General features: G+C 44.1%; 2 protein-coding genes across 2 annotated transcripts; both read left to right on the top strand.

Moving 5' to 3' along the window:
- Positions 1–5,716: 5,716 nt before the first annotated feature.
- On the top strand, positions 5,717–36,921 carry KCNK16 (potassium two pore domain channel subfamily K member 16). Its single transcript, XM_060245022.1, has 5 exons — positions 5,717–6,110; positions 18,131–18,245; positions 19,389–19,555; positions 32,969–33,134; positions 36,482–36,921. Exons 1-5 carry the CDS (start codon positions 5,898–5,900, stop codon positions 36,703–36,705), a joined length of 885 nt encoding a protein of 294 aa, XP_060101005.1. The 5' UTR covers positions 5,717–5,897; the 3' UTR covers positions 36,706–36,921.
- Positions 36,922–48,664: 11,743 nt separating this feature from the next.
- Positions 48,665–93,668, top strand: KCNK17 (potassium two pore domain channel subfamily K member 17). The gene is made up of 5 exons (XM_060245009.1): positions 48,665–49,160; positions 77,894–78,005; positions 88,275–88,441; positions 91,178–91,346; positions 92,888–93,668. Exons 1-5 carry the CDS (start codon positions 48,900–48,902, stop codon positions 93,148–93,150), a joined length of 972 nt encoding a protein of 323 aa, XP_060100992.1. The 5' UTR covers positions 48,665–48,899; the 3' UTR covers positions 93,151–93,668.
- Positions 93,669–121,896: the final 28,228 nt, after the last annotated feature.

Here is a 121,896-nt window from a genome sequence, read left to right as displayed (position 1 = left end):
TATAGGCCTTATAGGCCGAAGAACGCCAACGCCCCAACCTCTGAATGGAGGTGGAAGGAAGCCCCATAGCAGCCACTGTCGAGGCTGCCCCGATCCTAAAGGAGTGGGTCCCAAACCGCACCCCAGATAACCCTAATTCATCCAAAGCCCTGGACGTGACAGCCCAAAACTGGTGTTTTGTCAATGGCTTACCGTCCAGGTGTATAAACAAAAATCCATCCTTGGGCCCGCGCACTGCCAAGTAAGTAGTCAATGCGTTAACTGGACACAGCTCAAGCTCTGAACAACTACCAAGCTCGAGCACAGTACCCCGCTGCAACTGATCCGTCTTCGAGCGATGGACAGTAACGACTGCCTTACCCCCAAACAGCCTCAAATCCCTCATCTGCAAAGCTCTTCCAGAAACATCGTTTCTAGACTGAGCCACCAGCTCACTCACTCTAAGGGCCCCCAAAAAGGCTAGCAAGGACGCAGCGTGAAATAAACACGCCTCAAAAGACGAGGCACACACTACGCCCCACACCCTCTTCAAACCCCGCAGAATCGACGGAGACACCGGATTCCGCGTATCAACCGTGGGCCCAGCCTCTCTAGACCACCCCTCCAGCATCTTTCGAAGACGAAAATCTGCTGTATCCTCCCTATAACCCAGCGCCTTACTTGCAAAAGCCAATGCAGACAGGCGCCCCCTAATCGATTGCACGGCCAACCCCTTACCTCGTAGCGAAACACAGTAATGGAGCAATTCCTCCACCGGGAGGGGCCAAACCCTGCGATACCCTACCTCAGCCCAAAAGTCTTCAAACTGCCGCACAGCCCGTTCGTAGGACTTCCGAGTACTAGGCGAAATGGCTAGACCTATCGCTCTGCAGGCTTCGGCTCTCCAATCCGCCATAACTCCTGGGGCATTGGCACCGGCTCTTCGTCTGTCTCTGGGGCCAGCTGACAAAACCTCTCCATCTGTTTACGAGATAGAGCGTCAGCCACCCCGTTACTCATCCCAGGAACATGCCTGGCTAAAAACAAAATATTAAGCCGCAAACAGTGCAGAGTGAAGGCCCTCACCAGTCTCATAACCCGTCCCGATTTGGATGAAAGGGAATTAATGACATGGACCACTGCCATATTATCACACCAAAAATGCACAGTGTGATTGGCCATATCCTTCCCCCACAGCCAAACCGCGACTAAAATGGGAAAGAACTCGAGAAACGTAAGATCTCGGTTCACACCTACCTGTATCCAAGAATCAGGCCAAACATCCGCGCACCAATGTCCGTGAAAGTAGACTCCAAAGCCTAAAGATCCTGCAGCATCAGACATGACTTGGAGCTCGGCCTCGAGCCTCAAGTCTTCCCTCCAAAAGGAGACTCCATTAAAAGACTCCAAAAATTCCTGCCAAACCCTCAGATCATCTCTCATGCTGCAGGTAACCCTAGTCCTATGCTGAGGCAAGCATAACCCTGCCATAGCATCACACAGCCTCCTAAGAAAAGCCCTTCCCGGCGCAACCACTTTGCAAGCAAAGTTGAGGTGCCCCACTAACTGCTGCAACTCCAGTAAAGTGACCTTCTTTTTAAGGAGAAAGGCATCAATCCTAGCCCTCAGCTCCACTACTTTCTGAAAAGGCACCCTAGAAAACTGATCAATCGTGTTAATCTCAATCCCCAGAAAAGTCAACCTCTGGGTTGGACCTTCTGTTTTTTCTGGCACTAAGGGGACTCCAAGTTCAGCAGCCAGCTCAGTAAAACCTGCCAACAGCCGCCCACAACGTCCTGTCCCTTCAGGCCTCACAAACAGGTGGTCATCCAAATAATGAATGACATCCTGCAAACCCACTTTCTCCCGCACAGCCCATTCTAAAAACGTGCTGAAACGCTCAAAAGCAGAACATGACACAGAGCAGCCCATTGGCAATGCTCTATCCATGTAAAATTGGCCCTCAAAAGAAAACCCCAATAGGTCAAAATCATCAGGGTGGACGGGCAAAAGGCGAAATGCAGACTTGATATCGCATTTTGCCAATTCTGCCCCCACCCCGCAACGCCTCACCACGGCGATAGCCTGGTCGAAGCTGGTGTATCTAACAGAGCACAAATGCTCCGGAATCCCATCATTCACTGACTGACCCTTAGGAAAAGACAAATGGTGAATCAAACGAAATTCACCAGGCGTCTTTTTAGGCACCACACCTAACGGCGAGACTCTCAAAGTAGCCACTGGAGGCTGCACAAAAGGACCCAAAATCCTTCCCTCAGCCAACTCCTTGGCAATCTTGTCCCTAACAACCTGCTCCAAACCCTGAACAGACTTAAGGTTTCCAGACCTGAACGAAACTCGAGGCCCCTGAAAAGGGATCCTAAACCCAAACTTGAAACCTTCTAACAAATACGAACTGTCAACCCTCCGAGGATACCTAGCCAGCCACCGTTCAAGCGGTCCCACCCTTATCGGGCTGGGCCCCTTTCTTGGCTGGAAAAGCTCCTTCGCCCCCCCCCCGGGCCTCTTAGAATTCTTCCGCCCCCGGGTTTTTGGGCAGCTGTCAAATGCATGGGATCCACCACACATGGGGCACTCGTGCTTAAACTGGCACGCCTTTCTGTTACACACTCCAAGGGATCCAAAATCCCAGCAGAGCAAGCGGAGTTGAACCGCCTGCCCCGCTGTACCGCGGGGAGAGCTTAACGAAGCAGATGCGGGCGACCTGCTCACTAAATGACCGCTATCTGATCGGTCACCCAGGTTTGGCCTAGCCGGGGACATAACCTGCAGCCAAAGCTGCTGATGAATCCGATCCCACTGGAGGGACGGATATAGGGCAGCCCTCATTCTAAATTCCTGGTCGTACTGTAACCAGGCCGGTCCACTAAAGGTCGTATAGCCCTTATAGATTATGTCCAAGTATTGAAACAAGGACGCTGCCCGCCATGGCTGCGCCCTAGCAATCACCCCGGTGTAAATACAGAACCCTGGCAGCCAATTCGCCCATGTTCTGTCAACCTTTCGTTTCCTTAACTTCTCCTTCTCCTTCTCATCTAATTCCTCTTTGTCTTTTTTCTCTACCTCCCGATAAAGGAGAGAAAATAAGTCCACATATTCTCCCTTTAAAATTTTTTCCTTTGTGGCAGGAAGCAAATGGTCCCCAAGTGGCAGAGCAACCTCCCCAAAAGGCAAGGCTGTAAAAGGCACCATCCCGTACTGAGATGGTGCTCCCACAATGGGACCTGACAACTTCATTTGCCCTGCACCTGGATGCACACAAGGTATGCCCAGCCCTCCTGGCCATGCCCAATTTTGCACCAGCCCTGCCCCAGAAGGAGTAGGCACACCTAAGCTTATCCCTGAAGCACCCTGCCCAGCTGCCGAAGCAGGTCCCCATGTTCCCCATGGCCAAACCTGCCCGGACCCAACTTGCAAACCATCACCAAACCTACCTCCAAGTCCAGCAGGCGTCACCGGCAAACCGATGCCCGACGTCCCCGCCGCCTCCACCGCACCTGCATCAGGGCCAAAGGAACTGGCATCCATGCCAGGCACGACTCCACCAGACCTGCCCTCAAGAATGGACAACCTGGTGAGAATATTAGCCTGCCTCGCCTTTTTGGATTGCCTCACATCTCCACCCCCACTCAAGGAAGGGACACCCGACGCCTGCTCTAAGGCCTGCAGCCTGCTCAGAATATTATAATTCACAGCCACTTCATCTTCATCATCCAAAGAGGATGACGGGGGTGGTGGCCTCCTAGCAGGCGCTTTAGATGGTCTGGGTGCAGGCTTCTTACCTTTTGACTTGCCTGAACCTTTACCCCCAGCCATTTTTACCGCTGTTGCTGGGCCCTTCTCCTAATGCTCCCTTGTTCCTTGTGTGTGAACTTTGAAGCTGGGTGATTTTCAGGGTTACAAGGGCTGTGCAGAGAGAAGGAAAGTGCTGAAAGAAACTTTGGTCATTTTCGCACTTACCTTATTCCGGAGCGACGTCCCTCTTCAACGCGCAGCGTCTGCGCGGATTTCGCACTACTTGTTCCACAGAACCCGGAAGTCCCGCGGCTTTTGCGTCACAAATGTAAACTGGTTTTTGGCGGTTTACATTTGCAACGCAAAAGCCACGGGACTTCCGGGTTCTGCGGAGCAAGTAGTGCGAAATCCACGCAGACACTGCACGGTGAAGAGGGACGTCGCTCCGGAATAAGGTAAGTGCGAAAACGACCTTTGCCTTCTCTCCCCTGAGTTTCATAAAACAATCTGATGCTCAAGGTTCCAAGCAGTATTATTCTAGTTACAAAACAGCAAAGCCTGAAGAAAGCAAAAGTGCAGGGGTATGTTGAGAATCTTTAAGGCCAAACTAAAAAAGAGAGCGCTTCAATGCAGAAGTAGTTTAAAAACAGTATTTCAGATAATCAAAGGCAGACTTCTAGATATTCAGTCTCAGTGCCTGACTGAGGCAGCTAGGAAAACCTGCTCTCCAATTCACCTAGGATTATCTCTGATACCTGGCCAGTTAGCCACCTACATCTGCTCTTTAACTGATCCCCATCAAAGAAGGGCAATTACGTTGGCCAGATTCAATGTGTTACCATCAGTCATCTTTTCTGGAAGATGTCAAAAAAAAAAAAAACTTTATGAATTTAGATGATGCCCATGTAGTCTGGGCACAACTGAAACCATTTCTCTTTTTTTATTTTTATTAAACTGCCATTTTTACATTAAGACCTGAGAAAAATTCTTGAACTTTTCTTTGTACTTGGTGTGGTTTCCCAATAGTATTAAGATCCAGCAGTTACTTTCTGGTCATAACTTTTTCATAACCTTTAATGTTGCCTGTTTTCTTCAGTCTGTTATCTGTATTATGGAAACCATTAACTGATTAATCTCGCTTTGACTGACTTTACGATTGTTTTGATTGCTATCTTAAAAAAAAAATTACATTAATGTATTTTTATCTTTGCTATGCCAATAAAGGTCAGTCTATCTGCTATCTAGTTAAAAACAGTAGATCAGATACTTTACACCTTAGGTCATGATTGTGGCTCTTTGGCAGGATGTAGGGCCATTCCTGTCGTCCATGTAAGAGGTTCTCTATCCCTTTTTATCCAGGGAAATCATTGCTTCCCTTAAGGCAACTCTGGTACTAGCTGAGCTAACCATTAACCTTTAGCCTGCTTCCTACACAAACCTCCACTTGGATGGAAAGGACAACCTAGAGACACGAAGCTGCAATTAGAGGCTCCTACCAAATAGGTACAGACTTTACAATTTAAGAAACAAGATGGCAGAATGGGTCAGCAGTTGCTAAAAAGAAGTAGTCAGTTTTGCATACAGAATTCTTGTGAGTAGCTTGCGAGGCCACATCTACTGGGTGGGGTGGGGTGGGGTGTATTTCACACTCTTTTACTTTTGGGAAATCTTTGATAACTGCAGTAGTTGGTAGGGTATTCTGGTGCTATTTTCTAGCAGCCACAGCCAACTTTTAAGCAGCATGGCTTCTGCCATTTGTCAGTGCCTCTGCCACCAACTCATGGTGTGACTTCAGTAAGTATCCTAATAGCCAGAAAATGGAACAGATCAGAAGTACTTAAAAAGTGAGTGAGTCACTCACCTACACCAAAATATCTTTAATATATCTTTGGATGAAGAACTGCTCTATCAGGTGTCCCAATACTTCTTTAACAGTATGTATTTTGCTCCCAGATGAAGATAAATGTGAGTGGATGAGATATGTTTGCATTAGCTTCATGTTGTCCAGACCTGATGCTCATAAAACTATTTAAACAGAATCTTAGCAGCATCTGCTGAAAATACAGCAGTATGGTTCTTCTGTGTCTCTTGGAACAGGAACATTAACCCAGTGACTGTTTGCGCAGATCATCTCGGTCAGCTGTGTCTTTCCAGAAGCAGTCATGCCCCACCTCATGATGTGCAAGCGACCGCTCAGCTGGACTTTGACTCTGGTGCTGGGGTATCTCTTTTATCTCCTCCTGGGGGCCTTGGTGTTTCAGCTGCTGGAAAAACAGGCAGAAGCCAAGTCTCGGGACCAGTTCCAACTGGAGAAACTCAAATTCTTGCAAAACTACACCTGCTTGGATCAACAAGCCCTGGAGCAGTTTGTGCAGGTAAGCAGAGCAATCTGTATGGGGGCTCGTAAGGACTCAGTGCTTTGGTCCATCTGTACTATGAGAATCTGTGGGATGATGCGTGGAGAATTATGGCTTTGGGACAGAGGGTTGGACTTGCCCTTCTCTCATTCCATCCCACAAATCTGGGAACTAATGAGGTTTTTTAAAAAAAATAAAAAACAAGAGAGAATGCCCAGGAAGTTTTTAAAAAATGAAACATGCAAATGACAAATCAGTGCTTTGTACACACTGGCCACTATGATTCATTGTTGTTGACAGACATTAACTCCTGGTTTGATTTGGTTATCTCTCAAGACTCAAATCTACTCCAGTTCAATAACTGCTGGTGCACCCAACATCTTTCTTATAAGTGCCAACCCCACTGCTCTAATTCCATATAATTCTATTAAAATGTACCTGGCTCAAAACAACAATTAAAAGAACCATGGTCACTTCTCTCTTTATTTCTGCCACAGCTGTACCTTCAATATTTTGAATGCTAATCTTTCAGCAGCTCTTTGAAGAGGGCTCATAGGAAGAAGACATGGCCAGCTGTGGTGAATGACTGCCTGGTTTTTTTTAAAAAACCTGAGGTTTGTCGGAGCAAAGCAGACCTTTAGAAGCCCAGTTTCATGTGTCACCTTAGGCAACATCTGAGCCCATGTTGTTGCTATGAATGGCACACCTTGCAGTACACACAATAACATTTAAATATTTATTTCTCATTTAGTATAATCAACACCATATATGCTTGCCTTTGCTACAATAAGAACCCCATGGTGCAGAGTGTTAAAGCTGCAGGATTGCAGTCCTCCTAAGCTCTGCTCACGACCTGAGTTCGATCCCCGGCAGATGCTGGGTTTTCAGGTAGCTGGCTTGAGGTTGACTCAGCCTTCCATCCTTCTGAGGTCGGTAAAATGAGTACTCAGCTTGCTGGGGGTGGGGAGTGTAGATGACTGGGGAAGGCAATGGCAAACCACCCCGTAAAAAGTTTGCCATGAAAACGTTGTGAAAGCATCACCTCAGAGTCGGAAACGACTGGTGCTTGCACAGGGGACCTTTTCTTTCCTTGCTACAATAGTAAGGTAAATGGAAGGGGGGATAACAGAATATGGTCAGTTTATTATGGTAACAGCCTAATGCATGATGGCCTCTCTGAACAACCTGCTTTATTGAGTAGTAAAAGCACAAATGACTTTTCATATTTTGTGTATCTTTCCTCTGGGCTACAACTCCTGCTGGATTAATGATTTGTACTAGCGTCACCACTAGTAGTGCTTTTGTTGCTACTGTGTGGGCAGAAGCTGATTGTTTCATTTAAAAGCATATACCTCACCCCTTTACCCACTAAATTCATTAGATGTGTCATCATATCAAGCATTAATGTTTTAAGTGCTTAAACATTATAATAAGATTGATGAAGACATTTTGATGCAATAGTAATTAAGGCAGATTATATTTTATTTGATCTTGTTGTGGCATAACTAAAAACAAGCACTGGACATTTTCCCCTCCACAACTCATGTCTGCATCATGTGCAGTGCAATCCTAAAAAGATTTATATTCTTCTAAATCCATTTACTTCTATGACTTCAGAAGGGTGTAGCCATGTTTAGGACTGCACTAATGGAAAACATTTGAATATTATATTATTATTTCCTTGGGGTCTGCATGTTTCTCCACATTACAGCAGCATCCACAGACCAATTGAAAGGCAATTTCTGCCCTCTTTGCAAAACTTTGCTGCTTTGTGAATTATTCATTTTGTGCTTTGCAGTCAGGGCACTCTCCCAATCCTGCACTGGAATGCACAACTAGCCATTGTCCATTTGTTTGCTTGTTTGTTTGTTAAAAGGGGGGATGGTAAAAGCAATATAGCTGTCTCTTTTGCAGCAAGGAGATTCCTTACATCATTTATGAATAGCCAATTATCATTCAAAGGGGTTTGTGAGAATGACATGCAACAGTTAAGGTATGTTCGGAGCACAAATGTGTGTGCCTGTAAGTCAAAATCCTCAGTGCCTGAGACTGTGTCTCACACTATAAGTAAAATCAGCATCAAAGCACCATTCCATTGTAAGAGTTTTAATGACTGCTTGCAATTTTTTCTAACATTACTGGTAGCACTGTTTATAAACTAATGATATGGGGATGCCACAGCCTAAGAAATCATGCCTTTTAGTTTATATTCACAGATGCTACAGGGCTTGATGCTTTTCTTTCCTTCTCTGAAAGTTGTTTTAGAGCTCAATTAATACAATTTCCCTTGTGATGGGGAATTGTATTATTGTTAGTATTAGATCCTTATTATTGGACTTTAAGCTGAACAGCTTAAAGCAGTTTCTGAGAAGCTCAATGACTTTTTTTTTACTTCTTGTCCACTGTGGAAGGCTTGTGGCCTTCCATGTGGCCTTGTGGCCTACACATGCCACAGTCCCTATTATCAGGAAGAACTGAGCCAAACTGAGGAGACCAACGTTCTAGACCTACAGGGGAAATCTCAAATGGATACAGAAGATGCTGTAAGGTCAAAGACCCTTACAGCATCAAGGAAGAAGATGCTGTAAGGTTGCCTCCATGCTTGAGAGGTTACAGATGGAGCATAATGGCAAGGTCTTAGTTCATTACTTTCAGCATTCCACAATTAAGGATACATCTGCCCATCAATCTCTAACTTTGACATATTTATTTCCTTCACTGTGTTTTCCTCAGCCTTTGAATCTGTTATACATCTTCATTATGCTGTATACTAATTTGCTGCTCACTCTCTACCTATATTATGGACTGGTAAATTCTATTTCATTGTATCTGAATTTTGAATTTTAAAAGTTTTTATTGGTTTCAAAGAATTAGGAATAGGGGATAAGAAGGGATAAGAAATAAAGATTACAAATCAGTCTTAATCTGCATAGAGAATACTTTCAAAAAATACAAGTCTGCATCTGCTATACTTTCTTAAAATACATATTGCCACATATTATCTCTTAACTTTGCATTGTCAACATTTTGATATTTTGCATTACAAATCTTTTTTGTTAAAATATCTATTGAATTTGATATTTCCAGCAAAAGCAATCTTGCAATACAGAATACAGGAAAAAGGAGATATAAGTTCACACCAGAGAATCTTGAGTATCTAGCCAGGCATAGAATTTCAACCAATATTTTCTTGCTTCTTCCTTAGATTTCCCAGCCAACAGCTGGGATAAAAAGTCCAGCTCTGCTGTTTCCAGAATTTTTCCCACCAAGTCCATTCTCATGGGAATTTCCTGAAATTTCCAACTCTGTGCCAAAAAAATCCTGGCTGCTGTATTGAAATGCGCCAAAAAATGTCTCATCTTTTTGGAATAGTCCTCAGGAAATATGTTCAATAAAAATAGTTCTGGTTTGAATTGAATCTGTGTCTTCATAATCTTCTCTAGTAATTCATGAACCATTTTCCAATAGTCCTTCACCACCTCACATGACCACCACATATGATAAAAAGAACCCACCTGTTTAGCACTTTCCCAACATTTGTTAGACATATTAGTATACATCTTACACAACTTCTGTGGAGTCATGTACTATCTGTAAAACATCTTATACAAGTTTTCTTTAAAAGTTACTGACCTGGTTAATTTAATATTGAATTTCCACAATCTCTCCCATTCTTCTAATGTAATATTATGACCCTAATTTTTTGCCCATTGGACCATACAATCTTTTACAACTTCATCTTGCATCTTCATCTGTAGTAGGTATGCATATAGTTTAGAGATTAGCTTTTCTTGAGGACCTAGAAAAATTTTATCAAATGGGTATTGTTCTGTGTTAAAGTTTATTGTCTTGTCTTTGGCGTACCTAGATTCGACTTGCATTCTCAACCACCAATTCATTTTAATGTCCATGCTTTCCAACTTTTCTCTGGTTTTCAGTTGATTGTCTTTTCCCAACAGGTCTATAACTCTGGTTAGGTTTTAAAAGATTTGGATGAGTAAACACTTCCACTGGAGATACCCATCTTGGAATTTTTTTATAAATTCTCGTTTTTAACCATGACCATGTGTGATACAAAGATTTCCAAAACCAATGGTTCTTAAAATAGGAATGTCCTTCAAGTCTTTGATACCATAGATATGCATGCCAGCCCAGATTGAGATCATGTCCCTCTAACAGAAATTGCCTCTTATCATTCAATAGTATCCAGTCTCTTACCCACAAGAGCACAGCAGCTTTGTAATGCAATTGCCAATCTGGAAGGCCCATACCTGCTCTCAATTTAGAATCTTGCAGTATCTTTAGTTTGATTCTTGGTTTTTTGCCTTGCCAAATATATTTAGAAACCATCTTATTCAATTCTTGAAAAAAAACACTATTTAAAAATACTGGGATAGTTTGAAATAAAAATAATAACCTTGGGAGGATATTCATCTTTATTGAGGCTATTCTTCCCATTAAAGATAATGCCATTTTCCCAGGTCATTTTTAATTTCTTTAAGTAGTTTATCATAGTTGTTCATTTTTAAACTGCTGCACTTATTTGAAATAAGTACACCTAAATATTTGATTATTTTCTCATACAAAACCCCTGATTTTTATTGAAAAGATTGAATTTGTGCCATCGCCATATTCTTTATCAAAAATTTTGTTTTGTGGTAGTTGATCTTCAGTCCTGCCCAGTAACCAAATTGAGTGATCTTGTTTATAAGATAGTCTATTGAGTCTATTGGTTGCTCTAATATAAAAACTAGGTCATCTGTGAAAGCTCTCAATTTGTATTGTTCACCTTTTACCACCGCTCCCTTGATACTTTTATCTTCTCTTATCTGGTTATTCAATATCTCTAAACATAAAATAAAAAGGAGTGGTGACAGTGGGCAGCCTTGTCTTGTACCCTTTTGAATAGTCATTGCTCCTGTTAGTTCACCATTCACCATCACCCTTGCTCTTTGGAAAGAGTATATTGTTTCTACTGCTCTCAAGAAATTTTCACCACATTCCATACCTTTCAATTGTTGTAACATAAATTACCAACGAACATTATCAAAGGCCTTCTCAGCATCCAAACAAATTAGTGCCAGTTGTTTTTCTGGATGAGTCTCATAATATTCCAATATATTACAAACTGTTCAAACATTATCTTTCAAGTATCTTCTAGGAAGGAATCCAGACTGGTCTTGATGTATTGTAGACTGTAGAATTTTCTTCAAACATTGTGCCAATATTGCAGCAAAGATTTTATAATCCACATTTAAAAGAGATTGGATGATAGTTTTTTATATCTTTCAAATCCGCACCTTCTTTTGGGCTTAAGGATATTGTAGCTTCTTGCTATGAAGCTGATATTTGGCCTTCATCTTGAATCTTTTCAAGGAGACGTTTAAATGGTAACAGTAAGGACTCCTCATAAGCTTTGTAGAATTCCGCAGGCAGTCCATCTGGACCCGGGGTTTTACCATTCTTTTGAGATGTCATTACATCGCCAAGTTTCCTTATTGTTATTGGTTCATTTAAAATTTTTGGTTCTTCTTCTGTAAATTTGTTAAGATTATTTTGGTTAATATAATCTTCTAAATCTGTCTTGTGAACTTGTTTATCTTTATATAACTTTTTATAGAATTGTTTCACGATTTTACATATTTCCTGTTTTTGAGCTTTCTCTTTATTATTCTCATCTTCCAAGACTGATAGTATTCTTTTGGCGTTCTCTTTTCTCATTCTATAGGCCAACCACCTTCCAGGCTTATTAGCATGCTCAAAAAAGTTTTGTCTGGCATATCTCAATTTTATCTCCATCTCCTCTGTGAGTAACAAGTTCAATTGATGTTGTGTTTCTTTAACCTTATTTTGGAACTCCCGTCTTGTCCATTGCATTTTAAAGTTCTTTTCAGCTTCTCCAGCTTGCAACATTAGTTTTTGAAAAATTTCAGTTCTTTCTTTCTTTTTCTTGGCACTATATCTAATTGCGAGGCCCCTGAAATATGCTTTAGCAGTATCCCAAACTACTTGCATCTTTACATCTTGTGTTATGTTCTGTTTGAAAAAGGATTCCATTTCAACCTTAGATTCTTTAAGAAAATCTTTATCTTTCAGAATTGAGGTATTTAACCTCCATGATCTTCTCATTCATGTGCCTTTGAACTTTACCATTACAGGACTATGGTCTGATATGACTCTTGTTTGAATTTCTGTCTCAACTAAATCTTTAACCAAATTTGTAGAGAGCCAACACATATCAATTCTTGACGACGTTTGATGACTAGGAGAATAATAGGTAAAGTCTTTAGAATTTGGGTATCTTGTTCTCCATGCATCAACCAGATCCAATTCTTCTGCTAGCTTCCAAAAGCTTATTGGCAATTGAAGACTTTTACTATTAGTCTGTTTATGTGTTTTTTTATCCAGTTGTCTGTCAGAAACTGCATTAAAATCTCCTATTATACAATATTCCACATACTCCAAATTTGATAATTTAAAATGTAAATCTTGGAAAAAAATTCTCTTGATGATCATTTGGGGCATAAATATTTGCCAGTAGATTTTTTTATTGTCCACAGTAATTTCCACCAATAGGGTTCTTCCATCTTCAGAGGCATACTGTAATTGTGGGTTGAATTTATCCTTAATATATATTGCCACTCCCCTTTTCTTTTTATTCATGTCTGTTGCTGTAAATAAATTGCCAAGTTTCTTATTTTTCAAAAGGTGTTGATCTTTAGTTAAAATATGGGTTTCTTGTAAACAAATTGTATCATTAAAGCTTGGTATTCTCTCCTGTTTTGTCTCACTGGCCATGGTACCTCTCTCAAAATTTTCACCATATTTCCAGCTATCATCATTGGTTTGTCTCTTGCTTGCTTCAAAATATCATCTCTGGTCCTCTTTATTATAAGTTTCAAGTGAACTTCACTGGGCAATTTATTCTTTCTCATAAAGCTTGATGGCACTCGTCTGACTTGATCAAACTCTTCTTCCATCCTTTGAGGAGTCACCTGTAAAATTTCAGCCAAGGCTTCACTTAATATTTTCTGTAAAACTTCAGTTTTATTTTCTGGTAAGTTTTGAAACCTCAGCATATAGGCAGCTCTGTCTATTTCCAGTTGCAAGAGTCTGGAATCACGTATGTTCTGTTCTTTTCCCAATTGTTCCACCTTTTGTGTATTATCTGTCACCTGGGCATCTAATGCCTTTAAGGTTTTATTGGTCTCTGCTGTCTGTTTGCTGTTCTCCAGAAGCTCTTGTTTGATCTCTGCCATCTGCTCTCCTATATTATCTGCTTTACTAGTCAGCTGTGCTATGGCAGTTAGTAGAGTATTTTGCATCTCTTTCATATCTCCCTGCATGGTCGTAAATTTCCCTGGCCCAGATGAGGAATTGGGTGAAGATATTGGTGGTTTACCTTCTTGATTAACTTTTTTATTATTGTTGTTTCTTTAAAGCCAATCGCAGCTTTATTTTCCATCCTTATTAAAATAATTGCACTCACAGCCACAAGATCCGTATGCTCCCTCTTAGTTGTTTGTTTTGGAACTCAATATTCCTGTTTATATAAACTAATCTCTGCCAGACAGTGCTAGTATTATAGAATGATTAAAAAAAAACCAGCCTTTTAGCTTCTGTCAACAATTTGCCAGACCCAAAACAATGATGACTAGTAGTAAACAAAATCTTTTTAGTACAACATCCTTAGTACCATTTAGTCAAAACAGTTCAACTCACTAAAACAGAAACAATTCACTATAACAGGTCTTCTACCAATGATAGTTCAATTAAAATCCAAGTCATGACAGGATCATCCGACTGCTTCAAGGTGTAAATTTGTAATCCAGGGCTGAATGCCCTATTTATAATTCATAAGTAAGATCAAAAATTAAACAAACAACCCAAGAGAAAAAGAAAAACACAAATTGAACCAGACACTCCCAAAAAGATAATAACAAAAATAAGAAAGACTCCAAATATGGTATATAAAAAAGAGGAAAAATGGAAAAATGAATCAAAAACCAAAAATATTCAAACCATATGAAAATAAAAACAAAATTAAAGGGTTATATCCATAACATCCACCATCAGAGAATTATAATTCACTTTGAGAATTTGCACAGGCATTCTTCCTTCAACCAACAATCAGGTTATGTTTTATAATCCAGTATACAAGGCCCACCAGGATTTAAGTGTCTAGTTGGAGCTCACATAAATTTGTTCAGACCACTTCAACATAAGCTTCAAATTACTTCTTAAACCACCTGTCCTTCTCATCCATATATGCTTGCAAACAACTTTCCCAAAGTCAAATCTTTTTCCAGAAAGAAGTTTAAAACAGATCAGTTAAATTCAGCCATCAAGTCTCTTCTATGTTTAGAAATTAGTGTGATTCATATTTCTCATGCAGGGATTTTAAGCATCACTGGGTTAAGCAGAAACTTTTAGAAGCCTCGAAAGAGAAAGAGAGAGAGTTTCCCCCTTCTCTGCCTTTGCCTCTGTCTGAATTCTGCTTCAGCCTCAATTCTCCGCTTTTCCTGCTTGTCAAAAACAATGCCTCAGGATTCAGTAGTAAAAAGAAAGAAAACTTACAGTCTTTATAGGAGTGATGCAGCTTGTCCCACTGATGCAGAGTCGCTTAATTCAAAAGAAGAAAATAAAAAGTCCGGCAGTCAACCATTGAGCCATTTAAAAATGGTGATCAAGACAGCGAGGCTTGGAGCGAACTGGGATCGGGGGGGGGGGGGAGCCGCTGCCGCTGTCGCAGAGTCGAGTCTCCCCTTGGGGGGGACCCCTCCACTGTCGGATTTAGAAGCGGCTCTGGACGCACCGGTCCGAGCCGCTCCTAACAGCGCATCGCCGAAACCGGAAATCCCATTTCATTGTATCTGAAGACGTGTGCATGCACACAAAAGCTTATACCTTGGGGAAAAAACTTCATTGTCTTAAAGGTGCCACTAGACTCAAACCTTATTCTGCTGCTTCAGACTAACACAGCTACCCACCTGAATCTATCTTAAAACATAAAAATTGTTAGGCACATACAGGGACAAAGACTGCTGAGGGAAAAACAGCATAGTTTCTGCAAAGGGAAGTCCAACCTCACCAATCTTTTGGAATTCTCTGAGAAAGTGAAGAATTATGCAGACAGTGGTGACCCAGTAGACATTATATACTTGGACTTTCAAAAGTCTTTTGAAAAGGTACCTCACAAAAGACTCCTGAGTAAATTTAGGATTCCTGGAATAAGAGGACAATTTCTCTTATGTATTAAAATCTGGTTAAATGGCGGAAGCAAAAAGTAGGAATCAATGGACAGTTCTCACAATGAAGCAAAGCAAGCAGTGGGATCCCACAAGGATTGGTATTGGGGCTGGTACTTTTCAATTTATTCATCAATGATTTAGAACTGGGAGTGAGTAGTGTAGTGGCCATGTTTGCAGATGACACCAAATTATTCAGGATAGCAAAAACCAAGGCTGACTGTGAAGAGCTCCAAGAGGACCTCCACAAACTGGGTGAGTGGGTGACAATGTGGCAAATGAAATTCAGGTTCGCAAGTATAAAGTGATGCATACTGTGCGAAAAAAACCCCAACTTCAAGTATAGGCTAATAAGGTCTGAACTTACTGAGACAGAGAGGGGGAAATATCTTGGGATCATAGTGAATACCTGAGTGAAAATGTCAACTCAGTGTGCTGCAGTGGAGAAAAAGGCAAACTCTATGTTTGGGATTATTAGGAAAGGGATGAAAAATAAAATGGCCAATATTATAATGCCCCTGTATAGCTCTATGGTGCGGTCTCATTTAAAGTACTGTGAACAGTTCCATTCACCATATCTCAAAAAGGACACTGCACAGCTGGAAAAAGTACAGAGGAGGGCAAGATGATTAGGGGGTTGGAGCACCTTCCTTATGAAGAAGGCTGAAGACTCTGGGAATTTTCAGTTTGGAAAAGAGATGACTGGGGGGGGGGGGGGAACATGATAAAACTTTATAAAATTATGAATGGGTGGAGAGAGTTGAAAAAGGCTGTGATCAGATGAGCTAATTGATCTCATGTTGTTGCTGTTCCCTTGAGGGTTTAAAACATTCAGACAGCATTGTCTGTATCCCATTCCCCAGTCATCACCCCACCCTGGTCTCACCCCTTTTTTCCCAACAGCAGGGAAAGTCCAGGGTTTAGAGATATAACTGGTTTCACTCCACATTTCTGGATGTCTGATATTTCCATTGCGATCTCAAAACATTTCAAAAGTCTGAACCTACCCTTCCATTTTCACTCCTTTTTAAAAAATCAGTTAGTGTTGTGCGTATCATTGGATCTTCATGGCAGGGTTGTGAATTACAACTTGCACATTTCAGCATCCATCATACAGAAAAAAGTACAGAAACTTTTATATAAATAGAATCTCATTAAAAGGGAGTTCAATTTTTAGTATAATTATAGTGTGATGTCATCAGATCTCAGAAGCTAAGTAGGGTCAGCCCTGATTAATACTTCTATAGGAGACCACCAAGGAAATATAAGATTGCTGCCAAAAGGCAGGCAATGGAAAACAAGCTCTGAAAGTGGCTGCCATAAATGAACTGACTTGATGGCAAAAAGAAAAGCCACACACAACTACTTTCCTCTAATCCAGCTATACTGGGAAATGGCCACTAGAGGGCACAAACATTTCTTCTATAATATAATAATCCCATTGACCAGCAGAAACAATCCACAACTATAATACAAACTCTATTCTGTCACTTGATTCAGCAAAGTCTGGAGCCTTCCTCTGATTTAAGAAGCTCTCCTGGAAGGTTCCATGGTTCAAGAGGTACAGTATTTGCGTACAGAAGGTTCTGAGGTCAATCTGCAGTGAAAAGGATCAGGTGATCTGAAAGACCCTGTCAGAGTAGAAAGAGCAATAGACACAGCTCTGAAATATAACAGACAATACCCTTACTGGTACATTGATTTTGTTTTGAAAATCTGAATCTATAAACAATGGCATGGTAAGAAGTATGCTTCCAATAATTCAGTTCTCCAAATATCAGAATCTTGGATGAAGTGTAAGCATTCAATATTTATGATTCACAGGAAGCCAGGTCTATTTTTGTGCATGCCCGTCTATCTTGTTTTCTTCAAGATACAATGAAAGCCTCTCTATGTGAGTCCAGGGAAATACACTGAAAGGCATCAAAACCATCAAGGTGCTAAAATGTGTTTATTTGCTTCAAAATTAGTCTCAGTTCTACACCATCCCTACTATTCATCTTTCAGCGATTTCTCATTGTTTTCACATTGTGTTTAGATGTGGGATGCACAGACAACCACAAGGAAGAAGGTGCCATATTTTGAATGCTCAGCAACATTTTACAATGCAATGCATTTTGGAGGTGACCCATGACATAACCTAGAGCAAAGTGCATCACTAGTAAGGAACAGGAGTGCTGCAGAAGGAACCCTGCAATACAAAAATCTCTTGGCTTGTCCTGACCTGGATAGCCCAGACAAGCTCTGATCTCAGAAGCTAATCAGAGTCATCTCCGGCAAGTACTTGGATGAGAGACCACCTTGGAATTCCACAGCCCGGAGGCAGGGACAGGTTTTATTCAGCTTTCTCTCTGAATATCCTCCAAGCCCTCAGTAGGGGTCAGTCACCAGAGGTCATCATGACTTCCAGGTGTGTGTATGTTCATGCACACACAAACACACACACACATATATGTAAAAAGCAAAAATACAAAACAAAATCTCTTGGCTCAAGCCAGAAAGTCTAGTCAAGCAGGCATCTTTCATAAACAGAGGCTCTAAAACTGCACCAGAAAGCTGGTATGTCTGACATTATCTTGACTGACTGGCAGTAGTGTTTTTCAGACTCACAATGCAGAAGGTTTTTTAAAATTAGCAATACTAGAAATCAAACCATATAGCACTGTATCACATTACAACACTATACCAGGGGCTAAACCCCATGGAATGAAAGTCACCCAGTTTCTGATTGACAATACACTTTTTGTCCTTCACCTGTTAACACTGTCTTGACCTGCTCTTTCTTTTCAGGTCATTATGGAAGCATGGGAGAAAGGTGTCCACCCAGAAGGGAATTCAACGAATCCTAGCAACTGGGACTTTAGCAACAGCTTCTTCTTTGCTGGGACTGTTGTCACCACCATAGGTAAGGTAACCTCAGTGTGTGTGTACATGGAAGTCTTTTCTATTTGGGCTTCCACAAAATATCTGTCAGAAGGTACCGTACTTAGTCATTGCAACGTATGTTTAAAAGGCCATGGTTTCAACCAACACCCATATTCCAACATATACATTTCTTGTGACTAATTATTTGGCTCTAAAGAATGGAACAGATGATAATTTTGCTTGTGTAAAGTTGGCTTCTGCATATTTACAGAAGTTGGATGGTTCTTGCTATATAAACCTACAGCTTAATAAACTGGCCAAAATTAGGCATTTCTATGCTCCTTGATTTAAATGGAAAAATTACAAATGCACTTCAAATCAATGGGAATATAAAGCACTAAAGTTTGGCTAGAGTATAACTTTCATAAATACTACACACAAAAAGAAAGGTGTTGGGGTTACTTACAGCAGGGGTTGGGGACCGGTTGGGGACCGGTACCGGACCATAGCCTGTTTCCAAAGGGCCACGCAGTCTCACTGCTCCCCCCCAGTGCCTCCTCCACCCTCCATTCTCACCATTTTAAAGCCAGGGAAGAGGCCATGAAGCACCTTCCATGCTGACCCCACCCCACCAATCAGGTGATCGAAGGGGAAAACACAGCAGCAGTGGCAAAAGAGCAGTGCTGAGAGTGCCACTTTTTCAGTGGGTTGCTTGCCACTGCTGCTGTGTTTTCCCCTCCAATCACCTGATCGGCCATGGGGTGGGAGTTGACCTGTGAGGTGCTTCACAGCCCCTTCCCTGGGCTTAAATTATTATTTTTTATTATTATTCATATTCCGCCCATTCTCCTGTAGGGGCTCAGAGTGGATTACAACATAAATAATAAAATCACAATAAAATCACAACAACATAATAATAAAAACCCAATTACAATATTCAGTGAAAAGGGGGGTTGCGAGGCTGCACGGGAAGAGAGAGGAGGAAACAGGGGGGAGGAAAACGGGAAGGAGGAGGAGGCACCATGGGGGGAGGCTGAATTGGGTGCCCTCCACCCTACCAGCCCTGGGGACAAGATGGTTGGGGGCCACTGACTTAGAGGAGTGAAGCAGATTCTGAGCCCCATCTGTGGGTGGGGTGGGTGTAAATTAGTGTGACTATCTATCTTGTTTTCCTTTTTTGCAGGTTACGGGAACTTGGCCCCCAGCACCGTGCCTGGCCAGGTGTTTTGCATATTCTATGCCTTATTTGGGGTACCCCTTAACCTGGCATTTCTCAATCAGCTGGGGAAAGGACTTAGTGCTCACCTGATCAACCTGGAGGGATGGGTCCACAAGCCAGGCAGAGCCGGGGTACAGTGTCTCATTTGTCACATTTTCATTGCTTTTTCAAATGTGATTTTTCAAAAACAATCTCAGAGCAGGCAGGTGTTTCTTGGACTGACTGATCATGTAGTTGTTGCATTCTTTCTTGAGGTCAAGAGTATTGGGAGCATTGATTATTTGGGGGAAGGAGAGGGACATCCTATGTAGAGCTGAACTTAAGAGCTCTGGTGTGGGAAAGAAACACTAGGAAACAAGCTGCACTGGTTGTAACATGGAGAAATTACGGTATGGCTTCATGGAGGAAGCAAAGCCATCTTAGAAACAGAGAACCCCTTTAGAAGGCCTAGAACAGGGGTGGGGAACCTTTTTTCTGCCAAGGGCCATATGGATATTTATAACATCATTCACAGGCCATAAAAAATTATCAACTTAAAAAACAGTGCTCCACCAAGGGAGAATGATTCAGGCCAGCAAAATTAATGCAAATGATTGTTTTTTCTATTTGAAGTCACGTGGGGAGAGCCTAAGCTGGCACACACACACACACACACGGCCCGCCATCCTATGCAAATGCATAGGTCCAGGGCTTTTTTGTAAAAAAAGCCCAGCAAGAACTGAGTAGCATATTAGACCACATCCCCTAATATTAGCATATTAGGCCACACCATCTGGGATAATCAAGTGTAAACTGAACTGTGACAGTAACTTTTTCAGGCCCTGCAACAATTCTGGCTGGCCAGCCAGGCCCCGGGGAGACTGCCGCACAGTAAATCTGTGACTCGTGATCCCTGCCTAGCCCTGGGGAGGCTGGTGCACAGCATAGCTGGGCTCCACGATCCTCGCTGGCCAGGCAGGTCCCAGGGAGGCTGCCACATGGCTCGGTTCAGTCCAGCAATCCCCGAGGGCCACACAGCCCAACACTATTTCTCAAAGCATTCTTTTTTCCCCCTTCCCTATCCTATCTTGTTTATTTTTGCACTACCATTACTCCAAAAAGCACACATGTTTCCCCCTCCCTCATTTTATTCTCATAACACCCTTGTGAGGTAGGTTAGGTTGAATCATAGTGATTGACACAAAGTCATCCAGTGAGTCTTATGGCACTGTGGAAATTTGAACCTGAGTTTCCTGTGTCCTGTTCAACCATTGCACCACACTGGGTGTCCACTGGCTTTGCTCTGGGTTGGTGGAAAATTCCTTGCTCTCAATACATGACAGGCACTCACATAAACTCAACACAGTATTTCTCAGTTTTTACCCCCAAAAGTAACATTACATTGTCACTCTGAGGCAAACACTCCTATATTATTTATTTCTTTGAATTTAAAATGTTTCTAGCCTGCCTTTCAGCCAAAGCAAGGCAGGGTTGGGTGGGAAAGCCAATGGGGAGAAATGCAGTCTGGGCTCCTGAGAAGGCCATTTAAGTTTGGTGGGCAGAGCAGCATGAAGACTGGCTGCCTCAGTTCTGCCTGCCCAGCTTTCCCTGATTGGCCATCTGGGAGAGGGATGTGAAAGGGGACCAGGCATGCCATGTGGGCTCCATGCATGCCAGACAAGATGGCACCCAGCCTGGCAAGCCACCCTTCCCACCCCTATGGAATGTAAAGGGGTTCCCTGGTGAGCTGGGGACCTGTTCCTCCTCACATTGTACAAAGAAATGTCTTGCTGCTTCCCAAATGCTTGGGAGGGCAGGAACAAGCAGTGAACTTACAACTCAGCCAAAAGGTGGGGACTTGTCCTTATTTTGTATAGATTCCAGAAATGCTCAGAAGTAGCAAGGCTACTTGGTTTCTAGTATTTCAGAATTTCAGTGTGATATCATGGACAGAACCTAGCCCATGCTTGAGACAAAAGAGGGGCGCAAAGTGTGGCTGCTAAGACAAGTTTTTAAAAGTCAGCTAGCTACACAAATCAATGTTAAAGCAGATCAACCTAAAACCAAAATTAAACAGGGTCAGCATAAAATCAGGACAAAATAAGATCAATATAGAAAACCAGAACAAGGTACAGGGTCAAAAGCAAAAAAAGCTTTAAAAACATTTCTGCTCCCCACCCTCCGGACACACATTACAAACTCACAGAATGCTTAATGGGGAGAGGAAAATTGGAGAAAGAAAGCAGGAGAGCCAAGTCTCTAAATAGTGTTGTCTTCTGACACTTGAACTAACTTTAGAAAGCAATTCTAGTCCCCAGATGCTGTAACTGTCGCAAAACAGTGTACAAATATATTTAGTGCAAACTGAATTGAACAAAAAGAACAGAACACTGAGTATACAGTATAAATAATGTCCCCACAAAATCTTTCCACAGCCTGAAAGTCAGCTTCTGATAGACACATGGGTGGGCAAAATCCTTTGAACTCAGTGTTCAACTCCAATTGGCATGGAGAAAGTAAGGAGGAACTGCTTATATCAACAGAATATACTTCATCACCCTCCTTCTCTCGACGTTATACGGAGCCTTAACTAAATGTCCTTTACACATGGATTATCGCATGCTTTTCTCCTCCGCACAAGTTAATAATTCTGTAGCATACTCAAAGATGCAAAGGAAACAGTGAGATCACTGAATAATATTCTTAAAACACTCCTAAAATGAAGATAGAATAACTACTTGCTCTATACCTCTCATAAGAATAGAATAAGAGGCTTGTTGGATCACACCAGAGGTTTTTCTAGTCCAGGGGTGGCCAAACTGTGGCTCGGAAGCCACATGCAGCTCATTCACACAGACTGCGTGGCTCCTAGAGGTTGTGAAGGAAATTAATGTACACTTACTCTCAGTCAGCCTCTGAGCATTGACCCTTAGGTAGATAACTATTTCTGCCATGTGTGAAGCAGGGAAGGAGGGGGAAATTAAAGAAATTAAAGAAAGTGGTGCAGGGTTCCCCCTCAGTTTCATACCTTGTGTAGTAGCTGTATTTGCTAACCTTGGTGTAAAGGCAAAGAGATGCATAATGATGCAAACAATGGCCAATTGTTTATATGGTTCATGTGTGTTTCCTTCTCCCACTGGTACCAAAAATAATTCCCTAACCTTTCCCTATGCTAGTCTTATGGGGACTGTTATCCCCAACTTTTGTTTTTATCCCCAACTTTTTGTTTCTAGCATGGCCATGTTGTAAAAAGTATTAAGAGTTTTAATAAAGACATGCGTGCAATACTTGTTCATGTCTTGCAGTTCTCAAACATCTGACATTTATTATATGTTGCTCTTATGGTAAGCAAGTTTGGCCACCCCTGCTCTAGTCCAAAATCCTATTTCCCATGCTAGCTAGCCAGCTAGATGCTTCTGGGAACCCCATCAGCAGGGCCTAAAGGCAATCACCACCCCAAAGAGTTGCCCCTCAACTCTTGGCCTTTTCCAGTTTTCATGAATCTGTCTAATCTCTTTTTAAAGTCTTCTGAACCAATGGTAGTTTATAGTAGTGTAATCAATGAATTAATTATGTGGCTTGTGATATAAACAAAAACTAAGCATTCACCCAAGGCATCCACAATTCTGCATTTATAACCTCTTCTACAGATTAATACCTATCACAATGCACATTAAATACATGTGTATGGGGAGTCACCCTTTCACTACTTTTGATAGATTATTGGGAAATAGTAATTTAACAGAGAGATTTTCTGTTCTACTGAGTATGTTTTAACTTCCCAGCAGCTAGCCACGGTAGGGATGAGAAGTAGTACAGTTGGAAAGCAGAGATGGGAATAAATATAGAAGAATTAGATGGTGGGAAGATAGAGAAATGAAGGCAAACAGGTCAGTTGAGGGGCTTAACTGTATGATAGTATTGTATGATAGGAAAATGTTTGCTTCATCGTAGTTTAAAAAGTTTGCAACCACTGAGAGCTTTTTAAAAAATCACTTTTAAAAAGAGCAGCAAACAGCACCAAATAGGAAGAGTGTCTGCTCTAGAACAAAGTTGGAGTCCAGTAGCACCTTTAAGACCAACAAAGGTGCCTTGCCTGGACCTCTAGTGGCTGCAGTACAGAACTACACCAGAAGTAAAATAAATGCAGAAATGCATTGGTTGAATGCAGGATGATTCCAGCTTCAGTGGGCCTTCAAGCTGACTTTGCCTCCCAGGAATTTTGTACCCCCAGGTCCTCCCTGATGGTGTCCCTGCTTGTGGCCACTTCAGAAGATGGGGCTCACAGACCAGGGCCTCCAAGGACTATCTCAATTGATATGAAAACCCACAAAGGAACAGAAGGTCCTCAAGAACCGTAGTCCTGAACCCCTTAGGGCTTTAAATGAGAAGGGGACAAGCTAGGGTTGCCAAGTCCAATTCAAGAAATATCGGGGAGCTTTTGGGGTGGAGCCAGAAGACTTTGGGGGGGGGGGAGCCAGGAGCACGGATCTGATAAGTATAACTGAGCTCCAAGGGAGTTCTGGCCATCACATTTAAAGGGACAGAACACCTTTTAAAATGCCTTCCTTCCAAAGGAAATAATGAAGGATGGGGGCACCTTCTTTTGGGGCTCATAGAATTGGACCCCCTGGTCCAATTGTTTTGAAACTGGGAGGGTATTTTGGGGAGAGGCACTAGATGCTATACTGAAAATATGGTGCCTCTACCTCAAACAACAGCCTCCCAGAGCACCCAATACCCGCAGATTAATTTCCCATTATTCCCTATGGGAATCATTCTCCATAGGGAATAATTGCCCAGTAGACATTTCCCTCCCCCCCCCCCCCCCGGCTTTCTGATGACTCTAAAACAGGGGGGGGGGTCTCCAAACCTGGGGACTGGCAACCCTCTCTCTCTCTCACACACACACTTACTGGGTCTGGTTCCTCCACAACGACATCTGAAAAGAACAGGGGCTACGCTACTTTCTCTCTCACATACACACTTAGTTGCTCTAAAACGAAAGCAAAACAAACTGAGGGACTGTGTTGCTGACCCTTCCCATGAAGTACTTCCTGCTCAACTTTAAAGACACACACACACTTTGAAATGGACCTGTTTGCAGGTTTCTAAACCTGCCCAAAATCTAGAGCTGCATGGTGGCTGTGGGGGCGGGGCTTTCCCCGCTGGCCAGCTGGCTGGGGGCAGGAGGAAGCCTGTAAAACTGGGGGATCCCCTGCTGGGACCTGGGGATTGGGAAGCCTAGGACAAGCTGTGGTAGGGGTTGAGCTATATCTCAGTGGTAGACCATCTGCTTGGCATGCAAAAGGTCTCAGGTGAAGAGGATGTTAATGGTGCCAGTCTGAGTAGACAGTATTAACTTTGGTGGATCAATGGTCTGGTTCAGTATAGGACAGCATCATGTGTTCTTACAAGCACTTTAATTAGAATTGTAAAAATATGCCCCTCCAACATTTATTTTTGCTTTTTTATGTAGCTGTGAACACTTTTCATGTTGCCCCCTTTTATTTTAGGGCTTTTAAACACCTTTTATATATTACATCCCTGACCTGGATAGCCCAGGCTAGCCCAATCTCATTGGGTCTCAGTACTAAGCAGGGTTGGCCCAAGTTAGTATTTGTATGAGAAACTACCAAGGAAGGCCAGGGTTGCCACTCAGAGGCAGGCAATGGAAACCACTCCTGAACAGCTCTTGCTTCAAAAACCCGACAGGGTTACCATAAGTCTAGGATTGCCAAGTTTGACTCAGATAACATCTGGGGATTTTGGGGGAGGAGCCAGAAGACTTTCCTTAAAATAAATAAATAAAAACTCAGTAGTGCAGTTCCCCTGAATACAGTCTTCATTTCCTCTCCCAAGGAGCTGCAAATCATCTCTCTCTCCCTCTCTCTCTCTCAAACACAGAAGCAAAAATAAAACAGTTTGCAATCCACACTCGAGTGGTCTCACTGGGGCAATTTACTCATGAGTTGCTAAACTTTCAATAACACAGGGAAACCAAAGGTTCAAGTTTACCCTTTACTTTGCAAACAACCTCTGAAAAGCTTGTACAACCAACAGTGCCGGCCCAAAGGTGCATGGCACCCCAGGCAGTGCTGCAATGCAGTGCCACGCTCTGCTGCACTTCCAGGGTGCCGAGGCACGGCGCCCACTCACTTCCCTTCCTGTCCCTTTGCCTCCCCCCAGGGTGCTGAGGCAAGGCAAGGCGCAGCAAGGCACAGTGTGGTGCCCATCCCCCTCCCCTTCCTTTCCCATCCCCCCACCAGAGAGGCGAGGCGCCCACCCCTCTTCCCTTTCTGTCCCTTCGCCTCCCCCCCCCCCCAGCGCAATCACAACACACCCACCTGGGCCCTTCCGACCCGATGTGGTGTGCATCTTATCTTTAGAAGGACATGCTGGAGGCTTCTCCCCCTTCATTTCCAGAACTGGAAGGGAAGGGGAGCCAAGCCTTCTCCAACACCTCCTTCTAAAGCTAAGATGCACGCCACGTTGGGGCCAGCAGGGTCCTGGCACCGCACACCATGATTGTGTTGGGGGGAGGCGAAGGGAAGGTAAAGGAGGGGCAGGTGGCAGGCAATGCATGGGCAGAGGAGGCAGGCTAACTAGGTGCTTGCCTGGGGCAATGGGGGGGAAGCCCAATTTGGCACCCCCACCCTCCCGGTGCCCTAGGCAGCCACCTAGTTTGCCTAGTGGGTAAGCCGGCTCTGACAACAGAGGGTCTGGGCTGCTTTCACAGCTACTGGGGGCAGCCAAGTTGTTCTGCCTGCTCACCCTGCCCCCATTCAACCTTAGAGACACAGACACATCATCCAAAAAGGAAGCCTTTGCAAGCTTCCTCCTAGCATTCTGAAGGGGAAAGGCACATGGTAGTTGTGGGTCTGGAGCTTCCCCCCGCCGACCAGCTGACAGGGGCCAGAAAGGAGCCTAGGAAAGTGGGAGAACCCCCGCTGGGACCTGAGAACTGGCGAGCCTACATAAGTCGGCCCCATATGATGATACATATGTATCTATATGTTACTTGTCAATATGTCATTCATACATGAGTATACAAAAATAACATTAAGAACTGCATAAATTAAACAGAAATAATCAAGAAATAGAATATGACACTAAACGACTCATACAAGAGAAAAACAAAATCTAAATGGCAATTTTTCAAGTTTAAATGATGGAGCTGTGAAATTTGGTATCATTCATACTTTGAGCTGGATCCATAATTCAATTGGCAGCCAATATAGCTCTCTTAAAATTGGCATAATACATTCCCATATAATGTGTTCCCATCAGCATTTCTGCTTTTATATTTCGTATCAATTGTAACTTCCAAACAGCCTTCAAAGGCAGCTCAGAATTCAGTGCAGTAATTTAACCCAGGCATCTGCCTCCATAGAACATATTTTGGGCTCTTGGGTTCTGGAAGTTAATGTCACAAATGCAACAAAACAAGTTCTGAAATTCTGGAAACAGGAAGCAAGACTGAAACTTCATATGACTTAGTAATAATATGCAGCTGATTCACACTATTTACCTAAATGTGCTTTTTAGGTTTGTTGATGCAACTTAGAGGGAAGGGCAACTTTTGGTATTTTCTAGAAATAAGATTTCCTTCCTCTTTTATTTTGATTTAGTAGAAGGGTGGCCTAGAAAAAAATATACTGTTTTTTTTAATAGATACTTAATGGGATTATATTTACTAGATGATTTATTTTGCTTTAGGAATGCCAGTTCCCAGGTCTGGGTGGGGGTTCCCCTGGTTTTCGGGGCTTCTCCCTGCTGCTGCCTAAAGATCTCTCAACACTGAATGTATCAGTATTCCCATTCACCTCCTTCCTGATTAATCTTTGCACTTTCTAATTCCATAAAACTGTTTCCAAGTCAGACCTGAGCAACATGCCCTGTCCTTAATTACTAGCAGCTGTCTTTATTGGAGGGAGGGTGTTTTCCTTACCTGGTAAATCACTGCCCCTATTTTATCCGGATTTTTGCCTGGGAAAAGCTTAATAGTTTATTACTATGAGTTGCTATAATTCTCATTCTACAGTTTTCAAGTTCTCTTCCATGATCTGTAGAAGATAAATCTCTGAGAGCTCAGTCCTTAACAGAGTTAAACCCTTATAAGTCCACTGATTTCAATGTCCTTAGGAGGGTGCTTAGAAATAGACTGTAAACTGAGAAGCAGATTCATCTTGTCTGTAGTGAACATAAGAGAAGCCATGTTGGATCAGGCCAATGGCCCATCCAGTCCAACACTCTATGTCACACAGTGGCGAAAAATATCTATGCAGTATATCTCTAACGTGGCTAATAGCCACTGATGGACCTCTGCTCTATATTTTTATCCAATCCCCGCTTGAAGCTGGCTATGTACTTCTTTCTCTACTTTCTCTGTCCCATGCATAATCTTGTGAACCTCTATCATGTCACCCCACAGTCGACGTTTCTCCAAGTTAAAGAGCCCCAAGCGTTTTAACCTTTCTTCATAGGGAAAGTGTTCCAAACCTTTAATCATTCTAGTTGCCCTTTTCTGGACTTTTTCCAATGCTATAATATCCTTTTTGAGGTGCAGTGACCAGAATTGTACACAGTATTCCAAATGAGACCGCACCATCGATTTATACAGGGGCATTATGATACTGGCTGATTTGTTTTCAATTCCCTTCCTAATAATTCCCAGCATGGCGTTGGCCTTTTTTATTGCAATCGCACACTGTCTTGACATTTTCAGTGAGTTATTTACAACGACCTCAAGATCTCTCTCTTGGTCAGTCTCTGCCAGTTCACAACCCATCAACTTGTATTTGTAGCTGGGATTCTTGGCCCCAATGTGCATTACTTTGCACTTGGCCACATTGAACCTCATCTGCCATGTTGATGCCCATACACCCAGCCTCAACAGATCCCTTTGCAGTGCCTCACAATCCTCTCCGCTTCTTACTACCCTAAACAATTTAGTGTCATCTGCAAACTTAGCCACTTCACTGCTTACTTTCAACTCCAAATCATTAATGAACAAGTTAAAGAGCATGGGACCCAGTACTGAGCCCTGCGGCACCCCACTGCTTACCGTTCTCCACTGCGAAGACTGCCCATTTATACTCACTCTCTGTTTCCTATAAATTAGCCAGTTTTTGATCCACAAGAGTACTTGTCCTTTTACACTGATTCTCGAGCTTACTAGGGAGCCTTTGATGAGGAACTTTATCAAAAGCTTTCTGGAAGTCAAGGTAAACAACATCTATTGGGTCCTCTTTGTCTACATGTTTGTTCACCCCCTCAAAGAACTGTAACAGGTTAGTAAAACAAGATCTTCCCTTACAGAACCCATGCTGAGTCTTCCTCAATAACTCGTGTTCATCAATGTGCCTACTCATTCTATCCTTGATAATGGTTTCTACCAACTTTCCCGGTATTGAAGTCAGACTGACTGGCCTGTAATTTCTTGGATCTCCTCTGGAACACTTCTTAAAGATGGAGGTGACATTTGCTATCTTCCAGTCCTCAGGAACGGAGGCAGATTTCAATGAAAGATTACATATTTTTGTCAGGAGATCCACAAGTTCACCTTTGAGTTCTTTCAGAACTCTTGGATGTATGCCATTCGAACCTGGTGACTTATTAGTTTTTAATTAATCTATCCATTGTATGACTTCCTCTCTCATCACCTCAGTCTGACTCAGGTCCTTCAACACCCCTTCCAAAATTAGCGGTTTTGGAGTAGGCAAACACTTCTCATCTTCCACAGTGAAGACGGAGACAAAAAAAGCATTCAGCTTCTCAGCCATTTCCCTATCCTCCTTCAGTAATCCTTTTACCCCTTGGTCATCCAAGGGTCCCACTGCCTCCCTGGCTAGTTTCCTGCTTCTACTATATTTGAAGAAATTTTTATTGATGGTCTTTATGTTTTTTGCAATATGCTCCTCATAGACCCTTTTTGCCTGCCTGATCACAGTCTTGCATATGATTTGCTGCAGCCTGTGTTCCCTTTTATTAAGCTCACTTGGACTAGCTTTCCACCACTTAAAGGAGTCCTTCTTACCTTTTACAGCTTCCATAACTTTGTTTGTTAACCATGCAGGCCTTTTCTTATACCTGTTTATGCCTTTCCTAACTTGTGGTATATTTTTATCTGAGCTTCCAGGATTGTAGTTTTAAATAGCCTCCAAATTTCCCCAAGGGTTTTGACAGTATTAACATTTCCTTTCAGTTTCCTCTTCACATGCCTCCTCATCGCAGAGAATTGACCCCTTTTAAAGTTAAACGTGGTTGTGCTGGTCTTTTGGGGCAACTCCCTATTATACAAATGGTGAAATTAATAACGTTATGGTCACTGCTCCCAAGCGGTGCAATCAATTTTACATCTCTCACCAAGTCTTGGGCATTACTTAGGACCAAATCCAGGATTGCCACACCCCTGGTAGTTTCTGTGACCATCTGCTCCATAGCACAGTCATTGAGGGCGTCTAGAAACTCAATCTCTTTCTCTCGACCTGAACACATATTGACCCAATCAATCTGCGGGTAGTTAAAATCATCTATTACGACACAGTTTTTACGTTTAGCCACTATCTTTAATCCTTCCATCATGTTATAATCGTCCTCTATCTTTTGATTTGGTGGGCGATAACCAACTCCCATAGTTAAATTTCCTTTTGGGCCCTCTATTTCGACCCAAAGCATTTCTAGAAGGGAATCGATTTCTCTGACCTCAGTCTTACTAGACTGTATACCCTCTCTGACATACAGAGCCACCCCACCTCCAACCCTTCCCTCCCTATCCTTCCGATATAACTTATATCCAGGAATCACTGTGTCCCGCTGATTCTCCTCATTCCACCAAGTTTCTGAAATTCCCACAATGTCTATGTTTTCCCCCAACACTAAACATTCCAACTCCCCAATTTTACTTTGAACACTCCTAGCATTTGTATACAAACATCTATAATTTCCCAGGCAAGTTAGGCCTGCAACCTTCCTCCTGCTGCCTTGAGACTTTGGCAGACAGTCCATACTGTTTGTCACCATCTCTGTGGACAACTCTGATCCTTTACCCGGTAGAAAAGTAACAGCTAACCCTTCATCTCTTTGATGGTCCTCCTGAACCAGAGACATTTCATCTCCTGTCGGCTTTCCCCCAAGATTTATTTTAAAAACTGCTCTGCCACCTTTTTGATTTTAATTGGCAGCAACCTGGTTCCATCTGGGGACACTTGTCCCTTTTGTACAGCTCCCGCTTGTTCCAGAAAACATCCCAGTGCCTAACAAACTTAAACCCTTCCTCCCTACACCATCGACTCATCTACACATTGAGACTTCTAATTTGTGCCTGTTTCTCCTGCACGTGGAACAGGTAGCACTTCTGAGAAGGCTACCTTGGAGGTCCTGGCCTTAAGTCTCCTGCCTAGCAGCCTAAATTTTTCCTCCAGGACCTCACAACTGCATTTCCCCACATCGTTGGTGCCAACATGCACCACGACCACTGGCTCCTCCCCAGCACTATCAGCCTATCTACAACATGCATAATGTCCGCTACCTTCGCACCAGGCAGGTCAGTACGCGGTCAGTATGAGGTTTTGCCACCCAGCTGTCTACTTGCCTAAGGATCGAATCACCAACTACCAAGACCCCCCCCCCTCTCCCTGCCTAGGAATGGTTCCTTGGCGTGAAAGGATACTCGCTCACCAACTGAAGAAGAGGTCCCTTCTGAGGGTGCATTCCCCTTATCCTCAGCACAGTGCCCTGTTTCCTCTCGACCCTCATGCTCCCTGGCAGCAACGGGGCTGCCATATTCAGAGTGGGGCTCATCTAATACGTCCCTGAGAGTCTTCTCCGATTGCCTAACTGACTGTCTCTGCTTCTCCAGGTCAGTCACCTGGGCCTCAAGGGTACGGACTCGTTCCTTGAGGACCAGGAGCTCCTTGCATTGAGCACTCACCGAAGACTTCTGTCTTGTGGGCAGATAGTCATACATGTGACATTGGAAAGACCCTACGCCTCTGCTGGCATTCTACCTTCATGATAGCTTTTTTAAAATATACAGTTCCCTTTTAAATCCTGTTTGTTTATGTGGTTTTCCTTCTGGAGCATCTACTTACCTTATTTGGAACACAAGGAAAATCGGGATCTGGGTTTCTGGTCGTTACACAGCCCCCAGGCTATGAGCCACAGGCCAAGAGCCTTTTAGCTCTTGCCCTTCAGCTCGCACCTCTGACAAGGTGCAGCTTAATAATGCAAAGAGGGTGGGGTCTCAGTCTGCCCCAGGAACACAGCCACTCCTAATCAATCAGCAACAATCACCTTCAGCCCACTCAAACCAAACAAACAGCAGTTCCCCAGCAACCACAAACTCAGAATTTTCAGCAATCACACAATCACACAAACTCAGAAATTCTCAGCAACTTCCCCAGCTGTTTAGAAAGCCAAACCTCACCCTTATAGCACTTCTTATCTGCTCTCTCTCAGAGCTCTCTGAAATGTCTCAGAGCTCTTTGAAGTGCACAGAGATCTAAACACGCAAGGAGTAAGGCACTGTGTAGTGCACAACCTGACATTTCACAGGTGTTGATAGAGGCCTTTTGAACTACTGAGTTTCTAGATCAATCTTTATGCTAAACTACCACTGCCTTAGCTTTTAAAACAGCAGAGGCAGCCTATGAAACAATTAAGAAATACAGCATAGAGCCTTTGGCAATTTACAATCAGAGGAGCTCAGGCAGTAAGTTCCGCTGAAAATAGGGACACTACAAGCTATTTTCATTGGAAGGTCAGGTGCTCTTATGTGAAACCAATCAACAACTCCGTTGCCAAGATCTAGGGTTGCCAGGTCTCTGTTGAAAAATACCTGGAGAGTTTGGGGGTGGAGCCAGGAGAGGGTGTGGTTTGGTGAGGGGAGGGGCCTCAGCATGGTACAATGCCATAGATCCACCCTTCAAAACAGCCATTTCCTCCAGAGGAACTGATCTCTGCCAGCTGGAGGTCAGTTGTAAAAGCGGGAGATCTCCAGGCCCTACCTGGACACTGGCAACCCTACTAAGATCTTTGTCTAGCTTGCTCCTCAGACCTCTTTGTGATCCCATCATTTTCTTCACCTGCTCTTGGATCTCACTCCCCTCCATACCAGTCCTTAAATAAATCCTCCCTAATTTTTTTACCAGTTTGTTTCCACGCTGGCTTTGAAGCTATTCCTTATTCCTTTTGCAAGATATGCAGGCTGGCTACAACAATGCATCTGGGCTTCCCACCCCAACAAGAAAGCCAAGAATCTATAAAAGGGTGTGTGCCATCATGCAGATCGGATTCACCTATCTTTTATTAAGAAAACCACTTCAAGGAGAATCGCTCCAAGAAGGAGTAAGAGAAGTTCTAAAGCTCAAGACTTTGGTTTACCAGTTTCTAGGTTTAATACATTTTGGTGCTGATGCAGTCTAGATAAAAGTCAAGCAAAACTTGGAAGCTTTTAGCTAATATGGCACTTGCAGTATTCTAAACTCTGCCTACTAGATAAAACCATCTTAAGCAGATGTTCATTATTACTAAACTGATATTTTCCTCCATATGTTTCTTAGGCGGCACAGACTCTAGCAATGGGACTCTTTCTAACAGCTGGGAGTTTGCTTTTTCTTGTTTTCCCACCAATGATCTTTAGTTATGTGGAAGGCTGGAGTTATGGAGAAGGATTCTACTTCACCTTTATCACCCTCAGTACCATTGGATTTGGAGACTATGTAGTAGGTAAAGATAAACACTGGTGTAAAGTATGCTTTTGCTCAAAGCAGACACAGAACAACCAACTTTAGTACAATATGATTGCTGAAGTTAGCTAATAGCATAATAAGTATTGCTGCTAAATACCAGGCAGTACAGAATCAATAAGCACTTTTTCTTCATGGACAAGAGACAGGATGCATCAGATGTACTCCCCCCCCCCCCAAAAAAAGACTGCTGGCCCTTTCTGCTTTTGTGTTTACTACAGCTCTCCCCTCCCACCTCTGTCACTTAAAAAACCTGCTTCCATATTCACTTGCACACTAAACTCACTCTCCCATCAGATTTTTTAATTCCTTCCACATACTTTTCCCAGCATTCTGCTGTCACTCCACTGTATCTCCATAGTTTCCAAGAGTGGTTTTTCAGAAGAATATTTTCCCCTCCTCTTAATTAGTTTTCAAGCTTTTAAAAGCAGAAACATTTCCTCTGACTTTTCCCCTCCCCTCCCCTCCCCTAGCTGGCTAATTGATCTGTTCTTATTGGCCAGTTTCACTCTATGCATGTCTTTTGAAATAGGAGATTAGGAAAGTAATTGGCTTTGTCTAACTCATTTGCAGAGACATTAAGTTGGCTTGGTTGGTTAAGATGCTGAGCTATTGCATGAAAGGTTTTGGAGTTCAATTCCTCTTTCGGGCAATTTTGTATTTGAAAAAAGAGGTTCCCTTTTAAATTGACTCTGACCACAAACATTTCATACATGAGAATAATGCTGCAGAACCTACTTTATGGCAGCAGCAGCCTGTTTGTGTGACATTTCAGTGCAGAGGGGGCACCAGAAGTTAGCCTTGCCTATGGTGCCAGACAGTCTAGGGCTGGCCTTGATTATATCTATAATTGCTCTAAGGATGGGGAAGTGGTATGACAGTATTCTGCACAGCTGGCTCCCAGACATATCAGTAATCTGTATAACAGATTCTGCACAGTGGTTCTATTGCAAAACTCACAAGACTGAACTCCCTGACTGGGCTCAAACTCTGGCCCAGTTTACATGCTCTTCCATGTTTGTTCTTAAGTGTGTCTCTGCAAGTAAACAAAAAGCTAGTACAACAGGAATAAAGGTTCTAGCCTAGCCCACTCCTTTTCATTCTGGTCTTTCAACTGCAATCAAAGTTTTATTTTTAACTTAAAGAAGCATTTTTAAACTGCATTCTACCATCTCTGGAATCTTCCCAACTAATTCCAATTTCATTCTGCTGAATGTGTTGACCAGGCCTCCAGTGAGAGTACTTCCAGCACCTAGTGACTGCTTTTCTCTGGCTATACTACTACAGTATTCTGCCCATCCATTATCTGAAACTGGCAAATAACTGGGTGTTAGAATTGTCCTGTAGGACCACACCACACAGTCCACATAGTCTGTATTCTGTCTCCAACACTGGTCGCACAAATGCCTCTGCAAAGCTTACAAGCTGGGCATGGTGGAGATAAATATATATTTACCCACACTTTAGAAGCATGGGATGGTGGGACAAAACACAGTGCAGAGGAAGAATCACTCTGATGGTCATTTTGGGTGACACAATCCACTTGAGAAAAAGTTTTGCAGAGACCTTCATATGATTTGCACAAACATCCTCCTACCACATCCCCCACTCATACAGTTAGGGTTGCCTGGTCTGTGTTGGAAAATACCTGGATACTTTGGGGGTGGATCCAGGAGAGGATGGGGTTTGAGGAGAGGCCTCAGCATGGTACAATGCCATAGAGTCACCCTATGGCATAGAGAAAATCAGCCATTTTCTCCAGGGGAGCTAGTCTCTGCCAACTGAAGATAAGTAGTAAAAGTGGGAGATCTCCAGGCCCCACCTGAAGGCTGGTGGCAACCCTATTAAATGGCAGTTGCCTGTGATATGAAACTAATCGTGACTAGGGAAGTTGCATGTTCTTCTTGAACAAAGCTTTTTGATATTTACACATTCACAGTTGAAATTTACCCCATTTTAAATCCACTGAATTCGATAGGTTTAGCAGAGTATGACTGTGTTTCAGAGTTCACTTTCAGTTTCCTTAACACATAGCCTGTATTTAGAATATGTTCCCAAGGTATGGTTGGAGGGCACATGAAACAGAAATCCTGCAGAACCTAAGCAGATGTGGGTCAATGCCTAGATATAGGGTTGCCAACCTCCAGGCTCTGGAAATATCCCACTGTTACAGTTGGTCTCCAGATGACAGGTATCAGTATTTCTTGAGAAAATGGCTGCTTTGGAGGGTGGGTTGTATTTATTTATTTATTTTATTACAGTTCTATCCCACCCTCCTCTGAGAGGCTCAGGGCGGCTAACAGCAATTAAAATCACAGAATTAAATCATTACAATAAAATCACAATTACCGTTTTCGCACACAGCTAACCTCGCAGTCACAATCCTGTTCCCTCCACAGCATCCGGTTGGATTTCGCACCATCTGCGCCGGAGTTACAGGAAGTGCTGCGGCTTTGGCGTAGCAAACATAAACCGCTAAAACCCAGTTTATGTTTGCTATGCAGAAGCTGTGACACTTCCTGTAACTTCGGCGCAGATGGTGGGAAATCCAACTGGGCGCTGCGGAGGGAACAGGATTGTGACTGCGAGGTAAGCTGTGTGCGAAAACGGTAAATAATATGTCAATATACCCTGCTAAGGTCCTTCCCCTCCCCCAAATGCTGCTCTCCTCAGGCTTCACCCCCCCCCCGAAAAAAAAAACCCTCCAGATTTTTTCCAGCCCAGAGTTGGCAACCCCTATGATGGGAGAACTCCTAGGACCCCTACATATACTGGAAGAAATGTGTATAAAAGAAAATGATGGAAGGAAGATGAGATATAAATGAAAGAAGAAAGAAATTTCTTCCAGATGTTTACAAGACAAAGCAGTTGGGTTAAAAGCAAATTGAGTATCCTGGAAAATGTCAAACAATATAATATGTAAGCAAATGCACTGGGTTATATAGGTGGAACACTATAGGTAGGATCCCATGGAAAAGACACGTGTGCAAGGGGGAGGTGATTTTTGCAAACTTCCCCTCTGCTGCAGCAGCCCTTCAGCTCCCCTCTCATATTGCTCCTGGGGATGCCCCCAGCCTCTAGTAGCAGCACTTTGAGGGGCATTTCAGACAACATCGTGAATGGAGAAGGAGGAAGCCACGCTTATGTGCATGGACTTTAGATGGGATCTAACACCTAATATTCACTGTACATGTTTTTGTAAATGTATGCATGTGTGATTTCAACTGTGTGTGCGTGCATGTGCACAAATAGTTTCCATTCTGTCGGGATATTATTTCAGATCACAGAGGAATAAGATCTAATGTATGCTGTGCATTTTCTTCCTAGGCACAGATCCCAACAAGCACTACATCACAGTGTATAGAAGCTTGGCAGCAATTTGGATTGTTTTTGGCTTAGTTTGGCTTGCTCTGATCTTTAACCTGAGTGCTGACCTGATGGAGAAATTCCTGCAACTTAATTGGCAAAAGTCTGATCCAGGCACTGAAGAAACCACTGTTGCCAAATCAGAGGAAACCCCTGATCATCCTAGGATACATATACCAAGCTGAGAGTGGCTAATGGACTGGCATCTTTACAAAGAAAAAAGGAAACACTTCCATGCCCCCTTCCTTTATGCCTACAGAGCAACATTTGCTGGTTGGTTTTGTATCAAGTCCATTAGAGAAAGGTGATTTTTCAGTAGAGAAGAAATCCTTGCCATTGCAAAGAGAACAGGCAAATGAAGCCTTCAAAGTGAAATAAGCTGAAAGTTAAATCCTTGCATGTTTTCCACACAGGAAGCCTTTCAGAAAATATTTTCACAGCCTATCTGCAACGTTCAATCATATTATCAGGGATGGTTTAATTCTGCTCTGTAGCTATTCAACACTGGGGGGCTCCAGAAGAAGCAAAACAGCTGTACCATCAACACTGCCACAGACCCTTAATGGGAATTAGTTTTTTCTCCACAGCCGATAAAATGAAAAACAAGGGAAAGTCACTACTGTTGGCTTTCTTCTTTTCATTAGGCAGTTATCTCACTCTCTCATTCAGCTGGTTTGATATTTATATATAATGACTGTATGTCCATAAGGTTACATAGCCAGATTACAAAAATGTTCTTTTAAATGCCAAAAGTCAAGAGTTCAGAGGAACATTTCTGAAATAGGTGGGAAAGCAGTACTTTATGAACATCCTTATATTTGCCTCTGCCTTACATGGATGCAACTCATGAGTGCCTATGGAGGGAAGTAGGGTAAAAATGATTGTACTATGGAAATAAATGCAATAAATATGGTTTGTTTTTTTTTAAAGTAGCCCACCATTAATTCTTTTGTCTAACATTCTTTCTCTACTCCTTCCAGTATGGTTAAAGTGAACTGAGTTGACCCTACAGTACATGGTAGATTGTTCAGGTAGCTTTCCACTCCTCCAGAAATGTTCTAGTATTTATGCTGGTTTGTAATTTGTCAAGAACCTCCCAGTCCTTATTTATTTATTTTACTTTATTTGCATTCCTCCTTAAACACAGCCAATTTCTTCTACATGCTCTTCTGTCATCAAGTATATCCAACATGTTTAACAAAGGAAAAAGAGGTTAGGACTGCAATCCTAGGCATACTTCATGGAAGTTGGTTCCATTGAACTCACTGGAATTGATTTCTGTGAAAACCCTACACGGAAAACCCTTCTGTGCCACCCTACCCATTCAAGGCTGTGAAAATGTACAATGCATTCCCCTGCCACTCAGAAGATGTGGCTGAACCCAATAGGTAAGAGAATTTATTCCGTCTGGACCTTATCAATCGACATTTCTTCAGTTTTGTTAGAATTCATATTCCATATCTGGATTACAAGCAGGGTCAGACTGTTATCAAGGACTGAAACAATGTTACTTGAAACACATGAAATGGAGAGACAGAAAAAAAAAATAGATTTACCAAGGAAGTTTCTTCTGTTTGATGGCAATGAGGTCATCCTGACAACTAAGTATCACCTTTCCTATTATTCCTGGAAGGAAGTTACAATGTCCTCTTCCACTAAGAAATGCTCTCCTCCTTCAGTTCATAGACTTCCAAAACTATCCATCACCTTCTATAACATGTGCCAAATAGTTTTATACCGTTTTCGTGCACAGCTTACCACGTGGTCACGTTCCTGTTCTCTCCGCAGCGTCCGTCGGATTTCCCACTATCTGCACCGAAGTTACAGGAAGTGCTGCGGCTTTTGCATAGCAAACGTAAACTGGTACCATTTTCGCACACAGCTTACCACGCGGTCACGTTTCTGTTCTCTCCGCAGCGTTCATCGGATTTCCCACGTGACCGCATGGTAAGCTGTGTGCGAAAACGGTCTGGGTTTTAGTGGTTTACGTTTGCTACGCAAAAGCCACGGCACTTCCTGTAACTCTGGGGCAGATAGTGGGAAATCTGACGGATGCTGCGGAGAGAACAGGAACGTGACCGCGTGGTAAGCTGTGTGCAAAAACGGTCTTACATGCTAGTGAAACAAACAGCATTCTATGTATACATTTTAGGAAACATAAAAGAAACTACTTAAATAGAGAAAAACATGAAAGGACATTTAGGACCCTATGCTTTCTGGGACTATAAAAAGATGGTATATCAGCGTGACAGTCTCTGTTGTGATGGCACTTGTTCCTATCACTTTAAGACCCAGGAGATTCTTATGGTATTTCTTTTTACTTGTGTACACAAATGTATTTCTTTTTACTTGTGTACACAAATGCAGCATAACCTAGAAACCTGTTGTGTAGAAGACTGTAAGACTCTACAGTATAAGCTTTGGTTATCTTGTCTTTCAGACAGTGGGTGGTTGATAATTTCATCCATAGAAACTGGTGTAGCTGTCCTGTCCTCTTGACAACTCATGGTGTCTGCTGCATTTCTCCCTCTGTTTGCCTCCCTGGGCTGTTCTGGAGAAAACGCCTGTGGTAACAAGCTGAAGATTTGGTCTAAAGTTTGTCTTGGCTGTAGGCCAGGCTGATGTTTTATAGTCAGTGTAGTATCTAGGTAGAACTGAGAGCAAAAGGATTGAAATACAAACTTTAAAAATGTTTTTCTTACATGTTGGTCAAGGAAGGCATAGGCATTTTCTCTAGTCTCAAAAAGAATGCCATTAAGGTGGCCTCCAAATAATAGAGAAGAGGGCAGACTGGATTTGGATGTCACATCTATGAATAAGGTTTTTTTTAAAAAATAAAATCATAGACTGAAGTGGGGCATGTCTGCTGATGCCATTGCTCTAGATGAAAACTTACGGACTGATTCCCTACTAGATTTGTTCTTGCTCTCCCCCCCACCCATGCTTCCCTCTGAATTTGCACAAGCTCCCTATGGCTGTGACTTGGCCTGCTTCTTTCCCACGGTAAGCAGAAACCTGTTTTCAGATTATCTTGCTTGCCACGGGAAAGAGGTGGGCGAAGTCGCAGCTCCGGGGCAGTTGGTGCGAAATTGGATGGAAGCATCAAGCTCCAATGCTGGAACAAGCCTAGTGGGGAATCGGTCATATGGCATATACACTGTCCATATATTCTGCTATTTAGCACTAGATAGTCCATGATGATCTTATTGGCCCACATGAGTTATTCTTGTACAATCAAGGAGGTCACAGCTGAAGCTTTGAACATGGCCTATGGGTTCTGTGTACAGCAAGTTCACCCTTTTGGTCCATGGAGCCTTTCAAAGAGCCTTTTCCATTTTCTCTTTCAAAATGGAGCCCTAACACTGCCGGAGCACCAGCTATGGACTTTGAATCAATCGAGTTGTTCCACTGAGGAAGGAATATATTTTCTTGGCGGGGCCAATAGGGATGGTCACAAACCCCAAATGGCAGTTTGGTTCAGTTCAAGGTTTGGGGCAGTCCGCAAACCAAACCCAAAACTGAACTGACCCAAACAAGCCTGAACTGAACTGGTCTGGCAAGTTCCGTTCCCCCTTTCTCCCGGCAGCAGCTCACCTCCACCAGGACAAAGGGTGTGGGGACTGCCCTGGAAGGCACTTTGCTTTCACTTTTCTCCTAGCCACAGCTCACAGAAGTCAGGAGAAAGGGGGGCACATTGAAGTCTCAATTACTGTTGGGGAATGGAGGCTACAGCTGCTGAAGACACTGCCAGAGCAAGTTGCCCAGTTTTCCAATGTGTTGGCTTTGCTTCAGCAGCAGCTACAACAGGAACCAGCCACCCCTCTGCCTCTTGGTGGGACAATGCTACCTGCACTGGTACCTCTGCCCCAGGAATATGCCCAGTGAGTCTGCCAGAGAAGTTTGGAAGAAATGTGGAGGAGTTCCTGATGTTCCTGGTCCAGTGCCAGCTATACATTGACCTCCAAGCCTGGGATTTTCCAGGTGGAAAGACCAAAGTCGGCTTCATCCTAAGTCTTTTGAAAGGACACACAGTCAAGCGGTTTACTCTGCTGCTGCTCAGTCAGTCCCTACTCCTGAGAGATCTTGCTGGTGTTATAACCCGCATGAAGACTGCCTTTGCCAATCCCCAGAAAGCAGAAAATGCCAACTAGTGAATTCATGACCAGAGAAAGGGCAAGGGTTCTGTGTCTGCCTGTGTCATGGAGTTCCAGCTGCTGGCTCAGGACCTGACTTGGAATGAACTTGCACTCATGGACCAATTTTCAGAAGGGCTAGCAGATGAGATTCTGGATGAACTAGCTCAAGTTGACCACCCCCTATCCTCCAGGCCCTCATAGTATTGTGCCTTTATATTGACAGTCATTTGGAGGCCAGAAGCAACCTGGAGATGAGATGCCCCATCGTGTGAATACCCAGGGTCTTCTGCCAGCCCTACCCAATCATCCTCTGCCAACACCTCTAGCCATGGGTGAGTGTAAGCTGATGTAGCTATGTGCTGCTCACCCTCAGTTGACAGAGAAAGAGAAAAATAGACATTGGGCCCAGAATCTGTGCCTACACTGGTAGTTCAGGGCATTATGCCAGTAATGTCCCTAATGTCTTAAATATTTAAATGGTTTAAATGCTTTAAATGTTTTAAAATTTTAAATGTATTAATTATTTTAACTGATTTATGCTTAAACTGTATTAATTATTTTTAAGAAGAAGAAGATGATATTGGATTTATATCCCGCCCTCCACTCCGAAGAGTCTCAGAGCGGCTCACAATCTCCTTTACCTTCCTCCCCCACAACAGACACCCTGTGAGGTGGGTGGGGCTGAGAGGGCTCTCACAGCAGCTGCCCTTTCAAGGACAACCTCTGCCAGAGCTATGGCTGACCCAAGGCCATGCTAGCAGGTGCAAGTGGAGGAGTGGGGAATCAAACCCGGTTCTCCCAGATAAGAGTCCGCACACTTAACCACTACACCAAACTGGCTCTCCGTTTTATGATTAATGTTTTATATTTATATTTATGTTTTATGATTAAACTGTATTTATGTGGAACTCCGTGCTGTGAGCCGCCCTGAGCCACTTGTTGGGAAGGGCGGGATAGAAATTATAAAAATAAATAAATAAATAAATAAATAAATAAATAAATACCCTGAAAAGAAGAGATCCTGCCCGCAAGCAAAAAACAATCAGCCCCAAATCAGCGTGAGCCATACAACCTGGAGTATGCCACTGGACTTAGTGGTCCCACCAACCCCAGCACTGGACAGTCTGTGGTCCCTGTAAAATTGTCCTTGCTTGGCAGCCATTGGCTGCAAGCAAGCATCATGTCACTTCAGGAGCTTCCTGCTGTTTCATGGACTCCACCTTTGCCTGCCGGCATCAGGTCCCATAGAGCCATGACAACCATGTGCATGCTACTCTCAGCAATTCACACCTGCAGAACAAAATTATACCATTTGGGAGAGGGAGCTGGTGGCTATTAAAGCAGTTTTCAGAGTTTAGAGAAATCACCTGGAAGTGGCTCAGCATCCAGTGCAGGTGCATACGGTTCATCAGAACACCTACAGATGATGTGTTGATTGAACTAGAGACAGATTACAGATTAGGTGATCGTTGTTCTTCTCCCAGTTTACTTTGTACTTCATTGTACACGTGCAGATATCCCTCGTGTCTACTCGGGCATATCCGGATCATGGGCTGGTTTATGTATATGGACCCGATTGTATGCAATGCATGATGGAATATTTATTTACAGACAACCTTTACACAAACATAACAATAGCAGTTGATGGCTCAGTTTAATGAGCATTATTTCCCAGTGAGTCCCTTGTAGTTAGGTGGCGGCCATATACTCCTGGGTCCCTCTGACCACCCACACCTGACAATATGTCGGACTGGAAGGGTTACTGGCATTGTGGGCGGCAACACCCGGTACGGAGGTGGTCTTCTCCGAACCTGCAGGCAAGAGCAGGGGCTCGCCCCTCACTTCTGTCCGTGATGGCCTCGTGCTGGGCTCCATCAGGTTACTGATATAGATTCAGACTCCCCGGTTCGGCCAACACAACTACCTCAAAGCTAGCCTTTTTCAAGGCTAGCACACCTTTCCTTGTAAACAGATAGACTTAAAACATATGCATGCGGCCATACTTGGTTGAAAACACAACTTTAGCTACTTTCTCCCGCCCGGGAGATGGCAACAGTCAACCTGACACGTCACACATTTTGCCAAGTGCTGCCTCCCACTGGTGGATGAAGCAATTTACAATGGGACGGGAGAGGAGATGCACGCCAGGGTTCGAGGAGGAGGGATTATGCAATGTTTCTCTTTACATGTAAACAGGATTTCCAGGCCTTTGTGAGTGTGAATCTTCCCAAGAACATAACATACCTATACTGTTCACATACAATATACAATAATATTATTGTTGAGTTGAAACACATACAGTAGCGCTTGATCACTGTAACAAGTAAGAACCTTCCACGGCCTAGCTTGGCTCGGTGGTGATGGGCTCAGCCATTCTTCCCCCTTAGGGGCTCATGTGCCAGTCAAACTCCTGATGCCCTTGCAGTCTGGCATCTTGAGAGAGTCTGTTCTGGCTCTTGAGACCCTGGAAGGGTGAAACTTTTAGTAGGAGTCCCCGTGCTCCGGAAGGCAAGTGTCATTGCCTGCCCTCTTTTAACCCTCAGGGCTGCTGGTACGGCCCAAACTCTTTTGGTGAAAAACAGATTTGAAGAAAAACTAAAGTTTACTTTAGTGTTAAGTACATTCCCAGAACAAGTGGGCAGGTGCTCTCTCTCTCTCAAGACAGAGTACACCATTCCATCAGAAGAAGAACATCCATTGGCCACCCTCCTCCCACTGGAGACATTTACTGCCATGCCAACCCCAGCCACACTCAGGGAACACATCCAGGAACAGCAAAAACAACTCCAGGTGCTTCATGCAAAAACAGGCACTGGGGGACCCAAATGAGAAGGTAACCACACCTGGTTTTGCAGTACAACATGGACTTCTGACCTGGCTGGGTAGGGTATATATGCCACTAAGACTTCTGCAGAGGGAGGTCTTGCAACTTGCCCATGATGTTTGGTTGGCTGGCCGTTTTGAGTGGTACAAAACCTTTCATTTGTTAACCTGTGAGTTTCATAGCACTGGATCCAAGTGGACATCATTCAGTATGTCAGATCATGCAATGTGTGCAGATGGGCAAAGGATCTTCTGGGAAGACTACCAGCTATTACATCCTTTGCCCACTGCTCTGAAACAGTCTCCATGGATTTTATCACACATCTGCCAGCTCCCAAGATCACACCTGCATCTTGGGTTATAATGGACCTCTTCACCAAGCTGGCCCACTTCATCCCATGCCCTGATTTCCCCTCTGCTTGTGAACACCTCACATCTATCTCCAATACATCATCTGGCTCCATGTACTACCCAAACACCTGATCTCAGACCAAGGAATTCAGTTCACTTCCCACTTCTAGTGTGCCCTGCACTTGCTTCTGAGTACCAATGTTCTCCTGTCTTCAGCTCATGTCCATCAGTGAGATGGCCAGACAGAATGGATAAATGCCATATTAGAACAATATTTATAGTGCTATACCAACTACCTGCAAAATAACTGGGCCACTCTACTGCCTCTAGCAGAATTCACATACAACAGTGCTGTGCACTTGTCCAAATGACAGATGCTGTTCATGGTGAACTACAGTCTCCACCCACATTTCTTCCCTTGGACAACTCCTACCTCATCTGTACCCTCAGCCAACAAGTTCCTACAGGAGCTACAAGCTCTCCATCAGGTCCTCTGGGAACACTTGCAGCAGGTCAAGCAAGCCTGCTGATCAAGGTTGCTGATTAAGGTCACCAGCCTGATTAGGACGTGAAGGTTGGAGATCTGGTATGGTTGTCTATGCAGCACATCTGAAGCCAACGGCTGCTGTAAAACTTAGATACGCAGGTCATTAGACCATACTGGATCACAGAACATCTTAGTTTGGAAACTCAGGCTGCAAGTCAACTTTTCAAGGCTGACTTTCTTGTTAATTCCCCGAGAGGCTCAGAGACTTGTCTTTTCACTCTGGTGCTGTTGGGAAACAAGTCAATAAAAGACTGGTGGCAAATACCATTTTAGGCTGGAGTGAGAATTAGTCTCTCTCTAGTATTTTGCAATTTGTTTTGCTTTGCATACTTAACAAGGGTCTTCCCATTCCATGCTTGGGGTGAGAGGAAACCTTGACACCCCCCCCACAAGAGGTTAAATAACTAGAAATATTGGTTCCCATTTAATTCACTGCAGAAAAGGGAAAACCTTTGGGATGCCTATCATCAGCAGTAGCCAACTGCTCCCCCCGCCTCCTCCAAGGAAAGCTGCTGAGCTGAAGTTATGCTTTGACACCTTAAAAAAAAAAACACCCTGCACATTTAGCACCTTCTAATTCCAATCTGAAAGAATTGTGGTCCCTCCAGCTCCCCTTTGGAGCACTGCCACTTCCAAAATCCTGATAGTGTGGTTTTGCAGGGCAAGAATAATCAATCTTAGTTCCCTTTCTAATGAAGCTGCAGCATCACTTTGCTTGTAGAACTGCATCTTGACATCATCATGGATGAGGTTAGCAATGGGCTGGCACTGTGAAATGTAAAAAGGGTTTTCTTGTTTTTTTAGATTCCAAGAGGACATGAACATGGAAACTAAAAACTAAGGGGGGGGGGGAGTTGAGGGAAGAGCACAAGAATGGTGGCAGGGGGGAATGCAATCAGAGACCTATGTGGAAGAACCTACATGGAGCTTTCTCAATTCTGTGCTCTCACCGAGGAGGCAGGAAAAGTGCTGAAGGAGAAGAGCACTCCCTAGTGATGGGGGTGGAAACTACAGTCTACTTCTTGCCTCCAGGGGTACACATATGGACCACTGGTCCATCAAGGTCAGTATTGTCTATTCAGACTGGCAGCAGCTCTCCAGGGTCTCGCATGGAGGTCTTTTACATCCTTTAGCTGGAGATTTTGGGAGTGGGTCCTTCTGCATGCCAAGAAGCTGCTCCAAGAAGATAGGAAAGAGAGATCCAATTGTCAGGATGCAAAACTGTCTAGTGAGAAATGTATATTATGCACACATAAACTCCTTGGGATCTTGTGAAGAGGCTATATTTATATTCTTCAGGAAGAGACCAAACTAAAACCTCTGAAACCTCACAGAACCTCCTGGTAAGACCACGAGCTACTGCATACTGCTACCTTTTGCAATAATGAATACTACAGGATACAAGGTTTGAGGCAATAAAACGCTGAGCCTTTGAATAACACATTTCTTGTCTTTTGTAGACTGGCAAATGAATTTACTTTTAACTGCAAAACTTTTGAACATGTTGAGAAGTTCTATTTAAATTTTATTTTAGAAATGCAAAAAAATCTATGAATGTATGTGGTTTTGTATTAATTCTTCCATTATATCACTTCCATTTTGATAATGTCATCATGGCTAATTTCTAAGGTGTATGAGGAACATATATCACAACTTTCACATGCATCCTCTAGCTAATCTAATTTTGCATTTTTGAAGGTCATGGTTAAAACCAAGATTCAAGTTGTGCTTTTGACAAGAGGAAGCTAGAAAAAAATGTGGTGTCTGACCATCTCACCTTTTTCTCATAAATGGTATGAGTTATGGAGTTGCTGAAATTTTCTTCACCTGCCATTGAATTGGTGCTAACAAATATCATACTCTCAGCCTAATCTACTTCACAGTCTTGTGGTGAGGATAAAATGGAGGGTGAGAGAACAATGTAAGCCACTTTAAATCCCAACTGGAGAGAAAGTGGGGTATAAATGAAATAAACAAATAAATAATAAAATAAATTATACGCATACATGATAAGTTAGCAACTAGAGTCTATGTTGACCCCTACTTGACTGCCAGTGGGCCCTAGCTGCATGCCATCTATTACCCTCATCCATTTATTCTCTCCTTCATCTGTGCAGTATCTTTGGGGACAGGATGCAAGGGAGGAAGAGCAGTCGGCACACTTCCCAATTCCTTTGGGGCTATTAAAAGGCAATTATGTTGTTGGGGGACAGAGCTGGATAAACCAATCCAATCATATAGATTCTGAGCAAACACAGATGATACCAGAGTCTGATGATATATTTTGAACCACCCAGTCTGGGGAAGAGTTCTGGAGTGTTTGAAAGCTTGCACACTGTTTTGTATCATTTTGGTTGGTTCTAATAAAGGATATGTGAACTGTGATTTGTATTTTAATCTGTAGTTCCTCATGTTGTGCTTTTGACACTATGCATCCCTAAACTGCTGTTCACATTGTCACTTAATTTTGTATTCCTATTCTTGTTGCATTCTTCACAGTATATTTTATATTGTATTTTGGCATTGTGGCTTGTATTGTTCAGTTTTGTACTCCTACTCTTATAGCATTATTCTTTCGGTACCCTATGCTGTATGATTCTCCTCCCCTTTCTTGCCCTTCCACTAACATGACCTCAGTTCCTATTGAGGATGTGGATTTTCACTCAAGCATTACTGTCGTGCGCCCTGTTTGTAAGCCTAGCTGCACTTCCTAGTGCTTCTTCTGTGTCAAGGAACACCTCTCTCTAATTCACACTGATTCACCCACAGTGGAAAGGTCATAACTCCATCTATTACATCTTTACTCCATTCTTCAAAGCAGCCTAGGACTTCATAATCCATTTTATCCTCAATTTAAACCAATCAGGTAGATTTACTTAGTTCATTTATACCCCACCTTTCTCCCCAGTGGAAACCCAAAGTGGCTTCTCATCTCCTCCATGTTATACCCACAACAGCCCTGATGAGAAGCTTAGGCTGAGGGCAGGAGTGGCCAAACTATGGCTCTGAAGCCACATGTGGTTCTTTCACACATATTGTGTGGCTCTCAAAGCCTCCACCAACCTGTCAACCAGCTGGGAGAATGCATTTAAAGTTGCTTTCTTTCCACCTCTCCCTCCCTTCCCCCACCTATTTGCCTTCCTTCCTGATCTCAAACATCTGATGTTCACGTCTTGCGGCTCTTAAAAATCTGACATTTATTATATGTGGCTCTTACATTAAGCAAGGCTGGCCACCCTGGTTGAGGGTATATGACTGGTCCAAGGTCACCGAGCCAGCTTCCATGGTAGAGCAGGGATTTCAGCTTTGGTCTTCCAGATCCTAGTCTGACACTCTAACTACTGCACTGTCCCAAAATCACCCAGCAAATTTCAGAGTCAAGAATGGATCTGAATCCAAGTTTCCACACACATACTACACAAACTAGATACTTTCAATATCTTCCCTCACTTGCACACTCTAGAAACAAGACTCACATCTTCATATACAGAAGAAAACATCCCCCATTTCTCTGGTACAGAACTACCCTGGATAAAAAGGTAAAGGTAGTCCCCTGTGCAAGCACCAGCTGTTTCGACTCCGGGGTGATGTTCACAACGTTTTCACAGCAGACTTTTTACGGGGTGCCATTGCCTTCCCCAGTCATCTACACTTTCCCCCAGCAAGCTGGGTACTCATTTTACCGACCTGGGAAGGCTGAGTCAACCTGGAACCAGCTACCTGAACCAGCTTTCACTGGGATTGAACTCAGGTTGTGAGCAGAGGGCTCTGACTGCAGTACTGCAGCTTTACCACTCTGCACCATGGGGCTCTTACCATGGATAGCCACCATCAAAAACCTGAAGCCATGGTCTAGAAATGCCTTTAGAGTGAGGTTCTCCTTAGTTGCCAACTTCTTGCAACATCCAGGGCCTTCACAGGTTGGGCTGAACCTGGGCAACTGGGTTAAATAGCTGAGGACTGTATCAGTAGGTGGATCATCAGGTTCCATTGCAGGTTAAAGCCATAAATCATTTTTTTTTTAATTTCTACAGAAGTTGCACAATGGAGTCTTTGCTAGAAATAGTGGGTGCTGCCTGAAAACAAACAAACATTTTATATCGACATTATTTTGCACAGTGGATTGGAGCATAGTTGCATTGTTCTTAAGTATTTGTACAAATGAGCTTGCATGTGGAACACAACATGATGAAGTGACAAGTGTAGTAATTAAGGTGATACTGGACTTTAATTTTGCTACCACATTCCTTTGTTATTAATAACTTCCTTCAGACTAAAGCCGTCTCCGTCTGTCTCTTTCACTTGACCTACTCTTGGATCCGTTTACACCCCTGCCCCGCCAGTCCCCTTTGGAAAAGCACAACTGCTCCCAATCAAGGCAGTAACTCGACTTCCCTCAGAAGCAACACCCTCGCGCTCCAGAGGTAAGTCGGTGCCGCCCTCACGGCCCCTTCGCTTTCCCCGCCTTCCTAAGCAGCCCAGCGCCGCCGAAAGTTTGCCCGCCGGCCACAAGAGCTGAGAGATGTGCTGCAGCGGCGGAGAAGAAGACTGTAGCAGCGGGACGCTGCCGGCAGCCGCTTTGCAGGCGAGGCGCCGGGGCATTCCCACCACGCTGCTGCTCCTCTGCGCCTATTTGGTTTACCTGCTGCTGGGCAGCGCCGCGTTCTACGCCATGGAGGGGCCGGTGGAGCGCGACACGGCGCTGAGGTTGCTGCAACAGAAGTGGCAGTTGTTGGAGAACCACACGTGCCTCGACGGGGAAGCCCTCGAGCGCCTCGCCGAGGTACTACACCACACAGGCCAGGGCGAGCCAGCCCAGGGGGAGCAAGCCGCCGGGAAGAATTCCTTGAGGGCGGGGGGCGGCGGCGGCGGCGGCGGCGGCGGCGGCGGCGACTCGGGGGGGGGGGGGGAGTCCCGCGCATGGTGGAGAGAGTTGGTAGGCTAGAGAATCCTGTGGTGCTTGCAGTTCCTCCCTCTCCAATTCCGAGTGGTGTAAATGTCGGTAGAATTGGAGATGGATTTGCGGTTTAACTCCTAAAGAGCCCTTAATTGGGAAGATATATTACCGTGGTGGAGAATTAGTTGGGTTTGAACTTTATTAGGCTGACTGGACTGAGATCTAGAAACCTGAGAGAACATCTTTGGAAGGCAAAGGGACGACTGGTAGGCTATCCCGCCCCCTCCCCCCACCACCACCATTCCTTGGTGAATATTTCAAAGGCTGGAGATAGGGGCACCACAGCCATTTGGAAAGAGTGGATGAGTGCCCTCGCAGTAAGGATTCTACCACTGGGAATCTCCTTTGGATGAACAGGAGACAGCCTTCAAAGAGAAGAAAGTCTCCGGTTGCCGGGTTATTTTGAAGTTTACTAAAGAGCACTGGTAGGGCAGGGTATGCTGGCGAGTTCCTTGGTAGCGCCTGCTAATTGCTTTGATTCTTATTCTAGTCTTTAAAGGGCTACAAGACTTGTCTTTCTTTTTAGACTTTGCTCTGATCCAGCAAGGCATTTATTGTGTTCTAGTGCAAGAATACATAATTGGGGTCACTTAACACAGATCAGTTGAAACAAAAAGGAGTCTTGTGATTCCTTAAAGACTGATTGGAGCATAAGCTGTTTGGAGATTAATAATGTCTGAACTCTAGGGAAATCCTGTATGTGCACTCTTGCCTTGTAAATTTAAACCAGTTGTGGACCACAGGGGTAGTTAAAATGAAAGACCAGGCAGAAAGAGCTGGTAATTGGAGCAATTAGCCAGGAGAGGGTGAAGGATATTCAGAAGGTTTGAACTGGGACTCCAGATAGGTTTAGTTATTTAATGAGTTTCCTATGGATGAATTGCAGCTTTTGTTGCTATGCCTTAAAATGAATTCCAGTTTACAATACTGGATGACTTATCATAAGCAATTTAGGCCTGGTTTACAAATCCTAAAAGGAGGTGGACTCCTTAAGTGACAACTACACTAGGCCAGACTGAAAGTGGGGGCTTCACCTTTTTGAATGCTCTAAATGATAAGTCCTATATATGGAAAGCTAGTAAAGTAAGAAATAGACTGCTGTAGACCCTTTTCCTGCTATGCTGATAATTTTTTTAAAACGTTCAGAGTTTCCTGTATGTATAGGAAAGGAAAGGAAAGGTCCCCTGCGCAAGCATCAGTCGTTTCCGACTCTGGGGTGACTTTGCTTTCACAACGTTTTCATGGCAGACTTTTTACAGGGTGGTTTGCCATTGCCTTCCCCAGTCATCTACACTTTCCCCGCAGCAAGCTGGGTACTCATTTTATTGATATACTTAAACATACAGACACACACTTTTTATACCCAGAGGTAGTCTGGACTATTCTACCACCTCATTCTGTGCGTGATTGTAAGCACCTAATGTCCCACATAAACTCTGCCCTTGTATGTGCAATGCTAGAGGAAAGGAAAGATTCCCTGTGCAAGCACCAGTCATTTCCGACTCTGGGGTGATGTTGCTTTCACAACGTTTTCATGGCAGACTTTTTACGGGGTGGTTTATCATTGCCTTCCCCAGTCTTTTACACTTTCCCCCCAGCAAGCTGGGTACTCATTTTACCGACCTCGGAAGGAAGGAAGGCTGAGTCAACCTTGGTCCAGCTACCTGAATCCAGCTTTTGCCGGAATCGAACTCAGGTCATGAGCAGAGAGTTCATATCACAGTACTGCAGTACTGCTGCTTTACCACTCTGCGCCACGGGGCCGCTTTTGCAAAGCTAGAACACCAGCACAATTTCTAATCCCAGCTACAGGTCTCAGTCATGCTATTGTACTGTATAAACCCATGCACTGTTTATGCTCCTAGCAGCAACATCTTCTTGCTGATCCATCCCTCAGGGAGCTCAGAATATATTTGGGCCATTCACAGGCTTTTTAAACCATTCAGGCCTATAGCCATGGGGGGAGGGGGGGCACTGCCCCCCTGACTTCCAGGCAGGGCCCCCTTACTGGGAGTAAGGCCTGCTGGGATGCAGCCAGTGAAGCGTAATCAGTGGCAGCTGGATCTAGGAGAGCTGCAGTGCTGCTGCAGTGCACTGAGCAGGGCACAGGGCACTGCAGCAGCAAAAGCAGCAGGCAGAGATGAGGGAGATGGAGGAAGCCATGTGGAATGGGCCATGGGGGGACAGATGGAGCTGTTGGTTGCAAAGTGCCAGGGTGGGGGAGAGGGAGGTGGAAGACCCCCCCCCACTTGCACGCAATGGGAAGTCCCTTCTTGACTCCAAATTTTAGGGTTGGCTGCCTTGATTCAGCCACTTTCAGAGCCTCCAGCTTTTCCCCCTACCCCATAAAGCTTCTGAGAAGCAGCAAGCCCTGCAGTGGATGAGTAAGAGCGCCCCCTGACTTTTAAAATCCTGGCTACGGATTTTAAAATCCTGAAACCATTTGCTCAAGTTTGTGGAATGGCTTCCTGTTAGTGATTAGAAGCTAATCCTCATGAACCACATTCAGAAAATCATTCATCATTGTTTGGTTCGGGAGCTACTTGCGCTAAAGATGCTGGCAGTTGGAGTTTGGCAGTGTTTTATCTTATGACAGTGATACATTGTTCTCATTTTTGATTGTTTTCATGAGACACTTTGTGAGCTGCTGTGGCTCCCCTTTTTGCAGGGTAGAAAGACAAAAGATGTAAATATTTTAACTAATATATAAATTCACTACTAATGAACAGTTTAGTCATAAAACTGTGGATAAGTGCTTATGTTGTTTCTTTATGTTGTGTTTGTTTTGTATCTCAGCTGGGTTCAGTGGAGGGAGGCTGGATTAACATTTCCAGTTTTGCTCCATTTCTCCCATTGACAGCCATATTAGGGGACATAACATGGCCCATTAATTTTCAAAGCTGTTGATACAGACAGATGTGCGTACCACACAGTTGTGGACTTGGCAGAAATCAAAAGAAGGAGCAGGGAGATGGAAAAAAAATTCCAGTGAGGCAGACATGCTCATCTGCTGCTGCAAAAGATTCTTGTGGCATAGTGTCGTCATTTTAGCAGCTGCAATGAAGTAAATTCTATTGTGAAAGTGTACATAATTTCTTTTTTTTAAAAAAATCAGTCATGTAGTTGTTATTATGTAGTTGTTATTTCCAAGTTTAGATTTTCCTCATTCTGAGGTATCTATGAGTGCTTGTGGTAGAAAACCTTAGACCAGGGGTAACCAAACTTGCTTAACGTAAGAGCCACATAAAATAAATGTCAGATGTTTGAGAGCCAGAAGCAGGAGTGGAATTCTAGCAGGAGCTCCTTTGCATATTAGGCCACACTCCCTGATGTAGCCAGTCCCTCAAGAGCTTACAAAAAAGAGCCTTGTAACCTCTTGGAGGATTGACTACATCAGGGGTGTGTGGCCTAATATGCAAAGGAGCTCCTGGTAGAATTCCATTCCTGGCCAGAAGACATGAAAGTCAGATGTTTGAGAGGGAGGGAGGGAGGAAGGAAAATAGATGGGGGAAGGAGCAGGGAGGGAGAGGTGGGAAGAAAGCAATTTTGACTTTAAATGCATTCTCCAAACCATCCGACATGCAAGTGGGGGCTTTGAGAGCCACACAATATGTCTAAAAGAGCCACATGTAGCTCTCGAGCCTCAGTTTGGCCATCCCTGCCTTAGACTGTGAGTATAGTGAGTCCTATACTCACTAAACAAGGAGTAAGTAGGAGTTATTTTTGAGAACTTGCCCTTATCTTGTTAAGACTATTTACTGGGAAAGAAGGCCTTCCCTAATTTCTGCCAGCTGTTAATAAATTAAATGAATGTGGACCTTTTTGGATGATCTCTTCAGGTTAAAAGAGGCTTTTGCACTCAGTAGCCAAAGTGAAATGAAACATAAAGGTGTTAAGCCATGTTTTGTATTTCACCTCAGTTCTCCTGAATTGAATGTTTTTCTGTGATTATTGATATGCCACCTAATGTGTTCCAATGGCTTTGCAAAATAAACACAGAGATAGCACTTGCAACGTAAGTGGAGTTATAGATATGATGCTGTACATGACAATAACAAGCACTGGCATAGATCAATGAGGAAGGATAAGGGTTATAGCTAGTGGATCAATGAAACTGAATTGACAATCCTTTTGCTGCTGGTTCATTAGATGATGCTGGATTGGCTCAGCAGTTAGGGTAATCTGGAGCTATATAATATTCAAGTACTTTGTATAATTGTTGGCTTCTGATGTGTTCCTGTGGCATACTGTGGTTTAGCCTTTAGGTGACTCTTGCTCAGTCTTGCTCATGTTTGGCTTGATGGCTTCTTTGATCTCTTTGGTTCTGTTGTTTCTTCCACACTAGACAGCCTCTGAAAACCTGCTATAATAACTGTTCTGATGACTAAAGCAGAGGAAGAAGTTGAGTGGAAATATTCTGCACTTCTTTATTGATTCTGAATAACCTGAACCTGAAAATGAAAATTATTTTATGAGAAAATACTTAAGATTCCAGAAGCGTCCTATGAGTTACTTATCTTCAGGTTGCTTTTTTCAAATGCCCTTCTGTTAGTAGTTTTATAGTTAGTAGTTTTATAGGCAATTGTACATTTCATTCCCACCAACATCCTTTGTAAGATGGCCTTCTGAGTCTTGATTCAAAAATGGCAGCACAATATCCACCATTATTATTTATGGAGAAAGGAAAATGGCCTTGCAGGAAAGTAATATGTGTGCTACTGTTTATCCATTTTTGTAAAAAGGTATGTGTTAACACATATTAGCAAAAGAGCTAGAAAAGTTTTCCCTTTCTATAACACTGAAAAACTCTTCCTTCAAGGGTCTAATGCTATGATAAAAAACAAAAAAGGAAAAAGTTTCTCAAAACGGAAGATACTGCTGTATGTGTGTGTGTGGTGGTGGGGAAACAGCTAGCATTTGTTATTTCTAAAAGACCAGGAGAAGCAGTCCTTCATTAGATTGTCATAGTGGGGAAGAAATCTTGTATAAAGCATTAGATTCCATTACTGATTATCATTCACATCATAACCATTGTTGACGTCCATAGTATGTGCTATTGCATTTTTTATGGGAATATCTCATAGCTGCAGTATTTGGGGGAAGACGCATAGTTTTCCAGGTTCAAAATGTTCCTCTTGTATACTGAAAAAATTAAGTATGTTCATAATAGAGGTGCTGTCTTGAGAGAAAATATTTTTTTATTGCATTAGGAAAAGATTGTGTGGAAAAATTCTTAAGAGATTTTTTGTCCCTGAGCAGTGATTAGCTAGTCAGACCTGTTGTTTGTTACTCTGTGGGGTATGAACGGGCATGTCTAATAGGGTGGATGTATTTATCTGCTAGACAGACATAAATGTACATATGTGGAAATGAAGACAAGTAGAAGTAGGAAGCTGCTGATCATGGATATTTATTTTGAAGAATCAAGATGTCACATGTACAAGTGAAAGTCAGAAAAAAGGAAGAAGCATTATGAGTCAAATCAAAACTACTTAGCCAAATGCATTCAGCTGCTTCCCAGAAACCCCCCTCCCCCGCAGAAGTTCTCCCCATTCTTCCATCTGAGGTCTTTAAGCAGAAATGGTAGAGATGGAGTGTCATAGATTCAGTAGGTATCCATGCATTCCTGTATTGAGCCAGAGGGCTAGACTAAATGACTCCAAGATTCTGTGATTTTTATGTAGAGCTTTTAAATATGCAAAGTATTTGTTCTGCTGCTACATCAGTTCTCTTTGAAAGTGTAAAAATCGTGCATTGCATTAAAGCTTGGGCATCTTGCAGTTCCCTCCTGTATACAATATTAGACCAAAGATCCTTCTACATCAGCAATTTCTAGCCATAACCAGGATGTTTTCCACATGAGGAATGACTGGTTTAGTTTCTGCATTGCCACTGTGGTTGCCAATACAGCAGTAGTGCAATTTCGACTTGGCAAGTTTCCCTGCTCCAGTTCTCCAGTTTAGGCCATGTCCTCCGCCCCACCTGTGCTATCAGGGCTTTTACCTTTTAAAAAATCAGCTTTTGACTCATAATTTTATAACAATCTGTTTAATGTTGCTTGAATCCCAGCTTTCATTTTAAAAAAATAAGTCTGTAGCTCCTTCCATTGTGAAATGTACCTTTCCCATTATATTTCTGCAGCGGAAGCTTGGAATTCAGATAATCTGATAGATTATTACAATGTTATGCTGATATTCAATTGTCAATTTAAAGCAAAAATTAAAAAAAAACAGAAGAAGGGGCAACAATAAGGACAGAAAAAAATGACTGCTGTCTAGGCGGGACTGGGAGAATGTGAATTTTCCCACTCACACAGCAGCCATCCAGGCTTTGCTGCAAAGTTTGCCAACACTTCTCAGCAAAATATTTGGAAAAAGTGGAGAAAATCTATGGAAGCCCTGGGAGATCAGTGAATGTACCACAATGCTGTGGTAAAGAGGGAGGAAACCTGCTTCCCAAATGCATCGAGCTTGGTTTGAATAATCTGTGAGGAATTGGCCTGGTTCTCAGGCAGAGGTCTTCCCAAGTTCTTCTGAGATTTTCCACCTGGTGGCACTTTATGGAATATGGAAGTTTATATATGTAGAACATGGTAGTAAATCTCCAAGAGTTTGGAAACAAGAACATCAGGTAGAAGAATCTCAAACTGATTACTGCTGTAATTTCACAACAGTGCTTATAGGATGTCTACTCTCTGCTGGTTGACCTCTATTATGTACATAAGTTAAAAGCATATGACATCAGTTCATGTTACTGGGGCACCCCCCCCCCCACACACACACACAAAATGATCTCTTGGTTAGCTGTAGCCCTCTGACTCAAGACATATTTTTAATATGTTCCTTGGTATTAGTAGTATGCTAATACTTGCTCTACTGACTTCCTTCCTGATACCATAGCATAAAAACTAGCCTTATTCATCTTCTTTTTGTACCATGTTTCAGTGAGTGCACTCTGTCACTGTGCATAGTGTAAGCCAAAATGCCCTCAAAACGAGGATGGGGAATTGTCAGGTGGGCACCTGGCTTAATAAGGATCTTTTTCCTGTGTATACAGGATTCCACGTCCAGAAATTAATGCTTAAAAATATTAGGGACTCTAATTAAGTAAAACAATTTAAATTTATTCCAGAAAAATATAGGCTTACATACAAGATAAAATATTCATAAAATCATCCATACAGTCCTAAGAAAAATAGAGAGAGAGATAGCGACAACACATGGGTAGACAAACAGGGTGATAATTACTGATCGTAGTCTTCCAGGAAGGCTCTAAAGGCGACGTAAGAGGATGGGGGAAATGAGACCCTCAACTGGCCAAGAATCGGGGATGGATCTAGACAGCGGAGATAGGATACTGCTTGATTCACACATGAGTGGAGCTGGGTCAGAGGTTAAATAGACTACCTTGGACCCTCAGGGGATGGGTGGTACGAGGGAGGAGAAAGAGGAGGCTCTGCAGTGACAATAAGGGCTGGACTTCTGCAGTAGCCAATAGCAAGTTAATTGGTGGCACCTAATTGGGTACCCATGACTGACCAATGAACAAGCTTGGGCCCAGGTTACCTGATTGGCTGTACAGGTAAACATGGGCCAAGGGGGAGGCTCCAAACTGACAGTTGGGGAGAAGAATGGGAGAAATTACTGGTTGGAGAGGTGCTTAAGATTATTAAACTTATCTAAAAAGGTGACAATAGATGGCCAAGTTACTACCTAAGGTAACACCCGGTTTATACAAAGAACTTGGCTCTGGTTGAAGATGGTCTTCCTCTTCTTCAGTGTTCTTCTTGCCACCAGTCTTTGTCCTGCTGGACAAATGCTTTGGTGGTTCGGCAGGGTCCACGCTTGGATAAGCTTGATGGCCCCATGGGCGGGTAACATTTGTTACGTACTTGTGCTTCCCGCTGTGCTGAAATGGAGTCTTTGCACTGCTGGAAGATAGCTGGTATTAGCCTCCCAAAGTGGATTCTATGGTCAAGGTTGAAAACCGCATGGCCTGGATAGCTCCTAACGGCGCACTTTCTTCCGCTCCGAGATAGAGATGGCATTCGCCCGAAGCGACTGGAAACCATCCCATTCTCCTTGCTGGCACTCCTCTAGGACCATGAAGCGTTGCTTTAGCGTTGTGGCTGTTAGTACTCATAAATTCTTTCCATTCTGGTAGACAAACCCAAGTCCTTCTGGCAGATGTGTGAGAGCTCTGTCTCCAGGCACTCCGGCAACCAGACGGATGACTACAGTGTTCTGGAATTTAGGGGCATTTCCTTACAATAGTTTCTAACCTCCAAACATGTTCAGTAGTTGCAACATGATTAGATTTATCCAGAAGAATACAGGCTTCATACTAATGATAGCTCTCCTTTTTTCCACAGCAGCTCTAATAATCTCAACTAACATGTTCAGCTAGAGACACTCAGAGGGTTTTGCATATAATCTCCAACTTCAAGCCAGTCTTAAACCCTCAATCTGCCACGGAAGCTTGCTGGGTGGATTTGGACCAGACACTCTCTCAGCCTAACCTGCCTCACAGGGTTGTTATGAAGATAAAAAGGAAAAGAACAATATAAGCTACTCTGAGTCCCCACTGGAGAGAAAGAAAGGATATATATAGGATAGATTAAAAATAAATAATTTGCTTGTGTGAGTGAGGTTGGCAAGAAAATTACTGTACCACTCTGGCAGAAAATGTACTTTCAATGCATCTTTCTGTCCTCGAATTCTCAAAAATCAGAAGCCACTGCAGCTTGTAAGATAACTTCAGTTCTAATCATATCTACCACAAATCATGTCTGAGGGAGGGGGGATGGAGAATATATGAGAGAACCAAAAAGAATGAAGTCACTCAAAAGGTAAATTGATACATGTAGTTATAAGAACAGGACAGAGAAAGATGATGTCTGTTTTGTTTAAATGATTTCATAATGTTGCTGTCAACATGCTATCACAGGATGGTTTAGAAGAGTTTATCCATAAGGAAGATCCGCACATTTTTTATTTTGAGATAGTTATGTATAGCCAGCCCCACATATTGCATTTTCAGACATTAGTTTATAGGAGACTGATTTAAATCTAATTAATGAGTTTCAGGACTTAGGTAGGTATGGGAACCTTCATCTCCAAGTATGCTGTGAATGTTACCTCTTTTTTTTGTTTGTTTTGCTGGGAGACCAAAGATGCCTTCAGCTTTCTTGGGCAGTATTAATTTCTCTATTATCACTGTAGGAGAGCAGTGTTCCTTCTGTACATAACCTCTGATAAAGAGCAATTATTATTATTATGTTTCACCTATGTACTTGAAATATAGTCTTAAGATTAATATTAGCTTCCATGTTTATTGTTACTTATCTCCATTAATATAGTTAAGAAATATTTCCACCCTAAGAGGGCAAGGTACAACTAACTTCAAAACAGAAATGCAAACACACATGATAATCCAGTCCTCTAGAGTGGCAGACTCTTCTAAAAAGAAACACTGATTTCAGAATTGACTATCAGATTTCAGATTTTTTTGGCCACTGTGTGACACAGTCATCGGATGTAATAAATAAATAAATAGTTGAAGCTGAGCAAAAGCACTCCAAGCCACCATGGCTGCCTGGTTTTCTACGGTGACTTTTTGTCAAGCAGCCTTCACAAGCTGCAAACCTGGCTTTTCAGGGAAAGTATAACCACATCCAAGATGGGGTTTTTCAGCCTTTCTGCTAACTCAGAAGACTTCAGTCTCCTCAGGATTAAATTTTAGCTTGTTCACCCTCATACAGCCCATTACTGACTCCACACACTGGTTCAAGACATCAATAGCTTCCTCAGAATTAGATGGAAAAGGAAGGTAGAGCTGGGCATCATCTGCTTATTGATGCTGCTGCTGCTCATGCCTCCTGATGATCAGTTCCAGTGGCTATTAAATAGCATGGGAGATAAGATGGAATCCTGAAGCACCCCACAAGTCAACAGCTCCTGAGACCACGCTCCAGATAGGACTTGAACTGCCGTAACACAGTGCCCCTTAGTCCCAGTGCTGAAGCAACTCAGTAAGATACTGTGGCTGCTGAGAGATCCAGCAGAGCTGGCAGGGTCACATTCCCCCTGTCTAGTTCTTAATAGAGGTCATCAACCAAGGCAACCAAAGCAGTCTCTGTTGCAAATCATGAAGAAAATCAGTCTCTTCCAAGAACTCCTGGAACTGAAAAGCCGCCACCTGCTCTAGTACCTTGCCCAAGAATGGAAGATAGGAGACTGGCTAGAAGTTCTCGAACACAGTAAGACTCAGGGAGGGTTTTTTCAAAAGGGTTCTAATCACAGCCTCCTTGAGAATGGGTGGTATAATTTCTGCTCTACTCTCCTGTTTAGCCAATCCCCCTCTGGTTGCTTTTATCAGCCAGGAAGGGCGATACAGGTGGCCAGTTTCACCTGTCCAAGGGTCTTGTCCACATCCTTGGACAAGCATGTATTTGGACCATGCATCCATGCCAACCTAAAACCCAGAGCAGATATAGGTAATTTTATCTGCAAAGTAAGTAGCAAATTAATCACAGCAGGCCATTGTGTACTCAAAGTCCAATTAATTGGGCTATGATATAAAGGTCGCCTGAGCCATATGAAACAGCTCAGCTGGACAATTACTTGTAGACACAGCGGTAGTGAAGAAATATTGCCTTTTCACCATCATCACCATCACCACAGACTAGGCTGTAATATGGGCTGTCTGTTGTGCTCAGTTATAGTGTTGCTCTGGGTTTCCCACCAGCTATCGTCCCTCCCATTTCATCACCATCATTTCCCCAGGAAACCAGGGAGATTATTTGCCTCTGTCCAGGGAGGAGAAGGGGTTTAGGGGCAATTGTATCAACAGCCCAAGCCAATTCCCTATTCCAGAAAGTGGTCAGGGCCTCAAAAGAATTATTAGCAGCCAAGGTGGGAAAGCCCCCAAATGCCAAGAGGAACCCATCAAGATCCATCAAGCATCTGGGGCAGACCATATTCATGGGTCTCTCACACCTGTGGATGAAAGAGAAAGCAGTAAGTTTGAACTCTATCAGATGAAAAGAAAAAAGCAGGTCACTGTCAGTGCAATCTGAAGAATGTTTACTCAGAAGTAAATCTGTTAAGTGTAATGGAACTTGAATCCTAAGTGTGTTTGTGATTGTAGTTTGTGCTACCTATAGAGAACTCTATACCAAAAGCATAGAGTTTTAAAGTAAGATACAGGGCTTGGAAAGATGAGCAGGAACAATGGCAAGAATAGACTCTAGACTTAAAAAACAATGTGCCTGAATCTTGTCTCTCTCTCTCTCGGTTTGGCTTCGCGAACGAAGATTTAAGAAGGGTGCAATAGTCCACGTCTGCTGCAGGCTCGCTGGTGGCTGACAAGACCAATGCGGGACAGGCAGGTCCGGCCACAGTGGCTGCAGGGAAAAGTCTGATTTAGGGTTGGTGCTGTAGCAGTGCGATTCTTCCTCAATCTCCTTTTGTCCTCAAGACCAGCTATGCGTGCGTTCTCAAAAGAAGAGACAGCCTGGTGGATGGTGTGCCTCCATGCTTTGCGATCTGAGGCTAGGTCAGACCACTGGTGATGGTTGATGCGACAGGTGCCAAGGGATTTCTTCAAGGAGTCCTTGTACCTCTTCTTTGGTGCCCCTCTATTTCGATGGCCGGTGGAGAGTTCGCCATACAGGGCAATCTTGGGAAGGCGGTGGTTTTCCATCCTAGAAATATGCCCTGCCCAGCGCAGCTGCGTCTTCAACAGCAGTGCTTCGATGCTGGTAACCTCCGCCCGCTTGAGAACTTCAGTGTTGGTCACAAAGTCACTCCAGTGGATGTTGAGGATGGTGCGAAGGCAGCGCTGATGAAAGCGCTCAAGGAGTCGCAGGTGATGACGGTATAAAACCCACGATTCGGAGCCGTAGATGAGGGTTGTCATCACAACCGCTTTGTAAACATTGATCTTTGTGCCTTTTTTCAGATGCTTGTTGCTCCACACTCTTTTGTGCAGTCGGCCAAAGGCACGGTTTGCCTTTGCCAGCCTGTTGTCAATCTCCTTGTCGATCTTAGCATCTGAGGAGATGATGCACCCCAGGTAGCTGAACTGCTGGACTGTCTTCAGAACTGATTCACCCACAGTGATGCAGGGAGGGTGATAATCTTCCTGGGGTGCAGGCTGGTGGAGAACTTCTGTCTTCTTCAGACTAACTTCTAGGCCGAATAGCTTGGCAGCCTCTGCAAAGCAGGACGTCATATGCTGCAGAGCTGATGCCGAGTGGGAGACGAGTGCAGCATCATCAGCAAACAGTAGCTCTCGGATGAGTTTTTCCATTGTCTTGGAGTGGGCCTTTAGTCGCCTCAGGTTGAACAGGCTGCCATCGGTGCGATAGCGGATGTAGACACCATCGTCATCATCTAGATCTACTGTGGCTCTTTGAAGCATCATGCTAAAGAAGATCGTAAAGAGAGTTGGCGCGAGAACGCAGCCTTGCTTTACACCTGTGCCTATTGGGAAGGTCTCCAAGAGGTCGTTGCAGTGTCTGACTTGGCCTCGCTGGTCTTCATGTAGCTGGATGATCATGCTGAGGAACCTTGGGGGACATCCTAAACGTTCCAAGATTTGCCACAGGCCTTTCCTGCTAACGGTATCGAAAGCTTTGGTAAGGTCGACAAAAGTCACATACAGAGCCTTGTTCTGTTCCCTGCATTTCTCTTGGAGCTGCCTGAGAACAAATACCATGTCGGTGGTGCTCCTGTTAGCTCTGAAGCCGCACTGGCTCTCTGGGAGGAGTTCTTCTGCAATGGCGGGCACCAGTCTGTTCAGGAGTATTCTGGCAAGGATTTTGCCTGCGATGGAGAGCAGGGTTATCCCCCGGTAGTTGGAGCAGTCTGACTTTTCCCCCTTGTTCTTGTATAGGGTGATGATGATTGCATCGCGAAAGTCCTGTGGTAATTTGCCTTGTTCCCAGCAGGTGACAAGTACTTTGTGAAGTGAGCTATGTAGTACTGTGCCCCCATGCTTCCAGATCTCTGGTGGAATTCCATCAACTCCTGCTGCCTTGCCACTTTTCAGTTGCTTGATGGCTTTAACAGTCTCTTCTAGAGTGGGGATCTCATCCAACTCTGTTTTCACTGGTTGAAGTGGGGTGAGGTGAATTGCTGAATCTTGAACTACGCGGTTGGCACTGAAGAGAACCTGAAAATACTCCGACCACCGGTTCAATATGGATGCCTTGTCTGTGAGGAGCACTTGGCCGTCTGCACTACGCAAGGGACTCTGAGTCTGATATGATGGACCATATACTGCCTTCAGGGCTTCGTAGAACCCTCTTAAATCACCAGTGTCTGCACACAGCTGGGTTCTCTCAGCAAGCTTGGTCCACCACTCGTTCTGAATGTCTCGAAGCTTGCACTGGAGGTTGCTACATACAGCGCGAAAGGTTGCTTTTTTCCCAGGACAGGAGGGCTGAGCAAGATGTGCTTGGTAGGCAGATCTCTTCTTCGCCAGTAAATCTTGGATCTCTTGATTCTTCTCATCAAACCAGTCCTTGTTCTTCCTTGTGGAGAACCCGAGGACTTCTTCAGAGATCTGCAGGACGGTAGTTTTTAGGTGTTCCCAGAGTGCTTCTGGAGAAGGGTCTGTGGGGCAACTGGGGTCCTCAATTCTTGACTGGAGTTTTGCCTGGAAGGCAGCTTTAACTTCGGCTGACTGGAGACTGCCAACCTGAAACTTCCTCCGAGGGATACCTCCTCTCCTGGGTGTGGGTTTAAAGTGAAGACGGAGATTGCAGCGTACAAGACGATGATCCGTATGACATTCTGCACTGGGCATTACTCGGGTGTGTAAGACATCTCGAAGGTCTCTCTGGCGCACCAGAATGTAGTCGATAAGGTGCCAGTGCTTGGACCGTGGGTGCATCCAGGTTGTCTTCAGACTGTTCTTCTGCTGGAAGATAGTGTTGGTAATGGTGAGCTGGTGCTCCATGCAGAATTCTAGCAGGAGGCGCCCGTTGTCATTGCAGTTGCCAATGCCGTGTTTGCCAAGTACTCCTTTCCAGGCTTCCGAGTCTTTACCTACTCTGGCATTGAAGTCGCCAAGGATGATCACCTTGTCCTCTGTAGGGGTCTTCCGTACGAGGTTGTGTAGATCAGCATAGAACTTGTTCTTTTCTGCAGGATCTGCTTGAAGGGTTGGGGCATACACACTGAAGAGTGTTGCATGCTGCTTGTTTTGAAGTGGGAGGCGCATGGACATGATGCGATCTGAGTGACCAGTTGGCAGGTTTTCGAGTTTGGAAGCAATGGAGTTCCTGACCATGAAGCCAACGCCAGAAAGGCGGCTCTCAGCCTTTGACTTACCTGACCAGTAGAGGGTATAGCCAGCACCGTGTTCTTGAAGACTACCTTCCTCAGGGAAACGGACCTCACTGAGAGCTGCTATGTAGATATTCAACCTGAGAAGTTCGTGGGCAACTAGAGCAGAGCGTCGTTCAGGGCGACCACTGTCTACTGTGTCAAGCATGGTTCTGATGTTCCAACACGCAAGCTTTAGTCTTTGCACACTTTGTGAGGCAGGTGCATGCCTTTTCTTTGTTGTTATTTTTTGACCGCAAGTTAGGATGCCCGTTGACCGCGGCTAGCCAACTGGGGTGGAGGAGACGAGCTTTGTTTAGGCCACCTTTTCTAGGCCCCTCTCCGTGTGGAGCAAGCAGTGCTGTCCCTAGATAAGGCTGCTTGGTCGTTCAGGGTGCTGCCGAAAAATGCTTTCGTCTCCGGGTTAGCATCAGGCGACCAATACCCTGAACCGCCTACATGCAGGATCGGGACTGCAGCTTCCAGTGGCACCTTCCACCTGCCGTTTCGCCCCTTGCCCATCGCTGCAGGACTTGATGCGTTGTGGGTTGTGTATGTGGATATGCCCTTCAGGCCTGTGCAGAGGAATTTTTTAGGTGAAGCCCAGTGTGCGCGGTACTGGCTCCACCCTTTCACCTGGGGGTCATCTGCCATGGCCCAGTAAGCCGGGACGCCGGCAGCGAGTCCTCCAGGTGGTAGGTGTTACATTAACGAGCTCTATCTGCCCGGGTTTGATGTTAGAGTTTTCCTTCTCTTAGGCTGGCAAGGTTGGTGGGCCCAGCCTGCCCATCCGGTTATACCGCCGGACAATTCGGTCGCACCATGACGTAGCAAACTCTGTGAAAAACGGGGGGGACCAGCGAGAAGGTGTTGCTACGGATGCAGTAATGCAGGAGAGGCCATTGCAGTGACCATCTGCCAGGCATAGCCAGACAGTGACCACGCGGCATTCACTACACCGGGAGAGGAGAGGCTATGTATTGCGCATACACTTTCCCTGGGGGGGTAGGGTACCCAGAGGGAGCCCACCCCCCCCCCCCCACCCCTGAATCTTGTAGTGCACTAGGGAAAAACTGAAAGAGAATTTACTAACATTAGTAAATTTACTAAGATTAGTAGAAAAGTAAATTTTGCAGAGGGGTTAAAACTGGAACTAGAAAATGATTTTATGGTAAATGTATAACAAAAATGGTAGTTGAGAGTTTAAACAGGGCAAGCAGAGAAAAAAGGAGAACAATGAAGACATTTGAATTAAAATAGCCCAGTCAGTTTTAGTCAAGTTTTTTATTTTATAGTTTGCTTCCTCTTACTTAAAGGACTTCTAATTTATTAAAGCTGTTTTGTTTTAATAGCCAGCCAGCTGCAAGAGCTTTTATTGTCTGGAAGTTTTTGGGTTGGTTGCTTTAAAAACTCTCTGGTACAGCATTGCTGATAGATCACAGAAAATAAGTAAAATTCCCCCTGGCATTTTATTACTGAGTTTTGTGGAAAAAACGGGGGAGAAAAAACCACACCAGCAAAATTTCCTGTGACAGAAAGACTTGCACCTTAGCTGAGGGTAAACAGTTCTACACACAGTTAAAAGATGCATTCACCACTTCAAACTGCTTAAGAACATAATGTAATGTAATGTAAAATTTTATTTGTATCCCGCCCTCCCCCGCCGAAGCAGGCTCAGGGCGGCTAACAACATTTAAGGTGAACAACACAATAAAACAATAAATTCATATTAAATTCACATTAAAACCAATCAATGATTAAAACATTCCTAGATCTGATACTGGCGGTAAACATTATTAATCTGGCGGTAAATATTAGTCATTGGTGAACGCCTGTTTAAAGAGAACGGTCTTGCAGGCCCTGCGGAACTGGTCTAGGTTCCGCAGGGCCCGCACCTCCTCTGGGAACTGATTCCAGAGTTGTGGGGCCGCAGCGAAAAAGGCCCGAGTGCGGGTGCTTTGAAGTTTGACTTCTTTTGGCCCAGGGATATTCAGTCTGTTTTTTCCCACTGACCTCAGTGCTCTCTGGGGCTCATATGGGGAGAGACGGTCCCTCAGGTAGGTCGGTCCTTGGCCATATAGGGCTTTAAAGGTTATGACCAGCACTTTGTACTGGATCCGGTATACGATCGGCAGCCAGTGCAGTCCGCGCAGCCCTGGCCGTATATGCTCCCATCTTGGGAGACCAAGTAACAGCCTGGCCGCCGCATTCTGCACTAGCTGCAGCTTCCGGGTCTGGTACAGAGGCAGCCCCATGTAGAGAGCGTTACAGTAGTCCAGTCTTGAGGTGACCGTCGCATGGATCAACATTGCTAGGTCCCGACGCTCTAGGAAAGGGGCCAACTGCCTCGCCCGCCTCAGGTGGAAGAATGCTGACTTGGCAGTGGCTGTTATCTGGGCCTCCATTGATAGTGAAGGCTCCAGTAAAACACCCAGGCTCTTTACCCGCTGTGCCGTCTTCAGCGGCGCCCCGTCAAAGGCCGGGAGGGATATTTCCTTCCCCAGAGTGCCACGACCCAAATGGAGAACCTCTGTCTTCGCTGGATTTAACTTCAGCCCACTCAGTCTAAGCCACGTTGCAGCAGCCCGCAAAGCCTGATCCAGGTTCCCCGGGGCGGAGGCAGGCCGGCCGTCCATTAGTAGATAGAGCTGGGTGTCATCTGCATATTGATGGCAACCCAGCCCAAATCTCCGGGCAATCTGGGCGAGGGGGCGTATATAGATGTTAAATAACATCGGGGAGAGAACTGCTCCCTGGGGCACCCCACAATCAAGTGTGCGCCTCTGGGATCGCTCACCCCCAATCGCCACCCTCTGTCCCCGACCCATGAGGAAGGAGGAAAGCCATTGTAAGGCCAGCCCCTCAACCCCTATGTCGGCGAGGCGGTGGATCAGCAACTGATAAGAGCCCTGCTGGATCAGACCAATGGTCCATCTAATCTCAGAGTGGTCAACCAGTTCCTCTGGGGGGGCCAACAACAGAGTATAGAAACTGAGGCCTTCCTCTGAAGTTTCCTGCTTATTCTCCTAGCTTAGTGCCTCTGAATGTGGAGGATCCCCCCAGTCAACATGACTATTAGCCATTGATAGATTTGTCCTCCATGATTCTAATCTAGGCTTCCCAAATCCCCCGCCTTGCCTGGGGACCCCCGATTTGGAGCCTTCTCCCCCCGCTAGCCAAAAATCTGGAAAGCGGGGGGGAATGGCGGCCCTTCCTATCCAGCCCCGATCTCAGCAGCTTCTCCTTGCCCTGCCCTTCCCACCCAGCCCCGATCGCAGCAGCCTTTCTTCAGTTTTCCCAGGCTGCTTCCCGCCCTTACCTAAAATTGCTAAGGAAACCGCCATCATAAACATAAACAGCAAACATAGCATTAGCACTTTACTAATTTTAATTTAATCAACTTTTAATGCTTACACAGAATTTTAATTAAAATGTTTACAATGTTTAAATGTATTTTTATCTATTTCTGTATAACTAAACCTAAATTGTGTTGTTAGCCACCCTGAGCCTGCTCCGGCGGGGAGGGCGGGATACAAATAAAATTTTGTTGTTGTAATCAGCTGGCTGGTGGAGGGGGGGGAGAGGGAGCCCCGCCCGCAAAGGACCATGTGCCTTTGCACCTCCAGAGGCTTGACGTGAAAGGCTTCAATTTAAGATGGTGTGTCTCTGTTTCTGTGAAGAAGCTGGCAGAAAATGGTGAGTAGAGAGGCTGATCTGCTGCTTCAGATTGGCCAGAAAGGGGGAGGGGGGGAGAGGGGGAAACGTCTTCATTATTCCCTATGTGATCAATTCTCATAGGGTATAATGGGGAATTGTTCTGGAGGTTTCGGGGGCTCTGGGGGAGCTGTTTTTTGAGGTAGAGGCACCAAATTTTCAATATAGTATCTAGTGCCTCTCCCCAAAGTACCCCCCAAGTTTCAAAACGATTGGACCAGGGGGTCCAATTCTATGAGCCCCAAAAGAAGGTGCCCCTATCCTTCATTATTTCCTATTGAAGGAAGACATTTAAAAAGGTGTGCTGTCCCTTTAAATGTGATGGCCAGAACTCTCTTGGAGTTCAATTATGCTTGTCACACCCTTGTTCCTGGCTCCGCCCCCAGTGTCTCCTGGCTCCACCCCCAAAGTCTCCTGGCTCCACCCCCAAAGTCCCCAGATACTTCTTGAATTGGACTTGGCAACCTTATTCTAATCCCCATTTAAAGCTGTTTATTCCTGTGGCCATCACTACATTCTCTGGCAGCGAATTCCACATTTTAATCACTCTCTGTGTAAAGTAATATTTCTTTTTGTCTGTCCTGAACCTACTGCCAATCAGTTTCACTGGATGCCCTTGGGAGAGGGAGAAAAAATTATTTTTGTTCATTGCATACATAATTTTATAAATTATCATGTTGCCCCTTAGTTGTCTCTTTTCTCAACTTAAAAGTCCCAGACTCTTTCCTCATAGGAGAGATGTTCTCCTCCGCACTTTTTCTATCTCTGCTGCGTCTTTTTTGATATACCGTGACCAAATCTGTACACGCTATTCCAAATGAGGCTGCACCATGCATCTATACATGGGCATTCCAATATTGTTCATTTTATTCCCAATCCATTTCCTAATAATCCCTAGCATAGAGTGTGCCTTTTTTTCACTTCTGCAGCATACTGCAGCACACTTTCATTGAGGTACTCACTATGACCCCAAGATCTTTTCCCCTCTCAGTCTCAGCAAGTTCAGACCCCACTAGCCTATACTTGAAGTTGGGATTTTGTGTCCCAGTGTGCATCACTTTACACTTACCAACATTGAACTTCATTTGTCACATTGTTGCCGACTCACCCAGTTTGTGGAGGTCCTATTGGAGCTCTTCACAGTCAGCCTTGATTTTCACCTTCCTGAATAATGTTGTGTCATCTGCAAACTTGGCCACTACACTTCTCACCTCTAGTTCCAGATCACTGATGAATAAATTAAATACCAGTCCCAATATTGATACTTATGGGACCCCCATACTTTTCTCCATTGTAAGAACTGTCTATTGATTCCTGCTCTTTGCCATTGATTCCTACTCTTTGCTTCTTGTCATTTAACCAGTTTTCAATCCATAAGAGAAACCATCCTCTTATCCCATGACTGCTAAACTTATGCAGGAGTCTTTGGTGTACCTTGTCAAAAGCCTTTTGAAAGACCCAAGTATGCAATGTCTACTGGGTCACCATTGTCATGTGCTTGTTCACTTTCTCAAAGAACTCCAAAATTATGGTGAGACAGGACTTCCCTTTGCAGAAGCCATGCTGATTTTCCCTCAGCAAGCGTTGTCCCTCTGTATGCCTCTCTTTGATTACAGTTTCTACTGATTTACCAGGAACAGACATTAGGCTGACCGACAAGTAATTTCTTGGTTCCCCTCTGGATCCTTTTTTAAAAATTGGTGTCACATTTGCTACTCTCTAGACTTCTGGTACAGCAGCTGAATTTATGTAGGCCCACTGCACCAAAACCACAATGCAACAAAACCAACATGCAAAATCTGATTGGATTTAAAAGATTCAACATGCCATGTTTCTGTGAGGGTCTCTGTTAAACAAGTAAGCTTTTGTTCAAAAAAGAAAAATAAGAATTGCTGGCTTATGGTAACAGCTGAAATGAGGACTTATTACACTTTGTAATGAAGACTTCCTACTGACTTTCCTGAAATGAATTTTAATTTGGTTTTATATGTTGTGGCAATATTAGGATATTATCTGCTGTGTTTTTCACAGATAACTTAAAAGAGGAGGAAAGATCTGAGGTCAGATCATTCAGAAGAATGGGTGGTGAAACTAGAGTTTCTCTGCATCCTTTATACATGATTTCCTTGAGGTGGTGGCAAAATCAAGCACTTTCATTGGTAGGAACTTTTCTGCATGAACTATTTGCTTGTGAACTGTCACTGTCTCTGGCCTCCCATTGGCTGACTCCCCTGCCCTTGCCTACTGCAGGCCCAGGAATGTTGAACAAACTGCCAAAACAGTTTTACCTCAAAGACAGACACATCGATGCTTCTCTGTGTCTTCTCTGTCAACCAGCCTCAGAAAGGCCTGCCATTCTTCTGCGACCTCTCAAAAGGCATCCTGGCTGCCGCCAGCAACAGACCTCTGCCACCCCATCAATGGCCCACACAGATGGCCTTCTAGCACACGCAGCCTCTGAAAGCTGCCAAAATAGCCAGGGAGCCACTACTGCCACTCTAATGTGACTAGGCAGCAAGATCTGCCACCACCAGGAGCGTTTCCTCGGAGGGTATGGCTGTTCCACCTTGACTGTCTTTCCTGGCTCTTTCCTGTCACTCCCTCTCTGTCTCCTCCCCTCAGTCTTGTTCCAGGATGGTTGGCTGAGAAGGTGATAGGGTTGTTCACTCTAGGTTGGGAAATTCCTGGAGATTTGAGGGGTGGAGCCTGGAGAGGGTGGGACCTCAGGCAGGTACAATACCATAGACTCTAAACTGACAATTTCCTCCTGGGGAACCATTATTCCTAATCTCCATCTGAGGGCTAGAGATCACTCAGAATTACAACTAATTTCCCCTAGAGATCACTTCCCCTGGAGAAAATGGCTGATTTTCAGGGTGGACTCTGCGTCATTATACCCAGCTGAGGTCGCTTCCCTCCTGCTTTGGTCTCCACTGTGAAGAAAGACTGTCCTATTCCTATGTAGAGGCTGCAGGGTGGGGTAGGAGATGGAAAGCTGAAGTCAGATCAGTTCCCCTACAGAAAACAGCCACCTTGAGGCACATACTCTATGGCAGGGTTTCCCAAACTTTTCTTTCCCGTGGCCCGGTTATTTTTACACTTCTCCTTAATGGCCCACTAAAATTTGGGGGTGGAGCCAGGAGACTTTGGGGATGGAGCCGGGAGACAGGAATTATGTCATTTCCTGCAGTGTCAAGGACCAACTGATGTCACTTCCGGGGCACACTGAACCAAAACTCCACCTTTACCTGTGATGTCACTTCCAGGGCACTCCCCCAAACCTGCCTCTTCTTCGGAAGTAAATTCATTTTCAGAAAAATCTCTCTGAAACTCATGCTGAACCAAAATGGGGGTGGAAAGTGGGTGGTCCTCTCTTTCCACCCTACACCTGCATGCACCTATCTGTTTGTGTGTTCTTCTCTAGCTTGCAAGCACTCCTAATGCCCATGTTCAATTGCCTGCACCACCTACACATCCCTTCCTCAACAGCACTGGCCAGTGTATGCAGTTGGGAGTGCTGTTGCCATTGCCATCAGGAATGCCAGCACTGTGTACCACCCACACAGGGCCCTGGCAGCTGCTGTAACTCAAAATATGCTGACACATTTAGTAGGCCCTTCCTTTAGCTGCTACTACTGGAACCCTGCCTCAAGTTACAACCAAGCTTGCTTGGTTTCAAGAAAATCTTTCGACAGCTATTTTTCATACTTTTCTTTAGTTGAAACACGCGAAAATTGCTGGGAAAGGTAGCAGAGAATTGTATTGCAATTAATGAATTAATTTCAAGTTATATGAAGTTCATACAAGCTTTTCTGCAGTTTTCCCAAAAAGGATATTTATGAGGGGCTTGCAGCTTTTTACTGGCTGTGTTTCCCATGCCTTTAAAAGCAACCTGTTGTGCAGATACTTAGCCAGTGAACTGCTTTCATCCTTTTTAATATCTACAGGAGGAGTTTAATTTTGGTGTCAGATAGCTGTTAAAAGCAGGACCAGTAAAATGGTGCCAAGTTCATAGTACCATCTCTTCCAGTGCTGTTGAGATATACCGTAGTAATCTCCAATAATCTCTTTCTGCCCCACACCTCTTACTCTCACTCACTCACACAGAGATCTCATAGAAGGCCACCTGGCTACAACTGGGGTGCCAACTTTTAATTGGCAGAGCTCCTATGTCAGCAACAACAGTATGATGAACAAAAAAGTTTCATCCAGTAAAAATGGAAGGAAAGAAAGAAAGGGAAAGAAAGAAAGGGGAAGAATGAAATGGAAGGAAAGGAAAAGAAAGGCATGGAAAGAAAAACATAAACATAAGAGGAGCCATGTTGGATCAGGCCTGTGGACTATCCAGTTCAAAATTCCCTCATACAATGCCCAAAAAGCGCCAGAATGTCCACCAGTGGGGCCAGGGCACTAGAAGTCCTCCCACTGTTGCTTCCCCCCCCCCTTCCAGCACCAAGAATACAGACAGAGCATCACTTGCAGCGAAAGAAAGAGAGAAAGAAAGAATGAAAGAAAAGGGGGCAAAGGAAAAAAAAGCCTTCCTCACCATCAGATGACCCCAGCCAGCAAAAATTCTGCCCAGGGGTCATTTGGTAAAAATAATAGCTACTGGAATGTCCACTCCCCACCCCTTCCAGCTGAAAAAACACACACACACCCTTCTTTGCTGCCCAGGCCTCCCGGGGAAATCTCACCAAAAGAACATACTGCAAGGCACATGAAAGCTCATACCTTGAAGAACACTTCATGGGTCTAAAGTGCCAGTGGATGCTAGCTTTTCTCTCAAACACTGGGAGCGGGGGAGAAGGAAGGAGAGGCAGCCCAGCTCCTCTCTGCACAACACACAGAGGGGGCAGAGCTAGCTTTGGCTTTTCTTGTGACCCAGTAGTGAGGCTTCCGTGGCCTGGTACCGGGTCACGACCGGTACCAAGCCAGGCAAAACACCCCAGATCATGCCATAAGTTCACACTGATGCTAAACACCACGAGGCTGAATATGACAAGAAAAGGTGGCAAAAATGCACCGCAAACAGACACTGCACTGTTTCAACATCTGTGTGACTGTCGTCACCCCCCCCCTTCCCATAATTATTCTTCCTTATCTCGATTCTGAGCCTTTTTTGGGGCTTTGAGCCACTGCAGACATGGGGACACACACATATGCAGGGGAGGAGTCAGCATCTGTTTTAGCTGTGGGGTTGGTGGAAAAACAGCAAGAGTGGGGAAGTGCGTGAATGGCAACGGTTAGGGGATGGGAAGACAGTAAGGATGCAGGTGACTGAATGTCATGGCTTGGAGGGATAGTGATGTGCCAAGGATGTGGGGGTACTTGAGAGGAAGAGGTGGTTGGGGGAGTATTAGGATGGGGGGTGGGAAGATTCGAAGGATGGGTGGAGTGAATGCCTTGATTTGGGTGGGTGAATGGGAAGACAGCAAGGGGCGGCACTCACCCAGAGCCTCTTTCTAGAGTCCGTTGTATTTTTCTTCACAATGGGCCTTATTCCTAGTTTTATTATAAATGCTCCACAGAGTCCAGAAAGGTAGATTGTGGTAGTTGAGCTGGTTCTAAGAGCCCCACGGCGTAGAGTGGTAACGCTGCAGTACTGCAGTCTGAACTCTCTGCTCACGACCTGACTTCGATCCTGGCAGAAGCTGGTTTCAGGTAGCTGGCTCAGGTTGACTCAGCCTTCCATCCTTCCAAGGTCGGTAAAATGAGTACCCAGCTTGCTGGGGGGGGGCGGGGAATGTAGATGACTGGGGAAGGCAATGGCAAACCACCCCGTAAAAAGTCTGACATGAAAACACTGCGAAAGCAACGTCACCCTAGAGTTGGAAACGACTGGTGCTTGCACAGGGGACTACTTTTTTTTTTTTAACCTGAGTTGGTTCTGCAGAGCAGAAAGACATTCTGCATCTTTGAGCAAGTTAATTTTGTTTATATAAGGGTACATGAAACCTGGCTTAAGGTTTTTTTCTTTGTGCCTCTATTCAGTCTTCAGCCTCTGCACTTTTATGCAGAGATGTAGAGTGGAATTTTTTTTCCAGAGCTTTATTTTCCTATGGAAACATTTCCATGCCTAAATATTCATAAAATTAAAAATAATGAATATTTGCCATTACCACTAGAGTGAATTGTGTGAAATGATTCACCAGTGGAATCCACTAGTAGCTGTGAATCTTTCCCACATCCTTCTCCCAGTAGTCTTTTCTGGCCTGGGAAAGCATATTCCTGGGGTTATGGTACCTGCACAGGCTAATAGTGATTTGGGTTGACAGGTTGTAGCGGAAATGGGAAGGGGTCAAAATTGATCTGTGCAGCTTTGATTTACAGTTTATGGTTTGTTTGTTTTTTTTAAAAAAAGCTCAAATCACTGTTTCTGTTCTTATTGGTTCATGGTACTACTTTTGAGGTATTAAACAGCAGTCTCCCTCTGCCATTATTATACTGAGAGCTATGGGTAACTGGGTGGCATCTTAGGGTTGCCAAGTCCAATTTAAGAAATATCTGGGGACTTTGGGGGTGGAGCCAGGAGCCTTTGGGGGTGGAGTCAGGAGACATTAGGGGTGGAGCCAAGATCAAGGCTGTGACAAGCATAATTGAACTCCAAAGGGAGTTCTGGCCATCACATTTAAAGGGACGGCACACCTTTTCAATGCCTTCTTTCCATAGGAAATAATGAAGGATAGGGGCACCTTCTTTTGGGGCTCATAGAATTGGACCACCTGGTCCAATCTTTTTGAAACTTGGGGGGTATTTGGGGGAGAGGCACTAGATGCTATACGGAAAATTTAGTGCCTCTACCTCAAAAAACAACCCCCACTCATATTAGCCGTAGTAAGAACTGTTGCTGTATAACCCAGCTTTTAATAAGTGAACACTTTTTACTTCTATGGATTAGTTATGGGCCAGTGGTAGAACATCTGCATTATGTGTAAAAGTCCCTAGGTAGCATATGGCAATAAAATGTTTCTCTGCCAAAGAAGCAAGTAATGCATAGGTCAGCCAGCAAAAAGGGTACTGGGCTAGACTCAGCACGAGACACTGTATGTATGTATCATCAATATATCCAATTCTCAGCATGATTCTTACATCCAGAAACTGGAGCCATGAATTGACAAAACAGATCTTTCTACAAACCTGAGAATGGTATGCAGAAAAATCGGAAAGCTAAAGAAAAATACTCTGGGTGGTTTGTGGCCATTGCTAGGCAATCACAACACTATTGCCAGGTAAAGCCTTGGTTTCTCTCAGTAAAAGCACTGGGACAAGGCAGCACTCTTTCCAGGGCTGTTTGGCCTTTGAGAGAGGACTCATCATGGTCAGACCTGTAATAAATCCCTAGTCCAAGGGTGTTTGCTTAATGGGGCTGCAGAACACAAAATTACAAAATCCTGACAATGTGAACCTTCACTCACCAGTCTGGTAAGGTGCCACCAACCCCTTTTACCATCCCAACAGCCAGAAGACAAGAGGCAAACTTCTAACCTTCCTGGAACTAAACAAGAAAGTCAGCCCTGCAAGGTTGGACACTTGCAAAAATGAGTTTCCACAAACAATTAAACTGTAGGCAAGCACTTGGCCTAGGAACTGAAATTAGGATTGAAGCCACTTGAGCACAAAAGTTCACAAATATAATTAAAAATAGATTTATTTAAAGTGTGCAAGAATATTTCAAAAGAGAACAAGCAGCAGGAAATCAGATCAATAAAGTTATTTGTATGAGACTAACTACACAAAAATACAAATTGCAAGATGTTACCATTCCAAAGTTGCTCAGCAAGCAAAGTCTGTCTCCAGAGTTTGCATGGGCAGAGTGTCTGATCCATGTCAAGTAGGTTTCAAAGAATGCATCCAAAATCAAGGAGCAAGAAGCTACTCATGCCTTGCCAGTTGTGAACTGCTAATTGAAAAGGCTAACACTGAAGATGAAAGGATCCAACGTGGTTTGGGTCTGTAAGGAGTGGAAAGTGGTCTAAAGGCCCCACCAGCGTGACTACCGCCAGGCCAGTCAGGGACACTCACAAGCTGCTGCCGCGGGAGATTGCCGCCCGAGTGGAGTGGAGCGGCGCCGAGGAGTGCGCGACGGCGCCAACGTCAGGCCAGCCAGGGACACTCACCTGCTGCTGCCGTGGGAGACTGCCGCCTAGGCTTCCCAACCCTCCCGCCCTGGCGGGGGACCCCAGGTTTTCCAGCCTCTTCCCCCGCTCCCCAAAAAAACGGAAGCGGGGGAAGGGGGAGCTAGCCTGGCGTTGGCGCCGTCGCACCCGCCTCGGTGCCGCTGCACTCTGCTCCACTCCGTTCGGGCGGCGCGGCAGTCTCCCGCGGCAGCAGCAGGTGAGTGTTCCTGGCTGGCCTGGCGTTGGCGCTGTCGCGCCCTCCTCGGTGCCGCTGCACTCCGCTGCACTCCGCTCGGGCGGCGCAGCAGTCTCCCGCAGCAGCAGGTGAGTGTCCCTGGCTGGCCTGGCGTTGGCGCCGTCGTGCCCTCCTCGGTGCCGCTGCACTCCGCTCGGGCGGCGCGGCAGTCTCCCGCAGCAGCAGCAGGTGAGTGTCCCTGGCTGGCCTGGCGTTGGCACCATCACGCCCTCCTCGGTGCCGCTGCACTCCGCTCGGGCGGGGCAGCAGTCTTCCGCAGCAGCAGGTGAGTGTCCCTGGCTGGCCTGGCGTTGGCGCCGTCGCGCCCTCCTCGGTGCCGCTGCACTCCGCTCGGGCGGCGCAGCAGTCTCCCGCAGCAGCAGGTGAGTGTTCCTGGCTGGCCTGGCGTTGGCGCCGTCACACCCTCCTCGGTGCCGCTGCACTCCGCTCGGGCGGCAGTAGGGTTCCCAAGTCCAACCCCCAAAATATCTGGGGACTTTGGGGGTGGAGCCAGGAGACTTTGGGGGTGGAGCCAGGAGACAATGGGGTGGAGCTAGGGGGAGGGGGGAAACGGCGAGCCGTCCCTGCGCAGCTGACGCCTCTTCTCTGCTCGCCGTGGTTGCTCCTCCGAGATGGGCTCAGGCTGAGCCCATCTCGGAGGAGCAGCCACGGCGAGCGGAGAAGAGGCCACCGCGTCGCTGCCACCTCGCCCGCTTCACCTCTGGGGTGGAAGCGGAGGGGTGTGTGGAGGCGGGCCGGGGGCATGGCAAGCCACGAGTCCGGGTCCTAGAAGGGCCCGGATTCGCGGCTCGCCATGCTCCTGGCCTGCCTTGCCCTCCCCTGCGCTGCTGCCACCTCTTGGCTGCTCAGCCTGGGCTCATCTTGGAGGAGCAGCTGCGGTGGGAGGGGAGGGGGCAGCAGCGGCGCAGCACGGCGGCCTCGCCGGCTCCAGGATGCGGTGGCTGGGCATGCTCCCCAGCGCTGTTTCCACCCCCTCCCCCCGCTTCCATTTTTGGGGGGAGCAGGGGAAGAGGGTGGAAATCCTCGGGTCCCCCACCAGGGCGGGAGGGTTGGGAAGCCTACTTGGAGGCCTCACATCCAAATACTAGTCAGGGCTGACTCTGCTTGGCATCTGAGATCTGACAAGATTGGGCTAGCCTGCACTATCCAGGTCAGGGCAGATTCTTGTTTATACAAAGTTTATTTCTGAAATCTAGGCTCAAAGGAATAGATAAAACTTCAGGGTATAGAAGTGGATGACAAGCTGTGGTGTACTTGGGGAGGGATGTTAGCTCAGTGGTAGAGCATCTGCTTAGTAAGCAGAAGGTCCCAGGTTCAATCCCCAGCATCTCCAACTAAAAAGAGCCACTGCCAGTCTGAGTAGACAATACTAACTTTGATGGACCGAGGGTCTGATTCAGTATAAGGCAGCTTCATACGTTCATATACTGTATGTACTTTGTAATGGTCACTTAAAACTGATATGCCTTTGATCTACTGATTTTGGTGTAAAATTGAGGTGAAGAATTGTTCTGAGTTTTAGCTTTTGGTGGTCTTGCTAAAGAGGTTTTCAAGTTTTTAGAATTAAAATTAGATTGTAATGATTAGTGGGTTTTTAAAAAAATATTTGTCCAGAGCAGATTTAGAGCAAGTTCTTTATCTTTTTGCCAGGAATATGGTAGTTGTCTAGATTCAACTAGTTCTCATTAAAGCACTGAAATACATACTAAATTCTAATAGTCAGGTGTGGCCCAATCTGTAGGTAATAAATCCATGGATTAAGGCCACACTGACACAAAACAGATGGTTCTACAGACTTGAGTGACCCTCTCAGGTTTGCAGATTTTTTTTTTTTAAAGTAGGAGGTTACAAACATACCAAAAACAGAGAGAACAGTTGATTGTGCAAGTGCAGAGAACTGTTCTCAGCAGGCAGGCAAATAGGAAGCGACAGGAGAGGAAAACAGATTAGGGGGCATGTAAAAATTAGGAAAACGCAGGCATCTGGGTGAATTGTTGCTGCAGGTCCAAGTTATTTACACTTACAAAGCAGAGAAAGTTCAAGATAAAAGACTCATTGTGCCAACTGGAAAGAAAATGTAGACTAAATCATTGCCCTCTGAGTAGAAAATCTCACCTTCTTCTTTGTCTCTGTTTGCAGCGTGTCATCCAGGCCTACAAGAATGGACTTATCCTTAAAGGAAATGCAAGTCTGGGAAGATGGGACTTCGTTGGCTCCTTCTTCTTCTCTGTTTCTGCGGTAACTACCATTGGTAGGAATTCTTTTGTGTCTCTTCTGAGAAAATTCTATAAAGAAATCCTGAAAGTATAACCTTCTACCTTCTTTCTGGGTCTTCAAGCAGCAATATTAGTGTCATGTCTAGAGAAATATCTGTTTTCCTCCCTCCACTGGTTTGTTTTAAAGACATCAAGCTAATCTGCTTTATAACCAGAGAGTTACATTATCTCTACCCATGTTTGTCAGCAGTGTCATGGTCTACATTAGGAAATTCGAAGATATTCTTATGCCATCCTTTGGGATTATGTGGATTCCATCTATTGGTAGAGAGAGGAGGGAATCAGTATTCTTACACTTGTGCCTCACATACATACTAGGAATAGGTGATCGGATTCCTTCAGGAACCAACACTGTTTGATGTTTAGTTGGCTGGAATAAGGGAATAGGGCGTTTTGAGATAAGGAAAGGGAGTAAGTTTAGGCAATGAATTTGGGGAGATTATAGCTGCCACCATCATTACACCTCTACCATAGCTTGTTGTGTCCTGCCTCAGAGTTGGAGCAGTGAATGCTCCTTTCTTCCCTTACCTATCTTCAAGCACACTGGGGCAAACCAAGCATGTCCCATTGGACTTCCCAAACTCGCAATCCTATAATGCCTCCTGTTGAGATTCTACTGTTTGTAATGCGTGTTATGGTATTCTCTTTCTAGGAAAACTTTACAGAACTTACTCTTTTTAGAACTATTCCATAAATAATATGGTCGCCTGGTACTGGATTGTGGACAGACAGCATGGGCAGAAAGCTGTGTATGTCTCTAGAGAACCTTTGGAGGAAATCTCTAAAAGTAAGAAATAGTGTGAAGGGCCTGTGATAAAGGCTGCTGCCTAATGGCCTGTAAGCTCAAACACCATCCAAAAGGCGCTATAATGCCTGGAGTCAAGGCTGATCACTATAGCTTCATAGCCATTCTGACCCTATGAGAAGAAAAAAAATCCTTGCAGAAAGTGAAAAGCTGTAGATTTTTTTTTAGAACATTTATGTTCCACATCTTTAAAATTCACCCACTATAGGTTTTAGTATTCAGCAATGAGAATACTGCTTTCTCACTGGTGGCATAAGCCACAATTACATTACTAGAGAAAGGATCCAACTATCTTTATTTATAACAAATATTAATCATATTTGGTGTAGTGGTTAAGTGTGCAGACTCTTATCTGGGAGAACCAGGTTTGATTCCCCACTCCTTCACATGCACCTGCTAGAATGACTGTGTGTCAGTCATAACTCGAGAATGACCTTGGGTCAGTCATAGCTCTGTCAGAAGCTGTTCTACTCAACAGAAGTGTCTGTCAGAGCTCTCTCAGCCCCACCTACCTCACAGGGTGTCTGTTGTGAGGAGAGGAAGGGAAAGGAGATTGTGAGTCACTCTGAGACTTCTTTGGGTAGTGAAGGGGGTGGGGTGTAAATTCAATCTCTTCTTCTCTTCTAATAAAGAGATGCAGCTCAGCTATAAATTGTTCCTGTGACAGTCATCCCTTGCTCTTTTTGAACTCTTATGTTAAGAGCCCTAATGTGTTCTGCATACATCTGAGGGTGTGATACATTTCCAGATCTACATCACACAACGCAGTTCTCTTTGATTTGTTCAGTCTCTGGGTGCACCCGCATCCCACACAAACTAGATATTGCTGTTCAGTTTCCTAGCACAAGTGCTCAGTCAGACTATAGAAAGCTTTCTATGGGCTTTAAGAGAAATATCCTCTTGTGGTTATTTTTCAAATGCTGCTGAGTTTCACATTTTGAATATGGGCATTTAGAGCACCAGTGTTTTACCATATCTGGCTCTGCTCTAGTTGCACATAGAGCTGTTGATTGGGAAATCTGGATTGTTTGGGTCTTTTGGAGCAGAAAGGGTTATGCGCAGGTGGGCAGATCTTTTCTATGCACCTTGTCTATGCTTATTTCTTCAGAGCCTCTTTGTCTACTCTTCTAGGTGTTTTCCTTGCAACCAGATCATTACTGAATTGGAGCGCAACTGGGAGAAAAATAGGGATGTTGCCAAAGTTCACTCAACCCACTAGTTCAGTTTGAAAATCTCACTTTCTGACATGGCTGTCCCTATTGAAGAGGAAATTGCAACCATCTCCCCCCCCCCCACACTAGCTTACTAACGAAAATTTGATAGTACTGTTATCTTTAAAGCTGACATCAGTTTTGTGTCCATTTCATATAAATGATATAAGTAAAGCAAACTGAGAATTCATCTTAACAAAGTGGAACAATAGCATGAATAAGAAGACATGCATCAACAATGTACAAAAACAGGCAGAAAGGCACAAGGATCCCTGGAAGAAAGCATTATTCAAAGAAAGTCTGTGAGGAAATAAACTAGCACTCTGGGGAGGAGGCAGTAGCACCCCAGATTCCTTTTGCTCTTATAATTAGAGCCCCGCCCCCACTCAGTCTGACCCTGATTTGCTTCTCTTGTTATATTTTACAGTGTAAAAATAACTCTTATGTGCTCATGTCTGTTGGCCTGCAAACCAATATACACATCTGGAAGTAACTTATACTTCTAGATGCACCCAAGCAGTGCAACAATTCTTACAGTGATATATCCACATACAGATAGATCCAAGTGGGCAGCCATGTCGGTCTGAAGCAATAGAACAAAGCAAGAATCAAGTTTCATCTTTAAGACCAGCAAAGTTTTATTAAGAATGTAAGCTTTTGTGTGTTCTACACACACTTCATCAGACAAGGAATCAGGTACAGTGAGCAGAGCTACATATAGCTGGTAGGCAGACATTCTCACATTTTGACATGTTACTGTTTTATTGGTTTCTCATGCTACCCAGATCAAAGGCTTGCTCAATTTGTTAATTTTGCTATTCTGTCATTGGATTTTAAATTTGTACCATTTTGCATTATAAACCACTGCCTACCAGCTATATGTAGCTCTGCTCACGGTACCTGATTCCTCGTCTGATGAAGTGTGCATAGAGCACACGAAAGCTTACATTCGGAATAAAACTTTGTTGGTCTTAAAGGTGCAACTTGACTCCTACTATGTCCACATACAATTTCATACTTGATGGGTGTAAAAGAACATCCTTTATCTTTTTCTTTTTACAAGGCTCTAGTTGAGCCACAAGATGGCAGTATAACATCATTCTATGCCTGAATTTTCACTGCATTTGTATTACCCATACCAAATTGCGTTAATTTCAAAACCAGCAGGAAAATCCCAAATAAGAATTTGCATGTAGATTAACTTGAACAGACCAGCAGATTTGGAGCACTGATACAATCCAGAATGTAGCATCTTGGATGCCTACATGGAACCATAAAATATCCTTTTTCTTCTTTACATACAACTGCCAACAGTTGTCCCTAACTCAGCCTTCCCAAATTGTGATGTTAATTGCTGCACAGTTGTTGTGCTTCCCGTGAGCAGCTATTCCAACATTTTGCAGTACCCTGCTAAACAGAGTTACAACCTTCTAAGCCCACTGAATCCTGACCTGGATAGCCCAAGCTAGCCTGATCTCAGCAGATCGCAGATGCTAAGAAGGGTTGGTTGGCCTTGACTAGTATTTAGATGAGAGACCTCCATGGAATACCAGAGTCACTATGCAGTGGCAGGAAAGGGCAAACCACCTCTGAACATCTTGCCTTGAAAGCTCTATGGGGTCACCATAAGTCAGCTGTGACTAAAAGTCCATTGAAGTCAGTGGTCCTAGGATGATATAACTGCACTTAGAATTGCATATATAGAATCCTTCTTATACACTCTCCTGTGCTGTGTTTAACAACCAGCACTTTAAAAGCAAGCAGGGATTTTTAAGAGAAATAATTTGGAAAGTGAACACCCTTTTTTTAAAACAGCAGTTTTTAGAAGATGGCATTATGTAGCTGTGGGCCATATGCACAGGGGAAAGGGTATGTTCTCTACCTTCTCCTATTCCACAGCTTCAATCTTGATACAGCTCTGGGCTACCATACTGGGGGCGGAGTGAAGGGCTAAATTGCAGAACTCTAGCTACAAGAAAAAAGAATCATAGAGTTGGAAGGGACCTCTAGGGTCATCTAGTCCAACCCCCTGCACCATGCAGGAAACTCACAAACACCTCCCCCTAAATTCACAGGATCTTCATTGCTGTCAGATGGTCATCTAACCTCTGTTTAAAAACCTCCAAGGAAGGAGAGACCACCGCCTCCCGAGAAATCCTGCTCCACTGAGGAATTGCTCTAACGGTCAGGAAGTTCTTCCTTATGTTGAGCCAGAAACTCTTTTGATTTAATTTCAACCCATTGGTTCTGGTCCTACCTTCCGGGGCCACAGAAAACAATTCCACACCATCCTGTATATGACAGCCCTTCTAGTACTTGAAGATGGTAATCATATCATTTCTCAGCTGCCTCCTCTCCAGGCTAAACATGCCCATCTCCTTCAACCTTTCTTCATAGGACTTGGTCTCCAGACACCTCACCATCTTCGTCGCCTTTCTCTGGACCCGTTCCAGCTTGTCTATATCCTTCTTAAAATGTGGTGCCCAAAACTGAACACAATACTCCAGGTGAGGTCTTACCAGAGCTGCCATGCTCAGATTCACATATTTCCTCACAAGTATGTACCTCCTTCACATATACTGCTACGCCTCCGCCCTTTCTCATTTGCCTGTCTCTTTTAAATAAATTGTACCCCTGAATCCTAATATTCCAGTTGTGAGTGTCATCCCACCATGTTTCAGTAAGGCCTATTATGTCATAGTTTCCTTCCTTTATTAGGACTTTCAGTTCCTCCTGTTTGTTTCCCATACTCTGTGCATTAGCGTAGAGACATCAGTATCCACGTTTTATGCATCCCGAGGATTTGGTTTCCATACATTACCTAGCGTTACCTAACATTACCTAGCGTATGCACCACTCTCTGCAAATCTTTATGCATCCCGAGGATTTGGTTTCCATACATTACCATACATTACCTAACATTACCTAGCGTATGCACCACTCTCTGCAAATCTTTAATGTTCTTATCCCATTTCTAGCATCATACAGGGCTTTGAATTATTGTCTCGCTCCCCCATTCAATTTAGTTTAAAGCCCTCCTTATTAGGTTAGCACGGCTGTTACCAAACACCCTTTTCCCTACTGCCGTAAGGTGCAAACCATCTCCCAATAGAAGACCACCATCTCAAAAGCGTAAGCCATAGTCCAGAAATCCGAATCTTTTCTGAAGACACCATCGACGTAGCCAGTCATTCATTTGAAGTATTCTTCTTTCTCGTCCTAAGCCACAGCCTTCAATAGGAAGCACTGACGAAAATACAACCTGTACGCCCAGCTCCTTCACCTTCTGACCCAGAGCCACATAGTCTTTTCTAATACGTTCAGGGCTATGACGGGCAGTATCATTCGTTCCCACGTGGATCAGCAAGAAAGGATAATAATCTGTGGGCTTGATAAGTCTTCCAATCCTTTCTGTTACATGCTGGATGCATGCTCCCGGCAGACAGCAGACCTCTCGGGATGACAAGTCTGGTCGGCACACTTTGGGCTTCACCCCTCTGAGCAAGGAGTCTCCAATCATCACCACCTTCCTCTTCCTCTATTGGGAAGCAGAAGCTCCAGGCTTCTTATCCACAGGATCCTGAGAAACTTTGTTCAAGCTTCATGGAGGCTGGGGAAGTAGGCCTTGTTCCAATGGTTCAAAAACAGTTACTGTGGGGAGATCCTGGAACCTATTGCTGAGCAGCAGCAACATCTCCTAATTTTCATTCTCCTTCGGTTACATTTTTCCAGGAACCCTCCTCTTGTGTTGGGTTCTCTTCTAATTGCTGAGATACCAGTTCCTCTCCCTCCTCTTGTCCTTTCAAGAGCACCTCATGCGTTTTGTCAAGAAAATCCTCACCTTCCTTTATACACTGCAGTGTGGACAATCGTGCCTCCAGTCCTTGTATCTTCTCCTCCAGCAGGGCCACTAACTTACACTCGCTGCAAGTGTAATTCGTGCTATTCTCAGGTAGAAATACAAACATTCCAGTCTTTACATGTCACTGCCTCTGCTCCCTCACCAGCCATACTGCTGCAATCCATTTCAAAATTTTCTTTAACTTCACTTCTCTTTAAATCCCACTACCAACTGCCACTTGAAACTACTTGTGGGTAACTACTCACCTATCTACAGAACCCCCAAGCTAGACCCCTAGGCTAAGAGCCACAGGCCAAGGGCCCTTCGGCTCGTGCCAAAGGCTCGCGCCTCTGGCAACGATGAGCCTTCCAAATTAAAGGCTCAAGCCCCCACCTACCTCTGACTCAACAGCCAGAGCAACAGCAGAGGCTGGGGCCAGCAATTACCCCCAGGCAAACAAGCTCTCCTCACTCAGCAACAGCTACACAAAAGATACACAAAAGCAAATGGTTAAATGAAGCCCCTTCCTGGGTGATCCCTGTCCCCCTTTCTCCTGGTAAAAAAATTTGCCAGACTGATTTGGTTTAGGTGGGGCTCGTTTGGTTTCATTTAGGGGTTCAGTTCAGGGTAGACCCTGAACCAAACCACCTTTTTTTAAAGGTTTGTGCCCATCCCTATTGGCTAGTGCTCCAACTCAACTTTTTCATAATCACTTTCATAATCACTATCAATCTATCAATCTACAATCACTATCAATCTACTTTCCAATGCACTTGGCAAATGGATTTTACTTTGAAATGACAAAATTCACTTGCAAATGATTGCTAAAGTGGATTGAAAGTATTTTGCATGCGGGTCTGCATGAGACATTCAGCTTGTTACCACTTCCACTTATATATGCAGTCCAGTCTCCTGTCCATGATGAAGAGGCATAACATCTAAAATATATAAAACAAGAAAAATGGCATAGAACAGTATGAAACAGTTTACTTTTTTTGTATAATAAATTAAAAAGCCAACATGATAATTTAATTCCATAAATTTTATTATTACTGTTTTGTCAGAGTGTTGATTTTTGCATCACTATTGCTTTTTAAAGTTCTGCTGCTTTTGAGTGTTTTGTGTGATTTCTTTTACTGGACAGCCAATTGCTTTTTCATTTTTATTGTTTTTATTTATTGAGAGCCAGTCACAGTTCTCTCAGCCCCATCTACCTCATAGAGGGTGTTGTTGGAGGGGGGAAAAAGGAAGGCGATTGACTAGTGAAAAGTGAGGTACAAAAACACTCCCTACATCTCTTTGTTCTTGCAGCTGCCATGTCAAAACACTGTTTTATCCTTGAAAATTGAGATAATTGAAAACAATCTGGCATGTTTGCCGCTAGAACTGCCAAGCTGTGTTTGAAGAGGTAGTTGAAAATGTCATCAGGATAAACTGATCTGTGCTGTGGGGTTGTGTGGGTATCTCCTATATACCATTTTTGTGCTCACTGGTATTTTTTAAAATGTTTTTATTTTTTATTTTTTAATGGTCAGTGTGTGTTTCCATGTAACCCCTTTTTTAGAACAACTTCTATTTGAGGAGTTGGATTTGATGTCCAAATCTATGTTTTTAGTACATGGCTTGCCACCTTCTCCCCGTGTGCTAACAAATGTACAGGCCAATATAAATGAAATTGGATCAAAGCAAACCATACTTGTGGTATAGTAGTGCAGGCCTTCAAGGGTTTTTAACTTCCCCCTGCAACTACGAAACTCCACAGCATCACATTCTTCCAGGGTAAATGTAATTGGAGCCAATCTGCATGTTCAGAAAACACTAATTTTACAGTCCCTAGGAGAGTGCTACCATTTCAGAATGAGGGAGGCCTTGCATATTTGCTCTGTTACACTTTTAAAAACCCTCCTCACATATAAAAATACAGCATTTGGGAAGCAGAGCCAACCCATGGGGCAATGTGCTAGCATTCACAGACTGTTAGGGACAAACCAGACGTGATGTGGGACATCTGAGACTGGATTTCCTGATATTTTCCTTTATTTGAAAAGAGTTAAGTTGCTTTTTGCTGCGTTATTATTGTTATGGTTCTTGATTGCCATGGACAGATTTCCTTTATATTCTTTTTAATTGGAAGGGACTACGGCTTTAAAGCAGGGGTCACCAGGCCATGGACCAGTACTGGTCTGTGGCCTGTTACTAACCAGACCGTGCAGCCTTGCTGCCCCACCCCCACGGCCCAGCACAGCCCACCTCCTGCCGCACCTCCCCCCTTCTGTTTTCAGCTGATTGGCGGGGAAAACCACAGCAGCAGCTGTGAGCAACCCACTGAAAAAGCTGTGTTGCCCTTGCCTCCTCCCCACTTCTTTCCTGGGCATGGAAAGGAAGTAGGGAGGAGGCAAGGGCAGTGCCACTTTTTCAGCAGGTCGCTCGTCACTGCTGCTGCGGTTTTCCCCATCGATCAGCTGATCAGTGGGGGGAGGTGCTTCATTGCCCCTTCCCTGGCCTTCAAATTGTAAAAACGGAGCAGGGAGGCGCCATGGGGGGGAAAGACCAAATATGGTGCCCCCATCCTGTCAGCCCTGGGGCCGTGGTGGGTGGGCCGGCCCTGGGGCCAGTCCCTAGTGCCAAAAAAGTTGGGGGCACTGTCCATGGAAGCTCAGTGAGTCAACAGCAAGAATTTCCATGAGGAAATGCAAATGGTATACTGACATCTGCCATGAATTTTTAACTTTCTGATAGTTCATAGCCAATTTCATGTTGAATTAAGTGAAACTGAGTTGCCTGCACGAAATGCAATGCACATTTAAAATACAGCATAGGGAAGAAGCAAATGTGAATTTATCCTAAGTAAAAGATTCTCCCGTGATTTGGAGTGTTGTTGGCATCTGTATATCAGATCCATGAAGTGATGCTGTTGATAATGTTTGTTTGCTTCTTGAACAAGCAAGTGTTTAGCTGGGGAGGTGAGTATTTGAAACAGGAAAAGTAGAAGAAGAGTCAAAATGGCTGGGAAACCAGTTTTGTTTTCCATATTTCAAAAAGGTATTGCTAACAGAAGAGTGAAGAAAAGTATAAGAACTACTCTGTTACCTTCAGCAAATGTCACTAAGTCGTGCATTTGTAAGGGTTTAGCTTGGTTGGAAATGTGACTGAAAGGAGGTAGGATGGATGGTTAGTGCTAAGCACCTAGCACTTGGGAGATCTACAGGGATCATAACATATTTTATGCTTCAACATGAATATTCAGAAGTAAGCCCTAATTTACTGAAACTTCACTTCCAAGTATATATGAATTGCAGCTAGGGTTGCCAGGTTCAGTCTCTTCTCTGGTGGAGGGATTGCGGGGGCATTCCTGGAGGGGGAATGGCCACCCTGATGTGATGACATCTCACTGAGTGATGACATCATGACCCCTACACAGCTCATGCTCACTCCCACTTTTTTCCAACTATTTAAAGGAACCATCCTTTAAAAGGTTGGGGGGAAGGCAGGGGCCATCAGTTCCTGCCTTGCAAGAGACAAAATCACCTCTTGCAAGGTGGGAGAAGGTGGCCCTTGCTTGGAAAGAGTGAATGCTGCAGGCTCCTGCCCTGTAAGAGGTGAAAACCGCCTCTTGCAAGACAAAAGCCAACAGCCCCCACTTGGAAAAAGCAGGTGCTTCATGTTCCTTCCTTGCAAGAGGCAAAAATCACATCTTGCAGGGGGGTTTCTTGCAAGGAGGGAGCTGGTGGCCTGCACTTGGTGCTGTATGCTCCTGCCCTGCAAGGTGAAAATTGCCTCTTACAAGGTGGGAGCTGGTGGCACCTTCTCTTTTCAAGTAGAGCCCCAAACAACTATTGGGGGAGGGGTTTCCAGCTGGCTGGGATTGGGGGAGAGCTTTAAAAATAGGAAGACCCCCCACTGCCACCTGGGGACTGGCATCCCTTGCAACCTTAGATACCAGTTAGGAATTTTCTTTGCCTGATCTTATCATGGTTGGTGCCAATCCCATATCTAGCAACTATGGTATGCGCACTCTGAAATACAAAATCCTCCATCCTAAATTAAAACAAAAAGTTTTTTTCCTTCCGCCTTTCTTTAATCCTACAATCTGAGAACTGAGTATCAAAGAGGAAATGGTTTCTCAAATTTTAAAACTAATCCTCTGGTAGCTACTTTTATTATATGTTGGTTTCACTTTTTCTAGTATATATCTGACAGTATGGAGTAGGTTCTTAATTCAGTTGATTGTAGATAAAATGCTCTTATCAGGAGGTCAGAGGTTACGAAGAAGTGGCTGAGCCTTGTTGTATACCTTTAACCTCTGACTTTTATTTGTTAGAAACTCTGCCTGCTGCAGTAAAACAAGATTATTACTGCATCTACCTAACTGTTGTCTCCCTTCCAGGCTATGGAAACTTGAGTCCTAGCACAGTGGTTGCACAAGTTTTCTGCATCTTCTTTGCCCTCTTTGGGATCCCCTTAAACCTTGTGCTCCTGAACAGAATAGGACAGCTGATGCTTTCAGGTGTTCAGCAATGTGCCTGCCACCTGGGTGAGAAGTTTCATTGGCAAGTAAGTGGTGCAGGTTCTGTATGGATTACTTTGGCCAGTATAATTAGTTAACATTAAGTGGATAAGAGCAGAAGCATTTTTTTTTTCTGCTTTGGCTTAATTATGCTGCAGACAATTCACCTGGCCTTTATGTTTTAACTGGAGGCCACATTTGAGGCTGTTAATGTTCTAAAAATCACTAAGGAACACAGGTCCATAGTCAGAAGTTTTATGCTGAGGTGATATGAATGGGGGTGGGGTATAATTCCCAGCCCCCCTAAAACCCTGACATTCATTGGGTAGGGCCTGGAGCTATCACTTTGGCTAGTTACATTAGAACTTCCCAAACCACTATGTATCACATTATATCATTGTGTAGTGAACGTCATGTGGTTTTGAAGAAAGAGGCTATTTACCAGACTGAAAATTAAAATAGAGAATTAGTTATGTGTTGAGTGCAAAATGTAGCTGAGCTACGTCTCCAATTTACATGTGCAATAGTTTTCAGAAGCAGGCATAGAAGAAACTGTAAGTATGCAATAAGATACACCATTGGCTTTCCACTGAATAGTTATTTGCTTATGATCATACTGTGGGTGCTTTCACATGGCAACTGTTTGCAAGTGGATTTTGCCATTCTTACACAGTAAAAATCCAGTTGCTTGACAGGGCAGGCTTCCCCTCTCTCCCTCCCTTTCAGCTCATAAGCAAATATTTTGTGTGCATCCCATGAGTCTATTGTAGATTTGATCAGTCAGCATTATTTTCTCAAAGGATGCTGCAGGGTGTAAGTAGGGTTGCCAAGTCCAATTCAAGAAATATCTGGGGACTTTGGGGGTGGAGCCAGGAGACATTAGGGGTGGAGCCAAGATCAAGGCTGTGACAAGCAGAATTGAATTCCAAAGGGAGTTCTGGCCATCACATTTAAAGTGACAGCACACCTTTTCAATTCCTTCCTTCCATAGGAAATAATGAAGGATAGGGGCACCTTCTTTTGGGGCTCATAGAATTGGACCCCCTGGTCCAACCTGCTGTTTTTATACCTTACTTCACATTCAAAATGGCAAAAATAGCTATTAAAATAGTTTCTAGCAATCTTGTGACACTCTATAAAGGAAAAGCTCCTCTACTGTGAATGTGAAACAAGAACTCTGAGGGCACAAAATAGGGCACAGACTATTTTCATATAACTCTTCATTTACATATATGTCAAGCTAAAGTTGCTTATTGCCTATTCTAATGTTAACCCCCCCCCCGCCCAAATATTAACCAGCAGCTGGCAGAAAACAAACAGCCCTAATCATGCCAGAAAGAAAACATGTTTCCAAATCTAAAACTTAAAATAGCCCTTGGCCTACTATATACAGAAGGAAATATAAGAAGAGAGGCATAGTTAAATTTTAAAAGGCATTGTAGCTTCCAAACAGATCACTATCGTGTAGCACACAGAAAAAACCATAAGAGCTCTGTGTGTGTGTGTGTGTGTGTGCTTGCTCTCTTCACATACCCCCATCTAATTTCATCAAGAGACAGGCATCTGTGTTCATGGCTGACAGTCACAGATCCCAGGGACGACTGATTCCACGCTGAGGTGCCGTGGCGAGGGCGACGACTGCGCCGAGGAAGGCGCGGGGAGCCCGGTGGAGGCGAGGAGGGGAAACTTAGGGAGCGGAGGGCGGCGCAGGGAGAGCCACCGCTGAGGAAGCCAGGGAGGCAGGTCATAGCCCCGGGGACTCTGGAACGTCCTGCGGGCGCCGGAGCCGCCACAGACCGAGGCCAGGCAGCCGCGAGCTGCCCGACCCGCCTTCCCTCAGCCTGCTCCTCAACGGCATGGCGCGCTCTCTCGAACAGAGCCTCAGCCACTGCGCATGCCACAGAAACCTGCGCGTGCCGCTTCACACACGCACGCACACCTCTTCCTCAGAACTTCCTTCTGCAGAGTCAGATTCGTTTCTGAATCTGCAGAAGGCGCCGTTTCCCTCCCCTCCCCCCGCTGCTGTTTTTGGGGGGAGCGGGGGAAGAGACTGGAAAACCTGGCGTCTCCCGCCAGAGCGGGAGGATTGGGACCCCTAGGTGTAAGACTATGGGATAAGAGGTGGTGGGGCTTAAAACTGCCTGGATATGATCCTACTCTGTCCTTTGGTCTTCTGTACTAAAGTGCTTTTTCTGTTATGAAAGGCTCTGGAATTTAAATCTGTCTGAACATTGCACTTCCTTGGTCCAGATGTTCTGAGGAGGGAAGGTGAGGCCAGGAGATTCATAGTTTGGCTATGCATTGATGAATAAAAGCTATTTTGCACATACTTAGAGATGTGCATACCTTTAAACAAGCTAGTTACAGCAACTTGTCCCAGGTAGCAGGAGCTGGAAGGGAGGGAGAGAGAGGAAGCCTGCCCTGTCAAGCAGCTGTTTGGGGGAATATATGCTCTTTAAATTTTAAAGGGCCATAATGAGAACTGCTCTCCATACTTGGGAGGCTAGATCCTATAAAAACAATGCTTCCAGGAAAAAAGTGATAATAGTGGTTTCAAAGAACCAGAAGTGGTTTCAGGATAAAAGTGGTTTCAAAGAACCAGAAAACCCCTGGAGAATAACTGAAAAAAATCTGAAGTGAAAACTGAAGAAAAAAGAATGCGTGTGGAAATCTGGAAATAAACTGAAGCAGTATAGGACTAGAACTGATAGCGGAAACTGTGCAAAAAAGCCCTAGCTGGCTGTTGCATGTTTTCTGATGAGTTTGTTTCTTTGTCTTCCTAGAAAGGGGCTGCTGTGTTGACACGGACTTGTGCACTGGTTGCTGGGCTGTTACTGTTCCTTCTGCTGCCTCCTCTGTTATTCACTGCCATAGAAGGCTGGACCTATGAAGAAGGATTCTACTATTCCTTTATTACTCTTACCACAATAGGCTTTGGAGATTATGTAATTGGTAAGTCATTTTACTGCCCTATGCACTGCAATTTTTTCTCATGAGATAATCCTATTAGTTAATCATTTGGTCAAGGGTTTTTTTCCCCTCTCATTTTAATTACATCTCCCCCTTGTATATATATTTTTTATTGTGGACAAAAAAAAAAGAACCTCTTCAAAATGTGTCCAAACGGAGCTTTTTTTCTTGTAGCATGAATTCTTTTGCAAAATTAGGCCACACACCCTGATATAGCCAATCCCCCAAGAGCTTACAGTAGGTCCTGCAAGAAGAGCCCTGTAAACTCTTGGAGGATTGGCTACATCAGGGGGGTATAGCCTAATATGCAAAGGAGTTCCTGCTGCAAAAAAGCCTTGTGTTCAACTATAAGAAGAAGAAGATGAAGAAGATATTGGATTTATATCCCGCCCTCCACTCCGAAGAGTCTCAGAGCGGCTCACAATCTCCTTTACCTTCCTCCCCCACAACAGACACCCTGTGAGGTGGGTGGGGCGGAGAGGGCTCTCACAGCAGCTGCCCTTTCAAGGACAACCTCTGCCAGAGCTATGGCTGACCCAAGGCCATGCCAGCAGGTGCAAGTGGAGGAGTGGGGAATCAAACCTGGTTCTCCCAGATAAGAGTCTGCACACTTAACCACTACACCAAACTGGCTCTATAACAATAATTGCTCTTTTTCTTCAGGTTATAAAGTGTCATTTGCTGCTTCTGCAGCATTTCCCCTGAAATGGCTGCTGTGTTTGAGTGTGAAGGGCCTTTGCATCTGAGAACTTACGCACTTGTTGAGGAAGAACAACCTCATTGCACCTAGCTCTGGTGCCCTTCAGTTCACAGAGGGAAGCATTTAACTCTTAGGCTAAATTTCTGAATTTTTCTCATATTAAAAATGAATTTCTCTCATATTAAAAAAAACAAAAACCAGGAGCAGGCCTGATTATCGGACTATTCAAGGCACCAAGGGCATGAACGAGGAGTATCCTTCCATAAGAGCCTGAGTGGGTTGTCTTCCAAATTTATGAGTGGCTGGGGTTTTCCAATAAGGGCTGTTGTGTTGAAGGGAAAACCTCTCTGCCACCCCTCTCAGTGGTCTCATATCTGCTTACAGGGATGTTGTTGGAGGTGCAATGTGTCTTTCTGCTAAGCACACAGATACACATAGAAGTTCTTGCTCAGAAGTTCTTGCAATATCCAAACTGTCTCTCCACACATACCCTGCATATCATTTTTTTAAAAAAGCTTCTGTGCTACTGAATCAATGGAGCAATCTCTTTTGGTTGCAGATGCTTTCATAGTTTGTTTATGCTATGCATTTGCAGCCAATAAAATAACAGTTCTGTATGACCTCTCTGTTGCTTATGCCTTGACTGGTACCTCATCCACTCTTGGGTGGTCCAGGCTTTCTGGGCTTTAAGTTTTACTTTTTTCAATCTTCAAAACATTTTAGGGCATGCCTTAGTATCAGATTGGTACCTAAAAAATTCTCATTGTAAAAGGCACTCCCTGTACACCTATGAATAGCTTGTATTTTCTTCTTTCCCCTTTAGGCATGAACCCTGATCGCACTTACCCTGCCTGGTACAAGAATGTAGTATCTCTCTGGATTCTGTTTGGGATGGCCTGGCTAGCCCTGATCATCAATCTTTGCATTAGCTTACTAGAAAGCTCCAGTGATCTCTGCCAGTGCTGCAAGAGGAAGAACAGAGATGTGGAACAGGAGCTAATAGATGGCAACCAAAATGTCAGTTTGGGACCTGAGGATGAGCAGAGCTGTAGTGTGAAGGCCACCAAGCCAGTGGGGCCAGATTGAATAGCATATACTGTTTGTTGTTTATTTTTTTCTAATGAAGGGCTTTTATTATCTTGCTAACCTTAATAGGGCATTTTGTTTTGTCACTAGCAGAAGTGCAGCGATCTGAGAGAATCCCAGCAGAGGTAACTGGACACTGAGGCCAAGGTGGAAATCAAATTGTGTTGCTTTATATGTGAGATTCTCCTCCAGACATGAAAATGAATTGCTGTGGAAGAGGAGCAAGTAAATGCCATCTGATGGGAATCCACTTAAAGGTTTATTTGCTGCAAGTTCACAAATTGAGAAATCTCAACCCACCCCCTCTCAGTGTATAGAACTTTCTCCTAAGTGTGGTGGGTTACCTCTGTGCAAGGGAAGTATGAGGGGCAAAAGAGTACTCACATAAATGAGTGACTAAAATGTCCAATTATACTGTAATTTATCAACTTTGTAAGAATATTTGACTAACACAAGGCTCTGCAGATTCTCTAAAGAATATTCATCTTAATACAGAAGACTTTAATCTTGCAAATCAAGTTGGGGAGTCAGTGTGTAAATACCAGGAAAAATACCTTTTTTTTTTAAAACCACCTGATTATGTGTTACATTTTAAGAAAACACACAAGTTGACTGCAATAAGATGTACCTGTTGTATGAAAAACACACACAGACCAGCTCCAAGGACAGGTAAAGCAGACTGGTTTATTTCGGCGCTGATTCACTCAGCCAAGTCTAGCGACCCAAAGTAGCCAAGCCCCATTATAAGGGTTACACAGACTTTTATACCTTCAAATGTCAGCGTAGGAAGGTTAAAATAGCTTTTCATCTCACTTTCTAACATCTACAATTTCCAGCACGGGCGGCCAGCATTTGCCACGCCCTGCTACATAACACCTTTTTGCGCTCAAGCATAGCATATCTTGCATATTTCCTGCTTTCTAACTCCTTGCGGTTTGGCTTTTATTTCCTGTTTTATCTGAAGCGTAGCCTCTATTGTGTCATGGTGGTTCTGTTGTCTTCTGTCCACCAGCTGTCTTTTCGCATGGGTGCAATTCTAATACCATTTGACATTTTAAAAATATATTTTCCCTTCCATTCCTGCCTCATCCCCCTTCCAGAGTTCTCTCTGGAATTCCAGAGTTTTTCTCTGGATCTAAAGAGAGGAGTCTCGTCTCCCTTCTTTATGGGCTCAATGATTTCCATTACTTGGTTTGTCATCCTCAAGGGGCATCAGATATTCAGCATCTAATGTATTTACATATATACTTTCCCTTTCGCTTTTCTACTGCAATGACTACTAATATAGTAAACAGTATTGACTGGTTCTAATTCATCTTCGCCTGCGCGTAGACCTGTTAGTTTCTGGAGTAACAGGAGCAGAGGACTGTAGTCAGGATCGCAGCTGTTGTCCATGATCCTCAGCTGCTTCTGGTGGGTTGGGGACCAGGGGTCGCATGCTGTACGTGACCTCCAGGCAACTCTGATGGGCTGGGGCCAGGGGTTGTTCTCTGGAACCACAGATGTTCCCCAGGGACTCAGCAGCTGGTTTTAGGTGAGACCAGTGGATCCTTGCGGCAATTTCAGAAACCTTAATAGCTGTGGGGGAACTTAACAACACCATGTAAGGGCCCTTTCATTTAGACTGCCAGTCTTTGATCCAAACAAAATCTCCTGTTCTCCAGTCTTTGATCCAAACAAAATCTCCTGGTCAATAAGAATGCATAGGTATGGGAGGTTCTCTCGCACATAGTTTGAGATCTTTTTTATAGCCCTACCCAATGCTTATAATTCTGGCTGTGTGATTAAACTGCCCAACTGTATTAGTTCCCCCCGCCCCCGGTTTAATAATCAGGGGTAAGACCTAACATTGCTTTGAAGGGGGAGATCTTTGACCTTCTATTTGGCAGGCAAATGTCACATTTGGACTGACATAAGTATCCTCAACTTGACTGCGGGCGTACACCGGGTGGCAAGAGGTGTGTGGATTGGCATTGATGAACTGATTGCTTCCACTGTTCCCAGCTGTCTCAGGGATATCTATAGGAAGCAGCAACTGTTGAGACTGTTGCTGTTCTGCTCTGGCTTGAATGCTGTCCACCTGGTGGATGTGACCATCCCCTACACTCTCCGGGTTAAAAACGATTATCTCAGAGTTCTTTCCCAATTTAGAAGGTTCGACCAGAGTTTCCTCATGGCTAGGAATGGTTGGCCACACAATGGGTTTAATCTTGCTCTTCCAAAATATTAGGGTCAAAGAAATTAAAATAAGCAGTATAAGGAAGGCCACAGAGGATATTACCATTCAGACTAATTTATTATCTATTTCCTTTGGCATTCCCTGTGCAGTCTGGATGTGGGCAGGAGAGCTCCATTTGCCTTTGAAAAAGTGGTCATTGGGCTTGGACCGAACTTTTAATTCATACATTATGCTCGGCTGCAGTTCCCATTTCAGAAGGGTTAATGGAACATGTTGAAATACCTTGGTTCTGCAACTTGTGATCCAGTTGGCATTTTATTATTTATTATTTTCAAGCCAGTAGGCTATCTCGTATATTAAAGAATTCTTTAAATAGCCTTGTGATGATTGAGGAGTGGAGAACTGAACCAGATAAGCATCTTCCTTTTCGTGGTGTGTGATTTTTAAGTCAAACACCACATCAGGCTTAATGATGTCAGTGATTTGCAGTTCCTGGCAGTGTCTACATTGTTGTTCTGTTTGTATTGTCAGGCAGGCTCTGACAGAATGATAGATGAGATCACCTCTAAGAGAATATTTGCATTCCGGGTGGCTTTCCATTGAGCACACATGCTCATTGCCATCAGAACGTAAAGTGAAATAGATGGGGGTTATATTTAAATATTCCTCCATTCCTGAAAAGTGGCAAATTAGGGCAATATCTCCATCTAGCTGGTCTGCAAATCGACTGAAGCATTCAAAGGTGAGGTGCAGTTCTCCATCCGCACCAATTTCCCAACCAAGCAATGTTCCAGCACCACTTTCTGCAGCAATAGCAGGGAGGAGAATTAGGAAAGAAACTTGACACAGCCATCCTGAGCGCCTATTCCATCCCATCCTGGTAAGTATGCCTGTAAGTTAGACAATTGTGATGGGGCTCAATGAGTAAAGCTACACATGGCTGATGGACAATGATTAAACATACAAAATGGTACCAAGTCTGCATACATAATGCTCGAAACTGGGTTACAGCTTAGCAGTTTACTATCACACCATCCTCTGAAAAGTTCATTTTATCATATTTCCATGGGTAACCTTACTACGTGGATCAGACCACTACAATGCAGATATGTTATATGTATACACTTCGCAGGTTGAAATATGCTACATGCCAGAAATACGGTTGAACAAATTTCCTCATGCAAGAAAATCTGTTCAGTGCAAGTTAATTAAGTGAAACATCTAGATACAATTTAATTTATACTAACTGATAAATTTAAAATGGAACATTCTCAGAAACACACGGAAAATTAGTTTTTCTGGGCTAGAGGGGATATCATGTTTCCTAAAGAGTGACTCCCCCCCTTTGCTCACCTGGGTGTCATAAAAATAAAAACTAGCTGAGTTACTGACAAATGGTTCACAAACTGGAGCACATTTTTCACTGTTTTTTTTTTGTTCCCAGTTGTGGCACTTCAGGCTTTTAAAGGTATTCTTAAAATGTAGGCACACTCAGTGGGTTAAGATTTAAACCTTTCATCTCTTACCCGGCTGGAGAAGTTCCTTCCTCCATTTGGAGTTTACAGGCTATTCCGGGACACCTAAGTACATTACAAAAAGTCTCTTTTCTATTTACAATCTCTCATTACTTACTTTGTTTGGCCCCTGACTCTCATTTACTAGATTCCTCATATGACAGAGTATCATATGTTGTGTTCCCTGATCCTAACAATCTCAGCAAAACTTCAGCAAAATATATGTTTAGCCAAACTGCCTCAGCAACCCCAACAAGAAAGCAAACTTATTTTCCCTGTTCTCAATTATAAGCACTTCATATGGCTTTTTACCTCTAGTCATGTTCCTATAAATGTGTACCAACCATTTAATAAGTGATTCACTTTGTTTAGGTGTAGACTTTTGTTTAAATGCCAGAATGGAAGGTATGGCCAATTGGTTGCACAGATTCCAGGCCAATTGGACAGAAGAGTATACTCCAACAATTTCCTCCACAGCATCACCACAGGTCAGCCCAAGGGTCTCCCATCTGGGAGCAAATACTCTCCTCTGCTCTCACCTCTGTGCTTCCAAGGATCCCTATGCACGTTCCCAGAGTGCCCACAACTTTGATGTATTAATTCCTTGCCTTTTCAGGCAAACAGAGAGATTACCGCAGGCCTCCAAGAATGCAGGGGGTACTCCAGGTTCCTGTCCTTAAGAGATGGAAGAGAGCAATGAGGGAGAGATCTACACCATTTGTTGCTCCAGGCTGTCTTTGGCTGATGTGAAGGTAAGATCATGCTGTGCTGTGGTCTTCCAAATTCGTGTGCGGAAGCGGAGTTGGGTTTTATATTCTACCTTACCCCAGCCTCCTGCTCTCCCTTCGTCATAATGCCAAATTCTATATTTAAACCAAGGACAGAGATATCCTGATTCAGTAATTATTGGACCATACGGATGTTGGAGGGGGTCTTCAAATTGACAACCAAACATGGTCCAATGCCAAATCGGGGACCACCCCAGATCATCTTCCTGTTCAAAGTCTCGGGGGCTAAAGGCAAACATATGGCTCAATATTCTGCTTCTATTTCCCCATTTTCGTTACCCCGAAACCTCTCCAATTACTACCAGTTCTTCCTCTATAAACAAAGATGCCTCCTGCACTGCCTCTATGTCTTCTGGTTCCCAAGGATGTAGCCCCTGGTTTAAGGTCTCTTCCCACCAATACTCCTCAAACTCTGTTGACCGTTCCGAGCTTGACGTGTCTGATTCAATTGAACTTCCTGTATGTAATTCCACCTCTCCACACCGGAAGCAGTTATTTGAATGGAAATTGTCTAGATATGGAATATTATATATAATCTGATTTTCCCACCCTTCTGTATAATTGGTGGTCTCTCTAGCCCTTGTGTTAGTTATTTCCCACACCCGAATGTGGTCATTACCGATTTGCCTAAGAAACTACCAATTATTCCACCAGGCCCTCCAATCCTCATTCCGTGTCTTCCCTTGTTTTCTAATCACCCAAGCTGTTGTATCTTGATTGGTTCCTTTCCAGAGTTGGAACCTATATTTAGGACACAAGTCCCCCTCCCAGCAAAGAGATAGCTTTCCTTCTGTTGCTACCCTAGGGTGGACAAATGCCTCGAATCTCTCCTTCTGTGTCCAAAACCCCAATCATGTTTACAGAAGTCATCCATGAGTCATTCCCAGCCAATCTAAAAACTGACAACTATTACACTCGGTTGGATGTCAGCGACTGGCCCAGTAGTTTGAGAAAACAAAGGTTAAATGGGGACAAAAGGAAGTGACACACTTGGGTTGTCAGCTTCAGGAGTCTCAGGGATTTGGAGAATACGTGGCGTCTCTTTCTTCTTTCGCTTACTAGTTTTCCTAATCTTTTCCCGAAGCAACACATAAGGGCCTAAGTGTTACCAAATACTAAAAATTGTTCTGGGAACACGGTGCTCTTAATTTCTTTAGGGGTTGACCTCAAAAACCCCAACTTCTTTTTAAAATTTCCTTAAAATAAGCAATCATTTACTCCAACAGAGTTATGAGTACTGACTGACTCCCTCCCATGGTACCAGACAGACAAGACAACTGAACACAAGGGGTAAAGGGTGGTTGGACACCAGTAAGGGATCTGGTGCCCCAAAACACAAAGAGGGTACTCTTCTCCAACCACTTTCTCTCTTCCATGACCCAATGCGGTCGGCCAATTGGGAAATGCACGTAAAACATCTCACAGAGGTCTGAGAGGAGCAGAACAGAGCAGAGCAGCTCTCATAGCTGAGACAGCCAGAGAAGTTGCTGAGAATTTGAGTTTTGAAAGACTTCATTCTGAGGTTTATGGGGCCACCTTAAATTCTGAAAGGAAAGGTAAATACGGTCAAAACCCTTGGGGAAGCTTGGAGGCTATTTAAAATTATAATCCTAGAAGCTCAGATAAAATACATACCACAAGTCAGGAAAGGCACAAACAAGCATAAGAAAAGGCCTGCATGGTTAACAAACAAAGTAATGGAAGCTGTAAAAGGTAAGAAGGACTCCTTTAAGCGGTGGAAAACCAGTCCAAGTGAGATTAGTAAAAGGGAACACAGGCTGTGGCAAATCAAATGCAAGACTGTGATCAGGCAGGCAAAAAGGGACTATGAGGAGCATATTGCAAAAAAACATAAAGACCAACAATAAAAATGTCTTCAAATATATTAGAGGTAGGAAACCAGCCGGGGAGGCAGTGGGGCCCTTGGATGACCATGGGGTAAAAGGATTACTGAAGGAGAATAGGGAAATGGCTAAGAAGCTGAGTGCATTTTTTGCCTTCGTCTTCACTGTGGAAGATGAGAACTTTTTGCCCGCCCCAGAACCACTAATTTTGGAAGGGGTGTTGAAAGACCTGAGTCAGATTGAGGTGACAAAAGAGGAGGTCCTACAACTAATAGACAAATTAAAAACTAATAAGTCACCAGGTCCGGATGGCATACATCCGAGAGTTCTGAAAGAACTCAAAGTTGAACTTGTGGATCTTCTGACAAAAATCTGTAATCTTTCATTGAAATCTGCCTCCGCTCCTGAGGACTGGAAGATAGCAAATGTCACCCCCATCTTTAAAAAGGGTTCCAGAGGAGATCCAGGAAATTACAGGCCAGTCAGTCTGACTTCAATACCGGGAAAGTTGGTAGAAAGCATTATCAAGGACAGAATGAGTAGGCACATTGATGAACACGGGTTATTGAGGAAGACTCAGCATGGGTTCTGTAAGGAAAGATCTTACCTCACTAACCTGTTACATTTCTTTGAGGGGGTGAACAAACTTGTGGACAAAGGAGACCCGATAGATGTTGTTTACCTTGACTTCCAGAAAGCTTTTGATAAAGTTCCTCATCAAAGGCTCCTTAGAAAGCTTGAGTCATGGAGTAAAAGGACAGGTCCTCTTGTGGATCAAAAACTGGCTGAGTAATAGGAAGCAGAGAGTGAGTATAAATGGGCAGTCTTCACAGTGGAGGACAGTAAGCAGTGGGGTGCCGCAGGGCTCGGTACTGGGTCCCATGCTCTTTAACTTGTTCATAAATGATTTAGAGTTGGGAGTGAGCAGTGAAGTGGCCAAGTTTGTGGATGACACTAAATTGTTCAGGGTAGTGTGAACCAGAGAGGATTGTGAGGAACTCCAAAGGGACCTGTTGAGGCTGGGTGAGTGGGTGTCAACGTGGCAGATGCAGTTCAGTGTGGCCAAGTGCAAAGTAATGCACATTGGGGCCAAGAATCCCAGCTACAAATACAAGTTGATGAGGTGTGAACTGGCAGAGACTGACCAAGAGAAAGATCTTGAGGTTGTGGTAGATAACTCACTGAAAATGTCAAGACAGTGTGCGTTTGCAATAAAAAAGGCCAATGCCATGCTGGGAATTATTAGGAAGGGAATTGAAAACAAATCAGCCAGTATCATAATGCCCCTGTATAAATCGATGGTGCGGTCTCATTTGGAGTACTGTGTGCAGTTCTGGTCGCCGCACCTCAAAAAGGATATTATAGTATTGGAGAAAGTCCAGAAAAGGGCAACTAGAATGATTAAAGGGCTGGAACACTTTTCCTTTGAAGAAAGGTTGAAACGCTTGGAGAAACATCGACTGCGGGGTGACATGATAGAGGTTTACAAGATAATGCATGGGATGGAGAAAGTAGAGAAAGAGGTACTTTTCTCCCTTTCTCACAATACAAGAACTCGTGGGCATTCGATGAAATTGCTGAGCAGAAAGGTTAAAACAGATAAAAGGAAGTACTTCTTCACCCAAAGGGTGATTAACATGTGGAATTCACTGCCACAGGAGGTGGCGGCGGCCACAAACATGGCCACCTTCAAGAGGGGTTTAGATAAAAATATGGAGCAGAGGTCCATCAGTGGCTATTAGCCACAGTGTGTGTGTGTGTGTGTATATATATATATATATATATATATATATATATATATATATATATATATATATATATATATATATATAAAAATAAATAAAATTTTTGGCCACTGTGTGACACAGAGTGTTGGACTGGATGGGCCATTGGCCTGATCCAACATGGCTTCTCTTATGTTCTTTGGAGTCCACTCTCGCTTGGCAATCAGATTGCCTCTCATTCACACACACACAAGCCACCAATTCCAAACCCAAAACCTTATCACCGCCGGTCGAACAAGATCCCTCTGATCCATTCTCAAGGTCGGAATATAGGGAGTGATCAAGCCCCTCTTCACTCCAGTGGCCAGAAATCCAGTTACATATACTCACGCTCTGGAGGGTTTTCCCAGAGGTCTGGTTCAGCCTCCTGCCAGGGTCGTTGGACGATTGGGGCGGTGGTGTCAGACCATCAGAATTCAGGGAGCCAGGCTCGGTCAAAAGGTCTGTGGCACCTAGTCAAAGTCCAGGAGTTCTGCAGTATGAGGCCGGCGGACCTGAGGGCCAAGGGGGTCTAACGGACCCGCCTGCCTGTGGCGGTTTCCAGCCCCCTTTCCTGGCCACTGCACCAGAAAATGTTGCAGGAAAAACACACAAAGACCAGCTCCAATAACAGGTGAAGCAGACTGGTTTATTTTGGGGCCGATTATTCAGCCGGGTCTAGTGACCCAAAGAAGCCAAGCCCCGTTATAAGGGTTACACAGACTTTTATACCTTCAAATGTCAGCGTAGGCAGGTTAAAATAGCTTTTCATCTCACTTTCTAACATCTACAATTTCCAGGCACGGGCGACCAGCATTTGCCACTCCCTGCTACATAACACCTTTTTGCGTTCAAGCATAGCATATCTTGCATATTTCCTGTTTTCTAACTCCTTGTGGTTCAGCTCTTATTTCCTGTTTTAACTGAAGTGTAGCCTCTATCGCGTCATGGCAGTTCTGATGTCTTCTATCCACCACCTGTCTTTTCACATGGGTGCAATTCTAATACCATTTGACATTTTAAAAATATATTTTCCTCTCCATTCCTGCCTCATACCTTGTATTATAACATCCCATAAATAAAGCTTTGGATCCACAAAACTCTGTGATGAGTCTCTATTCAGAGATAACATGGACTCTGACCCTATGCAGTACAGCTATAGCAATAAGCAGTCATTGCATACACAAGAGTATTAGGTATTGTTTCTCATGAATGAATTCCCATACAGAACCTGTGTGGACAGATTGCTCAGCTCATGCAAAAGTGCTTAGCTGAGGGGTGCTCACGTGAAGATTGTTCAGTTGCCATGATGGCCATGATGCTGAGGCATCAATTGCCAGGAAAGTGGTTTGTCTCCAGTGTCTGCTATGGAACTTCTGAACAAGTAAGTCCTGTATCACAACATTTTTGAGAGATAAATTTGTTCTATTTATGTGTTTCTTATTTCATTTATATCCCACCTTTCTCCCTAGCAGGGACCCAAATGCTTTACATTATTCTCATAACAACACTGTGAGGTATATTAGATTCCCAGACCCAAGGTCACCTAGTGAGGTTTCATGGCTGAGTGGAGACTCAGACCTGGATCTCCCAAATACTAGTCTGAAACTTTAACTACTATACCACAGTGAGTCTCCTGCTGATTTTCACCTGTCAGCATACCCCCCCATCCTTCCAACCTGCATTAGCACCCAACTAGGTGATTAACTCACATGAAGCTACTGTATGCTGAATCAGACTACTAGTCCATCAAGGTCAGTATTATCTCCTCTGACTAACAGTAGCTATCCAGGGTCTTAGGCAGAGGTCTTTCACATCATTTGCTACTCAGTCCTTATTAGAGATGTCAGGGATTGAACCTGGGACCTTCTGCATGCCAAGTAGATGGTCTGCCACTGAGCTACGGGCCCTCCCCTAACTTAACATCATGCTTTAATGGTAAGAGTTTTGAAACAGCTCTTATCATCTGGAACTCCCCCCCCCCCCAAAAAAAATGCTAGCTCAGTGCATTAGGCCTGTCCCATAGTTTTGCTTTGATAGATCTCTTCTAAACAGCTTTCAAAGATCCCTTCAAACCAATACCACTTTGATCTTTCTGTAAATTTGTGCACTAGCTGTGCTTTGTAGCAGGACATGTTATCAGAGATAGCTATAACAGAAGGCAATTTGTAACACAGAAAAGTGTAATCACCAAGAGAATAGTTGTCTGCCAAAACATGAAAGGTTATCTGCTCAAGAGTGGCTAAAGAAAACATAGCTATTTGGCTGCTATTGTACTTTTTACAGCTGACTTGGATTCTTCCACAATCAGCACTGGAAAATTACAGAAACTCCTTGAAGGTCTTGAGGTGCTGTTCGTGGTTTTACTTACAGAATTGTGCAAATTTCAATTAATGTTTTTCACTGGCATTACTTATCTATTACAAGCATTTTCTAACTTTCTAAAGGGTTATTCTGGCATACTTCAGACGTAAACCTATTTATTTGGATGTCCAAGTGACTTCATGGGAATGTACTTGTAAGTAAAGATTTTTTTTTAATCACCCATAAGAAAAAGGATGAAATTTATTTGGCCTAGGATGGTAGGAAAAAGTTAAGCAGCTGTGATGTTCTATTGGGAAAAGGAATTGTTGATATTTGATTCATGCAGCTATTGTTTGCATGGCCAGCTGTTTCCTTTCTTACTATGCTATATACTTGATGAACAAGTTGTCTGAATGGTTTATGACATTTTTTAAAATCCTGTAATCTTGCCTTCTTTCCTATAGCCCACATATGGCAACTTTGGTGATGTTTCAGCACCAGGTTTGCACTTGTGACAAACAGAAACTGTTCAGCTACATGCAAGGCAGCCCTGAATTTGTATAAAATACTTTCTTTCTCTCTCTCTCTCTCTCTCATGCACACACACACACACTTTACATTGCTCTATTAGTGCAAACTTTGCCAGTAGGAATCCAGGACTTATCAAGACATTTCCAATAGATGCACAATGATTTTTAAGTATTTCCATGGTGATTAGGGAGCCAGGTAGCATACCATGTCTTAAAGGACCTATCACATCTGGACATAAGTAGAACTAAAACCAGGACTTGTTTTTTTAGAAAAAGCCTAGCAAGAATTCATTTGCATATTAGGCCACACCCCCTGAAGTCAAGCCAGCCAGAACTGCATTCCTGCTCAAAGAAAGCCCTGAAAAAACCTGATAGCTGTAGTAATGTTCAATTAGTATAGGTTTTCAAGCATGAAAGTGGTATGTGAGGCTTCCACTTAATGGAAATAATAGTCTGAAACCATCCTTTTTTATTGTAAGTCTGAATGGTCTTGGTTTCAGGTGCTATTTAGGTGGTACTCCTTCATTCCCAGAAAAAAGCACAGTTGTCACATTCATAGTATATGAAAACTGGCCAGTTCGAACAGTAGAATATTATTTGTACTACATAAGAACATAAGAGAAGCCATGTAGGATCAGGCCAATGACCCATCCAGTCCAACACTGTGTCACACAGTGGCAAAAAAAAAAAAATTATATATATCTATATATCTATACACACACACACACACACACACATATATATATATGGCCTTGGGTCAGCCATAGCTCTGGCAGAGGTTGTCCTTGAAAGGGCAGCTGCTGTGAGAGCCCTCTCCAGCCCCACCCACCTCACAGGGTGTTTGTTGTGGGGGAGGAAGGTAAAGGAGATTGTGAGCCGCTCTGAGACTCTTCGGAGTGGAGGGCAGGATATAAATCCAATATCTTCTTCTTCTTCTTCTTCTATATATATACACACACACTGTGGCTAATAGCCACTGATGGACCTCTGCTCCATATTTTTATCTAACCCCCTCTTGAAGCTGGCTATGCTTGTGGCCGCCACCACGTCCTGTGGCAGTGAATTCCACATGTTAATCACCCTTTGGGTGAAGAAGTACTTCCTTTTATCCGTTCTAACCCGACTGCTCAGCAATTTCATCGAATGCCCACGAGCTCTTGTATTGTGAGAAAGGGAGAAAATAACTTCTTTCTCTACTTTCTCCATCCCATGCATAATCTTGTAAACCTCTATCATGTCACCCCGCAGTCGACGTTTCTCCAAGCTAAAGAATCCCAAGTGTTTTAACCTTTCTTCATAGGGAAAGTGTTGCAACCCTTTAATCATTCTAGTTGCCCTTTTCTGGACTTTTATATCTTTTTTGAGGTGCGGTGACCAGAATTGCACACAGTATTCCAAATGAGACCACACCATCGATTTATACAGGTGCATTATGATACTGGCTGATTTGTTTTCAATTCCCTTCCTAATAATTCCCAGCATGGTGTTAGCCTTTTTTATTGCAACCATAGAGAAGATTTCATACACAGAATCCCAGTCCAACTCTCCAAATATTACACTACACTGGTTCATATTCTCTGATTTCCCCCCAAAGAATAGCTTAGTTGAGATTCCCAGGCAATCTTCCCTCCAGGCTGTGTAACTGTTAGCTTTAACTTCATGTTCTTCAAGCCAAGAACTGCTAGCTCAGGGGTTCTGAGCCTAGGTTCTGTGAATGAGCTTCAGGATATCTGAAAACTGGGTATGAAAAGTCATTTTTTTTTTTACTTTCAGCTGCCTTTCTATTACTCTGAAAATTGCTTTTGTGGGGAAAGTTTTCCCTTATGCCAAATCATTTTGTTAAGATACTGCTTCCACTCCAAACAAGTGTAGACTGTATGCAATGCTAGTTGACATGGTCAACTAATGTACTATCATCATCACCACCATGTTATGGCATCTAGAATAGTTTCATGTTTTCGAGGACATGATCATTGACATAAGTTGTATGTAAAATGTTTATATGCGTTTATGTGCATTTTCTGAGGAGGGGGTCTCTCAGATTTTCAAAGGTGTTCATGATGTCCCCCCCCCCCCCCCCAAAAAAAAAGGCTAAGAACCACTCCATTAGCTTAAGATATAAGGGAATGATGACACCATCCAAAAAGATGGAAGGTCAGCACAGTATGTACAAATTATTTTAATGCACAGGAAGACATCAGGTCTTGGGATGCTTCTGTGCTTTTAATAGTTGGACTCTATTATTTCAACAATGTGCCTGTACAGTTGAGAGACCGTGCTATGAATTGGAAAGTGCATAGAACAAGTCTTATTTCTGCTATGAACTCTCTAGTTTCCTCAGCTGGACTACTGAGGCGGTCCAGGGTTGCTGTCTGGAGGCAGGCAATGACAAACCACCTCTGAATACCTCTTGCCCTGAAAACCCTATTGGGTTTCCATAAGTTGGCTGTGACTTGATTGCCAAAAAATAGAAAAGAATGCATGCTCATGCAATGAATAAAATGTTGTCTGAACATGAGTTTAAACCAAGGAGTGTTAGGTGAGATCATTAAAAGGCCAGCTAGTTTTCTAAAGCACGGTAACTCAGTAATAAAATACATGAAGGTGAGGAGAGTGCATTGTTCTGGAACTTTAATAGCTGCTAGATGATAGGTTCTTTCAAAGCTGAAACCAAATCAAGAGAGCATTGTGTAATTTCTACTGAAATGGAATTCAAGGGAAAGAGGCTTCTCCAAGGAAAGCAGGGTACGGCAGGCAGAATTTCAAAGGAATAACCTAATACTTTGCATAGCAAAATTCACTTCCAAAACATTCTCAGAAGGAGTTGTTTATCTTCTGTAATTTCATTGGTGCGGTATCCAGAATTTGATACAGAACTTGGATTCCTGAGAATCAGGAAGAAAGTGGCTTAATCCATGGATGATTTAACCATGGATGGTTGCCTGCAAACCACTGCAGTGCTTGTTGGAAGTGCTGTTTTCTAAACTTCTTGTTTAACACTTAGCAGCAGTAAAGCAAAGTTTTCTGCTCTCTTCACAGCTAAGGAAGGAGTGAACCTTAAATGAAATGGAAGCAGCCCCATTCCACCATTAATAACCACAATCCTGTGATTTGGGGCTCTGATACAAAACAATAGGTGCTGTATAGGATGTAATTGGATAGTAATAATAGGTTTGTGGACTTGCCCCAACTCTTTCTTAGCCACAGAATTCTGTCCTGCAAGTCCTATAAATGGCAATACTCAGGATAGGCCTTGCTTTTTAGGGTACAGTTGTCACAATGTATTCCCACAGTGTATTCCATGCTAAGGTGTCACTAGGGTGACCATAATGTCTGAAGGCCAGCCAGGGACACCTTGGGGGGAGGAAGGTAGGGGTAAACAGGAAGGGGTAGGGGTAAACAGGAAGTGACGTCACTTCCGGCGATGTCATGCCACCGCCGGAAACAGGAAGTGACATCACTTCCTGTGACATCATTTCCCCGCGTCACCTGCCGGAAACGGGAAGTGACATCACTTCCTGTGACATCACTTCCCCCAAATGACATCATTTCCCCCAAATGCCACTGCCGGAAACAGGAAGTGACTTCACAGCACTTCCTGTGACGTCCCCAAAAATCCCCCAAATATCACCGCCGGAAACAATTTTGTTCTCAAATCCTGTATATACTTCATCAGTATATGGGATAAGGCACTTTCTCAACTGTGCTGCATAATGCAGCCTATTTATTTTGTCCTGTTTACTCTGTTGGCTCTATCTGCGCCACCTTCATCACTTTCGGGGTGTGGATCCCCCAGTGGGGTGGTCTCCCGACTCCCTCCGCCGGCTGTTTCTGATAGCCCTGCGCCCCCTCTTTCATTTGATATGTGTCCCGTGCGGATGCCACCCTCCCACCGGGAGATGCCGCAAAATGAGCCCCCTTGAGGCTTATGGCGGCAGGGCTTGGGGGAAGCGAGCTAGACTGCTGTTCTTTTGAGGGGTTATAGAGTGTTTCGAGCCCGTCCCTGTGGCATCGGTCCCATCGTTGTGGGGCCCAGGGGGCCGGCGCAGCGGCACGCTGAAGCAGCCTGTCGGTCACTTCCGGGTTCCTGTCCTGCATCTCGACCTGTGTTATTAGTGACAGGCTGCTTTGGCGTGCCGCTGCGCCGGCCCCCTGGGCCCCACAACGATGGGACCGATGCCACAGGGAAGGAAGGAGGGAAGGAAGGAAGGAAGGAAGGAAGGAAGGAAGGAAGGAAGGAAGGAAGGAAGGAAGGAAGGAAGGAAGGAAGGAGGGAAGGAGGAAGGGTAGACAAAGAAACAAAGAAAGCAAAGATAGTGGACGGAAGAAATGGAGAGAAAGGACAGGAATATTATGAGAGAGTGAGAGAGGGTGGGTGGGTGACATGGAAACAAAGCAAAAAGACAGGAGGACGGAGGGATGAACATCCACCCCTCTCCTCCTCCCCATGACTCCCACTTACCCACTATGAAGTTTCCAATGATGTGCTTGCAGCTGTCCATCCCCAAGGACAAGGCGAAGCAGGCTGGGGCCTGGGCGGAGAAGTGAAGCAGGCCCACGCAGGCCGCCTCTCTGCCCCTGCAGGGAGTGGTGGGGCGGGGCCTGCTCCTGCTCCTCCAGCGTTGCTGCTCAGGGTCCTAGAAGGACCCAGATTCGGGGCTTCTCTGCTCGCTGTGCTGCTTCTCCGAGATGGGCTCAGGCTGAGCCCATCTCGGAAAAGCAGCCACGGCGAGCGGAGCAGAGGCCGCCGCGCCGCGCGGAGGGAGGTAAGGAAGGAAGGAAGGAAGGAGGGAGGGAAGGAAGGAAGGAGGGAGGGGAGGGAAGGAAGGAAGGAAGGAAGGAAGGAAGGAAGGAAGGAAGGAAGGAAGGAAGGAGGGAAGGAAGGAAGGAAGGAAGGAAGGAGGGAGGGAAGGAAGGAAGAAAGGAAGGAAGGGAGGAGGGAGGGAGGGAAGGAAGGAAGAAAGGAAGGAGGGAGGGAGGAAGGAGGGAGGGAAGGAAAGAAGGAAGGCCAGCCGCCCCCCCTCCGCCAGCCGCCCCTCCCCTTTCGGCTTACCTTGATCCAGGGCGGTGGCGGCCTCTCCTCTGGGCTGCTGGCGGGGCTGGCGGCGGCTGCGGAGGCCGGGAAGGCGGCGGAGAGGCCGGCGCTGGTCTCTGGAGGGCCTCCAGGGACCAGCGCCGGCCTCTCCACGCTGCCTCCGCTGGTCTCTGGAGGCCTCCAGGGACCAGCGCCGGCCTCTCCACGGCCTCCGCTGGCCTCTGGAGGCCCTCCAGGGACCAGCGGCGGCCTCTCCGCGGCCTCCAACACCACCGCCGGACCCCGCGCGCGGGCGGGGAAGGCGGGGAGTGAGGCAGGGACGCTGGCTGCCTCACTCCCCGCCTTCCCGGCCCGCGCGCGCGGCCCGCCGGCTCCCTGCTGGCTATACCGGGACTTTCTAATGGTCCCGGTATAGGCAGCCCGGGAGCCGGGAATTGGTGGCCAGAACCGGGAAAGTCCCGGGAGACCGGGACGGTCTGGCCACCCTAGGTGTCACACAGCGTACCTCCACTTTATTTGAGAGTTTCCACATAACATTGCACTTTTTCTGAATATGACTAGTGGAGCCCCAACTTAGAGGGGAAACAGTGGACCAGAGGGGGGAGATGTGGTGCCAACTGAGCTATTCAGTTGAGCTATTCAAAGTCCTAAAAGACGATGTTGTTAAAGTGATGCACACATTATGTCAACAAATTTGGAAAACGCAACAGTGGCCACAGGATTGGAAAAGGTCAGTTTATATTCCAATCCCAAAAAAGGGTAATGCCAAAGAATGTTCAAACTATTGCACCATTGCACTCATTTCACATGCCAGCAAGGTCATGTTAAAGATCCTACAAGCTAGGCTTCAGTATGTAGATCGGGAACTACCAGAAGTTCAAGCTGGGTTTCGGAGAGGTAGAGGACTAGAGATCATATTGCCAGCATTCGCTGGATTATGGAGAAAGCATGAAAAATGTCTATTTCTGCTTCATTGACTACGCTAAAGCCGTTCATTGTGTGGATCACAACAAACTGTGGCAAGTCCTTAAAGAGATGGGAGTACTAGACCACCTCACATGTCTGCTGAGAAACCTGTATAAGGGTCAAGAAGCAATTGTCAGAACAGATATGGAACAACTGGTTTAGAATAGGAAAAGGAGTTCAACAAGGATGTATATTGTCACCCTGCTTATTTAATTTATATGCAGAGTATGTCATGCGGAATGCTGGCCTGGATGAAACATAAACTGGAATTAAGATTGCTGGGGAAAACATCAACAACCTCAGGTATGCAGATGATACCACTTTAATGGCAGAAAGTGAGGAGGACCTCTTGTTGAGGGTGAAAGAGGAGAGCACAAAAGTGGGCTTGAAACTCAACATCAAAAAAACTAAGATCATGGCATCCGGCCCCATCACACCATGGCAAATAGAAGGGGAAGACATGGAAGTACTGACAGACTTCACATTTCTGGGATCCAAGATCACTGCAGATGGTGACTGTAGTCATGAAATTAAAAGATTAAAAGATGTTTGCTCCTTGGGAGGACAGCTATGGTGAACCTGGGCAGTATAATAAAAAGTAGAGACATTATCCTGCCAACAAAAGTCCATAGAGTCAAAGTGATGGTATTCCCAGTAGTAATGTATGGCTGTGAGAGCTGGACCATGAGGAAGGCTGAGTGCAGAAGAATAGATGCTTCGGAGCTGTGGTACTGGAGAAGAATCTTGAGAGTTCCTTGGATTGCAAGAAGATTCAATCAGTCAGTCCTAAGGGAAATCAACCCAGACTGTTCCCTGGAAGGACAAATGCTGAAGCTGAAGCTCAAATACTTTGGCCACCAAATGAGAAGAGAGCACTCACTGGAGAAGATCCTGATGCTGGGAAAGACAGAAGGCAAAAGAAGAAGGGTACGGCAAAAGATGAGATGGCTGGACAGCATTACTGATGTAACTAACACGAATTTGAGCAGACTTTGAAGGATGGTGGAAGACAGGAGGGCCTGGTGTGACTTTGTCAATGGGGTCACAAAGAGTTGGACTCGACTATGTGACTGAACAACAGCAAATGGTGCTGCACATTTCAATATAGGCGGGCTCTTCTATTCTGATGGTGACCTTATAGTAACAGTAGCTCTTTAGTGATGTACTATAGTATCACCATAGCCAAAGCAGCAGAGGTGTATTCTCTACAACTCTATTGAATTGAGTGGAACTTTGAGTAGGGCTGTTCCAGTCAGACGGAGTGAATGTAGCTGCCTGCATCTCATGAACAAAATGAAATTGAGAAACACTTGGCATATTAGTTGTGCAGGGCTGATCCTCTTTCAGCCCATGACCTCTGCTCTTCTTTCCCTATGAAGTTGTCAGAACTACCAGTGAAAGTTTGGTATCATTGCTGACTTGCTTTTATCTGACTTTCAATCCATGGAACCAATCTGATTAGGCAGGAGATCCTCAGGGCTAATGACCTTACATTGTGTCTGAGACGTGCGTAACTGCACAACATTGGCTTAGTTTCCTGTTAGCAAACATTTGGTAACCTGTGAGACAATAATGCAGGAGGTGAGGGGACCAAACTGAGTGGAAAAGCACAGCCTTTGAATGTGTCAGGCTTTGAGTTTGATCCTGGACAAAAGAAACTCAGGTAGCTGGGGAAAGTCTTAGATGCTGGAGAGCCACTGCCAGTCACCGTAGAGAGTTCTGAGTTTAGAGAGGTTGAATTTCACTTGGCAGAGCTCAGCCCACAGTACTGCCAACATCACAACCACAAAAAATGTGGAGCAAAATCCAGAGAAAGAAATTTGGATGCAAAGGAAAGCCTTCACAATTTAACGTTGCAAAGAGAATTTGATGGGATCTTATAACTTCTTGTGTTTTCAGGATTTGAGCTGTAACCCTGCGGGACATAAATTAGGATAACTTGCAAAAATAAACTTCTAATGATTATATGAGCTGCTTTAAGGCACCTCAACATATAAGAAAAAAGTTAAATCAACAGTCCTGCAAGCAAGTAATTGAACAATACATTTCCCAGGAAGAGTGGAGAAAGGATACAGTAACATCAGTTTCAATTCAGCCTTAAAACTTATTTTGTCAGGGTTTTTTTTTTAAATTACACCCCTAGTTTTGGATGCTTGAACTCTGTATACTGTACTACACAGCTATAAACCTATTTTCAACAGCAGTCATATATGGGAATATTAGGCCTACACCCAAAAGATGGACCACTGAATCACATGTGGAGGATAGCATTAATAACCTATAGTACAGCTGCTGGGGTTAATTTGTGTGTGTGTGTGCATGCACAAACCTGGAAGTCATGGCAACCTCTGGTGACTGACCCCTAATGGGTGCTAGGAAGCTATGGGAAGATATTCAGAGAGGTGGTTGTCATCCCAATTGCTGGTATTCCTTGGAGATCTCTCATCCAATTACTTGCAGAGTCAATCCTGCTTAGCTTCTGAGACTGACAAGATCAGGCTTGCCTGCGCTATCCAGGTCAGGATAGCTGCTGAAGTTAATGATTGTCAGGGAGAGGCTAGAAGAAGGGATATTTAAGCCCCTTATCAACAGAAAATGGGGGAAGGATAATCACTCTCCGAGAGCAATTTTGATCCTGGTGGTAAAAAGTTATAAATGTATAAGTTTTCCACAGCAAGGGTAATAGCAGTGGGGGAGGGATTATTTCCAGTTAGAAAGTGGAACAGGAAGAGTCCTGTGACTGTCACCTTCACTGGAGACTCAAAATCTACATTTTTTAAATTGCAACACTACAAGATGGTCTCCTGCTGGTATCTAACTCCAGTTTCTCTTCATAGGGCAAAGCTGAGTCCAAACCCTCTGTGTTGGAGGGGTTGTGGGGAAATAGGAACGTTTTTGCACTGTTAGTGGTCATGTCCAAAGATCCAAACCTTTTGGAACCCTATAATAGAGAAGGTAGAGGTTATAACAAATGATTCTATCCCTTGTTCCCCAGAATCCATCCTTCTAAATTTATGGAAGCACAACAAATTCACTCCTCTTAAAGCGGGGGTTATCTCCCTACTACTTCTGGCAGGAAAAATCCTATTAGCCAAACATTGGAAATTGGTAAAAATTCCCTCTCTAACTTTGTGGTATCAAAAAATATGGGACATTGTGATTCAGGACAAAATTGCTTCACAAATTTTATTAAATGAAAACCCTAAGGCTGGTGATAGATTTTTGGAAAAATGGTTTATTTTTTTTGAACACGTCAATGAAAAATCTTCAAAGAAGAATAGAATACCAAAAAAATACTTGGACTTTATCCTATATTAAGGTAGAAGGTACTATTTTGTCTTAATATTTCTGATGCATGCTAGACTGTATCTGGATTGTAATTTTTATTTAGAATTTTTTGACTTGCTCTTTGTATTGCTCAAATATGACTTTCAGTTGGTTTTTATGCCAATTAATAATATCTGTATGTTAACAAAACTGTTGTTCTTGTAAAAAATAAACATTTTAAGTTATAAAAAACCCATGAAGGCTCAGCTGCTACCCTGTAAAAAGAAAAGATGATTAGAAAGGTCCCGGAGGTCCAACCTAAGGAATCATCCATTTGATTCCTGAACTTGTTACATGACCTAAGGTACACTAGTGGTTTTTGGTTTATGTTCAGTGAATGTAAACATTCACATGAGCTTGTTAGCAACTGCAGAAAAATTGTGTGAATATCCTGAAACTTTGGGCTAGGCCAGTTAATCTTGGAGGAGGAGGAACTCTCAGAAAGGTTCAGGAGCTCTGCTCCTGTGAGCTCCCACTGAATCCAAGGCCTGGATATATCCCATTCCCAACAGTAAGTATTCATCAGGCTGACAAGGGCGGATCTATACCAATGGACAATAAAAATTCATCTGGGATTATGAAGATTCAATGTTGACATTCAACACATTTTTATATTGCTATACTATATGTATTTCCAGATGTGTATGCATCCAGTGATCACCCAAGTAATGAAACATGCTCACTTAATGGTGTTGTCATTAGTGAATGTAAAAGGTGCTATTTCTTCCTTACATGCGCACTTTTCAAAGTCATGTACATGAATAAGTTTTGGTCAATAATTTTCACAATTATCCAATAACCAGAAGTAAGGTCCATTGTGAAGAAAAATGCAATGGGCTCTAGGAGGCGGCTCTGGGTGAGTGCCCCGCCCTTGCTGTCTTCCCACCCACCCAAGTGAAGTCATTCACCCCACACAAACATGTTGAGGGGAGCTGATCTCTGCCATCTGGAGAGCAATTGTAATTCTGAGTGATCTCTAACCCTCACATAGAGACTGGCAACAGTGGTTCCCCAAGAGGAAATTGCATTCCTCTCAAATCCCACCACCTCCACGCCCCACCCCCTAAATCTCCAGGAATTTCCAAATGTGGAATTAGCAACCTTGCAGCCTCCATGTAGGAAAAGGACAGTCTTTCTTCACAGTGGGGGGGGGGGGAGAGAACCAAAACAGCTTACATCATTCTCCTCATTCCTCTCCCACGTTGATCTGAGCAACAACCCTGTGAGGCTTCCCTATCTCCTTCTCAGGCAACCATCCTAGGGTGAGGCTGAGGGGAGGAGGGAGTAGAGGCAGGAAAGACATTCTATTATTTCAGCAGCCTTTGGAAGCTGCGTGTGCGGGGAGGCTGTCTATGTGGACTGTTGATGGGGTGGCAGAGGTCTGTTGCCAGTAGCAGCCACGATGCCTTTCATGATGCTGCAGTAGATTGGCAGGCCTTTCTCAGGCTGGTTGACAGGACACAGAGAAACACTGGAGATTTGTCTGTCTCTGGGGAAAGACTGTTAGAACATAAGAACATAAGAGAAGCCATGTTGAATCAGGCCAATGGCCCATCCAGTCCAACACTCTGTGTCACACAGTGGCCAATATGTATGTGTGTGTATACACACACACATACTGTGGCTAATAGCCACTGATGGACCTCTGCTCCATATTTTTATCCAATCCCCTCTTAAAGCTGGCTATGCTTGTAGCTGCCACCGCCTCCAGTGGCAGTGTATTCCACATGTTAATCACCCTTTGGGTGAAGAAGTACTTCCTTTTATCCATTTTAACCTGACTGCTCAGCAATTTCATTGAATGCCCACAAGTTCTTGGATTGTGAGAAAGGGAGAAAAGTACTTCTTTCTCTACTTTCTCCATCCCATGCATAATCTTGTAAACCTCTATCAAGTCACCCCGCGGTCGACGTTTCTCTAAGCTAAAGAGCCCCAAGCGTTTTTACCTTTCTTCATAGGGAAAGTGTTCCAAACCTTTAATCATTCTAGTTGCCCTTGTCTGCACTTTTTCCAATTCTATAATATCCTTTTTGAGGTGCGGTGACCAGAATTGTACACAGTATTCCAAATGAGACCGCACCATCGATTTATACAGGGGCATTATGATACTGGCTGATTTGTTTTCAATTCCCTTCCTAATAATTCCCAGCATGGCGTTGGCCTTTTTTATTGCAATCGTACACTGTCTTGACATTTTCAGTGAGTAATCTACCACGACCCCGAGATCTCTCTCTTGGTCAGTCTCTGCCAGTTCACAATCCATCAACTTGTATTTGTAGCTGGGATTCTTGGCCCCAATGTGCATTACTTTGCACTTGGCCACATTGAACCTCATCTGCCATGTTGACGCCCACTCACCCAGCCTCAACAGATCCCTTTAGAGTGCCTCACAATCCTCTAGGTTTCTCACCACCCTGAACAATTTAGTGTCACCTGCAAACTTGGCCACTTCACTGTTTACTCCCAACTCCAGATCATTAATGAACAAATTAAAGCGCATGGGACCCAGTACTGAGCCCTGCGGCACCCCACTGCTTACCATCTTCCACTGTGAAGACTGCCCATTTATACTCACTCTCTGCTTCCTATTACTCAGCCAGTTTTTGATCCACAAGAGGACCTGTCCTTTTACTCCATGACTCTCAAGCTTTCTAAGGAGCCTTTGATGAGGAACTTTATCAAAAGCTTTCTGGAAGTCAAGCTAAACAACATCTATTTGGTCCCCTTTACCCACATTTTTGTTCACCCCCTCAAAACTGTAACAGGTTAGTGAGGCAAGATCTTCCCTTACAGAACCCATGCTGAGTATTCCTCAGTAACTTGTGTTCATCAATGCGCTTACTCATTCTGTCCTTGATAATGGATTCTACCAACTTTCCCGGTACTGAAGTCAGACTGACTGGCCTGTAATTTCTCGGATCTCCTCTGGAACCCTTTTTAAAGATGGGGGTAACATTTGCTACCTTCCAGTCCTCAGGAATGGAGGCAGATTTCAATGAAAGATTACATATTTTTGTCAGGAGATCCACAAGTTCAACTTTGAGTTATTTTGGAACTCCTGGATGTATGCCATCTGGACCTGGTGACTTATCAGTTTTTAATTCATCAATCAGTTGTAGGACCTCCTCGCTTGTCACCTCAATTTGACTCAGGTCTTTCAACACCCCTTCCAAAATTAGTTGTTTTGGAGCGGGCAAACACATCTCATCTTTCTCAACTTCCACAGTGAAGACTGAGGGAAAAAATGCATTCAGCTTCTCAGCCATTTCCCTATCCTCCTTCAGTATTCCTTTTACCCTTTGGTTATCCAAGGGCCCCACTGCCTCCCTGGCTGGTTTCCTGCTTCTAATATATTTGAAGAAATTTTTATTGTTGGTCTTTATGTTTTTTGCAATATGCTCCTCATAGTCCCTTTTTGCCAGCCTGTTCACAATCGTGCATTTGATTTGCCACAGCCTGTGTTCCCTTTATTAATCTCACTTGGACTAGCTTTCTACCGCTTTAAGGAATCCTTCTTACCTTTTACAGCTTCCATTACTTTGTTAACCATGCAGGCCTTTTCTTATACCTGTTTGTGCCTTTCCTAACTTGTGGTATATATTTTATATGAGCTTTTAGGATTGTAGTTGTAAATAGGCTCCAAGCTTCCCCAAGGGTTTTGACTGTATTTACCTTTCCTTTCAGTTTCCTCCTCACATGCCTCCTCATCTCAGAGAATTGACCCCTTTTAAAGTTAAATGTGGTTATGCTGTTCTTTTGGGGCAACTCCCTATTTATACAAATGGTGAAATCAATAATGTTATGGTCACTGCTCCCAAGCAGTGTTTGGCAGTTTGTTCAACATTCTTGGGCCTGCAGTAGGTGGGGGCAGGGGAGTCAGCCAATGGGAGGCCAGAGACAACGACAGACAGTTCATTAGCCAATAGTTGATACCCCACATCCAACCAATGAGCGAGCTGGGATTTTCCATGGGTTTTATTAAAATAATTGTTATGGAGCCCCATCTATATGAAGCAGAGCTGCAGCACAGAGAGGCAAACGTTCATCTGTGCTTCTCCATAAGAATTCACTCCACCAATAAAATTGTAACTTGCCTCATTCTAAAACAATTTCTCCTGTATTAGGACATACTGGCTAGCAAGGAAATCAGCACAGGGAAATGTGTTGGCACTCTAGCTCCTGCATGGCCCACTACAGATCTAGAATTGTACACACAGTTGCTTTTCTATGTTAAAATATACTGGAACATTTAGTGACTGATCTCCCATGTTTTGTCTGCATTCTGAGGTAAATTAATGCAATGTCTCACTTCCTCCATTACCTTATTCCTTTCCCTTGTGGTATCTATTCATTTACCATATGCCTTTTTTTGTTTTGTTACTGTTTTTAATTCTATATTCTATTAAATGCTATACTTTTACACTGGACCTTTTCTGTGGTTGAGAAATAAAGGGTATTATCATTAGACATGCCATCAGGTTCTCCCATTCCATTAATTCCACAAGTAATAAGCACAATAGCAGTTCTGAGATGGAAATTACAAGACACAAAAAAAGGTTATATTTTGGGGGGTTTAGCCCAATGATTCAGCACATGTTTTGAATTCAGAAGGCATGATTTTCTGTCCTTGGCATCTCTAGCTAAAGGATCTCAGCTCTTGGACAGCTGCTGCTTGTTAGCGTAGAAGACTTATGGAGCAGCGATCTGAACGAATGTGTTTTGCCTAATCAATTATGCCATGGTGATGGTTTTCAAATGAGTTTTACTTCTTGTTTCTTGTGGACAGGGACTATATTGCATTTATTTTATTTACTTTATGTATACCTTACTTTTCTCCCCATTGGGGACCAAAAGCAGCTGCTTTACCCATGTTTCATAGGACAGAAACCACAAATCACTATACCAAGAGGTAATCTGTCTCCTAGTACTTAGTACTCTCTCCTCCTTCAAATCCCTCCTTTATCTAATCAATGAAGGCTACTGTAGTGCAATCCTATACAGAGTTACTCCAGTCTAAACACACTGGACTCTAAGTGGTGCTTAGAGGAGTGTAGTGCTACAAAGGAACTGAAACTAAGCCTTTTGTTTTGCTTTGTTCCCTCTCCACCCATTGTCAAGATTATAATGTTCTTGAGACTATTGATCTATACAACTATTTATAAAAGAAAGAGGCAATGGTCTCATTGCCACTGAGCAGATTAGTCTGAGATTTTATTACAACAATATTTGCACAGCATAATGTGAGAACAACTTATCAGGTCCCAACTTCCAGTTCAAACAATTATCAAAGATGTTCATTATCCCTGACCTTGATAGCCCAGGCAAACCCAGTCTCATCCGATCTTGGAAGCTGAGCAGGATCGACTCTGGCTAGTACTTGGATGGGGTATTTCCTTGAAATACTAGCAGTTGGGAGGACTAGGGCAGGCTTTATTCAGCCACCTCTCTAAATATTCTCCAGGCCTCCAGTAGGGGTCTGTCACCAGATGTTGCCTTGACTTCCAGGTGCAGACACACACGCTACAAAAATATGAAAAATAAAAAGATGTTCATTATTTCAACATGCCTCTAACTCAGTAAATATCATGAACACAGTTTGAGTTCAGTGGTGCCTTTAAGACCAACACAATTTTATTCAAGTTTTCTCATGCAAGCATACTTCTTCAGATGCTTCTTAAGTAAAGATCATGTTTCACAAAATATTTGTCTTCTTGCTCTCCCTGAAAAAAGAATCAGGCCTTGGCAGTAGAGCCCTAATATCTCCACTCTTAAAAGGTGTTATACTTCTTTTAATCTGACCAGTATTTGAGTTGTACTGCTTGTTTGTTTCGCATTAGAGCAGGTGGGAACTTCCCACTCTTTCAAACAAAACCAATCAAAACTTTTTAAAGTGCAAAATTCATCTGATTTCTTGTCTCAATTGCCTGCAAAACAAGAAGTACTGCCTTTTAAAAAATATTTAAAAGTAAAGTGCATTCCTGAGATGTTATCACCTGAGAGGAGTTCAAATCCCATGTTGACTATAAACAGCTTTTCAGTGAAACAGGACAAACTTAGAGATGTTGTCAAACACTACTGTAACTCCCCCCCCCCATTAAAAAAGGAGTTAAATAGGATCTTCTATCCACAAGAAAGACCAGAGTTTCTTAGCAACAGCATTGTAAACACACAGAGGTTTCATTTGAAGTTAAAGTCTGTTACTTATGAGAACCTAGCCTTTGTTGGGTGCTAAGAGCACCAAATGAATGCAGGCTATGCCTTTATGGAAAGAGTCACAGGAGGGAATCGCAAGAAAGACAGCAAAAAGATTTTTACTGGTGGTTGTTGTTGCTATTGTTGGTATTATTATTCGCAAAAAAGATGAACATATAGAACAAATAGTGATGACTGAACAGTAAATGATGTTGGTGACTAAAGGGAACCTCTACATTCAGAGGCAATCAACCTTTGAATCCTAGAGCCAGGAGGCAACCTCAGGGAAAGCCATGACCAAGTGCAAAGTAATGCACATTGGGGCCAAGAATCCCAGCTACAAATACAAGTTGATGGGGTGTGAACTGGCAGAGACTGACCAAGAGAGAGATCTCGGGGTCGTGGTAGATAACTCACTGAAAATGTCAAGACAGTGTGCGATTGCAATAAAAAAGGCCAACGCCATGCTGGGAATTATTAGGAAGGGAATTGAAAACAAATCAGCCAGTATCATAATGCCCCTGTATAAATCGATGGTGCGGTCTCATTTGGAGTACTGTGTGCAGTTCTGGTCACCGCACCTCAAAAAGAATATTATAGCATTGGAGAAAGTCCAGAAAAGGGCAACTAGAATGATTAAAGGGCTGGAGCACTTTCCCTATGAAGAAAGGTTGAAACGCTTGGGACTCTTTAGCTTGGAGAAATGTCGACTGCGGGGGTGACATGATAGAGGTTTACAAGATAATGCATGGGATGGAGAAAGTAGAGAAAGAAGCACTTTTCTCCCTTTCTCACAATACAAGAACTCGTGGGCATTCGATGAAATTGCTGAGCAGATAGGTTAAAACGGATAAAAGGAAGTACTTCTTCACCCAAAGGGTGATTAACATGTGGAATTCACTGCCACAGGAGGTGGTGGCGGCCACAAGTATAGCCACCTTCAAGAAGGGTTTAGATAAAAATATGGAGCACAGGTCCATCAGTGGCTATTAGCCACAGTGTGTGTGTATATATAAAATGTTTTGCCACTGTGTGACACAGAGTGTTGGACTGGATGGGCCATTGGCCTGATCCAACATGGCTTCTCTTATGTTCATGGCCACTGTGCCACTGTGCCCTGTTGTTGGCCTCCAGATGAACTTGTTGGCCACTGTGTGTGACAGAATACTGGGCTATATGGACCACTGGCCTGACCCAACAGGGCTCTTTTTATGTTCTTATGTTTATCTCTGTGCTAATAAAAGATTTCTGCATACCAACCAGATGTTTAAACAGGTATGACAGGTTTTGGGTTTTTTTCCTGTCAACTTTGGTGACAGTAAAGACATGAACACTAGGAAAGTATACCTTATCATCTGCATTTATCCAGACTAGAGATGGGCAGAAACTGAAAAATAGGGTTGCCAATCCCCAGCTGGGGGCAGGTGATCCCCTAGTTGAGCCTTCCCCCCACTTCAGAGTCATCACAAAGTGGTAGGGAGGGAAATATCTGCTGGGCACTTGATACCGTACAGAGACCGATTCCCATCGATATAATAGAGAATTGATCCATAGGTATCTGGGGCTCTGTGGGGCTGTTTTTTGAAGTAGAAGCACAAAATTTTCAGCATAGCATATGGTGTCTCCTCAAAACACCCCCCAAATTTCAAAAAGATTGGACCAGGGGATCCAGTTCTATGAGCCCCATTAAGATAGGTGCCCCTAACCATCATTATTTCCAAATGGAGGGAAGGCATTTAAAAAGCATGCAGTTTCTTTAAATGTGATTGCCAGAACTCCCTTTGGAGTTCAATCACGCTTGTCACACCCTTGCTCCGGCTCCACCCCCAAAGTTCCCAGATATTTCTTGAGTCAGATCTGGCAACCCTAAACCATGGTTTGTATAAAACTAGACCACTTCATGGTTCATTTGGTTGCATCATTCCCAAAACCAAAAATGAACTGCCTTTTCCCCATGGAGGTTTGGGTGTTTTGTTTTTGTGGTTCATTCTCCAGACAGCCTGGTGCCGATTCAATCACTTCCTAGGCAGTGCTGGGGATGGACTTGTGGAGACCCCTGATACACCCAAAGCAGTTGTCCATAGCTTGTTTGGCAGTTCTGGGAGCCAACCATTTTGCTCCAGAGCAGCAGATTATATACCAGTATAGTACCATACCTTGACTCGGCTGCTTTCACTTTGCAGCATGAAGAGAGAAGAAGAGAGAAGAGTTAGTGGTACTGTGAGCAGAAGAATAATTGTTGCTGCATGGCTGATTTAGGGGAGGCTTTAAGGGACTCCTTTTCCCCCACACAGTGGGACAATT

This window comes from Heteronotia binoei, chromosome 1 (genome assembly GCF_032191835.1).
Source record: "Heteronotia binoei isolate CCM8104 ecotype False Entrance Well chromosome 1, APGP_CSIRO_Hbin_v1, whole genome shotgun sequence".
In the NCBI taxonomy this organism is placed as follows: domain Eukaryota; kingdom Metazoa; phylum Chordata; class Lepidosauria; order Squamata; family Gekkonidae; genus Heteronotia; species Heteronotia binoei.
The sequence above is the reverse complement of the archived record's forward strand: the minus strand, read 5'-3'. Positions and strand labels throughout refer to the sequence as shown.

What these genes read in the sequence shown, in the direction of transcription:
- KCNK17 (XM_060245009.1), top strand. Translation starts at nt 48,900, where the DNA reads ATGTGCTGCAGCGGCGGAGAAGAAGACTGTAGCAGCGGGACGCTGCCG. An exon ending in CCCTCGAGCGCCTCGCCGAG is followed by an intron (nt 49,161 to 77,893) that starts GTACTACACCAC and finishes CTCTGTTTGCAG; the next exon opens with CGTGTCATCCAGGCCTACAA. An exon ending in TTCTGCGGTAACTACCATTG is followed by an intron (nt 78,006 to 88,274) that starts GTAGGAATTCTT and finishes TCTCCCTTCCAG; the next exon opens with GCTATGGAAACTTGAGTCCT.
- KCNK16 (XM_060245022.1), top strand. Translation starts at nt 5,898, where the DNA reads ATGCCCCACCTCATGATGTGCAAGCGACCGCTCAGCTGGACTTTGACT. An exon ending in GACTGTTGTCACCACCATAG is followed by an intron (nt 18,246 to 19,388) that starts GTAAGGTAACCT and finishes CCTTTTTTGCAG; the next exon opens with GTTACGGGAACTTGGCCCCC. An exon ending in ACAAGCCAGGCAGAGCCGGG is followed by an intron (nt 19,556 to 32,968) that starts GTACAGTGTCTC and finishes TATGTTTCTTAG; the next exon opens with GCGGCACAGACTCTAGCAAT.